The 136,066-nt window shown below is 42.2% G+C and overlaps 1 protein-coding gene across 2 annotated transcripts; it reads left to right on the forward strand.

Annotated features, from left to right (window-relative positions):
• Nucleotides 1-25,778: 25,778 nt before the first annotated feature.
• On the forward strand, nucleotides 25,779-119,836 carry LOC126427345 (zinc finger protein 492-like). 2 transcript variants are annotated; one of them, XM_050089670.1, is made up of 7 exons: nucleotides 25,779-25,937; nucleotides 27,592-27,680; nucleotides 40,560-40,622; nucleotides 63,300-63,392; nucleotides 64,286-64,378; nucleotides 92,348-92,385; nucleotides 115,746-119,836. In XM_050089670.1, the coding sequence occupies exons 2-7, from the start codon at nucleotides 27,609-27,611 to the stop codon at nucleotides 117,655-117,657; spliced, it is 2,271 nt and encodes a 756-aa protein (XP_049945627.1). In that variant the 5' UTR covers nucleotides 25,779-25,937; nucleotides 27,592-27,608; the 3' UTR covers nucleotides 117,658-119,836. The 2 variants fall into 2 exon arrangements, with proteins under 2 accessions (XP_049945627.1, XP_049945628.1); XM_050089671.1 differs by lacking the exon at nucleotides 63,300-63,392.
• Nucleotides 119,837-136,066: the final 16,230 nt, after the last annotated feature.

The raw sequence follows: 136,066 nt of genomic DNA on the forward strand, positions 1-136,066 counted from the left end.
GTGAGCAGTTCAAACCTTCCCCTTTGCCTCCAACACCCCCCACCCCCCCACCCCCTCCACCACATGAAATTCATAAAACCAATTTTGTTTATCAGTTTCTTTGGGTGTGAAGGTGGCAGTGTGCATAAACACAATGCAAACACACATACCACACCACAGTCTCTGGCTGCCAAAGCCAGAATGTGAGCAGCAGTGCAAGATGCTCATAGTCTTGCCTTGGCAGCCAGAGGTTGTGGCCACATCTGTGCACGTTGTATTGTGTGCTGTCTAAATCTAATGAAGACCTGTTTAGCTGAAAGCTATGTTTGGCAGTCTTTTTGTTGTGCCTATGCAAATCAGTGACTCCATTATGTGGTGGGTAGCAACTATCCTTTTCATAACGTAAATCTGCCTCTCTCATTGCTGTGACAAGACAAAGCAATCCAGATACAGTTACTGACATCACTATTATAAACCAAACAACTGCTTTTGTTGTTTAACCAGTGCTCGATTTGCGGTGGTATGCCATACCGATACCTCTGGTAAGTCACAGTACTGGTACCGCTTCTTTTTTACAAATCAAGCACTGGTCAAAACTGTTAATACTTGTTTTATTTCTTCAAGATCATGTCACACCAAAAGGGAAACAAAACTGAACATATCTAGAAGAAACAGTTGTAAATAAGTGTTATTTTCATAGCCCATTATGTACTCTCACAGTCTGATCAATCTAGTTACAAGCAGAGGAGAGGTGATGTGTGGAAGGAATCAAAGAAAAAGAACTAAACACATACCAAATAAGAAGCTGTGTATCACTGTAGAATGTGTTAAAATGGGTTCATTATACCTTTGAGCACATATTAAGTTGTTAAATGGGGAACTTATAATCAGCTAATCTGATCATGTATTGCATTCACATTGCAACTGGGCAGCTGAAGGTAGTGATGCTATAGATTTACTGACAGTCATTATGTAGGTGCATGTTCAAGGCATTAAGCATTCTAATAGCACCTACGAATTATATACATTTACTAATGTGGCTTGACATAAATAAACCATGACAATTTCAAAAGAATAGAAATTTATTCTACTCATTCATCATATTCTCTACATCCCACCAAGAAGGTGAACAAGAATAGAAACTTCTTCTACTCTGCCACCAAGAAGGTGAACCTACAGGAAGCAAGTGAAGGTAAACACTGACAAAAGACAACCAAACATTGCTTAAGCTGTACACTATATTAAGAAGAAACGATCACAATACTGCTGAATGCTAGTTCTGTTTATACCAGTTAAACATGTTCTAGTGTATTAGAAAGAAAGCTGCTGCTACTTCAGTTATATTAGATAGCTTATAAGAAACTTGATATTTACTTCATTAAACAAGTATTTTTTCGAAGAAAACAGTAACCTAAATATGTAATTACATAGGACAGTTTACAACCCACTACCTGCCATCCATCTGACAAAAAGACTGTCAAACATAGCTTTCGGCTAAACAGGTCTTCATTAGATTTAGACAGCACACAACACAACACATAAACACAACATGCAGAGACTGTGGTAAGGTATGTGTGTTTGCATTGTGTTTACGCACACTGCCACCGCCACCCAAAAAGAAACTGATAAACAAAATTGATTTTATGAATTTTTGTGTGATGGAGGGGGGGGGGGGGGGGGGGGGGGTTTGGAGGGAGAGGGGAATGTTTTCACTGCTCACATGGAAAAATCTACCTCAGTATGTGTTAATTAAGAAATCCCTACCTAATCATGGATCTGCCATTATAGATTTATCTTTGAGTCAACATAGCAGAATTAAAAAATAATTTGGAAAGTGATGAATGAAATCAAAATATTTTGTGATTGGCTCTGCGTGGGGTATGAATCCTGACACATTTGCCTTTTTTTATTGTAATACATTTCGTTACACTGATGCAAAACTTCAGAAAGAGTACACAAGATGAAAGCTCCATGAAAACAAGACTGATGGAAAAAGTAAGTTAACTGTTTAGTATTTCAAAAGTAATCACCAGAGCTGTGAATACACTTATGCCCCTGTGAGACAAGATGGTCAATTGCTTCATGGGAAAATGTTTGCAGTGTTCTACGAAACCATTATTCTACCCATGTGTGCACCTCTTCGTGTGAACCAAACGAATGGCCAAGAATGTTTCTTTAGGGCTCCAAAAATATGGAAATGTGAAGCCTTCCCAGACAAAACTCAGCAGCATAGTTTAAGCTACCTGCCAATAAAATGCCTGGCAAGGCTGTATAGAGTATGTTGTAGAAGTTTTGCTGGGAAACGTGTTCTCCATAAAGTCCCAATCTCTCCCCATGTGATTTCCATATTTTTAAAGTGCTGAAGAAAGACATTCATGGCTGTCCCCTTGCTTCAGATAAAGAGGTGTGTGCCTGGCAACATTTTTCCACAAAGGCATTGACCATTGTAAGGCAATTACAGTGGAATAAATGTGTTAACAACTATGGGAAGTATTTCTATATATAATGAATCATTTACTTACTTTTCTCCACCTTTTTCGTATTAATTTGACTGACCTTGTACACTGCTCTCTTAAGTTTGCTTTTGTAGATCTGTGTACTATGTATACAAGTGCTCTATTATTATTTAACACCATTTTTTTTAAAATACCGTGTTCCCCTCAGAAACTAGCAGCTGTGTGCTGGGTTAGGTAGGTTTTTATAATACAGATCGATTATCTACAGTGCTAAAGCAATCAACAGTACCTTCATAAACACTGATTGCTATGCACGATTTTGGATTTGAGAACTGTACACTCACTTTTTTAAGGTGGGGGGAGCAGAATATATAATTCACTTGTACAGATGAGGAACTTGAAACTTAGCACGTTGGAGTAACTCCATTTGCAATAAATATACTCTTTAGATAACTTTGTTATTTCTTTTTTATATTTTGCTGGTAGTAGATGTACCACATTTACATAAAGCACCAAAATTCCTATTTAGGTGATGTTTCAGTAAAATTCATTATCTATCAGTTTAACTGAGTTTTTCTAATGCCAACTCTGTATGTGTTCTTTTAAGAGAAATATGTAATTTGCTTTATTCAGAAGCCATATGCTCAGGAACACAGAGGCATACCGACAATCCTTCTTTCCACTAACAATACGAGACTGGAATAGAAGGGAGAACTGATATAGGTACTCAAGGTACCCTCCGCCACACACCATCAGGTGGCTTGCGGAGTATGGATGTAGATGTAGATGTAGATGAACATATTGTGAGCTAACAGTTGTTTATTTCCAGAATGACATAAATTATTTGAAAGCCCTCATTTCACTCTATCAGTAAACATTTTATTATTTGTGAAAAGTCGCTAACTAAAATATGATTCATAATTAAAGTTTCCACACCCAGGAAATAATATTGTTATTTGGACCTTTAAGTATGTTTATAAAATCATAGGTATAGTTATAATTTTCTTGCTGTAATTTTTCTGAACTAGAAAATAGCTTTGGTTATCAGAGTAATTTGACACTTAAGAGATTGAGACAACTACTATCCTGTTAAATTTACAAGAGGCTTGGTAAATTCCCATGGCAGTGCACATGAAGTGAATAAAATAATCTGCCCAAAATTTTTTTTATTTCCCAATCATCTATCACATAGATAAACCAAATTATTAGTTGCTTCCCCATAATATCATTGCCTCTAATTTCAAAATTGTTCTCTTTATACAACAATATGAATTTAGGTCCTAGTAATCGTTACAGTAACTTCTCTATGGCAGAGTCATGATTAGCTATTTTCATCTTAATATCTCAATGTAAAAATCCATAGAGTGCACTCATCCATTCCACATTTCAATGTCAAAGTCACTAATATGAGCAGCTCTTACTATTACGGTCACTGGTTGTAATTATTTAATGAACTTGTTTGGAAAATCTGTCTGTAGTCATCCACATAACTTCTCTGTGTTAAAGTGTTAGTAAAGCTTCAGTGACTGAGTTCTTTCAAATGCTATTTTCTGAAGATTTACTTTTTTGTAGCCTGGGATGAAGACTTTGCCATGGAAAGAACCTACCACTGTTTACAGTTCATGTGTAGTAGCTGACTTGGTCTATTTGAACTATAAAAATAGTGATACCAGAAGTAATCTTCATCATTGTGTGTTTTGGCACTAAGAAATGTGAAGTAATCTGCATTATGAAAGAATATCAGCAATATAACCAGGTCAGTAATGTTAAATGGTGTGGTTAGCTTTTCGCTGGGCAACTGTAGAGTCCCTAATGATGATGAAAAGCTTCCTAATGGCGCAATAAACATAAAATGTGGCTACCCATACAACCAAGTATGAGAGAAGTGCACATTACGAAAAGCATTTTGTTTGACTTCCTTTCCAACTGGAAAAACAGGTTGCCCAAAACTGCAATACTAAGTGCTACACTGTACAGTGCACTCATTGACACTTGAAGTGTTTGTTTCCATTTCGTGAAGTAAACAAATCGTATGAGGAATGAGTCCATTTTGTAAATATTTCTATTCTTCCTATACAAGATATGACTGTAAGAGTTACTGTTAAGTCAATTATAAGTTCATCAGGCAAATTTAGGAAAACTAAAATTACAAATGGGGGATAGATACCTATACAAAGTGTTAATATGCATATCTTGCAATTAAATTATGGAGTAGTCTACATACTAATGCAATGAGTTTGTTGAGGCGATGAATCCATAAACAATAAACTCATTCCAAGTACAGGAAACCTTGGCGAAATGGTGTTATACTGCTGAAGGCAAAATAGAATAAATAAAAAAGTACATGAAACATTTCACTGCATTTGCATAACTTTCAGGATTAAAATTGTCTTTCACAGATGAATAATATTGAATTCAGTTTGTGTTAGTCAAGAAAATTTTAATTAATTCGGGGAGTAGCATTATAGCACTTGGATTAATCATAATCCCTTCCTTTCGACAAAATAGTAGTATGTTCTAATAATAGTATTTCTTTGGATTAGTACACACAGTAACAGAACACTGCTGTTGTAAATGAGAGCAGGAACACTTGCACCAGATCTAAATCCACAAAGGTGCTATCCAGCATAAATGTTTCGTGATATGTACCTAAGACAATTAGTTACAAAAAAGGACTCTGGGTTAAGTAGGTATAATCTTGTGTAAGAAGGACCTCATGTCAGGACATGATACAAGAAAACATAAAAAAGGTGTTTATTTTCACAGTTACTTTTTATTTTCCATGTACCATTAAGATTAATCAAATATGTGTAATAAGATACCTGATCACAATACCATTACTTCAGACACACAAAAGTTTATGAATAAACACAAGTGGTAGAACAGCCTGCCAAGATATTTTAAGAGCAGTAACTGAAATTTTGTGAATAAGCAACATGGATTGTGAACTTCTCAGTACTGTATCGCATAATCCAAAATAAAAGAACTGTGATTGTACAATTGAGAGATAGCAGAATCCAAAAACTGAATCCTACAATCCTGCAAGTGGCACCAGTTGCACATCTGTTGCAGTAAACTATGCATTAAATCATGATCTCAGTTTGAGATATCACTATGAGTGATTGACACTTACAATGAAAATGAAATTGTGTGCATTTTATGTACTTAGGTAGAACTGACAAAAATTGTTTGTGTAAACATTGTGAAATCCCACATGTGAAATGTGAACAACAATATTTTCGAGTCATTGGTGAATCTAGAAAATGGGAAAAGGAAACTGAGCAGGTGCGAAAGAGAGAGTGGGAGCATTCTGGGACATAGTAGAGACATATGCTGGGGCTGTGGGGGAAGTTGAGTAAAGTAGAGAAGGGAAAAGGATTCTGCCAGTGTGCTGGTGGGGTAGAAGGTTGTGTAGGGTTGGAGTGGGAGCAGGGAAGGTTGAGATCAGGGTGGTGGTGTGGGTGGAAAGAATCCACTCAGTGAAGCAGTTATTGAATTCAAGCATATCACATTGGGTGGCTTGCTCGGCAAATGGGTGATCTAGTTGTCTCTTGTCCTGTTTGGCACTGGCCATTCATGTGGACACACAACTTGGCAGTGGTCATGACCATGTAGTATGACAGAAAGTGGTTGCAGATAACTTGGTAGATCACATGACTGCTTTCACATTTGCCCCTGCCTTTCATGGGATGGAAGATGCCAGGGATAGGACTGAAGCATGTTGTATGGGTCAGGTTTTGCATCTATTACAGGAGAAGCCCCATGGGACAATTGGTTCAGAGTGGGGGTGGAATAGGGCCAGACAACGTGTAATTTGGGTAGGCAGTGGAATACGTCTGTACATGTGTGTGTGCGGGTGGGGGGGTATTTATCATTTCAGGGCACGATAGGAGTTAGTCGAAACCCTGCCGGTCTCTGAAGTATCATTATTCAACCCTGGCGATGACAGAACAATTGTTATGAACTATCATCAATGCAGTTCAAGTCATCCAATCTTAGCATTTTAAGAAAACTGAATTGTGTGGTTGCCTTAGTCTTAAATCAGTATTTATGTCTCCAAGAATATATATGCTTTCCTTAGACCATTTTGCAAAAAATAAGTAAATTTTACTCAGGGACTGCCCAAATGCTTCAATATTAATGTCTGGCATACAGTAAAAAAAATATTGTTACGATTTGTAACATGGGCTATAACAGTGCAGCTGCTTCCATTGCATTTTTTAGGCTTGTATCATCCACACTAAGGACACTGTATTGCACAAGTACTGTAAGCCCACCAACCTGATTTGTGTAGTCTCTTCTATGATGCCTCACCTGTAGCACATCATTCTGAAATCATAAAGTGGAAAACCTTAATGAGTTCAGGATGGTGTTTGCTCAAAAATGTACACACCACCACAATTCCCATTTCACTTTTTCATATATTGTTTTCATCGTCCCATTGTTGGATGATGACCAATTTCTTAAGATCATATGAAAAAAAAGGACTACTCAGGATAGACTATAATTATTAACAATAATTTGGTTAGTAAAAAGTGTAGTGATCTAGGACTTTGGAATAGTATATGGAAGCATTTTACGCATCTGCAGTGGCACTAATACGTTTATGGGTACAAGTGCAATACTGAACATCGTGGGAGATTACACAATTTTCATAACTAATGGCCAATCAGTTAATAAAGTAAGACATCATGTGCATAAAAATTGGAGGAACAGAAGTACAGCAAACAGAGATGACATCCAATATGCATAGAGTCAAAATTTGCAATGTAAAATGTGTTTACATCTGAACATTATTGATAATTATCTTGTAATTTACTTTTTCCACAAAATTTTAACTATTTTAATGAAAAGTAGAAACCCTAGTCTTTACAATCAGTGGTATCATCCTTACCAAATCTATTTATTAGCTCAAAATATTTTCACTGCTATTTACTGTAGTAAAAATTGTAATCAGACATAACTTTTAATTAACATGGTTTTAAACAAGAATAATTGTATTTTTGCTGTTGGGTACTGAGCCTACAACTGTACTAATGAAACGTGAACTAAATAACAAATGGGCAGATTTATGCCCACATAACATACAAATATTACTGAAAATCAGAACCAAAAGACACCCAGAGACAGAAAAGAGAGAAAAAATTATTGGTAGCAGTTGGGGTGTAATTAGAGCAAGTGGTGGATGCCAGCTCGATATGCCGCAGTATGCCAGGACCATGCCCTGTGATAGGTACAGTTGTTAGCTTATCTTCACTGAGCCTGTGTTATTAACACATAATGTAGTCTTCTTGCTTACACCTAACAGAATACTAAGATTACCAATTTTATTTTTTAATGACCTGACATTTATGTATAAGAGTAATCATGTGTCATCACCACAAAGAGGTAAAGGTGGATTCTTAGGCAGGAGCACATCATTGTCTTCACTTTATACATTGGTCCTCTGTTATTAGGACATTGTGTGCATGCAACAGAAGCTACCTCCTCAATTGCATTGAATCCAGATGCTCCCAGCAAAGAAATTTGCTCAGAACCACCCAAAATAAAACACTGTTCCTTTCTTGTTATGGCAAACTTTAATTCAATGACTTCTTTGTTTTCATCCAAATTCTGTGTATTTGTTTTTTGCAATGTCCTACTAATATAACTGAACATTTGCAATACTGTCCTTTGAAAGAAATCTAATTGTTTCCTTTTTCATGGATTTGTGTATACATTTGTAGCAGTGACAGTAAATATGAAAACATGACCAAAGAATGTAATATTTAAATTTTTAGTCATTGCATGGAATATAAACAAACAGTGATATACTGAAGTCACGTAATAATACCAGTTAGGTCTTCTCAACTATTTATCATGAAATAAACTGGAACTATTTATTGTATGTGGATAAAAGACAGTATGACATTCCCCCAGTGCATTTTTTCTGTTTTTTTTTTTAGATTACATACAATGTATGTCATGCACTCACAAGATACTTGTTTGTTATCCTGTATGTGCTTTCTGAATTTACCTTGCAGTTCATTTTTATAACAAAAAGTGCACTAAATGTTGCATGAACATAGACATAATGTTGCTGTACAGATCAATATGTTACATCTAGCTCCAAATAGCTTGGCACCCACACAGCCCCAGGTGTGTCTACCTTTTTGTTACGTAGGAGTGACCATCTCAGTATGCAGTAATCTGCTAAGCAGTGTGCTTAGTACACTATCAGCAGTTGCATTAATTGTTGAAAGGGTGATTTTCTTATTAGCCACTTCAGTCAGTTATATTATTAGTCACACTGTGATTAACTGTCTGTATGATCTTTTGCAGACTCGCTAACTGTAGCTTAGGAGTTCTGCTTTTGAGTAGGCCTTGTTCATTGAACTGAATCCCCCCTACCAGACAGAGCTCACACACAACGAAACCCCCACCACTTCCACTGTACCCACTCATACAATACTATCTGGACAGGTATGGGACAATACTTTACACTTAACACTCTGCTTTTACATTCAGCTTGGCCACATGTAACCGAACTGTCACCTAGTCACCCTAACCTAATCCTCTGTTTACACTACAGATCAGTCATTGCAACAAAATGCCTATTCAATCTCGTTATGTCAATGTTCATTTAGGGTGATAAATTAGGCGTTTACACAACCTGAAAATCAATTAGCATAAGAATAAAGCATCTGAAATGTAGTGTTACAGAAGAATGGTGAAGATTATATGGGTATACCGGATAACTAAATAGGTGGTAGTGAATAAATCTGGTAAGAAATTAATGGCACAACTAAAAAATGGGACTGACTGTTGGGACACATCCCAAGGCATCAAGGAATCATTAAGTCAATTTGGTACTGGAGGGAAGTGGGTGGGATAAAAATTAAAGAGGTGCACCTAGGTGTGATTGCTGTAACAGGTTCAAATGGATGGAAGTTGACCCTTATAACAAAATGTAATGGAAGCTGTGCTGTATAACAAAATGTATCCAAGTTGCCTGAATAAATTAATTGCAGTTGCAGCCAATCCTTTTAAGTGTGATATCCTCACGGATTTGTGCATCAGTACAAATTGTCACGATTGCAGCTGAAGGGTATCAAATATAAATTTGTATCATTATTATATTCCATTATTACTTTCAATTAACTATTCTCAGTTCCAATATTTACTATCAACAAACATTTGATATAACAGTCAGTCGATGTAGACCCATTTATAACATGGTTCCAGCATGTTCAAGAAAGTATTAAAAAAAAAAACATCTGAACAGCCCTTGAAGGTCCAACGATACTGACTGGCTGCTGTGTCATCCTCAGCCCTTATGCATCACCGGGTGTGGATACAGAGGGGCATGTGGTCAGCACACAACTCTCCCAGCCATTGTCAGCTTTTGTGACCAGTGTCACTACTTCTCAGTCAAGCAGCTTCTCAATAGGCCTCATAAGGGGTGAGTGCACCTCGTTTGCCAACAGCACTTGGCAGACCCGGATAGTGACACATCCAAGTGCTAGCCGAGCCCAACAGCTCTTAACATTGGTGATCTGATGGGAATTGGTGTTACCACTGCAGCAAGGCCACTTGCCTAAAATAATATTGGTCTCATTATTTATTGTGTTCTGACCAAAGGAAACTGGGGCACAATTGTCTTCCACATGTTCCTTGGTGTATTACATAACTCACAGACTTCAGCATGTTTACACAAAAAACATTAAATGCAAAATAATTTTTAATCATTATGGGCTCCAAATATTTATGTTTCCTGTGTAGTATTATCACTCCTAGCAGATTTGTATGTTTGCAATATTTTTTATTTCAGTGTTACAAAATCACTGATTAAAAAAATTGGCTATTTAGAAATTGCTTTCCCACAATTAAAGAGTATTAGATATGTATTTCAACACAGGAAGCAGGCTGTACAGGATACTCCCTCAAGGCAAAATTCCCATCCTTTGGCAGTACTTTGTCAGTGGTGTTACTAATGCAATATACCTTATGCCCTAGGTCCCTGCAAACCAAGTTGAATGTGGAACATTAGACAGTGAATGCCAGTGTAATAAAATCTCAATCAATACTGTAATGTTTAATACAATTATAACTCCACATTTTGCTCATCTTTACTCTTGGTGCATAATAAATCTATAAAAATCTAATTGTAATGATCACATTACCATGTGTAGATATGCTATCAACACTGTACAAATTACAGTGAGTACTGTTATTTGCTAACAAGAATAGACACTACATTAACCATTGTTGATTAGCATGTTTATTATGTTAATAAAGAATAGAAGCAAATTCTTCAGAAATGAGGCGTTAATTAAAGAAAAATCTTTATACACACTTCAGAATAAGACTTTAAAACTGCATCCAAATAATGGCCACAAAGTATGAAACTCAAGAAATGTACCAAGAACTATTCCTCACTTGTTGATAGGAAAAATAAAACTACCTTAAATGTGCACATCGTAAGATATTCATTTTACAAATCTTATATATTTTACTTAACATCCCGTGATTGGAATACAGTCATTTTTTGAGCACTGCCGTAACATACTCTTCCTGCCCATGTATCTTATATAAGCCAAAAATCTGTAGTCATTCTTAAAGAACTTAATGATGTCTTCTGCTGCATTTTACACTCATTCCTCAAGCATGCAGCATCAGTATTTGGGCATAGTCTGACACTGTTGAGACAATACTCAGTAGTTGAAGTGGATGAGGTAACATCTGTGAACGATGTTACTTCTCATGTTTAGGTGTGGGAACAGTCTTTTGTTTATTTTATAAAGTTCTGTCAAATCATATTTAAAATAAGACACCTCTTTTAAATTACATATTTCTAGTTCATTAATATACTGTAGGTGAACATAGATTTGATGTATTTACAACGAGAATCCTCACATTCACTGACGTACTTCATTGGGAATCCTATACAATTTCATTGTGAGGAGCATACGATCTGCTGAGTTGGAAGCAGCCTGGCCCCTACCGAAGGAGGCTTGCCACCTACTGATCGCCCACCACTGGCGAGCACAAGCAGAATCGTGATTGATGCAGGTCACTGCACAAATGAGAGACACTGACACCCCAGGTGGACATCTACAATGATCACTCTGATATGAAAGGCAAAAAGGTGATGTTGGTCAACTGCACAACCTGAGAGGATAGAGTCAGTTCAATGTGAACAGCGAAATTGACGAAACAGTGGTAACTGATGAAGTAATGCAATACAAAGGGTAACTGGCACAGCAGGAAGAACTGAATCATTATATTAGCAACTTCGAAGAAGATAAAACACACCAAAGACTGCGTCATCTGTCCAACACCATGGCAGACCATTTGGGCTACAATACTGGAAAGGAAAATATTAGTCCCAGCTAAGGCTTGCCAATTTTCTTATAATATTTTATTTAGCTATACATGTACCACATATAAATTCATTGTTCTTGTCTTTTCTTTAGCTATAGGTATTATTTGTGTGTAAAATTTGTAACAGCAACCTAAAGAAATAACTTACAGTGGGAAGATTGAACACAAGAAATTACCCGCTTTTTGCAAGAAAAGGGATATAAATAAAAAAAAATAAAAGTTTTTAAAACTTATGGCTGGAAAGGGTAGTTAGCATGCTGTCAAACTGCTTGCTCCTCCCTCTGAAGGAGGGGGGGGGGGGGGGGTAAGTATGGTAATGTCCTTACCTTGAATTTTGTGGGGGCTTGGATAGTAATGGAGCGATTTGTGTTTGCTAATATCAATAAAAGTAAGATACAGTGTTAAGCCATGTTGTTAATGACATGCCATACCCATGGTTCTAAATTTGTGTTACTAAGGGAATATAGTTGATAGTTATTTATCTGTGTTATTTCTTTGAGATAACATTTTTTTTAAAAAAACAGTTAAGAATAATAAATGGACAACCTGAAGCTTGCTGCCCTTCTTATAGCCCAGGCAAATTAAGAAAACTAGGGGAAATAATTTATAAGCTTTTGAAACTTCAGGAAAATAGTTCATCTTTTGAAGACATCTATTATGACAAAAAAAAAAAATTATAGTGAAATTCTGTTCAAAGAAGATCATATGCATGTTTTATCCAAAATAAACACATTAGGATTACAGGAGACCACTCATTGAAAAACAGAGGTATTGAGTTGTTGATAGTCTCAAACAAAAGAAAGAAAACTTGCTAGCATTAAGATTTATCCTTTAATGAGCTAGAGTAACAAAAACAAACACTACCTCTCCCTCCCTCTCACCACGCTGACAGTGTAAGTGCTATTTTGATTTTGTGGCAGATGAGCTGATTGCGGTGTGGTAGTGTCATGCAGGGTGGGTAGAGGGAAAGGAGGTGGGAGGGCAAGGAGATCTGGTAATAGGTAGCTAGTAGCTCGGATGGAGATGGCCAGTTTGCCAGCTAGGGATGTGGGAGGGAGGGGTGGCAGGTATATGAGCTGGCACAATTGTAGCAGTCAGTGGGAAGGGGCACATGCTGAAAGCAATTTAACTTGGGAGGTGTGACAGGATGGAGGGGACAAAAATTGTTGGGTTGGGGATGTGAAGACAGCAGGTTACTGTAGGTTGAGGCCGGGATAATTTCAGAAACACAGAATATGTTGAAAGGATAATTCTGGTCTGTGTGCTTCAGAAGAGCTAGTGGTGGAGGGGAGGATCTATATAATCTGGGTTGTGAACCAGCCATTAAAATCAACCATTTTATGTTCAGCTGCACATTGTGCCACAAGTATGGTCAACTTTCCTTTTGGCCATAGTTTGGGGGTGACCATTCATCCTGGTGGACAGCTGGTTGATAGTCATACAATACAGAAAGCTGTGCAGTGATTGCACCAGAGCTGTATGTGATGGCTGCTTTCACAGGTGGCCCCGCCTCTGATGGGGTAGGATAAGCCAGTGACATGACTAGAGTAGTAGGTGCTAGGTGTGTGGATGAGGCAGAACTTGTATTTTGGTCTGCCACATGTATATGATCTCTGTAATAATCAGATGAGAGTGGGAGTGGCACAGAGATTCAGTAGGATGATGTGTAGTTTGGGTGGACAATGAAACACCACTTTAGGAGGGGTGCGAAGGATCTTGGGTAGGATGTTCTTCTTCCAAGGGAGAAAGAGAGATAAAGACCTGGTGACGATATGGTTCACTTGTTCCAGTCCAGAGTAATATTGGGTGATTAGGGGGCACTCCTTTTAGCTGATTCATGAGGATGGTGGGAGGATTGCAGGCGTGTGAGGATATGGCAGTGGAAATTTGTTTGTGGACAAGATTGGGGGAATGTTGCTGTCTGCAATGGCCTTTGTGAGCCCTTCAGCACACAGGGCAAGAGAGTTATCCTCAGAGCAGATATGTCGTCCACAGGTGGCTAAGCTGTATGTGGGGGAATTTTTTTTGTGAGAAAGGGATGGCACCTGTCGAAATGTTGGTGGTTAGTGAGTTTGATGTTGACTGAGATGTGGATGGAGCCATCAGAGAGGTGGAGGTCAACTTCCAGGAAGGTGGTAATTTGTGTAGAGGAGGACCAGGTGAAGCAGATAAGAGAAATGGTATTGAGGTTCTGAAGGAATGTGGATAGGTTGCCTTTGCCCTGAGTTCAGATCATTGAATATTTGTGAAATGACTCCATAACTGTAATGTACAGTCAATTTGTATTCGAAGCATTTTAATAGTAATTGTATCTCAGTCTGGGAGTCATTCATTGACTTTCTACAATAAATCCTACACTGAAAATTGGGATTTCTCCGAAGAATCTAGAAAATTGCATACTTCTTGCAAAGTGGCATCAAACTTGGTACCAAGAGTGTGGTCCCCATTTCAAACCTTGGAGGGGTTAGACACTAATTTAGCATAGCAGTCTTTATGATAACAGTCTTCTACAGCTGCTGAACACAAAACATTGTTGATATGTTCAGCAACTTCTCAGCCAAAATCATAATTATATTTCTCTCCTTTCTCAGGCAGTGTGTGTTTCAAAATTAATTGTATCATTGCCATCAATATCTCAGTGAAACTCTTGTGAATGGGGTTCAGTGATCTGGAAAAGTGTTTAACACCAGCAGCCAGATGCATCAAAAGATGTTGCTGAGGTCTCCCACCACAGCACTGCATAGCAGGAGAGCTATCAGAGAGCCATTGAAACCCTGTGGCTGCATCACGTTTACTGCAACAAATAAACTACAGTGGTACTATATTTTTGTTTGGTCATCAGCCTACTCAGTTAAAGGTATGAGATGACCGTGTAAACTTTCACACGAGAGCCCCCCTCCCCTCCACCACACACACAAAAAAAGAAAAATCCCCTCACAAAAGTCTAGTCATGGCACTCACCAGCCATACACCATGAAGTGAACTGTCATAACCATCTCTCAACCACATCATTTACATTTACAATGGCTATGGCCTAAGTTACACAATGAAGTCAGTGCCCCCAACTAGACATTTCCATTTCAATCACAGAAATTTTGTCATTAATATTATTTTGTTAAATACACAGAAGCAGAGTCTCTATTAAGAAGTTATTTTTCCCAAACATGTTTGCAGAAATAAGTAAATTATTGCCCAGACCATACTAAACTGATGGATTTATTGCATCAGAAAACCTGAAATTCTCACAACCTTTGCTCCAGAAGCATAAATCAAGTAAGTAATATATCTGTATGATGTGATACATTATTTCAAACTGTATTCATCTAAGACAAAAAAAGTGACTTCATTCTTGTAGGTTTATGTCCAAACCAGTTGATGGCCTCTGGTTAAGAAATTACACCATTGTACTATGCACCTGATAAACAAACGAATTCACAGTCTTAGCAACAACCCATTTCATATTGTGTACTCTCTCACTGTAATATTACTGGAAACTTATTACCTATAGACGTACTGTCACTGAAGAAACAAATACAACACAACTGATTTTGCTTTTGCATAAATGGAAAAAATTTGCACAGACACTGGTCATTGTTGTGTGGAGAGCAGTTTTTGTACCAAGACTTCAGCTGATGGAAATTGGAATGATCTCTTCATTGGCAAACTATTGCTCACTAGAAAGTGGTGCATTAACATGGAAATCTGTCTAGACAGATATTCGCAGTGCAAGACACTCCATCAGTTGTTGATTCTCTGCAAGCCTTCCTACACTTCACTGCAGTCTTCCAGCTGCTCAGCCTCCATACAGACAAATAGCCTCGCATAACTACTGAAGCTCCAGTTATGCAGTATTTCAATCTGTTGCAGTTACATGGAATTTCCATATTTTTTAACCTTGTTTGACTTATGCAGTATATTTTCCACCTTCATTTGCATTTTAAGAAAATGAAAATCCATCATTCTGGCAGAAACAGCTGTTCCACATATGGCAGCTGAAGAAAATCAGGATAGGAAAGCAGATAAACGGAAATAAATAATAGCCATGAAATCAAACTTACTATACTTCAGATGCCACTAAAATCTTTATTGTATATACATTTAGTTTGGGAATAATTCTCAAACATACTGATGAACAGAGACTGTCTTGAATTTCAATAAAGAAGAAAAGTTCTACTGCAAAACCACTTTGTGTAGTGTAAGCCAACTTTTGGTCAAAGAATCTGTCAATTTAATATTAGTTTCAAATTTATGCATTGAACAAATTTCATCTGTTTATTTGCTTTACTTATCACTAATTTAGTTTGAGGCAACATTCAGTTGGCCCCTACTCAGCCACAGATCTGATGCAAAAAGCCTTGAGGAAGATTGTGTCCATCTTGATGGAGACCACATAGTAAGAGATAAGCTCTGTCCGTAGACACCTGATAGTCTATCCTTACTACTGTCATCATTGGTACATTAAACACTAATCTTCACACAATGGAAAATCCATTATGTAATAATGTCAGTGTTATGAAAAGGGTAGTTGCTACTCACGACATAGTGGAGATACTAAATATATGTTGTCTAATTGTGGTGAATGCCTGTTTGGCTGAAAGCTTTGTTTGACAATCTTTGTTGTGCCTAACTGTGAATCAGCAACTCCATTATATAATGAGTAGCACCTATCCTTTCTATAATATTGTCAAACAATCTTCCGTTTTTATTGCTGTGAGATGACAGGGCAATCCAGGTACAGTCAGTGTGACTATTTTAAACCAGACAGTTGCTTTTGTTGTTATAACAAGTGCTTGATTTTGATGGTATATCATACTGATACAAAACCATTAAAACAATGTTTTAATACATTAATTAAAAAACAGTCCATGGTAGGTCACAGTACTGGTACTACTACTACTTTACAAATCAAGCACTGGTCATAACGGCTGCTACTTCTGCTTGTTCAATTTCTTCAAGATCATGCCATATCCAAAATGACAAACCAAACAGCATATCTAGAAGAACTTAGTGTTCCTTTTCAGAACCCATTTCGTACTCACACAGATTGATCAATCTGAAGTTACAAGCAGAGGAGAGGTGATGTGTGGAAAGAATCAAAGGAAAAGAACTGAACACACGACGAATAAGAAGCTGTGTATCATCAGCTGAGTGTGGCTCTGAGCATTATGGGACTTAACTTCTGAGGTCATCAGTCCCCTAGAACCTAGAACTACTTCAACCTAACTAACCTAAGGACATCACACACATCCATCCCCGAGGCAGGATTCAAACCTGCGATGGTAGCGGTCGTGCGGTTTCATACTGTAGCGCCCAGAACCGCTTGAGAACAATATTATGGATATGGAAGAGGATGTAGATGAAATGGGAGATACGATATTGCATGAAGAGTTTGGCAGAGCACTGAAAGACCGGAGTTGAAACAAGGCCCCGGGAGTAGGCAACATTCCATTAGAACTACTGACGGCCTTGGGAGAGCCAGTCCTGATAAAACTCTACCATCTGGTGAGCAAGATGTATGAGACAGCTGAAATTCCCTCAGACTTCAAGAAGAATACAATAATTCCAATCCCAAAGAAAGCAGGTGTTGACAGATGTGAAAATTACCTAACTATCAGTTTAATAAGCCACAGCTGCAAAATACTAACATGAATTCTTTACAGATGAATGGAAAAACTGGTAGAAGCAGACCTCGGGGAAGATCAGTTTGGATTCCGTAGAATTGTTGGAACACATGAGGCAATACTAACCCGACGACTTGTCTTAGAAGAAAATTTAAGAAAAGGCAAACCTACGTTTCTAGCATTTGTGGACTTAGAGAAAGCTTTTGACAATGTTAACTGGAATACCCTCTTTCAAATTCTGAAGGTGGCAGGGGTAAAATACAGGGAGCGTAAGGCTGCTTACAATTTGTACAGAAACCAGATATAAGAGTCGAGGGGCTTGAAAGGGAAGCAGTGGTTGGGAATGGAGTGAGACAGGGTTGTAGCCTCTCCCCGATGTTATTCAATATGTATATTGAGCAAGCAGTAAAGGAAACAAAAGAAAAATTTGGAGTAGGTATTAAAATTCATGGAGAAGAAATAAAAACTTTGAGCTTTGCCGATGACATTGTAATTCTGTCAGAGACAGCAAAGGACTTGGAAGAGCAGTTGAACGGAATGGACAGTGTCTTGAAAGGAGGATGTAAGATGAACATCAACAAAATCAAAACGAGGGTAATGGAATGTAGTCAAATTAAATCGGGCAATGCTGAGGGAATTAGATTAGCAAATGACACACTTAAAGTAGTAAAGGAGTTTTGCTATTTAGGAAGTAAAATAACTGATGATGGTCGAAGTAGAGAGGATATAAAATGTAGACTGGCAATGGCAAGGAAATCATTTCTGAAGAAGAGAAATTTGTTAACATCGAGTATAGATTTAAGTGTCAGGAAGTCGTTTCTGAAAGTATTTGTATGGAGTGTAGCCATGTATGGAAGTGAAACGTGGACGATAAATAGTTTGGACAAGAAGAGAATAGAAGCTTTCGAAATGTGGTGCTACAGAAGAATGCTGAAGATTAAATGGGTAGATCACATAACTAATGAGGAGGTATTGAATAGAATTGGGGAGGAGTTTGTGGCACAACTTGACAAAAAGAAGGGACCGGTTGGTAAGACATGTTTTGAGGCATCAAGGGATCACAAATTTAGCATTGGAGGGCAGCGTGGAGAGTAAAAATCGTAGAGGGAGACCAAGAGATGAATACACTAAGCAGATTCAGAAGGATGTAGGTTGAAGTAAGTACTGGGAGATGAAGAAGCTTGCACAGGATAGAGTAGCACAGAGAGCTGCATCAAACCAGTCTCAGGACTGAAGACCATAACAACAACAAACATACAAACAGTGAATCTTTGCCAAGGTTTCGAGGCAGATGAATATTCAGTATGTCTTCATCCTGTTCACATTGCTGGATGTTATGGAGTCAGAACACAGGTTCAGTAACATCCGACTGCAAGCCCAGAACTTCATGGAAATTTCTTCACAACAAGAGAGACATGTAGGATCAATTTGCAGCCCAGCATAAAATTTCATGTTACCAATAGGTATTACATTTGTACCTAATACTGCTGATGTCTAACAGTTCACAGTATGTGAATAGATGTTGAGTGATTGAATATATTATAACGAAACATTCAACATTCCATGCTGAGCCAATAATAAAATATTTTAATTTCATATTTTACACAGATTTACTTTTGAAGAAATGTAAGCAACTCAGTAAAAAAAAAAAAATATTTCATCTACATCTACATCCATACTCCGCAAGCCACCTGACGGTGTTTGGCAGAGGGTACCTTGAGTACCTCTAGCGGTTCTCCCTTCTATTCCAGTCTTGTATTGTTTGTGGAAAAAAGGATTGTCGGTATGCCTCCATGTGGGCTCTAATCTCTCTGATTTTATCCTCATAACCTCTTTACGAGATATACATAAGAGGGAGCAATATACTGCTTGACTCCTCGGTGAAGGTATGTTCTCGAAACTTCAACAAAAGCCCGTACCGAGCTACTGAGCATCTCTCCTGCAGAGTCTTCCACCGCAGTTTATTTTTCATCTCCGTAATGCTTTCGCGATTACTAAATGATCCTGTAACAAAGTGCGCTGCTCTCCATTGTATCTTCATTACTTTCTCTGGGTGGGGATGGGAGCAGGGATTGTGAACAACACACACATAAAATGGGACAATACAACATATGTAAAAGACATAACTCCTTTTGCAATAAGCAAATTTATTTTACTGAAGTTGTTTTTACATGCCATACCAAAAAAATCACATTCATTGCAACAGTAACTCCAACACAAGAGATACAAGTGTCATCCACTTCAATAAACATTATATGACAGTGGGTTTCCACAGTGGAATGTAAACTTTCATTTTCTTAAAGTGTATCTGTGATACTACTATTGACAGTGCCATAACATTAATATATTAACAGACACATTAACTTGGCACAGATAGTAAAATATAAGATAATGATCTTCAGTATACGCCATGGCCTATCCTTAGTAACCATCCCAAAAAATACAGGGTGGTGGCAGAGAACGTTTGGTTGTACAATCCTGTAGTTCTGCTGAGGTACTGGATTTGTGATGTGTTTCTGAAAATAAATCAAAGGTATACCAAATGAATTATGAAATACTTTTTGATAGAACCTGGCAGTATAGAAAAGATCAACATAAGTAGAATATCATCATTACATGTCAAATTACAAAAGTATTAAGTATGTACTGATTAGCAACATGAATTTTGTATGTAGCCTACACCACTCTGTCACCAATTAGATACAAATCAACATGTAATGAAGTACCCATGAGTAAAATCTTTCTACATCTGAACAAATAATAAGGTAGCAAATGCTGAAGCACAGATCCAGCTAATCTGATCACATGTTGCATCAAATTGTAAGTGAGAAGCTGGAGATAGACACTAGTATGTAATAACTGTCATTTTGTGGGTGCATCTTCAAGGTGTTAAGCATTCTCACAGCACCTTCACAATACATACATTTACTAATGTGGCATGACATAAATAAACAATCACAATTTCCACTCGCTGGCAATAATAACATCACTGCAAATCAAGTATTCACCCAAAAATCAAGCACACAAAATTCTCAAAATTTAACAAAAAAATTACAAAAATGAAACCATTGGTGTTGTAAATCAAACGTGGCCTATATATCTCTAATGTAGGCCTCAATAACAGTAACCAATACAGAACCAAAAAATCAACACAATTTTCACTTGACCTACATAGCTCCAACAAAGCCCTCAATACCACGAACCAACCACTCTAAAACATGGTGTTGCAAATTTCACATCACCCTCTTACCTCAAACAAAGCCCTAGATACAACACTTCCATTTACTCTATCTAAACCAAAGTTCTCAGTACAACAAACCGAACCATGTTCACATGACTACTATCAGAAATGTATCCTAAACAATGATGGTACATCAGGACCCATGACACCTAGCAATAACATTCCAACAATTACTGAAGACTAACAAGGAAATCTCAAAATTTCATGAAACCTTTCACCACCACCAATTTCAATATACACAAAAAACTTCGCCCATTGCAACAAGCAGTGAGCTACTCATAAATATCTATATCATCTTCACCACAGAAGGAAAAAAAATTAAAAATAAATTAAATCTACAACCACAAGAAACACACGGCACTAATATTTCCAAACATAAAAAATGAATCCCTCAGCTCAAATATGCAAATTCAAAGTTACTCAACAGAAAGCCAGCACAAATTATTTCAGTACCAACATGAAACATTCAATTCATGTCAAACTACTCACTAACAAACATACAGCACAACAGAGAACCATCAAATACTACAACACAATCTACAAACACACACAAAGACTCAAAAACCTCAACGCTCACCATGACATTACAGGTCAAAGCAGATGGGTGTAGCATCAGCACCTGACCTTGTGCGAATAACCTGAAGTTAGCCTCAGGTAGGAAACAGAGATGAGGTAATGACTGCCAATTGGCAAGAAAACAGGACTACATTATCAAGAATGAAACTTAATTATTTTTGGAACATTTGTTCAGAGTTTGCGTCTTTTTGGTACAACCCAAAAAGGCCAGCACTGCCTGCTTTGCACTTAGGAGCTCTTTCTCACTGTACTGGCCCACAAACAGAATACTTTTATTCAATCTATTCTACAGCATTTTCTTTCCAAGTAGCGAAGCTAAGATCTAAAAATTGTCCATTCTAACATATCCTAAACTATTTACTCCCTAATGATCCTTATGATTAATAATCAAGAGTGAATTTACTAGACACTGATTTGATTTAAGAATTTTCTGAACGTCAGGCGAGACATTCATATGAACCCTTACCTGCTATTTCGGCATCTTATTTTGCAAATGTGAATTTCCCACAGTATCTCTTGTTTTGCTGCATTTCTCTTCCTGTTTTTAGCGAGTTTCATCGCTATATACTTCAGTGACTAAAAATAAAGTCCAAAACTCCATTAATTAACATCTCAACATGTTTAAACGAGAGTTACATTTGAAGAAGCGTTCCAACAGCCAATACAACAGTACTACGTTGCATACAATACAGCTATGGAGCTAAATCTGCCGTTTATAACGATCATGAGTACAACACTACACGTGCGGCTTGAGTACATATGCCACAGTATTAAATAAATCATATACATTTATATTCTATGGGGAAATACGATACTCACCACAATCATTTTAACCGATCAGCCTGTTTGCCTCCCAGAATGCGAACGTATATTAGGTTTCCTGTTTTCTCTCCAACAAATTTGCGTTCCGTTTTTCGTCTCTTAGAATTCACAATACCACAAAGCCTATTACTGAGTTACTACAAAAGTTCCACGCGACATCTACCGCCTGGACGAAAACAATAACAAACACAGATCTTTCTGCCCGCCAAAAATTTCGTCTTCTAAGACAATACTCTCAGCGCCTTCAACTGGATGTGGTAACTTCTGTGAACAATGTCACTTACTGTGTTTCGCTGTCGCTAGAGGCTAGTTCGTGTTAGTGATGGGCTAAACTGCGATTTTTCGAAATAAGTGATTTCTGTGAATGATACTTTTGAGTATCTGCTATTCTTAATTATGATTTGTCGCAGTTTTAGACAACCCATGTCTTGTATCCCTCCGCACACTACCTCTGCGATTTCTGCTACTTCTGCTGTTCTGCGAATTCTCACTGCATGAAAAAGTTACATCTGTCCACACAGAAAATTGCATCTCAAAAAAACTGTCATTAGTAAGTATGTTTTACGTTTGTTCTTTCGTTGGCTTTAATTTTGTATTAAAGAAACAACAGTGAAAATATAAATAGTGTAATTAATGTGTAAGTAGCCATACAGTACCGTAATAAATCGTGTTTATAAAATGAATTCTAACATATTGTTACGTTCACAGGTATATTTCAGTCGCCCAGTAAAGTTATAACTCAAAATATCATTGTCAACAGATGTGGAGAATTTGCCACTGCGTCTTTAGACTGTCTTCGCCAGATGAACTTAATTACTAAAGTGAGATCGTTCTCGGAAATGTGAAATATACCTCATTGAGTGGCTTTCATTACAGCAAATATTAGCAATCTACTCTGTCAAATACATTGCTTGTAATTAGTGACAGCAAAAATGTTTAATAATCCTTGTGGTTTTGCAGACGCAGTTTCCACTGATTACTGGTTGCTGTACTTATCTAAACACAGCAAAGTTCTTGAGAGAGAATCGTGAAGATTCAAGACAGCTCTTAGAAGATTTGCAGTGTGTTTTATTGAAATTGTGCGATTTTAAAGGAATAATAAATGTCAAATACAGTAAATGAATAATGAAAACCTCATTTTACACATGTTAAGCCGTCTTATACCCGTAAATTTTCCGCCACTTCTTTATTGGTAAACACATTGGAGAGTGACATGCCGCCCCCCCCCCCCCCTTTCGCCAAAATCTTGATGTGACACTGACCTGTAACATATCCTGAAGTCTAATATGCAATTTGAGGCTGTTGATATGAAAGTGGGAAGCACAGATCTTCCAGTTAAAACAGGAATAGTTTAAGTGCACTTCTTGAAAGTAACACAGGAAAAGCTTACTTGTGTAGGTGGTGGTAGTAGTGTCGGCAGAAAGTTCATGTGTGTGAAGTTGCCATGTAGGACACCAAGTGTAAAACTTTTCTCCAGAGTCTTGAACTGTGTCAGAACAAACGTGAGGCATTCATATGACTCAATACTATTGGTTTCATTTGATTACACTTATACAGGTATCTGAGTTCTGCTGTGTTATCATTGCAAATTCCTGTAGGCATGTGGAGTATTAACAAAAACTGTCATATTGGAAACAAATTCAAACACATTTGTTACGTTACTTGATGTTTTCAGTAGAAAAAGGCAATGTTGCTTTTTATTAATATAATGCATTCTGAGTCACAGCTCTGTTTGACCAACCATAACTGATGCTGAATGTGCATGTAGTCATTAATATGAAAGGCTTATTTCAATAGTGGTACAAGTCCATTACCTCCACTTTTCTGTCTATAATGGTTCTGAAATTAATGATCCAAACAAACAGAAAGAAAGGTTTATCGCTAGCAAGAAGCCATATGCTTGAATATTTGTGGTATCTCAACTGCAGAATTTTCAGCGCTCATTTAACTTTAGGACTCTGTACCTCAAAATGAACAAAAATGGACTTTTACCACTATTGAAATAAGCCCTTTATATGCTCACACAGCACATCGATCTCGTGAGGTACAAGGCTCTCATAACGAAGTATGCACGTCGGTCAACAAATGACACTAGGAAATGAATGTTAACTGCGCTTTTTAGTTGCTACTTGCGACTTCGTGTTCCGATTTGTCACAGAAATCGCAATTTGACTCGATAGCGAATAGCGTAGTACGAACTTTGGCCAACAGATCGCACTATAACTGAGCAATTTAGTTGCTACTTGCGACTTCTAGCCGCGACTTGTCACTGAAATCGCAGGAAGCAGTACGGAATTTGGCCAACAGATGGCTCACGATGTTGGATGTGAAATGCTACTTGCGACTGCTAACTATGACTGTAATCGCAGTTAGATTCTATTGTGATATTTGTGACTTCTCAGTCACTGTGATTTCTAACAGATACGCGATTTTCTGCCCACCACTGCTTCGTGTTCTGTGTAGTAGAGTTGGGCAACACGTTTCTTTTTCCCGATTCGATTCCTACGATTCAATCTCACATTGCGAATCGATTCCTACGATTCGTTAACGATTCATTCTAGTCTGCGATGGCACGATTCTTACGGAATGCAAAAAGTTCTACATCGTACTCACAGATGGCAGGACATGTCTGAAATTGTCAATGGGCTTGGAATCGAACTGTGTCATGACAAGATATGCCAGAAATAGTTTATTTATGAGTAAATATGCATATGACGTTACAAGTCGATTTATACGTGTAATGCCTTAATTGATGAAAGGTCACGTTTGATTTGATTGCATCTATTGTTTTATTACAGTATGCCAGGGAAGAGGAGTCGATTTGTGCGAAAGGTGGTGCAAAATTACGTGGTATGCTAGTTTGGTTGTGTGGCTTGAACGTATCTAACTACAGACGTCTGTTTTATAGTAACTAAATCTAGCAGTGTGGGAGACGTGGTTTGGCTCATATCATCCTATGTTTTTCTGTGCTAAGATGTCTTTCCACGTCCACATCACCCTTGTAATTCACAACGCAGTTGACAGCCCTCCCACACAGAAAATTTTGCGTGCTGTAAAAGTAAAGACACCTATATACAGATAAACATAAAAACCATATATATTGTAAAATTGACTTTTTACGAAGGAATGGAACTATGTAGGTGAACTCAAAAAGCAAACACCAGTCTAAATACAAAATTTCATCCAAATCGTTAGGACCGTTTTCGAGATACGCGAAATATACATAATCCAAGTGCTATTGCTCGTGTGTAAAGGTGTGTGTGTTTTGCATTGCATCTTCAACAAATAAGAGGTACGTATTTATTCATCATACTTGGATTTCTTGATTTTAATCGTGTGTATTGGGAGCTGTGAACTCGCTGTATATCGTTTCTGTCATCACTAGTTCGTGTATTACTCGCGCAAACAAAGCTGACGTCGGCGCGGTGGCTGGCGGTAGCGATAGTAAATGTGAAATGCCTTTACGCTTGTTCCCGCCAGCCACCGCCAAGTGTCAGCTTGGTTTTCATGAGTAATATTACGGCCCACGAACTTCGTTTGTTTGTTCCGAGCTTCCTTTGTTCACACGCATCCTCCACTTGACTGCCATCTGGCGGTCGTAATCATTCGGCACGACTCGGCATGATTCGGAAGTTGCCTTCGAAGCATAGCGTACTAAGAATCTATGAATCGTTGGAACTTGGAATCGTCACGACTCGAAAACACGCAATCGTTCTTACGATTCTTTTGAATGACGAATCGTCCGAATGACGATTCGATTCTTACGATTCTTTATTTGCAGTCGTTCAAATGAACGACTCATTCACGAATCGCCACTACTGTACTGTGTAGTCCGCGGCAACCTCGTGGTGTTGTGGGAATTTGTGTGACATTCTCCAGGTAATTTGTAAGCGTTTATAAAGTGCAAACAAGAGTAAGTGAAGAAATGTGATTCACGAGTAAATTAACATCGTAATTAATTTCTACCACAGGAACAGTTGAGTTTGATGACTGTAATAGTTCGCGAATATCTTGTGATGACGCTGTGGTAGCTGTGTTTGAGGCTGCTGCCTTTTTTTTCTTTTTTTTAAATTTTTAATTGGTACAGAAAGATGAGATTTTATTCTGTACTTAATTGTGATCACATCACCTATAGTGTGCTTAGTGACGGTGTGTGAATGTTGTAATTCTTCAGGTTATGTTCATAACAACTAAATGCCCGAGTTGTTAGTGCTTGTTTTTGGCCTGTCCGGTAAAATCGCTACGTGTATCTTCGTAAAAGAAACGGCTGAGAGTGTAACGTGTTGTCAGGAGCAATTCGTCATCGCAGTGTTCTCCTTCATGTACTTCGTGACTAACGATAAAAGGCGGACAGTGAAATTCGAACATTGGCTATGTTAGTACGGTTATGTTGACTTACTTAGCAGTAATAATGATTGTGATGATAATTTTCTGTGATGTGATGTAGACATATAGCGGCTCCATATTTTAGGGCTAATGTAAGCATTTTTTTCAAGTGCCCACAGTTACTATATACAGCACATCGTGTTTTGAGTATGTTCACATGAAAGGAAATGCTGTAATTCTGTTGCATTTTGTTAGTTTTCACTGTGCTTTGATTACTCGTGTCGTTAGTATTCGTCTAATCATGTGTAAATACCAGTTTGTTGTAGTGTGTGGGTTTTAATGGAGTTCTGTATGAGTACTGTAACATTATTTATGAACTGGCGAAATAAAAGGTACAGATTAACTGTAATTTGTCTAACATAAACCATTACATTTCATCAGAACTCAATAGCTCATTCATCACAGTTACACTTAGCATGAAGTCGTTTCAGTAAATCAGTTTTGTTAGAAAATGCTAACCAATGTTTAATCTTAATGGTAATCAAGAATGAGAACTTACGTGTTGCAGTGTGCAGTCTAGGGTACAGGTATATGGTTTTCTTAAATAGCAGGTAAAGATTCTAAAATGATGATGCTTACTGTACTAAATTGAGCATACTTCCGTGAAAGAATACAGATGAAGGAAGTTTCAAGGTAATGCCTATGTTGGAAATGCATATTCACTTATAAACAATCCGTACGTCCGGATTTTCATCATGCCCCTATCACACTGAAATTAACACAATGAACCAAATGTAGAATGAAATATTCGGTGTTATTAAGTAATATCGCTGCAATCTATAGACTGCCTTGATTGTTTGCAATGCTGAAGTTAATGCACGCACGCAAAATTGCACATCTACCATAATTGTCACTGCAGGACAGTATCCATGAGCCAGTGTTACAAAGGAGCAGTAGCCTAGCAACTTTAAATGCTCAGTTTCCAGTGCATGTTACTTTATGATTGTTCTCACTCTTCATGACCTTAGAAATGTAAATGAGTTTATATAACTGAACACACTTTTCCTCAGCCACTTTCAATCTGTTTCCTGTGTAATCAGCCATTTACTGCATGCAATATATGAGTGAAAATACTGCCTTTGAGATATACCTCATGGTAACAGAAACTGAGTAAAACTTTTCTTATCTGATTGCTTTTTCTTTTCAGACTGTAGAACTGAAGCCATGGACCAGGAGCCAACTCTGTGGATAAAAAAAGAGGGAACAGATGAAGTACAAACTGAGTTATGCTTCATGGTAAGTGGCTTACTTGTATTTCTTAAGTGTTTCATTAATTTCTGTGTGTATTATGATATGTGAATACATACAATTGATGTCATACAGCTGGAAACATGAATAATTTTGTTTTCTAAATTGATGAACTTTCAGTCTTAAATATGACATTTTGCACAGAGCATTGAAGTAAGCCTTGTATTAAACCTCACATAGAATTGAGGAAGGGTTTCAATTTAATGTTCAGTAAACATGGAAAACTTTTTTAATGCACAACCCCATTATACTGATAAAGTGGTTGCCATAAGATTGGTATATTCTGCTCTGATACGCTTCTTTTAAATGACTACCTAAGACAACTTAAGAATAACTGTGACTATAGTGAATGAATGTTAGGAGTGTCATTAAATTTGTAAATGGTATGGCGGCAGTTAACGAATTAATGCAGTGTATCGTGATATGGAATGAGAATTGTAATTTATTTATTGATGTAAAATAAAGGGTTGACCGAAGTATCCGATCCCACCCGTCGGCTTTGACCCATGACGTAAGGCTGTTGTGGTGTGTGACATCACGACTTAGTGGAATTTAGCTCATGAGAGTGGCGTGTTTATAGTTATTGTTTTGATGTGATCGGTGGTCCTCTGTTGTGTGTTTACGTGTTGTGTGTTAGGTGATGTGTTTGGTTTAGTTTGCATGTGTGGCACGTTTATAGGTGGTGTATTGTTGTGGTCAGTGGTTCTTTCTGGTAGTGTGTTTATGGGTAGTGTGTTACGTGGCGTATGGGGTTCATTTGCGTGGTAGCATTGCACGTGTGTGGTATCGGTAGTGCCTGTGCTTTCAGCGGAATATTTTTCAGTGAGTTAACAATTTTGGTTTTGTTATGTCGATGTTATCATAGTTTTTTGTGTTCATCATATGTGAATTTTGATAAATGGCTTTTTTTATGTCTTTGGTAGGAATGGATATGACCGATAAGGTCAACAGTTTTCAATTGTCGGCGATGATGGGGGACAGTGCGTTGCCTCTAATAAAATTTCTTCAACTATTCAGAGTTTTGGATGAAGTTGTAAAGTGTTCAGTGTGTCGTGAAGAAATGAGGCTTACTAAAGTTCCGGCGTCTCAGACCAGGGAGATGTCGTAAGGATAACAGGTCAAGGGAAGTGTTTCATTCCAATTTTCTTGGTTTGTTGTGTTTTTTGAGGTAGTTATGATTGTGGACGTGGTTGTAGTTTTGGGTTTTATGATTTGGTATTGTTAGTATCTGTTGACCTATATAGGTCAAGGGAAGTGTTAGATTCCAATTTGTGGGATTGGGAGCTGCAGTTGATCTATATAGGTCAAGGGAAGTGTCAGATTCCAGAGGATAATTTGGGGAGTTTTGTTTTGTCAGTTTTTTCGTCATTTTGTGTGATTTGGTATGGTGGTGTGTGTCTAAATTTGTTTATATTTACTTTGTCCCCACCCAAAAACCCCCAATTTCCCACGCTTGTCACATTAGTTTCATTAGGTTTTTTTGTGGAATGTGTGTGTGTTGGTTTTTCAATGTATATTCGTGTTCGTGGTCATGTTTACACGATGATGTCATAGGCGCCATATTGAAGTCGTAGTTTTGACATCGTGGGTCAAAGCAGACGGGTGGAATCGGACGCTTCTGTATTTCCAAAATACATTAATTTGTAAATAATTTTGAAGTGACTCTCACATGGTCACTAATCTGAGAAATACATTTTGTTGGCTTCGGATATGTGAACAATATGTAAGTAGAACTGTCAGCAGTAAAGTTAAATTTCAGACAAATATCACATGGAAGCATAAATTGTTACACAGCGGAATGAATTTGTATGTTGGTAGCGAAGTTTTGATGGAGCCATGGGGTTACACATAAAATATTGACAGGTGTGTTCATAACCACTTTCTGTGTTTGCTGCACATTGTTACTCATATCATTTGTGAAACGGCCACAGTGTTAAAGTTACTGGTGTAAATAATCTTACATATACATGTCCCTTAAAATCTGATGCAGTGCAACTGTTTGTAGGGTATTCAGCCATCAGCAGGGAAACAAATTCACATGGTGCCACTTGTATTTTTATTCTGCCAACCAGAATTGAGGATACTGACACAATCACACAAACTACATGTGTACTGTCTGTGCCGAAAAAGTCTGCTTCAGCATACATCTTAGGTGCAACTGCAGAAGTACTGTGATAGCATTAATGCAGCATTTGCATTTGAATATATGTGAGTGCTTCATTATAGTCCGTACAAACTATGTGATCAGCTTGCAATTAATTTGACAAGCTGTATCACAACACTAATTCTAAACCATCACAGTGAGGAAACGGTAGTAAATTTTATGAAATACAGTAAAAGAGTGGTTAGACCCAACATAGTTAAAGCCTTGGCTTTCACCCCTGACGTAATGATGGTTTGGCATACAGAATGATATGTATGCACAACACAAGTCATGTAAATGAAAATCAATTTTAAGAGTCATTGGCCTTGGACCTAAACTGGAGAACTATTCAAAGGCTACAAGGTTAAAATGTGGTGCTAGACTCACACCCCCTTGAAATATTGGTTGTGGTGGGAGACTGATTCATAGTGCAGCTCAAGGCCTAGCCTATGTTCAAAGGTGGCAGTGTGGCTGTGAGCTGACAAAGCCTAGAAACTTGAAAGCCAATTAAAGGATGTAGTAAAACATTAACCAGTAGCACAGCCTAAAGTTAACCAAAAAATCCAAGTGGTGCCCATAATGTTAACTTTTACCTACAAGAAGTCTTCTCATACACTGTGTGCTGTGTTAGTTGATGGACTGAACTTCCCTATGACCTTAACAGATAAATGTAGACATTATATCAGTTGAAAGTGCTCCCTGCCGCCGTTGGATAAGCAGCTGAGCAGCAAGTTGTATACTCCTAGCTCACTCATTTGTTACATAGTTTAATTCTTAATTTATTTGCGTGTCTTTGGTACTTGCATTGTTTAATTCATAAATTTCGGGCGTATTATAGTATTTGAGAGTGTAGCATCGCATTTTAGTACCTGAATAGTGTAAATTCGCACAGTCTCCTTCCGCCGCCGAGCAGTGTCAGCAGTGCGCAAGTAGCAGCATTACTGCATTTACTAAGCAATCTTGTATTTTAATAACAGTTTAAATTTTGTTGATTTGTTTGCGCTCTCTGTAGATTAGTTCAGACGTTCTTTGCAAAACAGTTTTTAGCATGGATAGAGACTGCAACTGCTGTGTTCAGATGCAGGCTGAGTTGGCATCCCTTCGCTCCCAGCTTCAGGCAGTGTTGGCTTCGGTCACACAGCTTGAGGCTGTTGCCAATGGGCATCACTGTGGGGGTTTGTCGGGGACGGCCAGCTCGTCCCACACATCCCCTGATCGGACTACAACTGTGGTTGCCCGGGATATTGCCCGCATTGAGGCTGATCCCTCACCTGTGGTAGAGTGGGAGGTCGTCTCAAGGTGTGGCAGGGGGCGAAAGACATTCCGGAGGGCTGAACGGAAAGCCTCTTCAGTTTGTCTGACGAACCGGTTTCAGGCTCTGTCTCGGGCTGATACTGATCTTCGGCCTGACATGGCTGCTTGTCCTGTTCCAGAGGTTGCCCCTCAGTCTGCAAGATCCGGGCAGTCGCAGAGGGTGGGCTTACTGGTAGTTGGGAACTCCAACGTCAGGTGCATAATGGGGCCCCTTAGGGAAATGGCAGCAAGAGGGGAAGAAAACCAATGTGCACTCCGTGTGCATACCGGGGGGAGTCATTCCAGATGTGGAAAGGGTCCTTCCGGATGCCATGAAGGGTACAGGGTGCACCCATCTGCAGGTGGTCGCTCATGTTGGCACCAATGATGTGTGTCGCTATGGATCGGAGGAAATCCTCTCTGGCTTCCGGCGGCTGTCTGATTTGGTGAAGACTGCCAGTCTCACTAGCGGGATGAAAGCAGAGCTCACCATCTGCAGCATTGTCGACAGGACTGACTGCGGACCTTTGGTACAGAGCCGAGTGGAGGGTCTGAATCAGAGGCTGAGACGGTTCTGCGACCATGTGGGCTGAAGATTCCTCGACTTGCGCTATAGGGTGGTGGGGTTTCGGGTTCCGCTGGATAGGTCAGGAGTCCACTACACGCAACAAGCTGCTACACGGGTAGCTGGGGTTGTGTGGCGTGGGCTGGGCGGTTTTTTAGGTTAGATGGCTTTGGGCAAGTACAGAAAGGGCAACAGCCTCAACGGGTGCGGGGTAAAGTCAGGACATGCGGGGACCAAGCAGCAATCGGTATTGTAATTGTCAACTGTCGAAGCTGCGTTGGTAAAGTACCAGAACTTCAAGCGCTGATAGAAAGCACCGAAGCTGAAATCGTTATAGGTACAGAAAGCTGGCTTAAGCCAGAGATAAATTCTGCCGAAATTTTTACAAAGGTACAGACGATGTTTAGAAAGGATAGATTGCATGCAACCAGTGGTGGAGTGTTTGTCGCTGTTAGTAGTAGTTTATCCTGTAGTGAAGTAGAAGTGGATAGTTCCTGTGAATTATTATGGGTGGAGGTTACACTCAACAACCGAGCTAGGTTAATAATTGGCTCCTTTTACCGACCTCCCGACTCAGCAGCACTAGTGGCAGAACAACTGAGAGAAAATTTGGAATACATTTCACATAAATTTTCTCAGCATGTTATAGTCTTAGTTGGAGATTTCAATTTACCAGATATAGACTGGGACACTCAGATGTTTAGGACGGGTGGTAGGGACAGAGCATCGAATGATATTATACTGAGTGCACTATCCGAAAATCACCTCGAGCAATTAAACAGAGAACCGACTCGTGGAGAAAACATCTTGGACCTACTGATAACAAACAGACCCGAACTTTTCGACTCTGTATGTACAGAACAGGGAATCAGTGATCATAAGGCCGTTGCAGCATCCCTGAATATGGAAGTTAATAGGAATATAAAAAATGGGAGGAAGGTTTATCTGTTTAGCAAGAGTAATAGAAGGCAGATTTCAGACTACCTAACAGATCAAAACGCAAATTTCTGTTCCGACACTGACAATGTTGAGTGTTTATGGAAAAAGTTCAAGGCAATCGTAAAATGCGTTTTAGACAGGTACGTGCCAAGTAAAACTGTGAGGGACGGGAAAAACCCACCGTGGTACAACAACAAAGTTAGGAAACTACTGCGAAAGCAAAGAGAGCTCCACTCCAAGTTTAAACGCAGCCAAAACCTCTCAGACAAACAGAAGCTAAACGATGTCAAAGTTAGCGTAAGGAGGGCTATGCGTGAAGCGTTCAGTGAATTCGAAAGTAAAATTCTATGTACTGACTTGACAGAAAATCCTAGGAAGTTCTGGTCTTACGTTAAATCAGTAAGTGGCTCGAAACAGCATATCCAGACACTACGGGATGATGATGGCATTGAAACAGAGGATGACACGCGTAAAGCTGAAATACTAAACATCTTTTTGCAAAGCTGTTTCACAGAGGAAGACCGCACTGCAGTTCCTTCTCTAAATCCTCGCACAAACGAAAAAATGGCTGACATCTAAATAAGTGTCCAAGGAATAGAAAAGCAACTGGAATCACTCAATAGAGGAAAGTCCACTGGACCTGACGGGATACCACTTCGATTCTACACAGAGTACGCGAAAGAACTTGCCCCCCTTCTAACAGCCATGTACCGCAAGTCTCTAGAGGAACGGAGGGTTCCAAATGATTGGAAAAGAGCACAGATAGTCAAGAAGGGTCGTCGAGCAGATACGCAAAACTATAGACCTATATCTCTGACGTCGATCTGTTGTAGAATTTTAGAACATATTTTTTGCTCGAGTATCATGTCGTTTTTGGAAACCCAGAATCTACTATGTAGGAATCAACATGGATTCCGGAAACAGCGATCGTGTCAGACCCAACTCGCTTTATTTGTTCATGAGACCCAGAAAATATTAGATACAGGCTCCCAAGTAGATGCTATTTTTCTTGACTTCCGGAAGGCGTTCGATACAGTTCCGCACTGTCGCCTGATAAACAAAGTAAGAGCCTACGGAATATCAGACCAGCTGTGTGGCTGGATTGAAGAGTTTTTAGCAAGCAGAACACAGCATGTTGTTATCAATGGAGAGACGTCTACAGACGTTAAAGTAACCTCTGGCGTGCCACAGGGGAGTGTTATGGGACCATTGCTTTTCACAATATATATAAATGACCTAGTAGATAGTGTCGGAAGTTCCATGCGGCTTTTCGCGGATGATGCTGTAGTATACAGAGAAGTTGCAGCATTAGAAAATTGCAGCGAAATGCAGGAAGATCTGCAGCGGATAGGCACTTGGTGCAGGGAGTGGCAACTGACCCTTAACATAGACAAATGTAATGTATTGCGAATACATAGAAAGAAGGATCCTTTATTGTATGATTATATGATAGCGGAACAAACACTGGTAGCAGTTACTTCTGTAAAATATATGGGAGTATGCGTGCGAAATGATTTGAAGTGGAATGATCATATAAAATTAATTGTTGGTAAGGTGGGTACCAGGTTGAGATTCATTGGGAGAGTGCTTAGAAAATGTAGTCCATCAACAAAGGAGGTGGCTTACAAAACACTCGTTCGACCTATACTTGAGTATTGCTCATCAGTGTGGGATCCGTACCAGATCGGTCTGACGGAGGAGATAGAGAAGATCCAAAGAAGAGCGGTGCGTTTCGTCACAGGGTTATTTGGTAACCGTGATAGCTTTACGGAGATGTTTAATAAACTCAAGTGGCAGACTCTGCAAGAGAGGCGCTCTGCATCGCGGTGTAGCTTGCTGTCCAGGTTTCGAGAGGGTGCGTTTCTGGATAAGGTATCGAATATATTGCTTCCCCCTACTTATACCTCCCGAGGAGATCACGAATGTAAAATTAGAGAGATTAGAGCGCGCACTGAGGCTTTCAGACAGTTGTTCTTCCCCCGAATCATACGCGACTGGAACAGGAAAGGGAGGTAATGACAGTGGCACGTAAAGTGCCCTCCGCCACACACCGTTGGGTGGCTTGTGGAGTATAAATGTAGATGTAGATGTAGAAAGCCACCTTCCTTGCCAAATTAATTAAAACTTAATTTTTAATTGGTGTATATTTTGGGAATAAGCACATGCTGGAAGGATGGCACAAAATTTTTATTTGGAAATGATTGAAGCATATTAATTAATACAAACTTTATTAACATTTTACATCTTTATTCTTAAAGTTTATATATTTATTTCAAACATAATCACCGTGGCACAGAACATCTTTCTCCCAGTGAGACACCAGGTTGTTGGTGTTGTCAAAGTAGAATGTTTGACTTCATTGGCAGACCCACAGCTTCACCTCTGCTCACACTAATTCATCACTATCAGAGTTAAGTCCTTGAAGGTGTTCTTTAGGTTTTGGAAACAGCTGAAAATTCTTTGGGTCAAACCGGGACCATATGGAGGATGATCAATAATTATGAATCAAAGGTGTCGGCCTGTTGCAGGTGCAAAAAAGTTATGTATGGTCTTGCATTGTCATGCTGAAAGAGAGGGTGCTCCACATGTGGATGAACTATTTGAATTGGTGCTATGTTGTCTGAGGGTTTTCTCACGTGCTGACACAGTTAAATAATACACATGTTAAACACTGCGACAGGAGGGTGCTCCATATTGTCTCAGCAAAGTGGTAACATCAACAGTGTAATATGCATGACAGCTGACATTAAGAACAGAATCAAAATTTTAGTCATTATTTTCTCGTACACCCTTGTAATAAATTGATGCATTTGACAATTGCCTCAAATGTTGCGGAATGGTCCCTTGGCATTGCCCAGTATCCATTTGGAAGTCATAATACTAAATCCATATACACAGCGACCAAAACATTATGACCACTGATCTGCTATCAGTATAAACTCATCCAGGCAATAGCATCTCACCTTGTCTTCTAGTCACACACACGCATGTTGCCTGGAGTATCAGTGAGCATCTTGTCTTGTTGTAAAATAGGGAATGCACACAACCAGAGTTTGTCTGAGAGCAGATTTTGATGGGCTGAAGACTTGGTATGAGCATTTTGGAAGCTGCACAACTTGTCAGGTGTTTGAGTAGTACTGTGGCAGTTGTCTTCAACACATGGAAAAACAAAGGTGAGACCATGGCCAGACATTATGGGGTTGGGCAAGTACCCCTCATGACAGATGGTAGACATCATAGGCTGGGCAGTTTGGTAAAACAAGACAGGCAACAAACTGTGGTGTAACTAAAATCAGACATTAATGCTGGGCAGAGTACAATTGTGCCTGAATGCACAATGCTCCAAACACTCCTAATGATGAGCCTGTGCAGCTGGTGACCCACGCCATGACATCGACAACAACTGAAATAGGCATGTAACTATTGGCGCCGGATGTTGGCACAATGGCAGAGCACTGCGTGGTCTGAAGAATCCTGATACCTTCATCATGCCTTTGGGAGTGTGCATTTCCGTCACCCACAAGGGGAACAGCCCCTAGACTCTTGCACTGTTGGGGCCTTCATTATACTCCGGGAAACAACCATGTGGGCACCCATGGGTCCAGTGGAGCTCGTGCGAGGCACTACATCACAAAAGGAGTATTGTAAACTGGTTGCAAAGCACATCCACCCCTTCTGTTGTTGTTGTTGTGCTCTTCAGTGACGAGACTGGATTGATGCAGCTCCCCATGCTGCTCTATCCTGTGCAAGCTTCTTAATCCCCGAGTAACTACTGCAACCTACATCCTCCTGAATCTGTTTAGTATATTCATGCCGTGGTCTCCCTCTATGATTTTCACCCTCCATGCTTCCCTCCAATACTAAATTGATGATCCCTTGATGGCTCAGAATGTGTCCTACCAACCAGTCCCTTCTTCTTGTTAAGTTGTTCCACAAATTCCTCTTCTCCCCAATTCTATTCAGTATCTTCTCATTAGTTACACAATCTACCCATGTAATGTTCAGCATTCTTCTGTACCACCGCGTTTTGAAAACTTCTGTTCTCTTCTCGTCTAAACTACTTATCGTCCATGTTTCACTTCCGTACATAGATACACTCAATGCAAATACTTTCAGAGAAGACTTCCTGACACTTAAATGTATACTCTATGTGAACAAATTTCACTTCTTCAGAAATGCTTTCCTTGGCATTGCCAGTCTACATTTTATATTCTCTCTACTTTGACTGTCATCAGTTATTTTGCTCCCCAAATAGCAAAACTTATCTACTACCTTAATTGTCTTATTCATAATGCAATTCTGTTATTATCACCCAATTTAATTAGACTACATTCCATTATCCTCATTTTGCTTTTGTTGATGTTCATCTTATATCCCTCTTTGAATGCACTGTCCATTCTGTTCAACTTCCAGGCCCTTTGCTGTCTCTGACAGAATTACAATGTCATCGGCAAACCTCAAAGCCTTTATTTCTTCTCCGTGGATTTTAATTCCTACTCAAAATTTTTCATTTAGCCCCTTTATTGCTTGCTCAATATACAGACTGAGCGACACCAGTGATAGGCTAAAACCTTGTCTCACTCCCTTCCCAACTGCAGCTGTGACTTATTAAACTGATTGGTAATTTTCACGCCTGTCAACATTTGCTTTCTTTGGGGTTGCAATTATTATATTCTTCTTGAAGTCTGGGGGGTATTTTGCCTGTCTCACATTTTGCTGATCAGATGGCAGAGTTTTTTCAAGGCTGGCTGTCCCAAGGCTATCAGTAGTTTTAATGGATGGTGTCTACTCCTATGGCCTTGTTTCAACTTAGGTATATCTGCAACATCCAACAGGAAAAGGGGAAATTAAGTGAAAGGACTGGATGGATTGGGATTCACATGAGTCTCCATTGTTTATTAAAATGTATTTATTTAAGAAAAATAATTATAATCAGATACATTTGCAGGATTACAAACAACACTCTGAACTTTTCAGATTGAAGGCATTACAAACCTTAGTTTAGTGACAATTTAAATAAGGCAATAGTTAAAGACAAAGGCTGTGTTGACACCAGTTCTTAGATTTTAGATTCAAAATTTCCATCTTCACAAACCGCAACTCAAAAAATGCTTCAACAAATCGACAAATAATTATCTGGAAACAGATGGCTCTTTAAGACAACACAGAAGCATAACTCGTCTCAAAGGTTAAAACTGAATAGCTATACTGGAAAACAGAACAATTTATAGCTGCCTTGGGACCAATAGAAAAAGGAAATTCTTAAAATACACCTCCAAGTGCATCTAGATAATTTAATAAAGTAAACAGGTGCACTGATTTCTAGAGCTACTTTCAGGCAGACAGACAGAGCAAGTTTCTAAATCTGGCACCAGTGAGCAGTTAAGTAATTAAAAAGAGAATGAGCGTGCACAGATCGAATAACTGTCTTCAGACACAGTGAAAATTCTATTAAGGTATACCGTAGAAGATGTGTAAGTGATTCAGTATGTGAATGTGCATGCATAGCAGCTCAAGAACGCCCTTTAAATAGAACCAGTAATTAGTAGTCAGAACCAACTTGTAGCAGTAAATAAATAACAGGTGCTGAAAGGTCACTCCATGACAACTTTCAAATAACAAACAGTTGAACAATTAAATGTAGTAAGCAGTAACTAGCCCTGAGACGGAATAAATTTCTTTCACTCTCCAGCTCACAAATAGCCACTGAACAAACACAAAAAACAATGAGAGCTCAGTAACACTTTTACACACTTTTGCTTGTTCCAGCCTGTGAGCCTCAAATGTGCCTGTTACTTAGCAACAGGCTATATTTTCACAAGTCTGGATGACATCTGAATATGACGTGAGATTCACATAGAGATGATCAGCATGTGACCATTATAACAGTGCTAGACAGTATGTACAACAAATGCACTCGACCCAACAAACCCCCAAAAAATCAAAATGTACAAAATTTTAGTAGAAATTTTAAATAGTGATTTATGTAACTTGAGTGAAGTCAGCCTATCAGTAGCTGACAGCGGTGAATTCCATGAGGCTGATGTACAGAGGTAATATTAACAGCCACAGCATGATAAGCATGCCCTGAGTCCAAGTCCAAAACAATCAAAGTGTGCCACAACAGTAGAAAACTGGAGCAGACTAAGGAGTATCTAAATTCCACTGTCATTCTCACTTAATACAACCACATGGCCACGATAGTTGGGCAGATCAATGGACTCGTCAGATGATTCTCATCAAAAACTTCGTCTAAGGCTAAACATGGTCACACTTAAAGCAGTGTTCAGGATTGCCAAATCATTGAATCCACCGCTGAATGCGGGGAACTGAATAGCATAACAAGCTTGTCTGCTTGCTAGACACTACCCTAACCCCTTCCAAGGCAATGCCACGAGGTATTAAGTCATGCAACACAACTCAAATCGGGCAGTTTTTCAGATGAGAAAGATTGTTGTGTAATGTGACTTCCACAGAGTAGAACCAATAGCAAATACAGATAGCCAAGACCACACCAATGTTCCGTCTTTTGTTAACACCTGTGCCTGCAACTATTGACTTGACAGAACTTTTAAAGGGCTACTAGTCACTCCATTCTGTTAATTGTGGCTGAATGGCAAATACTGTTTACATATCCTGCGTGGCTCTACTGTTCCCCATGGCGCCACGAGTTCGAAGCAAAAGAAGTGACATCACTAAGTGCAGGATGGGAATTCAAGGAGGTAGCCCGCCATGGCTCAGATAGTAATAATAATAAAATCATAGTCATATTAAGCAAACTGGTGCTTTTCATTTATTATTATTATTAAAATCATAATCATCATCATTATTTGTACTTGTGTATTAGTATTATTGTAGACAGTTAATTAATACAAAGATCAATTAATAACATGTTGCTGTATTCTTTCTATTTTCTGTCCAGCATCTTTCTTCAGGGCATCTTCTTTGCGTACACCATTTTGCTTCATTGTTTTGTCGATACGCTCTTTCTTAAAGTCAAATTATTATTTGGCTGCTAATTATCTAATGTTCTCAACAGATCCCAATATCAGTTTAATGATTTTCTTCCTATGCTATCACTATTTCATTTGTTCTCATTCCAGCACTTCCTTTGACATTATGGGTTTTTCAGTCTTGGTATGCTGATGCTGCTCCATAAATAATCTTTCCAGAACTTTGTCTTCTTTTGAGATCAGCTAGTAAAACCCATAGTTCGGATCCACAGAGTAGGACTGGTGTAGCCTGTAGCCTACTCTCTCTTTTTGTACTGTTAGAAACGTGCTTGTCCCATCAAAAGGAATTCATGAAGTTAAAATAGTATTACGTAGTGTGCCAAGGTAGGGTGTGTGTGTGTGTTTAATAATTTTATCATAAATAAGCATTCAGTGCAACAAAATGATTTGATGTAATTGTTCTAGACATTTTATGATTCTGATCATAAAAGTAGTTCGAGAGTGTGGCACTTGACAGTCCAGTTTCTGCACCCCCACACTGTTGGTGTAAGCTGTATTGTAATTTGATATGAACAATAACGATTTTTGAACAACATTGATATCATTGTTTTAGGTAGTAGCCACGTTATTTTATTTGATTACAGCACCATTATATGCATATGTAGATAATGAAACTAGAAAATATGATTGAAAACAATAGCATAGGGAGAAGGCTGAAGCTGGAGATCATAATGAATTTTCAAAGGCATTGTCATTTATCAGCCTTACAATTTTTTGCTTCCTCCCATTGAAGTATAGCATAGTGAACTGATCAGTCAGAATTTTGAACTCAGAAGATAACACTTAACCATAACTTCTATTTAGTTATAAAGTAGTATGACAGTTGGGGTTTATCTGCGTGATACATTTTATATAATGTGGGAGGACTATGACTGCTTAAATGTACTTATTACAGTTTGTTATTTTTGCCACAGGCCCAAGTTTACCCATGCAGCATGAATGTAAAAGAAGAGTTGGAGGAGGGTGCGAATAAAGAGGTAATTTTAGAATTTATATGACTACATGCAATTAATCATTGCTGAGCTGTGGTAATCAATTGCTTGTGTGTATTCAGTTTATCAGTCCGTTTTTTACTTTAGGGTAAAGAGGACAAGAGTTACAGTATTACAGTATGCCCCAGGTTGGAAATGAGGAAACAGGTAAAATAGAATATTTTGTTACACTTTACCCATCTGGATTTAAACATTATCTTTCAGCAGGTGAAGTTCAACTTGTGAGTTTGTAGAATTGCTTCTTTACATTATAAGCACAAATAAGAATTAAATGAGATTGCATTGATGAAGTTATGATGATTGGTACCAAGACTTAAGCTAAGATTTCCTGTTTTAATGAGCAGTTCCCTTAATGGTTCCATGTATGTGAACTCCTGCATTGGATGTATTTATTCGTCACGTGTTACTGCTGTGACAGTTACAGAATCATCCAAGAAAAATCTACACAAAGTAGTGCAGAAAAAGTAGGTGATCCTAACCTACTGAGTAGAGACTAAGATGTCTGTGCATACATTGCAATTGGTATGGACAGGCAGTCTTGTGAAGTACTTTTGAACAGTTTTCTAAAAGCTGTCGTAAGCTGCTAGTTTAACAGCCCATGCAAAATTGAAATATTTTAGACACTGTAACTACAAACAGGCTTGCCCTTACGAATGGTATCAGTACAGAGAGGAGGATAGTGATCATGATGCCAGCACAGCAACAATCGTAAATTAAACTTCCTGGCAGATTAAAACTGTGTGCTGCACTGAGACTTGAACTCAGGACCTTGGCCTTTCACGGGCTAGTGCTCTACCATCTGAGCTACCCAAGCACGACTGACGCCCCGTCCTCACAGGTTTACTTCTGCAAGGTTCACTTCTGTAAAGTTTGGAAGGTAGGAGACGAAGTACTGGCAGAAGTAAAGCTGTGAGGACAGGGTGTGAGTTGTGCTTGGGTAGCTCAGATGGTAGAGCACCTGCTCACGAAAGGCAAAGGTCCCGAGTTAGAGTCTCGGTCCAGCACACAGTTTTAATCTGCCAGGAAGTTTCATATCAGCGCACACTCCGCTGCAGAGTGAAAATCTCATTCTGGATGGTAAATGAAGTTAATGAATCCTTTAAGAATGCTAGGAGAATAGATTTGCTAGGAAGAGCCGGTAAGTAGTTGTTAGCATCCCATTTAAACAATGAGAATGTCATTTACTGTAAATCACACACTGAATAAGTATGTGGTGAGTAACTGGACTACAGACAGAAAAGACACACTGTGGTTTAATGTCAGAATTCAGAAAAGACCCTCCCCCCCCCCCCCCCCCCCCTGCGGGTTTGGGGGTAAGAATAGGCCCGCGGTATTCCTGCCTGTCGTAAGAGGCGACTAAAAGGAGTCTCAAACGTTTCGGCCTTCTGTGATGGTCCCCTCTTGGGTTTGACCTCCTTTTTTTTTTTTCCAAATTTCCGTTGTTAGTGCGTGCCATTTGGGGAAGGACACCTTACGTGGTGTTTTTCTATTGGTCCATCATGCTCCACCATCTTGCATGTTACCTATTGTCGTGTGGGGGGGGACTATGCCCAACATCTTCTGGGTTGTCTCCTTCTCGCCTTGTGCGCACTCTTCTTCTTAGCGCCTACGACAACTGTGGACCCTTTCAACACCTAAATGGCTCTGAGCACTATGGGACTCAACTGCTGAGGTCATTAGTCCCCTAGAACTTAGAACTAGTTAAACCTAACTAACCTAAGGACATCACAAACATCCATGCCCGAGGCAGGATTCGAACCTGCGACCGTAGCGGTCTTGCGGTTCCAGGCTGCAGCGCCTTTAACTGCACGGCCACTTCGGCCGGCTTCAACACCTAAAATCCAGCACGGTAGCCAGTCCGTTGTGGTGGGGTCGTCATGTACCCTCTTGGTGGTAGCCCCCTGACCACGCAGGGATCGCACTACGGATGCCAGAGCTGTTTCCTCCCCATGCATGCCAAGGAGTATGTGCCCATCTTGTCTGGGGCACGCGGACTCTGGGCAATGGGATATCGGCCAGGTACCCGTTGCTTTGGCTGGGTGGCGCCCTTGGGGAGAGCCCTCGTTCGGAGTAAGTGGCATCTGGGCGGATGTGGCGCAATGAAGCGCAATAAATCACACCAAGCTGGTGGTCGCACGTGGTAGAGTAGACTTCGATGCTGCACAATATGACCCTCAGTCGTTCCCCTCGTTGGCTGCGCCATTGGAGGGACGCCGATCTAGTGCCAAGCGGGAGCCTTACGTACCGCAATACCTTGTCTGCAGCAGGACTGATGGTGACTCCTTTCTTACGACGAAGCCTCTGTTTTTTGTGGAACACCTGGAGGATAAGTTTGGGGAAGTGGCGGGGTTGTCTAAAATGAGGAATGGGTCCATCCTCCTCAAGACGTCCTCCCCAGCCCAGTCACGCGCGTTGCTCTTGTGTGAATAGTTGGGTGACGTCCCTGTTACCGTCACTCCCCACAGTAGCTTAAATATGGTCCAGGGGCTTATTTACCATCGTGACCTCTTGTTACAATCCGATGACGAGCTGAGAGCCGACTTGGAACGACGTGGTGTACGTTTTGTCCATCGTGTACATAGAGGACCCAAGACTAACAGGGTGGCCACCGGTGCCTTTATCTTGGCCTTCGAGGGTGATGTCTTGCCCGAGAAGGTCAAGGTGATGGTTTACCGTTGCGATGTGAAGCCATACGTCCCTCCCCCGATGCGGTGCTTCCAGTGCTGGAAGTTTGGGCATATGTCCTCTCGTTGCCCATCCAGCGCTACATGTCGAGATTGCGGATGCCCCTCTCATCCCGATTCTCCATGTGCGCCTCCGCCTGTCTGTGTCAACTGTGGGGAGCACCACTCTCCATGCTCGCCGGATTTCCCCGTTCTTCATAAGGAGCGGAAGATCATGGAATTTAAGACCCTGGACCGGCTTACTTATCGAGCGGCAAAACTGAAATATGAAAGGTTGTATCCTGCTTCCATTCGAACATCTTATGCTGCAGCCACGTTATCGTCGCCCACGCGAGCGAAGGTTGTCGCCTCATCTGTGCCGCCTTCAGTGGGCCCTCGGGGCCGTGTATCTCTGTCTGCCCCCCTCGTGTCTGGGGGCAAGCCTTCCTCTGTTGCCCCCTTAGCAGTTGGGGGCAAACCCTCTTCTGTCGCTCCCCCCACGCTTACTTCGGGACTGACATCTGCTCCACAACCGGGAGGCTCGATCCCTCCCCCTCCTTCTCCACCGGCGTTGCCTCCGCCGGTTCCTCTCTCGCGAAAGGGGTCCCTTGGGGCTCTCCCTTCCTCCGTTTCTTCTCCTACCCAGCCAGATGTCAGCCAGTGGCTGAAGGTTCCGCCACCTGCTGGTCGTAGGGCTTCTGCGTCGTCGTCAGTCTCCGACGCTCCTTCAGAGAAGCTCTCCCAGCCCTCTCACCCTAAGGGCCGACGTGAGAAGAAGGAATGGCATGTGTCCAAGAAGAAAGACATTCCGGCGGTTTCAGCACCACCTGCTGTACATAGTCCTGGCTCCGGGGATGAGGTGGAGATCCTCGCCTCTGCCGCGGATCTCGCCCTCACGGAACCCTTGGGGGCCTCTCCTATGGACTCAGCTGACTCTCCCCCGGTGGCGGCAGTTGGCTCTGAAGCGCTGTCTGCCTCTTAGTCGCATTCACGCCCTCCCAGTCCCTTCCTGCTTCCATTCTCCAATGGAACTGCGGCGCTTATTTCCGCCACCTGCCTGAGCTCCGGATGCTTCTGAGTGTTTCCCCTATTCTCTGCATTGCTCTGCAGGAAACTTGGTTTCCTGCACTGCGGAACCCTGCCCTTCGTGGTTATCGGGGATACTATAAGAACCGTGCTGCCTGTCAACGAGCGTCAGGTGGGGTTTGCCTCTTTGTTCACCACTCTGTCTGTAACTCGCCAGTACCCCTTCAGACGCCTTTAGAGGCAGTTGCTGCCAGGGTTGAGCTCTCGCCGGCTATTACTGTTTGCTCAGTCTACATTCCTCCGGATGGGGAGCTCCCCCGACATGTCTTGGCTGCGCTGCTGGCTCAACTCCCGCCACCATTGCTTCTTCTGGGCGATTTCAATGCCCACAACCCTCTATGGGGTGGGACTGTCTCTGATGACCACGGTCGGGCCGTGGAGCATGTGTTGGCTCAGCTCGACCTTAGCCTCTTGAACACCGGTGCTCCCACGCATTTCAGTGTGGCCCATGGCTCGTTCTCGGCCATCGATCTCTATTTGCAGCCCTGGACTTGTCCCATCCCTCCACTGGAGAGTGCATCCTGACCTGTGTGGTGGTGACCATTTTCCCATCTATTTGTCACTGCCCCAGCGTCATTCTTCTGGGCGCCTGCCCCGCTGGGCTCTCCACAGGGCAGACTGGCTGGCTTTTACTTACGCTGCAACCACTGAGTCTCCCCCACAGGGTAACATTGACGAGGTGGTCCGTGTTTTAACCACGTCCATCATTTCAGCGGCCGAGGCTGCCATCCCCCGATCTTCTGGCCTCCCTCGGAGGAAGGCTGTACCCTGGTGGTCGCCGGAGATTGCTGAGGCTATTCGCGACCGTCGGCGGGCTCTCCAGTGTCATAGGCGGCACCCGTCTCTCGAGACCCTCATCGCCTTTAAGAGGCTCCGTGCCTTGGCCCGTCGTCTTATTGCACGGCGTAAGCAGGAGTGCTGGGAGAGGTATGTCTCATCCTTGGGCTCCCATGTCTCCCCCCTCGCTCGTGTGGTCCCGCATCCGGCGGATTTATGGATACCAGACCCCTATAGGTGTCCCTGGGCTCTCCTTGGACGGCGCTGTCTGCACGGACGCTGCCGCCATTGCTGAACGGCTTGCCGCGAACTTTGCTCAGAGCTCTGCGACTGCATCTTATCCCCCCGCCTTTCGCTCTCTAAAGGAGCGAGCCGAGCGGACGCCATTCTCATTCCACATGCGTCGTTCTGAAAAATACAATGCTCCTTTCAGCGAGAGGGAATTCCTCGCTGCCCTCGCCGATTGCCCTGATACAGCACCAGGCCCAGACTGCATCCACGCGCAGATGCTGAAGCATCTCTCCAGGGACTGCCAGAGACACATTCTCGCGATATTTCATCGCATTTGGAGCGAAGGCGTGTTCCCGTCGCAATGGCGAGAGGGTGTTATTGTCCCCATCTTGAAGCCCGGTGCGGACCCACTGGCGGTGGACAGCTATCGTCCCATTACCCTCACCAATGTCTTGTGCAAATTGCTCGAACGTATGGTGGGGCGGCGTTTGTGTTGGGTCCTTGAGTCGCGCGGTCTCCTCGCTCCATCCCAGGGTGGCTTCCGTCGGGGCCGGTCTGCAGTGGACAATTTGGTGCGGCTGGAATCTGCTGTCCGTACGGCCTTTGCCCGACGTCAGCATCTCGTTGCTGTATTTTTCGATCTGCGGAAGGCGTATGACACCACATGGAGGCATAACATCCTCGCCACGTTGCATGAGTGGGGTCTTCGTGGTCGGCTCCCAGCTTTTCTTCAAAGCTTTTTATTGCGCCGCTCTTTCCGGGTGCAAGTCGGTGCCACCTCTAGTTCATCTTATATACAAGAAAATGGGGTCCCAAAGGGCTCAGTGTCGAGTGTCTCCTTATTTCTAGTGGCCATTAATGGTCTGGCTGCAGCAGTGGGGTCGTCGGTGTCTCCTTCTTTGTATGCCGACAACTTCTGCATCTCATTTAGCTCCACGACTACGGGAGTCGCCGACCGCAGGCTGCAAGTCGCCGTTCGCAAGGCAGCATCATGGGCTCTGACTCATGGTTTTCAGTTCTCTGCAGCCAAGACTCGAGTTATGCACTTCTGCAGGCGTCGGACGGTCCACCCTCATCCTGAAATTTACCTCGACGGCCACCTGCTTGAAGTGGTGGACACTTGCCGCTTCTTGGGACTCGTGTTTGATGCCCAGCTCACATGGGTTCCTCATGTTACTCAGCTGAAGCAAAAATGCTGGCGGCACCTCAACACCCTTCGCTGCCTTAGCCACACGTCTTGGGGTGCAGATCGCTGCACGCTGCTGCGATTGTACAGAGCCCTTGTGCAGTCCCGGCTTGATTATGGGAGCCTGGCCTATGGGTCTATGTCACCCTCAGTGTTGAAGTTGTTAGACCCCATACACCACTGTGGGGTTCGGCTTGCCACTGGCGCTTTTCGCACTAGCCCCGTGGATAGTCTACTGGTGGAGGCCGGGGTTCCCCTGCTGCGGATTCGCCGCCATCGTCTGCTCGCTGACTATGCTGTCCACGTGCATTGCTCGCCAGGCCATCCCAATCGTCGCCTGCTTTTCCCTGCCATGGTCCTCCATCTGCCCGAACGGCGACCTAGGTCTGGGCTTTCCGTAGCGGTCCGCGTCCGGTCCCTGCTGTTGGAACTGGGGTCATTCCCTCTTCTGCCTCCCTTCCGGGTCCGTGCACCTACGCCTCCCTGGTGTTTGCCCCGGCCGTCCGTCCGTCTGGACTTGGCGCAGGGACCCAAGGACTCGGTTCCGCCTGTGGCCCTCCGTCGCCGTTTTCTTGCGCTCCTCGCCTCATTTCCGGGCTGTGAGCCTGTCTACACTGATGGTTCCCTGGTTGATGGTCGCACTGCCTACGCTTTTGCTCATGCTGCCCATGTTGAGCAACGCTCCTTGCCGGCTGGCTGCAGTATTTTTACTGCAGAGCTGGTGGCCATATTGCGCGCTCTTGAGCATATGCGTTTCTGCTCAGGTAGGTCCATCGTTATCTGCAGTGACTCCCTGAGCAGCCTTCAGGCCATCGACCGCTGCTATCCCTCTTCTCCTCTGGTGTCCTCTATTCAGGAGTCTGTTTCCGCCATTGCCCGCTCTGGTCGTTCGGTGGTCTTGGTTTGGACGCCAGGTGATGTTGGCATCCCGGGGAACGAACGTGTTGACAGGCTGGCCAAAGGGGCGATCGACGCCCCAGCTTTGGAGATCAGCCTCACAGCTCGCGACCTGCAGCTGGTTTTGTGCCGTAAGGTGCTTGGGGTGTGGTCTGTTGAGTGGCGTGGCATGACAGCCCCGAATAAACTGCGGGCTGTCAAGGAGACGACCGATGTGTGGCGCTCCTCCCTGCGGTCTTCTCGCAGGGAGTCTGTTATCCTGTGTCGGCTCCGCATCGGCCATACATACCTGACGCACGGCCATCTTTTGCGTCAGGAGGATCCCCCCCCTGTGTCGGTGTGGGTCCCGGCTGACGGTCGCCCACGTTTTATTGGAGTGTCCCCGACTGCGCACCCTTCGGCAGTCTTTTAATCTCCCGGGCACCTTGCCTTTGATTTTACGTGACGATGCCTCCATGGCTGACAGTGTTTTATGTTTTATCTGTGCTAGTCCTTTTTATGGTTACATTTAGAGTGGTCCTGCACCTTTCCCTTTGTGTGTCTCTTGTCCTCGAGTCTCTCATATTTGGTTGCAGATTTTAGTGTGTAGTCGGTTGGTTGACTCTTTCCCTTTTTTGTTGTCATGGTCAGTCAACCAGTCTCCAGTCATCTTCTTTTGTTCTGTTTCCTTTTGTCTGGTGTCTTCGTGTCTGTAGTGTTCGTTACCGCATTTGTGTTCTTTTAGGGCCTGGGGGGGAGTCTCCTTCCCCTTGGAGTTTTACCTGCTTCGTGCATTTCTGTCTCGCCTTTTTCTGGAATGGGGGACTGATGACCTTAACTGTTTAGTCCCCCTTAAACTTCCCAACAACCACCACCATCAGAAAAGACTGAGGAAGCAGACTATTGTACACTCAGTTCAAAAAAGTATGTACAGTGTGCACAGTGGTGACAGGCAAGTGCTAATGGAAATTCTTCTGTCTGTAAAAAGATCTATGTGTGAAGCATACAACTACCACCATCATACATGGACAACAGATTTTACAGAGAACATGAGACATTTCAGGTCAATGACTTCTATCCAGGCAGTCAGTGACCAGTCTGGTGTGGCTTTGGAGGAAAGCAGATGATGATAACTAACCCCTCTGTGTATTTAGTTATCAAGTTTGTGCAGGAGGATCATACGAACATGTTCTTTCACTCCCACACAGACCCCTGTTTGGGAACATAGTAATAGGATCCATGAAGTAGCGAAGCAACTGGAAGAGTTGAAAACAAAATAGTTGCCATGTCCAAACAGAATCACAAATCATTTGTCCAGTGAGTACTCTACAGCATTGGCCTCATACTTAGCTTGCATTTATTGCAAATCTCTCTCCTAGTGCAAAGACTCAGGCAGCTGGGAAAAAGTTCAGGCGGCTTCTGTATATAAGAATGGTAAAAGAACGTACCTGTAAAATTACAGAACAATATCATAACGCTTACTTGCTCCAGAGTTCCTGAACATATCCTCAGTTCAAATATAATTAATTTCCGTGAGACAGAAAAGTTTTTATCCACAAATCAGCATTGATTTTGTGCAATATTCATCTTGGTCTTCCGTCAAATTACATACTGTGAACCATGGATGACGGGCAACAGGCTAGATTCCATATTCCTAGATTTCAGGGAAGCGTTTGAACAGTGCATCACTGCATACTGTAAATAGAGGTATGAGCATATGGAATAGGTTCCATGAGATGTGAATGGCGCATAGACTTCTGAAGTAACAGAGGCCAGTACTTTGACCTCAACAGTGACTGTTTCTCAGAGACATGAGCATCATGAATAGTGCCACAGAGAATAGTGCCATATCTATGTATGAAATGATCTGATGAGCAGTATTCTGTGTCTGTTTGCTAACGGCATTGTGTGTGGCGAATGGTCATGATTGAGTGACTGTGAGGATACAAGATGACTTGGACAAACTTTTTATTTGGTGTGATGAGTGGCAGATGTAGAAATATTCAAGTGAATGCAGATGAGTAGGAAAAACAATCCCATAATGTTAGAATACAACATTGGTACTCCACAGATTGACAGTCTGGTCAATAAAATGTTTAGGCATAACATTGCAGGGGCCGGCCGGAGTGGCCGTGCTGTTCTAGGCACTACAGTCTGGAACCGCGCGACCTCTACGGTCGCAGGTTCGAATCCTGCATTGGGCGTGGATGTGTGTGATGTCCTTAGATTAGTCAGGTTTAAGTAGTTCTAAGTTCTAGGGGACTGATGACCTCAGAATTTAAGTCCCATAGTGCTCAAAGCCATTTGAACCATAAGATTGCAAAGTGATATGAAGTGGAACAAGCACATAAGGATGGTGGTTGGACGGGAAATCATCAACTTTTTTATATTGGGAAAACTGTGGTTCATGTGGTTCATCTGTAAAGGATGCTACATATAGAACACCATAGAAGAGCCTAGTAGTAGTAGTAGTAGTAGTAGTAGTAGTAGTGGTACAAGATGACATCAACGATGCACCATTTGGTGGCTTGCAAACTTTCTTGCAGACATACATGCACGGCAGCCAGAAAGGAGCTAATAAAGCTGCAGATTCCATGTGAAATGCATTCTCAAGCTTTATAAGTTTGGAAAGCCCCTTTGTAAGGCTAATACGTTGTTCGCTGGAGTATATGACAGAGCCAAGGATCGGTCATCTGCTTGTGTCATGAGGAGAATACATGACAGAAAGGCAAACATAAAATTAAACTAGAGGTAAACCTGTCATCAGCGTGGAGATTTTGAACACTCGAGTTCTCTGTTACACACAGTCCTGCTGACTACCATTTGCTGTTACTCTGTTTCCACCTCTGAACTGATTTACCCAACTAGTTACAAAGTACCTGCCGTTCAGTGATCAAGGATCTTTGGATTTGTAGTGTCACAATTACCCATTGAGCCACCAAGTACTAGAAAAAGGCAGAAGCATTTAGCAGTAAAGTCCAGAGCTATAATCCATATAATTCCATATGGAATGCACTCCAAAAGTAGATGGTGAACACATCAGAGGTCACATGACCATAAAGTGTAGTTAGCAGATTCAGTTGCACAAAAAACAGTGCTGAACAGACACCTTTCTGCCATTCGAATTGTTCATTTATGTAACAGTGGTTTGTCACATGTATAGAAAAAGTCAAAGATCATTCCAGTTTGTAAGAAAACTCACAGGAAATACGTGCAAATTTACAGGCATACCAAGTTGGAGCAAAATTCTTCTTGAATTATTTTGTGATCCTTTATGATGGCTCTTGAAAAAAATCAATTCATCTGCAAGAATGGAAATGGATCCCATAATTATCGGTCATGTGAAACTGTTTACTCTGCTTTTTCACAGTGTTGCCACAATGTAGTCAGCCTGTAAAATGACCATAGTTCTGAAGTAGTATCTGTGGGAAAGCTAGCTAAGTTGATGTGCCTTTCAATGACTCAGCACTTGTGCCATGCAGTTAATCATTACCTTATGCCTTAAATTACATGCAAGCAGTAAGATATATTAGAACTCAATGGTACAAATAGATAGGTGTGAAGTACCTGCCATTACCACATGTAAACTTTACAGATACCTTCTCTTGTGATTATGTCAGTCAGTCATAGCTAACACACACACAACCTCCCCCCTGAGGGTCCGGGGTAAGAATAAGCCCGAGGTATTCCTGTCTGTCGTAAGAGGCGACTAAAAGGAGTTTCAACCGTTTCGGCCTTCTATGTGATGGTCCCCCTTGCGGTTTGACCTCCATTTTTCAAAATTCTACAGAAGTACGAGCCTTTTGGGGAAGGACACCTTACGTGGTGTACCACTGGTCCTAAGTGCACTACGACCTTGGCACTCAGCATTGCACCGGCATTGTAACCATACCCACTATTCCTCAAATTGGGCCTAAACGCCTGATGGGTTGTTCAAGTTACGCCCATAGTGCATCTCCATCTGCACCAGCGATCATGATGGACTTTCCATGGCACCAGAAATCCAGCACGGTACCCAGCTCGTTGTGGTGGGGTCGTCATGTACCCTCTAGGTTGTAGCCCCTTGACAACACAGGGATCGTACTGCCTATACCTGAGCTGCACCCTCCCCACGCCGGCCAAGGAGTAGATGCCCGTCTCCTTGGGGCATCAGGACTCCCGGCAATGGTCATCCTGCCAGGTGGCCCTTGCTGCAGCTGGGTGGCGCCTGTGGGGAGAGCCCCTGGTCGGAGTGGGTGGTATCGGGGTGGACGTTTCGCAGATGAAACGTCAACACGTATCAGGTCGCTCTGCGGCCGAGTCTTTCAAAAGAAAAGGTACCGTTTCTAGTTCTGGTTCTCCTGCCCTTTCCCCCTTGGCCACTCCATGGGAGGAGGGACAGGCCCGCCGGCTTGGGGCGAAGTGCTTCCCCCGTTATTTGGTCTGTTCTCGAACCGATGGGGGGACGTTCGCCACCTCCAAGCCCATGTTCTTTGTTCAGCACATTGAGGACGTCTTCGGGGAAATCGAGGTTCTCAGCAAGATGCGTTCAGGGTCCGTTCTTATCAAGACCACCTCCGCCACACAGTCGGCGGCGCTCCAGGCGTGCGACCACCTAGGGGACATCCCAGTATCCATTGTCCCACATCTGGCACTAAATAGGACGCAGGGGGTTATTTTTCATCGTGACCTCCTGGTACAATCTGATGAGGAGCTCAGGACCAACCTGGAGCGCCACGGCGTGCATTTCGTCCGGCGAGTCCAGCGCGGCCCCAAAGACCGTCGCATCGACACCGGGGCCTTTATCCTCGCCTTCGAGGGGGACGTTCTCCCGGAGAAGGTAAAGGTGATATGCTACCGGTGCGACGTGCGACCTTACGTCCCGCCTCCTATGCGCTGTTTTAGGTGTTTGCGCTTTGGGCACATGTCGTCACGGTGTGAAGCTGAGCCCCTTTGTGGCGATTGTGGACGTCCTCTTCGTGAGGAACATACATGCACCCCACCACCTCGGTGCATTAATTGTCCTGGCGTCCACTCGCCTAGATCCTCAGCCTGCCCCGCATATCAGAAGGAGAAGAAGATACAAGAAATCAAAACTTTGGATCGGCTCTCTTATTCTGTGGCCAGGAAGAAGTATGACCGCCTCCATCCCGTGCCATTGACCACTTTGTTTGCCTCAGTTGTGTCCACTCCTTCCGCGGTATCCTCACCCCTATCCTGTCCCCCCTCCGCCTCCTCCGCCCATCAGGGGGCTCTGCCTCCGCCTCCCAAATCCCTCCCTTCCAAATCCTCCTCCCCCGTGGCCCCCACCCCCTCTGCCCCAGGGGCCACCCTTCCTCCTCCTCCTCCTCTCCCCCTGCCACCTGAGAAGCGATCCTCTTCTCAGGCATCCATCGGGGAAACGTTCCGGACCCCAGCTTCCGAGGTCCGGCGTTCCAAAACGGACCCCGCGCGTGAGGACCTTCTTCGGGTCCAGCCCACCATCCCTGTGCCTCCTCGACCTTCCAAGAAGGCCTCCAAGAAGAAGTCTCTATCCCCCTCTGCCCCCGGCGCGTTTCATCTGACGCTCCATCCGTGAGTCGCTGCTCCCGGCCGTCCTCAGTTTCGCCGGGACGCTCTACTGCCAGGCGCTCAGCTGGCCTACACAACCAGGGACAGCGGCCGCAGCTGGCGACGACTCGATGGAACCGGATCCGCCTCCCGCCGGTTGTAGCATTGTTCCCTCGCAACCTGGCCCTCCGCGGCCATTGAGGTGACCAGCTCTTCCCCCGTCTCGTTTCCCCAACTTTTTGACTAGCGATGGCCTTGTTACATTGGAACATAAGAGGTATTTGATCTAATCGGGAGGAATTACAACTGCTCCTCCGCCTGCACTGTCCGCTTGTCCTTGGTCTCCAGGAAACCAAGTTGCGCCCGACTGACCGTATTGCCTTTACCCACTATACCTCGGAGCGGTATGACCTCGCCCCTGTGGACGGTATCCCAGCTCGTGGTGGGGTCATGTTGCTCGTTCGGGACGATGTCTATTACCATCCCATCCCATTGACCACCCCACTCCAAGCAATAGCTGTCCATATTTCTCTTTCTGCTTATACTTTTTCAGTTTGTACCATGTACACTTCACCGTCATCTGCTGTTAGTCGGGCTGACATGATGCACCTGATCGTTCAGCTTCCCCCATCGTTTTTATTGTTTGGCGACTTCAATGCCCATCATCCCCTTTGGGGCTCTCCTGCATCCTGTCAACGAGGCTCACTCTTAGCGGATGTCTTCAACCATCTCAATCTTGTCTGCCTCAATACCGGCGCCCCGACTTTCCTCTCGGACTCTACTCATACCCATTCCCACTTGGACCTCTCGATCTGTTCTACCACTCTTGCCCATCGGTTCGAGTGGTATGTCCTTTCTGACACCTATTCGAGCGACCATTTCCCCTGTGTCGTTCGTCTCCTGCACCACACCCCATCCCCACGTCCTTCGCGCTGGAACATACTGAAAGCTGACTGGGGACTTTACTCCTCCCTGGCGACCTTTCCGGACCACGATTTTCTCAGTTGTGACAGTAAGGTCGAATACGTCACGGCTGTTATCATCAATGCTGCCGAACGTTCCATTCCTCGTACTACCTCTTCTTCATGTCGCGTTTCCATCCCCTGGTGGACCGAGGCTTGTAGGGACGTTATCCGTGTTCGACGACGTGCTTTACGCCCCTTTCGCCGCCATCCTACGTTGGCGAATTGTATTGAATACAAACGACTCCGAGTGCAATGCCTTAGAGTCATCAAAGACAGCAAAAAAGCTTGTTGGGCCTCTTTCACCAGCTCCTTTAACAGTTTTACTCCCTCTTCCGTCGTTTGAGGTGGCCTGCGCCGGCTGTCGGGCATTAAGGCCCACTCCTCGGTACCTGGCCTGACCTCAGGTAATGAGGTCCTTGTTGATCCTGTGGCTGTCTCCAACGCCTTTGGCCACTTTTTCGCGGAGGTTTCAAGCTTCGCCCATTACCACCCTGCCTTCCTTCCCAGGAAAGAGGCAGAAGAGGCTCGGCAACCTTCCTTCCACTCGCTGAATCTGGAAACTTATAATGCCCCCTTTACTATGCGGGAACTCGAACGTGCACTTGCACTGTCCCGATCCTGTGCTCTGGGGCCAGATGCCATTCACGTTCAGATGCTGGCACACCTTTCTCCGGCGGGCAAAAGCTTCCTTCTTCGTACCTACAATCGCGTCTGGACCAAAGGTCGGGTCCCCATGTGTTGGCGTGACGCCGTCGTTGTTCCTATACCCAAACCCGGGAAGGATAGACACCTTCCTTCTCGTTACCGCCCCATTTCTATTACAAGCTGTGTCTGTAAGGTGATGGAGCGCATGGTTAATGCTCGATTAGTCTGGATTCTTGAATCTCGACGACTACTTACTAATGTCCCATGCGGCTTTCGTCGCCGCCGCTCCGCTGTTGACCACCTTGTGACCTTGTCGACATTCATCATGAACAACTTTTTGCGAAGGCGCCAAACGGTAGCCGTGTTCTTCGACTTGGAGAAGGCTTATGGTACCTGTTGGAGAGGAGGTATCCTCTGCACTATGCACAGGTGGGGCCTACACGGTCGCCTGCCCCTTTTTATTGATTCCTTTTTAACGGATCGAAAGTTTAGGGTACGTGTGGGTCCCGTATTGTCCTCCAGGAGAACAGAATGCCTCAGGGCTCCGTCTTGAGCGTAGCCCTTTTTGCCATCGCGATCAATCCAATTATGGATTGTATTCCACCTAATGTCTCAGGCTCTCTCTTTGTCGATGACTTCGCGATCTACTGCAGTGCCCAGAGAACATGCCTCCTGGAGCGCTGCCTTCAGCATTGTCTAGACAGCCTCTACTCATGGAGCGTGGCAAATGGCTTCCGGTTCTCTGAAGAGAAGACTGATTGTATCAACTTTTGGCGCTATAAAGCGTTCCTTCCGCCATCCTTACATCTCGGTCCCGTTGTTCTCCCATTCGTGGAAACAACTAAGTTTCTAGGGCTCACGTTGGACAGGAAACTGTGTTGGTCTCCACATGTCTCTTATTTGGTGGCCCGTTGTACACATTCCCTTAATGTCCTCAGAGTTCTTAGCGGTTCATCTTGGGGAGCGGATTGCACTGTCCTGCTTCGCTTGTATCGGTCCATTGTCCGATCGAAGCTGGATTATGGGAGCTTCGTCTACTCGTCCACTCGTCCATCCCTCTTACGCCGGCTCAACTCCATCCACCATCGGGGGATACGTCTTGCGACCGGAGCCTTCTACACTAGTCCTGTGGAGAGTCTTTATGCTGAAGCTGCCGAATTACCATTGACCTACCGGCGCGACGTACTGCTGTGTCGGTATGCCTGCCGGCTGTTGTCTATGCCCAACCACCCCTCTTGCCAGTCCTTCGCCGATTCTCTCGACCGTCAGTACGGGTTGTATGTGTCTGCCCTGCTGCCTCCCGGAGTCCGCCTCCGTTGCCTGCTTCGGCAATTGGATTTTGCCCTCCCTACCACCTTCAGAGAGGGTGAGAGCCCGACACCACCTTGGCTCCAGGCTCCGGTTCATATTTATCTCGACCTCAACTCACTCCCGAAGGAGGGTACTCCGGCTGCAGTGTATTGCTCACGGTTTGTCGAACTTCGTGCTCGACTTGCCGGTCACACCTTTATTTACACCGATGGCTCCAAAACTGACGATGGTGTCGGCTGTGCCTTTGTCGTCGGGGCCGCCACCTTTAAATACCGGCTCCTCGACCAATGTTAGAGCTTTACGGCCAAGCTTTTTGCTCTCCATCAGGCCGTTCAGTATGCCCGCCGGCACCAACATTCATCGTATGTCCTTTGCTCTGACTCACTCAGTGCTCTTCAGAGCCTTGGAGCTCCCTATCCGGTCCATCCCTTGATTCAACGGATACAGCAGTCCCTCCATTCTTTTGCTGATAATGGTGGTTCTGTCAGCTTTCTGTGGCTTCCCGGACATGTAGGAGTGCCTGGGAATGAGGCTGCGGATGCTGCAGCCAAGGCTGCAGTCCTCCTGCCTCGGCCAGCCTCCCATTGTGTCCCGTCATCTGACGTTCGTGGGGATGTATGTAAGAGGCTTGTGTCGTTGTGGTGGGATGCTTGGTCATCCCTCCAAGGAAACAAGCTCCGGGCAGTAAAACTGCTCCCAACTGCTTGGACAACCTCCTCCCGACTATCTCGGCGAGAGGAGGTCTTTCTGACCAAGTTGCGGATTGGGCATTGCCGGTTTAGCCACCGCTACCTGCTCTCTGGTGACCCAGCCCCGCAGTGCCCTTGTGGTCAGGCATTAACAGTGTGCCATGTTTTATTGTCGTGTCCCCGTTTTAGTCAATTTCGTGTTGTCCTGTCCCTGCCATCTACTTTACCAGATGTTTTTGCTGATGATACTCGAGCAGCTGCTCGTATTCTGCGTTTTATAACTTTAACTGGCTTGTCCAAAGACATAGAACCTTTTTTACTTATTTTATCTGCATCCTTGTCAGGTCCTTCTGGTGTTCCCCCCAATCCCCTTGAGTTTTACTAGATTCCATGTGCTCTAACAACAGTGACTGGGCACTTATGACCTCAGCAGTTGAGCGCCCTTAAACCCCACCAAAAAAAAAAAAAAAAAAAAAAAAAAACACACACACACACACACACACACACACACACACACACACACACACAACCTGTGGAATGAAACTGAATGTTTCCATAACTGCCTACCTATTTGTCGCAAAACGTATTTTAAGTATAGTTATATGTTGGAAATACAAAAATATTATTGAATCTGAGAATCCTACTTTCACTAGTGGTTGAGGGGTTATCACCAATAGCATGTGCTTTCATTTATTGCATAAATTTTATCCATATCCATTTTTTTCCTTCCTCTCCCCTCAACTCTTCTGGCACTCCTATCTCAGTGGTGTCTCACTTGTCTCTTGAGTGTACATTCCTTGCCTTGCTAAATATTTGAAGGGGTTTGTACTTCAGGTTTCAGCCAGCTTTCAGTTCCAAGAGTATTTTGATCATGACAACTTTCTGGAGGGCATTAAATTCAGGGACTACAAATACATCAAGAATTTACTGTTAACATGTTGATGGTAGTATGGTCATTACTTTGTATGCGGTCTGACTAACGTGCATTCATCAGAGGACCTCAAACTACTGCCTAGCCTAAAAAAAGCTTGCTTTGTGTAGTGCACCACTGACCCACGAAGTATTCCTACAATTCTCCACCTCATAACGCATTTCCAGCGGTCTGCAGTTCAGACAGCCAGAGAATCGATGAAGCCTTTGGTTGGGACCCTCCACTCACGCCAAACCAAAGGACTTGAATCAATTCTGGGAATGATGATACAAACTGTGTGTGTTGCATGCACTTATGTGTGACACAGGGGCCCTTCGTCATTTGTGCTACCTCTCAATACAAAATGAAGATGGCTTCAGAACCCAAACATGAGCCACAGCTTGTAAACAGCCAAACCCCGTGTGTTTGGTAGGCACAGGCAGGACATTTTCCACATCTCGGATGAGGCTCCCTGGCAGACACATTCAGTAGACATAGGATTCATTTCCAGTCCTGGATGCCATTTTCCTAAGGAGCTCCATAATGCATTTGATGTTGGAGCTCCTCATTAACTAAAAAACTTCTTCACTTTGGGCTGTCTGGACCCTGATGAATGAACACCTGCCAGTCCACTCACAGGGTCAATGGGTGAGGCAGCCTCTACATTCACACTCTGCCTCAAACAGCGCTAACTGTTATGACCCATCCCTCACGATTTGGTGAGGACAACTCAGCCACATTGGGTACATCACAAGGTGTCTTGACAGCAGAGCCATTGGGCAAAATAGGTGGCACCTTAGGCATTCTATGTGATGAGCCAGATTCTCGGCCCCCACTACTACAATAGGCAGCAGCCTGAATGCTGCTGAATGTGGCAAAAAGCATCTTCAGTTGTTGGTGAACGGAAGCCAGCTCCTCCATCCGCACACAGCGTGCACACATTATACCCATTCCAGTACTACTATTCAAGAATTAACAATAAAACACACAGAGAAACAATATATCTAGCTTGCTATTGTTCTGATGTTTCACCAGTGAAGGCTAATTCACTATTGCGCTGTGTAGCTGTTCATTCAAAAGGATTAAGAGCTGTGCAACAGACTACGAATACACTTTAAAGTTAGTAAAATATGGGATTGCACCTCTTTACTACAAAATCGTGGAAGGAATGTAATCATAAAATGAGATGAGATAAAAACACACACACACACACACACACACACACACACACACACACACACACACACACACACACACACACACACACACACACAGAGAGAGAGAGAGAGAGAGAGAGAGAGAGAGAGAGAGAGAGAGAGAGAGAGAGAGAGCTACATATGATGGGCTTATTTCAATAGTGGTACAAGTCCATTACACCCACTTTTCTGCCTATAATGCTTCTGAAACTAATGATCCAAACAAACAGAAAGAAAGGTTCATGTCTAGCAAGAAGCCATATGCTTGAATATTTGTGGTTTCTCAACTGCAGATTTTTCAGCACTCATTTAACTTCAGGACTCTGTATCTGAAGATGAACAAAAATGGACTTGTACCTCTATTGAAATAAGCCCTTCATATGTAACTTGATTCTGAAACAACCCTGATTAAATTATGGTATTTTTAGCAGTCAAATTATGTACCGGCTTCATTTTTGTTTCAAGTAACAGTAACCCAATGCATACATGCTAATTGATTTTTAGTGCTATGGGTGTTATTTCAGGCAGAATTTGGCTGCTCAATAATGCTACATTCAAGGAGCAGAGATTGTTGACTAAAAAAGGTCATGAAAGTTAGCCCGAAGTAAAGTTACATATTTTTGGTTAAACATAAATGGACGGAGTCACTATCACTGCAAAACTAATTTTTATTCATATCTAATCCCAACATGTCAAATATGCATGTGTTGTCTGTTCTTTTGGACATGTCCAAGGGGACAGGCAGTATTTTGATCCTGCAGCCACAATGAGTCAGGGACAAAGGAGGTAGACACATTAGTTGTCTGTGGGCATTAATTTACATCAATGGGGAGGATTGAAAATTTGTGCTGGACCAGGAATTGAACCCGAGTCTCATGCGGACTGGGCAGTTGCAGTGACAACTATGCCATCTGGACACAGTGGTCATCATATCTGTGTGGACTACTCTAGCATGCTTTCTGTCAGACCCAAATTTTGAACTTACATACCACTGATGCAGTGCTCATGCTTATGATCCTCATTACACATGGTGTCTCACTGGTTCAAGTGTGGTGTGCATCTACACTGAAAGGATCATTGGCTGACATCACCTTAATTATATATGTGGTGTCCATTCTTTCAGATATGTCAATGTATTGTCACATCCTGTTCCAACAATCTGCACATGTTTTCCTTACTGCAATCATTTGGCCAGAATTGTGGACATGTATGTGTAATATCGGCTTTCCATATTTGTGATCATTTCTTGGTAAAAACAATTGTCACAATATGGTATAATTTTGTTTGCTGGGATCAACCAACAACAATGGGGACAAACATTCAGCCAGTGTGATATTCCTCCTCTCTCTGTGCCATTATGGTCAACACTCACTCATTGTGCAGCTTCATCAATGCATCTGAAAGGGGCAACAGTGCATACTGGGAGCATTAAGTGATTGACTACCGATACCTGGTATCTTCTACTGGTTTGAATAAAATATGCTTATCTTTCAGTAGGTAATTATGAATCCTTACAGTGCTCTGCTGGTGTCACATACTGCAGTTTGAGCCTCTGAGACAAGCAGTTGTTGGCCATTCAAAACAAACAAAAGACAACTGTGTAATAGACTGCATGAATCTATGCATTACACTTTAGTAAATGCGAGATTACATCTCTGAAATGTACTCATTGCTGCTACACAGAGACCCTACCATTTTCCAGAGAATATGTAGTGCAGATCACAAAACTAAGAAAAGGTCTGATCTGAGTCATAAACTCAGCTCCAAATTAGGTGATAGTAGTTCATCTGCAGCTTGACTCCACAAATTAAAATATGTTCTCTTGCCTCACTAACAAATGTTCATTGCCTCTTCAGCCAACAGCCAAAAAGTGAGCCTAGGATGTTCTCTGAGCCCAACCAACAGATTTTGTTGTTGCACACGAGCCACAGTTCACAGCTGGCCAATGGCACTTGCACCAGATCAGACAGTGGTGGATACAGAAAAACCTCAAGGAGGGTTCACTACAGATATCTTGAGCTACCTTTACTTTTACTGTAATAAAAGGTAATAAAGTGATATGGAAAGTGTAAGAAAGTTTTATTTAAACTGATTATACACATATACAAGACAATGCTGTCTTATGATGTTAAAAAAGTTAGAATTGTGGTTCTGTACCGTAAATGATGAATTCTATGCACCTACTCTTCCTGACAAATTGGTTAATTACATTGTCAGCAGGACAAGCAATGCCAGGGTGAGTGTCCAACTGAGGTAAGCCATTAAGTCAACCCTCCTTCACTGTCGACCTCGACCATGTCATTGTACACCACACTGTTCAAAAACTTCTTTCTACTGTAGCAATAGACAAATATTTTGTACAGTGTGTGCAAAGTAGGATAGTCAGATCTAGGACAGAGACAATGCTTGCATAACAAAATCACAATCATTAAGGGCATTTGTGCTCATTGCTTGTATTGAAGAGTTTGTCCCATCAGTCTCTTTTTAATCACAAAGTGTGAGTCTTCTTCAAAATACAGTAGTTCAGTTAAGCACTGATTTAGTTTGTGTGCCAGATCATTACCATCATGTTCCAGTAGTTGTGATGGCAAAAGGATGTTGAATTTTAAATGATAAATATTTTCTTCAGCAAAATGCGCTATCATGCCAGTCGTAACATGGTCCAGTGTTGGAATAAAAAGTTACTTTCCAATATGTCATAGCATCATTATGATTGCAGTTTCCCCTGTGTCTTTGTCTGCCTGTATGACAAGGAACACTCATCTCCACGTTTATCTCTTCAATAACTCCCTTTGCCTCTTCAAAAAAATGAGCAAAGTGGCTGTCAGCATTAGCTCTCATGCTGTTGTACACTTGAGCATTGAATCTAATTTTACTTTTGCCATTTGCAACGTCCAAGATAGGGTCTTTTAAGATTTTGCTGACTGGATATGCTATGTGCATGTCACTTAGTGTAAACACATTCATAAGAAACTTCCCCCCTCCCCACCCCTCCCTCCCTACCCACCCCTCCCTCCCTACCCACTCCTCCCTCCCTACCCACTCCTCCCTCCCTACCCACTCCTCCCTCCCTACCCACTCCTCCCTCCCTACCCACTCCTCCCTCCCTACCCACTCCTCCCTCCCTACCCACTCCTACCTCCCTCTTCCCCCACCTCCCTCTTCCCCCACCTCCCTCTTCCCCCACCTCCCTCTTCCCCCACCTCCCTCTTCCCCCACCTCCCTCTTCCCCCACCTCCCTCTTCCCCCACCTCCCTCTTCCCCCACCTCCCTCTTCCCCCACCTCCCTCTTCCCCCACCTCCCTCTTCCCCCACCTCCCTCTTCCCCCACCTCCCTCTTCCCCCACCTCCCTCTTCCCCCACCTCCCTCTTCCCCCACCTCCCTCTTCCCCCACCTCCCTCTTCCCCCACCTCCCTCTTCCCCCACCTCCCTCTTCCCCCACCTCCCTCTTCCCCCACCTCCCTCTTCCCCCACCTCCCTCTTCCCCCACCTCCCTCTTCCCCCACCTCCCTCTTCCCCCACCTCCCTCTTCCCCCACCTCCCTCTTCCCCCACCTCCCTCTTCCCCCACCTCCCTCTTCCCCCACCTCCCTCTTCCCCCACCTCCCTCTTCCCCCAACTCCCTCTTCCCCCAACTCCCTCTTCCCCCAACTCCCTCTTCCCCCAACTCCCTCTTCCCCCAACTCCCTCCTTCTTCTCCCATGTCTCTCCCTCCCTCCCTCTTCTCCCATGTCTCTCCCTCCCTCCCTCTTCTCCCATGTCTCTCCCTCCCTCCCTCTTCTCCCATGTCTCTCCCTCCCTCCCTCTTCTCCCATGTCTCTCCCTCCCTCACTCTGCCCCCTCTTCTCCCATGTCTCTCCCTCCCTCACTCTGCCCCCTCTTCTCCCATGTCTCTCCCTCCCTCACTCTGCCCCCTCTTCTCCCATGTCTCTCCCTCCCTCACTCTGCCCCATCTTCCCCAGCCTCCCTCCCTCACTCTGCCCCCTCTTCCCCCGCCTCCCTCCCTCACTCTGCCCCCTCTTCCCCCGCCTCCCTCCCTCACTCTGCCCCCTCTTCCCCCGCCTCCCTCCCTCCCTCCCTCCCTCCCCCCCTCTGCCCCATCTTCCCCCGCCTCCCTCCCTCCCTCTGCCCCATCTTCCCCCGCCTCCCTCCCTCCCTCTGCCCCCTCTTCCCCCGCCTCCCTCCCTCCCTCCCTCTGCCCCCTCTTCCCACGCCTCCCTCCCTCCCTCCCTCTGCCCCCTCTTCCCACGCCTCCCTCCCTCCCTCCCTCTGCCCCCTCTTCCCCCCCCTCCCTCCCTCTGCCCCCTCTTCCCCCGCCTCCCTCCCTCCCTCCATCTGCCCCCTCTTCCCCCGCCTCCCTCCCTCCCTCCATCTGCCCCCTCTTCCCCCGCCTCCCTCCCTCACTCTGCCCCCTCTTCTCCCTCCTCCGTCCTTCTTCCCCGCCTCCCACACTCTCTCCCCACCTCCTTCCCTCCCTCCCTCCCTCTGCCCCTACCGCCCTCACTCCAACCCTCCATCCCTCACTCACTCTCTGTATGACAGTGCCATGTAGGAACAAGACACAGATGTCCTGATACTTCACTTTCTTCGTTTTTCAGTTTCTTGAAGACCCATTAAGGGCTGACGACCCTAGTGTTTGGGTAAAGCAAGATCCCGAACTGAAACAACATGCTGCTGGATCTGAGCATAATGTAAGTTTTCACACAAGCACTGTAATGTGTAGGAAGTGTAGTAAGAAACTCTAGTTTGATGTGTTATTTGTAGGTTATTACCAATAGTATTTTAACAGCACTTCTAACAATTATATCTTTATGGACCGTTACCCTTGCATGAAGTTTTGGTTATGATTCTATGTAATGAATGCCTTAAGTACATATTTGGTGTCAACGCAGCAAGGAAGACTTCCTCTTGTAAGTAATTGTTAATGTTGTTATATGTCAGTGTCACAGTGCTGTAACAGATGTGGAACTAAGACATGTGACGGGTGTATATTCTAGATTTACTAGTCACTATTCACTGTAGTATTTACATCATTACTGAAATCCTGCATTGGGTGTGTTTAATTCATTAAGATTTCCCTCCAGTACACATGACAAATTTGCATTTTTCCCTAAAAAAAATATGGCAAGAAGCTGTGTAAATAACATTAAATTTGGCTAATTTTGATATGATGCCATATTCATTTGATTAATGACCAAAATGTCCTGTTTATGGGTTTACAGCTAGAAGATTATTTGCATCTCTATATTATCTGAATTTAATTTTGAAATGTTGCCACTCACGTATATCAGATTTGTATATGGGAGTACAACCATCCGATAGAGTAGGCCATAGTGCCTCGGAAATCAGAGTGGATTATGTGACAGGAATAGAAAGTGACAGTATGCCAAATAAATACTGCACAATGGCTGATAGCAAAATCAGGGCCCATAGAACTGATTTGGATGCATTCTGACACACACTTCCCAATCGATAAGAATCTGCAAAGTTGGATTATACTCATGAGAAAGGAATATTGAGAGCTGTCATATACACAGAGAAGATAGCAAATAGTTATAATTCACAGATTGTTTTCTTCTTTCAGTCTGTTGAAGATCCATTGGGAATATTTTGGTCCACTGATTTCATCAAGGAGGATCCTGAATTAAATTTGGAAATGAATATAACTGAGAATACTGTAAGTATTTACATGTCTGATGTATTGTTTGTAGTCAAATAAGTCTTTTGGTAAGTGTGTAGAGTAAAAGTTGTATTGCAGTGGAATTGTCACAGATTCAGTCTTCTGGAATTTGTTGCTGTTCGTAATTGTAGAGTATTCTTGTACTCCTGCACTTGAATGTCATATCACCTCTTACATTCTCACTGTTTTAAATAGAAGTGGAACGGGACTAGTGGTTGGTATAATCCTGTTCTCTGTAGCCTTTGTTGATATTAACTGCATTGTATAATGGTTGTCTGTGATGGTCATGAAATTTACATTTAGATGAAGTGTAAGTTCCAATAGTGTAGGTCATTTGAGAAATATTCCTCCTTTCAACAACTTCTGATAAATAGAATTCAAAAGAACATTGGCTGTCTTATCTTTTGTGTGAATCATAGTTATTCTTGAGTTTTCCTAAAAAAAATTCGGATTTGAAAAACAGAGATAAAATTTGTGTGTTCTAGATCAGCCCCGATACGTTGGCACATATTGTGGCAGCTTCTGTGGTACCTGTTGTATTAATTATAAAATTTTCAGTATTAGAAAAACTCTGTATATGGCCTTTGGTGAATGATTGTACATAGCTGAAGCCATGTATGACCTCACCATTAGAGTCCTGGCAGATCTAAAGAAAAAAGATAATTTTATTAAGTATGCTTTATGACCTTGCTAAGGGAAGGAGATGCTCACATTAATAAACATGTCACAGGAATGAAATTAGAGAAAGATTGGGGAACATTCCACATACAATTGCTGAAGGTTAGGTACTGGCTCACTCATGATCTCATTGTTCATAAACAAACTTTCTGAAGTTATAAAGGATTTTTCAGGCACTGAAATGTTGGCTTCATCATACACTGGAATGTGTGGTGATTACACAAGCATACAGGTCAAGGATCCAAACTATCATGCTATGGACAGCTCAGAGAGTATGTAAAGGAGTGTAGCTGACTCACAGCTAACAGGCCAGACTTAATGTCACAGAGACTCATGTTATACCATTTTAAACAAATGAAAGGGATGCATTGGCATCACAAGTAGACAGGACAGTAAGTGAAACAGTAGTAGTGTTGTTCCACAAGAAGGGTTTTACAGAAATGAGAAAGCCACACATAGTAGTAAGGGATATGCATATGGGTAGTTTGGCTAAAACAGCGATCTGTAAGGTGTCCTAGGGCATAGCTGTACTTGTCAAAGTGGCTGGATTGTAGTTGGTGACCACTTACCATGAAAATACAAAAGACCATACTGACCTTTGTTTGCAGCCCAAGAGATCACAGATCGATAGAGATGTCTCCATGGCACCAGGGCCAGAGGTTCAGGGATAGTGTCCAATGCATGGAGTGCTGCTTCCATAGCAAGTGTTCAGAACAGTGTGTTGCTGGTTGTGTGGTCTGGAAAACCATGTCATGTGGTTGACACTGAAATCACTGACGTGTACCCCACTTGTTACTTTGAAAATATTTAACTTAGATTAAAGAGTGGTAGACACCTGAGAAATCTACGAATAGGATGTGTGACCATAACAGTGATCCTGAGTAATACATGTAGTTGTGCAGTGAATATCTTAGCTCTGTCAGCTAGAGTGACATGCAACCTTTGTGGTCCCAGGAGCATAAAATGCAAGGGCTTAATAATGTAGCAGAAAAATAGGGCTGACAATTTTGATACTGGCACATGGCCAGCAAGATTCTGTGTTAATTGTGGAATTGGGAATTTTATTAGGTAATTGCATGAGAAGCTAGAGCAAGCTAGCAAGATAAAGTAGTACTTTGTTGTAGAAGCATTTCAGTGCTAGTCTGCTACATCTGTTACTTGTAGGTTCAAGCAACACACAAGTGTAATGGAGATCCTTCAGGAACTCAAATGAGAATTCCCAGAGGGACGGTGATGTTCCTTAGAGAAACGCTATTGAGAAAATGTAGAGAACTGCCATTTGAAGCAAACTACTGAACGATTTTGTTGTTTCCAACATACACAGCACATAAAGACTATGAAGGTGAAATTTGAGAAGTCAAGGCTGATTGAGAGGCACATATACAGTCTTTTTCACTTGTATTTGTGAGTGGAATGGGAACGGAAATGACCAGCAGGGTTACGGGGTCCCCTTCATGATGCACCATTAAGTGGATAGCGGAGTATAGAAGTTTGTGGAGAAACTAGGTAAAATAAGTGGCTGACCAATGTAGTAGGAGCAACAATGATATTTTTCATAGTAGTAAATGTACATAGACATACATACAAAATAATCTATTAACAGTTCTCATAATTAGCCATGTGAGTAGATTAGCACTTGTCACAAACAGCTGGTTGTCACTATACTTCACAGAGGTAAATTCCTGTGGGAGCTTCTGCCTTAAGATTTGCAAGCTGGCTTATCCCACATCCATCCACATCTTCATTTATGGAATGCAATGTGTAAATCAAAGAATGAACAAATGAATAACGTTCACGCCCCATCTCTAGCCAGAGCTGAGGTCGCCACCTTCCCTCCATTGTAACTCTGTCACATTTCCTTTGCATTTGTTTGTCTTTGTGGTCATCTTTTCCCTACATGTGCTCATCTCGCCTTGTCTTTTTGAGGTGGACGTTTTAATTTGTTGCAGAGTGGCTGGCTCATCCTCTTTTTATTATTGTGATCAGCCAGTGCAGACCATATGCTCTATGATTTTAATACCTTCTGCTTTTCTTTGTGGTGTATGTTTCCCACATTATTTGTTCATTCCATTCATTTTCTTTTTAGGTGTTGTGCTGAGTTTTTTTTATACATTGAGTCTTGCTTCCGTCAGGAAAAAAGGGACTGATGACCCTGTAGTTTGGTCCCTTTATACTCAAAACAAACCAACCAACCAACCAATCAACTTTGCTCTTTGTAATATTGTTACATTCCTTCCCAGATTTTCCATTACTTGTTGTTGATCTGACATTGAAATTTGTCCCATAATTCTAATACCATGAATAAAACTGCAGTTCTGTCATTATCCGTGATGAAAAAGTAGAATACACACTGCTATATTATTGAAAGAGAATGTAGAGTATGATAATTCAGTTGAATATTGGGTAGTAATATTGACAGCATGATTCAAGACCATGTGTGCAATACAGAAGTGTGTTCAAAATAAGGATTCTAGGGCATAAATATGTAAATTAAGGCTGTACAAAGAATACCATGCATTGATGCACAATGAAATTCAATTTACTTCATAAACTCCATGTCAATAGGTGTGCCAGCCAGACAAAAGGAAGCAAGACAGACAGTACTTCATTGAAAGAAGCTACTTTAAAGTATGAAGTCCAGTCAAAATAAGTGTGTCAAAAGCATTGCTTGACATATTTTGCATCACCCAGCAATGAAAACTCACTCTTCAACATAAACTGTGAAGTGGAGTGACCACTCCTGAAGATGGTTGAGGAAAATATTTGTGTAGGCCACATGTCATATCAAATGACAGGTCTCCGATTCAAGAACTCAGTTTGAGTTTCTCTAAGTAAGAATAATTCTTCGAAAGAATGTCTGTACCACAATCTCAATTTATGCGGAAACTAATGATTCTTTATGATCGCAGCTTCAGATGAGATACAAATGCACAACATAGAACTTAGTCAGTTGTCATGCAAAAGCAAACTGAGCATACAAACTGCTGAAAAACAACACAGAAATGGCTACAAAGGAACAACAATATATATGTTACATGTGTGGACGTTCTACTTTGTCATACATTGGCACATTCCATGGCATTCTGCCAGAAACAGCTGCTGTCATATAATTTAATGGTTCATGACTTTGGTACTTAACTAACACGGTAAATTTAGGTGATGGATCTGGTGCAAGGTTTGGTTCAGCCAAAATAGTTTCCTATCTGATTAAATTTGTGATGCTTGAAGAAGGTATGGGACACAAACTAATTACATGGTCTGACCACCATGTTGGGCAGAACAATAACTGGAGAATTTTAGCACTATATTCCTGTCTGGTCAACTGCAAGTACTGTGTAGAAATACATAAAAAGTTCTTATGTTAGAGTCATAGTTGCCTTGTGACAGGAACTTCGCAGTGATTGAGGAAAGAAAGTGTCAAAAGTTATGGCTCCTTTAGAATGGAAGCATGTCATTGCTTAGGCCTCTGTAGAACCTTCAAAGTTTACCATCTAGGAGATGATGGAAGACTTCAAGGACATTGGATCCATTGAGCTGGTTCTCAAAATGCCACCTACTTTGAAAATTACTTCTGTGTTCTGGTTGAAGCTATGCAGTGATGATCCTCAAGGCATAAGCATGTTTCATCCAGGTGAAAGACATTGTATTGTGAAACATAGTTTTAAACATGAAGAAAAAGACCTTCTGTTGCATTTTGGTTTTTGGTTGCTCTACAGTGTGGTACTGAAACTTGTAAGGAGAAGAAAGGCAATCTATTGGATGTGATGAAATACAGGGAATCAAAATCCAGGCATTTTATGAAAACATTCAGTGTGCCAACTAAGTGTAATGTGCCAGCTTTGGGTCTCAACTTGATAACAAACTTATGTTCTATTACTTTTTTAAGACCAAAGTAATCAGTTTACTATAAATATTAGTTTGTATCTTGTTATAATATTTTTACGTAAAACTTTGAGACTCGAGGCAACCTTATAGTTATAGTAGAGTGTGATATACAGTAATGCTGTACATAAGTTGCTATATGCTGTCTTCCCATTTTAATAGTTATGTATTTTCTAAAACCTATCCTTAGTGCAATTTTAAAAAGCCCAACCAACTATTTTCAACAGTCTGCATCTGCAAACAATAAATATCTGCTATTACTTTATTATTAACAGTTTGTGTCGATTTCCTAAAAACTTGGAAATGTGCCATACAGCATTATTCATGCACATGCCTCATTTTGCTATGACTATGTGCATCTATCAGGTGACACTAATTTAGAATATGATTGATTGGTACCTTCTTCCAACCACTAGGAAACTTCCATGGGCTGAGAGATGTTTGATATGCTGCTGTTAGAGAAGGAACAAGTTTAGTGTAATATGAGTAGTGTTGTACAGCCATCTCATATCGCCCAGATGCCTTTTTTCTTATTAAGTGGTTACACAGTATAAAATCAACAAAAATTGATCTCAAAATCTGTCATTTTGATGTTGATGCCAGTACAGAAAGGAGGAACTCCATTACAATATTCCACGATGAAATAGATTTTAAAGAGAAAATTGAATATTTGGCCTTTTGTCTGTTATCTTCAGTTTGTGTGCCAATAGGGCAACTGATAGTGATTTCAGTCCAGCTACTGACACTGTGAGCTGATTCCTTAGTGTGAAAATTCAGTCAAGATGTGTAATGTTAATGCTTTGAAATGGGTCGTATCATGTATTGAGTTTCAGGGTAGTGAACAGAGCTGATTTCAGAATGTATTTCTGCAGTCCCATGCATGGGTCAATGCCATCTACCACTCAGTATCTACCCTGTTAAAACCACCAGCTGCCTACAATAGATTTTGTTATTCAAGCAACATCTAAAAGTATGAAGTTAGGCATATATTGCAATAGTTAATGTATACTTAAACATGTTGTTTAAACTGAATTTAAATGCAGTGAAAACTAAATAAGGAAATGTAAACACAGTGGCAAAGTTAAGTTGAATGGTGTGTACTGTCAATGTAAGACACAAAAATAGAAATGGCCATACTTAAAATCATTAAATTGAATTATATAGGATCACATAGCAAGGTTGAACACTTCAGATTGAAGATAATGCAGTTTAACTATGTGAATAATTATGAATATTTGACAGATTCCCCAGTTACATAAGCTAATGTGAAATCAGAACTAAAATCTACATTCCAACTGAGTGTTAATCATCAGTGATGCTCTGTCACTGTCAATCAAAGCTCAGTACAAAACAGAACTATCAGTTGCGTAGAGTGAAAGTTCGTCAGTCACAAACACGTACAATTGAATGTAGTGAGAAAATGTCAAAATCCTCACGTATTGCTCAAAATCTTATCATCCATACAGTTTTAGAGAGCTGAAATGGCACAACTGGTTGGCTGCCCAGAGACTTCCATTCAACTTCTGTCAAACCCTATGCAGACTTAACAGTAACAGCTCACCGGCCCAGACTATGTGAGAAACACACATACATTACCAAAGACTATGAGGTACAGCAGCACTGCTTATTTAAAACCTGCATAATAGTTAATTTGTCAAAAATACCTGAACACCAATTCACTAAGGATGATGGATTTAATTTGATTTTGGCAGAGAAGCTAAGACATCTTTGGTCTAACCTTGCACTGAAACAGTTTATTGTGCAGTATTGCTCCCTGTATATCTAGTAAAGCCAACCAGTGCCCTTAGATAGTGCAAGGAGTCTCTTAGCAGTTCTTTGTTAGACACAATTTCTTCACTTCTAGTTGCATTGAAAATTCTCTCTCTCTTTGCTCTCCAATGTCATGCATTGGAAGATTAGGTGTGATGCAGTTTCTTCACTCTCATCACAGATGCTACATTTACGGTCTTCTTCCATTATACCCATTGTATGTAGGTGTTTTTTTAAATTCCCATGACTGATCATCAGTCCAACCATGAGTTTAATCTCTTTCCTTCTCATGCCCAGGGTTACAGAGCATCTTTTAAAGCACAGCTTTGGAATCATTACCTTACCATGTTTTCGCTTATAGACCTTGGTCTAGTATTCTATGTGCTGCTTCTAAGCCAGTTACATAGTTCTAGTTTGATCACAGCAGTTGTGATTATCGGGACAGGTACCGGTCCACTGAATGGAATCTTTGCCCCCATCCTGGCCAGTCTGTCAGCTTGTTCATTGCCACTGATCCCTGAGTGACCAAGGACCCATATTAAGTTTCCGCTATTGCATCCCCTAACTCCACCAGAGCCCTGTGACATTATGCAATAATCTTCTATTGTGTTGCAGGAGCTCCCAATAATTTCAGGGCTTCCTTGCTGTCTGAATAGATGTAGATGCTACAGTCCTTGTAGCAACTATATATATTCTCCTCCAAGTACACCTCAATTCCAGTAATTTCAGCTTGGAATAGAGAGACCAGTTTTCCTAGAGAGATGAAGCCCTCCAGTCTTGGCTGAACCCTGTATACCCCGCCCCAGCGCCTTGGTCTGATTTCAACCCATCAGTGAACTAGACAACGTCCCCTGTATGGTGTCTAACTGTTTTCCCACTGCTCCCTGCTTCCAATTATTGTATTGTAAGACTTGTTGAAACAGTTGGGAGTTGTTATATAGTCGGGCGGCATTTCCCAAGCCATTTCTATATTTGCCTCACTATGTAAGTGTGTGTGTCTGGATATCACAATGTGATCCAGTTTTTACCAGTTTTGAGTCTGTATGCACCAGCTGCTGCCTTCATTTTAACCCAAAGATGTAGTGGAAGCATGTCCAGCATGGCTTACAACCCAGTGGTTGGTGTGCTATTAATTCTGCCTGTTGTGGCAAAGCGTGCCAGTATCTGCGCCTTCGCAAGCTCCTTAGCTGCAACTTGCTGTTGGACCTTCTTCCACGACACTACGGCCCCATAGGAGATTCTAAGTCTAGCTGCTGTTGTGTGTGTCCAGTGCATACGTCAGGATCTTAGGCCCCAGTTTTTGCCACAAGGCCTTTTGGTACTCACTAGAGTACAATTCGCCTTGGAGCAGATGCTTTTAATGTGAGGGGTCCATGTTAGTTTCTCATCTAAGAGTACCCCTAGATATTTCACTATCCCCTTCACAGGTAGAGTTTCATCGAAAAGCTTTAGATTCCAGCTTTTGTGTTGGATATGCTTCTTTATGATTGATACCACACGTCTTGTTAGGATTAATGTTTAGGTCCTATTTAATGCACCAATCTTTCACAATGTGCAGTGCACCTTGTGCAATATCCCTAACCGTGTCAGCAAATTTTCCAGGTATTACTATGACAAGGTCATCTGCGTATCCATGGCAAAAGCATTGTCTGGAATTTAGTTTCTCAATGAGTTTGTTCACCACTAGATTCCACAATAAAGTGGACAAAACTACTACTTCTGGACAACCTCTAGTGGTGTTAATTACCATTTTTTCATTCATTATGTGGCCCCTACTCTCCTTCCACTAAGCATGGCCCTAGTCCACCTACATATAGTGGTCACTAGGATGCACCTCTGTGGACCTAACCATGGAATTGAAGGTTGTGTTACTAAAAGCCCCCTTGATGCCCAGGAAGATGCAGAGGGCTATTTCTTGAAAGCAAAGTGCTTTCTCCACCGTCCCAACAAATAGTTGGAGAGCTGTCTCACTTGATTTACCTGGTTATGTGTGTTAGTTTGAATGTAGAGGAGCCCTAGTTAGCCTCCTCTCCCCAGCATGTACATTAACTCGACTGATTGGTCTCATATCCTTGGCCTTCGTATGATCAATTCTCCCTGGCTTTGGAATAAAGACAACCTTCACTGCCCTCCAGGCATTGGGAATGACTCCCACTGCTAGGCTAACCCTGAGTAACCTGCACAGGACTCTTATAAGATTCTCTCATGCTTTTTTCAAGAGAGCTGGAAAGATTCTGTCTGGGCCACGTGACTTGAACGGTAGGAATGTTCCCACCACTCACTGGATTGTACTGAAATTGACACACTCCTTGGCCGATTCCCAGTCCTCTCTTCGAGTGCCTGAGGACCATTGTCTTTTAGGGGTTGCATTCTGGTCTATGTTATCTGCCAGAGCATATTGAGGAAAATGAGTTTTGAGGAGCAGTTCCAGTGTCTCATGTGCTGTCTTTGTATATTCCCCATCCTCCTTCCTCAATGTACCTCGTGGATTAGTTGGTACTCTAGTGAGGATTTTGTGAAGCCTGGGTTGAGATAAGGATCTTCCCATGCTGGTCACTTTAGAACCTTACGAAACGTTCTGAGATAAATATTACATTAAATATCAGCGAAAACATGATTAACTGCCATCATATGCAACTGTTACAGTAAGTAAATACAAGGAAATATTTCTATACAGACAAACATGTCATATCAGGTGAGATCGTAATTTCCTGCTCATTTACATGTGGTGCTTTAGGTTACTGCGTAGCACTTACCAAGTTCGAATTACAACCAGTTGAACTTGACACGTCTTGATCACACTGCGTAATAGTTAATTTGTCAAAAACGTATCTAATACACATTCGATAAGGATAATGGTGTAGTGTAAAATATGCTGTCTTTTGGTGTATGGGATTGTGGAGTATATTTAGTTCTGGTCAAATTAATTGAGTAGTTTTAGTCAAATTTTAGATACCCTGGATCCAGTTGAGTTCCAGACAAACTATGTATTTGCTGTACAGTTTGATGTATTGTTTATGCTTGTGGCAGTTTTGGCTTACCAGTAGTACAATTTAGCATTATTGTAATCAGTGTTTATAAAATTAATTAATGAAAAACTATACAGGGCTCTATTTAACTCCTGAAGTTGGGCTGCACAGTTTGATGTAGTACTGTTGAATTCAATTTTAGTGTTGTTCTATATAATATTTGTGAATAATATTTTATTGCTGGAAAGTGAAAAATTAGCAGTTGGCTATGCATCTGATTTTTTGAGAGATCAGTCAGCAGAGTTAGAATATTTGATTTGTTGCATCCTTTGTTTATTGCTGTCCCTCACTTATTTTGGCCGCATTCATCTTTTGTTTGTCAATGAGTTTATGATTAAGATTAAATGTGTGACAAAAATTCTACTTGCCATCATAGCACCGACCTTGGGAAAGTCCTAAAATTGCTCAAAGATACAACTGCAAAAGTTGTATGAATATGAATTTCAATACTGCCTCACAGTTGTCTGCCTTTTCTCACAGGCAAGTATTCCCAATGGATAGCAGGTTATGTGCAATTCTCTTGGCTTAGGAGGAACATTGTTCACCAGAGCAAAATATTAAATGTATAGATGTTTGTGTTTCAATGTTAAATGGGAAATGTTAAGTGTCAATCAATCCTGTGCATTTGATGGTAGATTCACATTACTATCTCACGTGTAGTATTTGAAAGTTTGAATGCATGACAAATTTTCAGTTACCTTAATTATTTGTTCAAATTAATTTCCATTGGTGCTTACAAAGACTTGATACCATATATTACGGTTTATAAAATTAATTTGTTTCTTCAAAAAAATTGCCTCCAAAATTGAGGTGTGTTATACTCAAATTTAATATAACAAGTCCAGTGTTTCAGTCAAAATTCCCAGTTGCCTTAAAAGTGGCCATATATTCAATGCTGCAAGAAATCTATTTCTATCTAGTAACATTGGATTCAATTGGCAGCAGAAATGCACCAGTGTAACAAACATGTTACAGGGATTCACAAGCTTGCTAACAGTGTCTCCCACACGCCCAGCAATCACAAACCCAGAGCACTGTCTAGCCTGTGATGTGTCATGGCAGTGTACAGTGCCAGCAAACTTGAATTGAAAGTGATTTGTGTTATTGGTAACAGATGAATATTTTCTTTAGTAGCTAGCTTCACAGTGGAAAAAATAAAAGGTACTCATATGATGCAGGCTATAAATAGAAAGTAAAAGCATATGCAGAACAATGTGGAAACACAGCAGCTGAGCAGCATTCCAGTCCTCCAGCAACAGAAAAAATATTGCTATTGGCAGGCTAGTAAAGAAGAACAGAAAAACATGAGGAAGGCCAAATGTGCAAATAGGGGACTGAATACAAAATGGCGAAAACTAGAAGATGCTGTACTGAAATGGATTCAAGCTCACCATCCAAATGGTATTCGAATTACTACAAAAATGTCTCGAATACATGCTTGTAAGCTAGTGCTACAGTGGAACTTAACAGATACTAAGGGTGAAAATGTTTGGTGCTACAGGTTTATAAAGTGTCATGGACATAGCATGTGAACCAAGACCAAAACATCTCATAAAATTCCACAAGAGTATGAAGAGAGTATTACCTTTCCATCACATTATTATACAACATAGAAAGAAATCCAGTATGAAACTAAGTTAAATAGTGCATAAAGACTTGATGTGCCAAGTAACAAAGTTGTTGCCATGAAAAGTGCTAAAACGGTAACTATTAAAACAGGTGAACTTGAAAAATGCACTACACTGTTGTTCTTTTGTATTGTGTTCATGGCACTAAACTTAATCCAGTGATCATTTCCAAGTGCTGAACAATGTCAAAACCTTATGAAATACTGCCAGGTGTTGTTAACATATGTGACGAAGGTTGGATGGATGAGGCTGGTATGAAATTAAGGATTAACTGTGTGTTGAAGCAAAGGAAAATCACTTCACTGAAGAATAGTTCTCTTCCTGTGCTAGATCACTTTAGTAGTCATTTATAAAATTCGGTGAAAGAGAGATTGAGACAGTTAAATACAGAACTTGCTGTTATTGCAGGAGGGCTTACTACACAATTGCATTTTCTTGATGTCTTGACAAATACATGACACTGAAGAGCCAAAGAATTTGGTACATCTGCCTAATATGTAGGTCCCCAGTGGGCATGCAGAAGTGCTGCAGCACGACATGGCATGGACTCGGCTAATGTCTGAAGTAGTGCTGGGGGAGGATTAATACCATGAATCTTGCAGTGCTGACCATAATTCAGAAAGCGTATGAGGGAGTGGAAATCTTTTCTGAAGACCTTGTTGCAAGACATCGCTGATACACTCAATAATGTGGTCCTTTGGGTCCAAAAGGCCGTATCAGTGATGTTTTGTTGAATGGTTTGCACGCTGATACTTTTTGATGGCCCAGCGTTAAAACCTAGAGCAATTTGCACAGGGATTTCACTTCCATCACGCTGAATGATTCTCTTCATTTGTTGTTTGTCTCCTTCGTGCAGTATCTTTTTCCGGCCACAGCGATGTCAGATATTTTATATTTTAACAAATTCCTAATATTCACTGTACACTCATGAAATGGTCATATGAGAAGATCCCCACTTCATTGCTACCTCAGAAATGCTGTGTCTTATCCTCATGCTCTGGCTATAACACCACATTCAGACTTGATTAAATCTGAATTATGTGCTGTTGTCACAGCAGTAACTGATACATCTACTGTCTGGCACTTGTTGTCTTATATAGGCATTGCCAACTGCAGTGACATACTCTGCTTGTTTACATATCTCTATCTTTGAATATGCATGCTTATACCAGTTTCCATGGCACTTCAGTGTATTTAAATTGCATATGGAAGAGGATTGGAACAAATTGATGATGGTTTAAGCCCAACAAGAATTCGTGACAAAGGAAGTTCTAAAATGATCTAGAAACAAACAGGTGTCAGTAAACAAAGCAGTTATGATGTAGGCTGGGAGAAAATGTCATTGTTAAATCTTTCAGTAGGTCAGCATAAATAATGCTCTTAATGATAGTGAAGACCATCTTAGATATAAGAGGACAACGATACTGAGGAAAGAGGACAGTTCAGATAATGAATTTCAGTGAATTTAAAGGTCATTTTGGTTATAAAGTAAAATTTTTATGCAGACTTTGTAATCTAATAAAAAATTATAAAAATGTACTTTCCTTAAAAATTGCTTGAAAATTAAGGTGCACCTTACAGTCTGTATAATATGCTAGTTGTTTTCTTTGAATGCATTTTGATTTTATCTGATGAGCTCACATCAGACACTGTACTTAAGAATTGTTGCTGCTACCCAGAGGGTTATCAGATTGCATATAGTGATCTGCAGAACAAAACAGTATTTGTACTCTACCACTGTTGTTTACTATCTGTTCCTTTCATCTCACCATGCGTCTAAATACAGTCCAATTACAGTATCACTCAAAAATGTTTTATAGAAAGCATTAATTACATTTACGTAAACGTAAGTGTGTAACAGAAAAAGCTTCCATTAGGTAATTCAAAAATATGAATTCGTGATCTATTTAGTACAAGTTTAAACAAGGTTATGTTGCATCAAGAGAGAAGTAATTCTTTTGAGTCAAAAATAATTTGTAGGTCTAAGTATATAAGAATAAAACTATTTTGAGATCTGAAGAATAAATTGGTATTTGTTGCATACCCAGGGGCTTTGATCACGGCCGCACATCAATTTGCCATTGAATCTACAAGCTTTTGTTACAGGTTAATTGGGAGTTCAGATCATGGGTCCAGTGAGATACCAGCAAATTGATTCTTGTTTAAGTAGCTTCTACCATGAACACATCAATTCAGCACAGATCAGAGGTGTTCAGTTGGATTTAGACCCAGGCTCTGGCTTAGGTACTCAAAAATTTTCAGTTTTGGTCTGAAAAGAATTAGAAAATAGACAGAGGTGTGTTCCAAATTGTGGACCAGCTGAAATATCCAATTATGTGACATATTGTCTCCTACAAGGAATCGTATTCTTTTGTAAAATGTGACTGTACACGTAACATCCCTACACCATGACACTTCCACCACCATGCTTCTACATCTACATCTACATCTACATTTATACTCCGCAAGCCACCCAATGGTGTGTGGCGGAGGGCACTTTACGTGCCACTGTCATTACCTCCCTTTCCTGTTCCAGTCGCGTATGGTTCGCGGGAAGAACGACTGTCTGAAAGCCTCCGTGCGTGCTCTAATCTCTCTAATTTTACATTCGTGATCTCCTCGGGAGGTATAAGTAGGGGGAAGCAATATATTCGATACCTCATCCAGAAATGCACCCTCTCGAAACCTGGTGAGCAAGCTACACCACGACTCTTGTGACATTATCCTGACTGCCTTGTCCGAGAATTACTTCGAGCAGATAGTTAGAGAACCAACTCGTGAAGCTAACGTTCTAGACCTCATAGCAACAAATAGACCGGAACTTTTCGACTCCGTGAATGTAGAAGAGGGTATCAGTGATCATAAGTCAGTGGTTGCATCAATGACTACAAGTGTAATAAGAAATGCCAAGAAAGGAAGGAAAATATATTTGCTTAACAAGAGTGATAGGGCACAAATCGCAGAATATCTGAGTGACCACCATCAAACGTTCATTTCTGAGGAAGAGGATGTGGAACAAAAATGGAAAAAATTCAGAAACATCGTCCAGTACGCCTTAGATAAGTTCGTACCGACTAAGGTCCAAAGCGAGGGGAAAGATCCACCGTGGTATAACAATCATGTACGAAAGGTACTACGGAAACAAAGAAAGCTTCATCATAGGTTTAAGAGTAGTCGAATCATAGCTGATAAGGAAAAGCTGAACGAAGCGAAAAAGAGCGTAAAGAGAGCAATGAGAGAAGCATTCAACGAATTCGAACATAAAACATTGGCAAACAATCTAAACAAGAACCCTAAAAAGTTTTGGTCATATGTAAAATCGGTAAGCGGATCTAAATCCCCTATTCAGTCACTCGTTGACCACGATGGAACCGAAACAGAGGACGACCGAAGAAAGGCAGAAATACTGAATTCAGTGTTCCGAAACTGTTTCACTGCGGAAAATCGTAACACGGTCCCTGACTTCAGCCGTCGCACGGACGCCAAAATGGAAAATATTGAAATAAACGATATCGGAATTGAAAAACAACTGCTATCACTTAGTAGCGGAAAAGCATCCGGACCAGACGAGATACCCTTAAGATTCTACAGTGATTATGCTAAAGAACTTGCCCCCTTTCTATCAGCAATTTATCGTAGATCGCTGGAAGAACGTAAAGTACCTAGCGACTGGAAGAAAGCGCAGGTCGTTCCCATTTTCAAGAAGGGTCATAAATCAGATGCGAATAATTATAGGCCTATTTCGCTTACGTCAATCTGTTGTAGAATAATGGAACATGTTTTGTGTTCTCGTATTATGACGTTCTTAGATAATACAAATCTCCTTCATCATAACCAACATGGATTCCGCAAACAGAGATCATGTGAAACTCAGCTCGCCCTATTTGCCCAAGAAATTCACAGCGCCGTAGACACTGGCGAGCAGATTGATGCCGTATTCCTGGACTTCAGGAAGGCATTTGATACGGTTCCGCACTTACGTTTAGTGAAAAAAATACGAGCTTACGGAATATCGGACCAGGTTTGTGATTGGATTCAGGATTTCCTAGAAGAAAGAACACAACATGTCATTCTTAACGGTTCAAAATCTGCAGATGTAGAGGTAATTTCGGGAGTACCGCAGGGAAGCGTGATAGGACCTTTATTGTTTACAATATACATAAATGACTTAGTTGACAACATCGGTAGCTCCATGAGGCTATTTGCAGATGACACGGTTGTCTACAAGAAAGTAGCAACATCAGAAGACTCGTACGTACTCCAGGAGGACCTGCAGAGGATTAATGCATGGTGCGACAGCTGGCAGCTTTCCCTAAACGTAGATAAATGTAATATAATGCGCATACATAGGGGCAGAAATCCATTCCAGTACGATTATGCCATAGGTGGTAAATCATTGGAAGCGGTAACGACCGTAAAATACTTAGGAGTTACTATCCGGAGCGATCTGAAGTGGAATGATCACATAAAACAAATAGTGGGAAAAGCAGGCGCCAGGTTGAGATTCATAGGAAGAATTCTAAGAAAATGTGACTCATCGACGAAAGAAGTAGCTTACAAAACGCTTGTTCGTCCGATTCTTGAGTATTGCTCATCAGTATGGGACCCTTACCAGGTTGGATTAATAGAAGAGATAGACATGATCCAGCGAAAAGCAGCGCGATTCGTCATGGAGACATTTAGTCAGCGCGAGAGCGTTACGGAGATGCTGAACAAGCTCCAGTGGCGGACACTTCAAGTAAGGCGTTACGCAATACGGAGAGGTTTATTATCGAAATTACGAGAGAGCACATTCCGGGAAGAGATGGGCAACATATTACTACCGCCCACATATATCTCGCGTAATGATCACAACGAAAAGATCCGAGAAATTAGAGCAAATACGGAGACTTACAAGCAGTCGTTCTTTCCACGCACAATTCGTGAATGGAACAGGGAAGGGGGGATCAGATAGTGGTACAATAAGTACCCTCCGCCACACAACGTAAGGTGGCTCGCGGAGTATAGATGTAGATGTAGATGTAGATGTAGATGCAGAGCTCCTCTCTTGCAGAGTCTGCCACTTGAGTTTGTTAAACATCTCCGTAATGCTATCACGGTTACCAAATAACCCTGTGATGAAACGCGCCGCTCTTCTTTGGATCTTCTCTATCTCCTCCGTCAGACCGATCTGGTACAGATCTGGTACAGATGCTTAGTGATCTGTACCTGATTGTCCCTTTAGCTTTCTTGTGATGTATACAGGGTGAGTAACTATGGTCACCTAGAATAACTCTGAAAATATGAGAGTAGCTGAAAAGTTTGTGGGACAAATGTTGCATGGGACAATGGAGGGCCATAATATGACATTGGTGTTGTGTTGCTAGATTGGTTTGCCTCAGACATGAAGGTCAACTTTGATTTTTAATTTTTTTAATAGGATCCTATAGTTTGGTACTTATTTGCTGATATCGGCTATTTAGATGAATCCAATGATGTGCAACAATGAGGTCTTTGAATGTTGACAAAGATCAAAAAGTTGGCAGGAATGTCCATTTATAGAATGTGTAGGAAGTGATGACTATTGGTATCAGTGCAGTGCTGCAATCTTCTTATCATGGATTGAGTGGTATTCCTTATCACATCAGCACTTATCAAAGCACTTGCTCTTACAATTCTCTCTCCTATCTCGTACTAATAGTAAATATTCGCCAAATAGGGCGTATCCATCTAACATGCCACTGACGTGTAAAAGCCTTTCGATGGTTTTGCAATAAAACACTAACAGGAACGGTAAGACTAGTATCATGGAATCAAGCAAATGTGAATGATGTATTCCTTTGAAGAACAAGTTGATATGCTTCTCATTTATGGAGAATGCCTAAGAAATTCAGTGAGCTGGTACTGTTGCACTGTGGTTAGAGATCCTTGATCTAGTTTGTGTCAAATCACAAGGGAATCTTGCATGAGCCAGAGTAGTGTTTTACGTGTTCTGCATTGCCATAAACATCATCCTTACCGTACCATTCTTCACCAAGAATCATGTAGTACGGATTGTATGTGTCACATTAAATTCTGCTGATGGCTCAACTTCAGATTTAGAGGGATGACACATTTATTGATTTAATTTTATTTATTGATGAGGCTACATTCATGAACCATGGAAATGTTAATTTGCATCACATGCATTATTGGGCAACTGAAAATCGATATTGTATGCTGCAAGTTGCACATCAAAAACCATGGTCAGCGATGATACAGTGTGGGATTCTGGAGGACAGAATTATAGGCTCCTATTTCATCGAAGTCAGTCTTAGTAGTAGGAAGTACACCACATTCCTGCAAGAAACATTAGCTATGTTATTGGAAGAAATACCTTTAGGAACAAGGAACATAATGTGGTATCAAAACGATGGGTGCCCAGCACATTTTTCGCTGATGGCTAGAAATGAGTTGCAGAGACAGTTCGCAAATCATTGGATTGTACATGGAGGTGATGTGTCATGGCCAGCTGGTTCACCAGACTTGATGCCTCTGGAGCATTCCTTGTGGGTATTTGTAAAAGACATTGTTTATAACGATGTTCCAACTACACCTGAAGATATGTGAGAGAGAATTGCCAGAGGATATGCTTCGATAAGTGCCAATGTGATAAGGAATACCACTCACTTCATAAGAAGATTTCAGCCACTACATGCACACCAATGATCATCACTTTGAACACCTTCTGTAAATGGACGTTCATGCCACCCTTTTTGACCCTTTTTGACCCTTTTTGACCCTTTTTGACCCTTTTTGACCCTTTTTGACCCTTTTTGACCCTTTTTGACCCTTTTTGACCCTTTTTGACCCTTTTTGACCCTTTTTGACCCTTTTTGACCCTTTTTGACCCTTTTTGACCCTTTTTGACCCTTTTTTTGACCCTTTTTTTGACCCTTTTTGACCCTTTTTGACCCTTTTTGACCCTTTTTGACCCTTTTTTTGACCCTTTTTGACCCTTTTTGACCCTTTTTTTGACACTTTTTTTGACCCTTTTTTTGACCCTTTTTTTGACCCTTTTTTTGACCCTTTTTTTGACACTTTTTTTGACACTTTTTTTGACACTTTTTTTGACACTTTTTTTGACACTTTTTTTGACACTTTTTTTGACACTTTTTTTGACACTTTTTTTGACACTTTTTTTGACACTTTTTTTGACACTTTTTTTGACACTTTTTTTGACACTTTTTTTGACACTTTTTTTGACACTTTTTTTGACACTTTTTTTGACCTTACTGTTACACATCATTGGATTTGTATCTACAGCTGCTATCAGAAAATATGTAACAAACTATAGCATCTCATTTAAGAAAAGAAAGTTGACCTTTATATCTCTGAAGCAAGTAAAAACCGTCATATTATGGACCTGTTGTATCATGAAACTTTTGTCCCACAAACTTCTCAACTCCTACCATACTTCCAGAGTTATTCTTGGTGGCAATTCTTAGTGACTCACCCTGTATACTGGACACCATCACAAAATAAATATGTTAAGTTAATTTTTGTCACTCCATGAAATCTTAGACTTATCTTTGGCATTCCAAGTTAGAGGTTTCCTTGCAAACTCTATCCTGTCCTTATTTTTTTAATTTATGAGTGGTTTTATGTCATTTATCATGTAAATCATCTGTTACTTAGTGACTTTTTACAGTAGATGTGCATCAAATCAGTCCATTATGTTGCTTCAGGTCATCCCTGATTTGTTGAGATGTTTCTCTTGGAGCAGCAGCTGATCGCTTACAAATCATTCTGTCCTTCCTTTGCCCCCAGGGGCTCAGCATTCATTTGCTGGGTATGGGCTTGGCGCCCCCGGGGTTCCTGAGCTGGGGACTGGTAAGCACCGCTAGTCCCCTGTCACTGTAAGCTCTGGACATACTTCGGCGACCACCGTACGGCGCGGCGGTGGAACGTTGTGTGTCTCAGGGAATGGGGATCTTGGCTTGATCGCCCGGATCGAGAGGATGGAATAAACCTCTATAAACAACCCCTCAATCTCAAGGTGTGCTGCGCGCTGATGAGATGCATGGCTGTTGAGGTGGAACAGTCGTTAGCGGGCAACCTCTGGGGAACCTGCCGCACCTCAGTGGTATAAGGCTTACCTAGGCATGCGGGGCTCTGTCTATGTGGACTTCTAGTTCCCTAGCTGCTCGTGGGACCGAGATGGAACCCTCGAACTTTTCTTCTCCTCCTCCCAGAGGAAAGGGTGGGCCGCTGATAGGTTCTAACACCCAATCTAACAAGAGGGCTCATGTAGCCAGTCCTCCTGATACAGGTAGTAGTAACAGAATGCATGCTGCTTCGCAGAACGTGTTTCTCATAATTAAAAGAAAAGATGGGAGTTTTGAAAAAGTTTCGCCATTTTATATAGAGAAGGGCTTAGAAGGTATTGCTGGCACATTAAAGTCTGTAAAGCGCTTGTGAAATGGCACCTTGCTGGTTGAAACATCTAGCTTCCAGCAAGTCCAGAACCTTCAGAAGGCACAATTTCTTGGGGAGTTTGCGATAGAGACTGAATTTCACAACACCTTGAACTACAGCAAGGGTGTTGTGACTTGCAGAGATCTCGTTGACATTCCCCAGGACGAACTGAAGTCTGAATGGTCCCAGGAAGGAATTGTCAACGTGCAACATGTTATGAAATGGGTGGATGGTGCTTTCATGAAATCTGACTCATTTATTCTTATGTTTAACAGCACCAAATTGCCAGAGCATGTGAAAGCAGGTTTCCTACGCCTCAGTGTATGGCCTTATTACCCCAACCCCATGTGGTGTTTTAAATGCCAACACTTTGGCCACACTACTCTCAGCTGTAAAGGGGAACCACTTGCGGGAAATGAGGTAAAGCCGCCCATGAGGGAGTTGGTTGCTCCTCTCCTCCCAAGTGTGTCAACTGCTCTGGGGGTCACCCTGTGTGGATTAGGGAATGCAGAGTTTTCCTTGAGGAACGGAAGATCCAGGAACTTAAAACCACTAAACGCATCCCGTATGGTGAGGCAAAGAAAATCTAAAACTCCATGCAGCCGCCCACGTTCGCTGCCTCCTTTTCTTCTGTTCTGAAACAGCCAGTCTTGAAAACCGATGCCGCTACACAAACGGAGGTTGCTACTGTCAGCACTAGCACCTGCATTTGTCAATGTATATGTGCTGCTGCCATTCCTGTGAAGCCTGCTGCTCCCCCCGGCCTTCTGACCAGGCTGTGGTGGCTGACATTAAGGAAGTTCCTGCCCCTTCCCGGGTCCAGTCTTGTGCACTGCCCAGCGCTGCTACACCCCCTACTGCTTCTGAGGTTTTGGCTCCAATGTCACCTCAGGCCAGAAAATCTAAACCAAAGCCAAAGGTGAAGACTCGCCACTGAAGGAGACTGAAGTTAATCAGTCTGCTGATGTTGACGTCATTCTCTCTGACGTCTCTCTCGACTCCTCTTCAGAGGCGATGGAGGTTGATGTCAGATTGGGGCAATCATCTCGCCCCAAAACTGAGCCTCCACCTGTTGTGGGCTCTCCTCCCTGACAGAAAGTGAGATTGAAGGTACTCCCACCCTGATAGATGGCTCCCATTATACAGTGGAACTGAATGGATTCCGGGCACATGTGGAGGAACTTAACCTCCTAGCACGGCAACGTCCCCTGTGCTTGTGTTTACAGGAAATGCATTTCAAACCTTCTGATGCTCCTGTACTAAGGGGCTATACGTTATATCGCAAAGATGACCTGACTGGAGAAAGGGCCAAAGGTGGAGTCGCCGTGTTTGTCAATAATGACCACCACTCCTCTGCTCTCCCCCTGGATACTGACCTGCAAGCAGTTGCAGTTGAAATTCATTCACGCCGGAGGCTTACCGTTTGCTCCCTTTATTTACCCCTTCTGGATGCAGTGAACTTAGATGCTCTCACAGATCTTATCGACCAACTCCCCCGCCCATTTCTCCTCCTGGGAGACTTCAATGCCCATCATGTCCTGTGGGGCTCCACTTCTCTTTGCGCTCGAGGTCGAATTTTGGAAAGCCTCCTAACATCCCAAGTGTTGTGCATCCTCAACACAGGTACTCAGACTCATTTCTCTACTGCTACTGGGTCATTCTCAGCCATTGTCCTATCTTTCTGTTCTCCAACCCTCACTGACTCTGTTCACTGGGAGGTCATTGACGACCTTCATTCCAGCGATCACTTCCCCATCCGCATTCATCTCCTGGATGGTGTATTGCTGAAGCAGAGGCCGCCATCGTGGATGATTGGCAGAGCAAACTGGCCACTGTTCACTCGGTTGGCTGTCTTTGAACGCCACAACAGCGTACAGGAATGGGTGGATCACATCACACTTGTGATCCATCATGCTTCTGATCTGTCCATACCACGGTCTTCTGGCCCTCTTAAGCGGCGCCTTGTACCTTGGTGGACAGAAGAGTACCATTCAGCCATCCGGGACAGGTGTGCGGCTCTTCGACGATTTAAATGCCGCCCAACAGCGGCCAATATTACTGCCTTTTGAATCGCGAGAGCCAGGTCACGCCGTGTCATTAAAGAGGGCAAGAAAAGGTCATGGCAGGAGTTCCTGGACTCCATCAACCATTCCACTTGTTCCACAAAAGTATGGGAAGCCATCCAGAGGATTTCCGGTAAACGCAGCCGTTTACCAATAGCTGCATTCCTGAACCAGGGATACTTCCGAACGACACCCAGAGCCATTGCTCAGACGCTGGCAGAGCATTTTGCACAAAGTACTGCCACTGCAACCCAGGATCCAGCGTTTTGTCGCTACCGTGCGACTGTCGAAAGAGCGAACTTGGACTTTCGGTCGAACAGTTCTGAGGCCTTCAACTTCTCTTTCTCCATGTGGGAACTTGAATCGGCACTTAATAAGACTTCTGACACTGCACTAGGTTACAACTGCATCCGGTACTCCATGCTGCGATATCTGCCAGCGGCGTCAAAGGAAATCCTCCTTGAATGTTTTAATCTCATATGGCAGACAGGAGTGTTCCCTACCTCGTGGAGGGAGGCAATCCTCATACCTCTCCTCAAACCAGGAAAGGACCGCACATGTGCCAGTAGTTATCGTAGTATCGCCTTGACAAGCTGTGTCGGAAAGACCCTGGAACGGATGGTTAACCATCGTCTGGTCTGGCTGTTAGAGACCAGACAGCTCCTTAGCCGCTTTCAGTGTGGATTCCGAAAATTTCGGTCCACGGTCGACAACCTGACCCTCCTGAAGGCGGCTATTCAGCAGGATTTCCTCCATCAGCATCACTGTATTGGTATCTTCTTTGATATCAGTATGGCATATGATACTACTAGGAGACACTGTATTCTTGCACAAATGCATCAATGGGGCTTTTGTGGCCACCTCCCCATTTTCATTCGGTCTTTCCTGTCTCAGCGGTTTTTCCGGACCCACATTGGTAACACACTGTCTGATCGCTTTGTGCAAGAGAACGGTGTCCCCCAGGGCAGTGTTTTAAGCGTTACCCTCTTTGCCATAGCCATCAACAGTATAACGTCTACAGTGAGGAGTCCAGTATAGTGCTCCTTGTTTGTGGCCAACTTTGCTTTTTTCTGTTCCTCCTCCAGTGTTGCAACCGTGAGCCGTCAGTTGCAGCTAACAGTGCGGCGGTTACAGGAGTGGGCTGCAAAGACGGGTTTTCGGTTTTCTGCCGATAAGTGTGTTTGTGTTCATTTTAATCGTTCTCGTCGTCTTTTTACTTTGCCTGACTTGCATATGGGGGATACTGTCCTACATTTTAGAGACACAGTGCGTTTTCTGGGCCTAATTTTTTACTCCAGGTTGTCATGGCTGCCCACCTACGTGACTTGAAAGCCAGAACTCTGAAGGCACTGAACATCCTCAAGTGCCTCAGCCATAGGTCTTGGGGAGCGGACAGGGCGTGTCTCCTTCAGTTTTATCGTGCTTTTATGCGTTCACGGCTGGATTATGGGTGCACAGTATATGGGTCAGCAAGGCCGTCTTATTTGCAGATCCTTGACGCTCCAATGTGTGCTAGAATCCCTTGGTGTGGAGTCTGTATAACCCCAAATCCTGGGTTTTAACCGCCTGCCACCCTGGTTACTGAAAAGGCCCGGAGTGATTTTAGATTTATTGCAGTACAAGAGAGATTGCACGCCTACCACCGTTTTTAATGCAGTATTTTTCTGCCATTTTATCTGAGCGCCACGACTATGTAGCTGTTTTTACGGATGGATCAAAACAAGGGGATTCCGTTGGTTGCTCAGTTGTTTTTCCGGATTGTGTCCTCAAGGTCCGACTGCCTCAGACTTTTACTGTCTTTGATGCGGAATTGTCTGCGATCTTGCGGGTACTGGAGCAGATGAGGCTTTCTTCCTCTCCTAAATTTCTTGTCTGTTCCGATTCACTCAGTGCCCTTCACTCATTGCAACGTTTGTATCTGGCAAACAAAATAGTCCAGACCATCCAGGATGCCCTCCTCCGACTACAGGGACTGGGGAAGGTTGTAGCTTTCTGCTGGGTTTCGGGTCATGTCGTCATTGCTGGAATGAAAGGGCAGATCTAGCAGCCAAGGAGGCGTCTCGATCCACAAGTATCTCAGTGTGCTATCCCCTTGCACGCACTCACCTCGCTGTTGAGCTCATGAATCATGCGTTGGTGGGAGGATGAGTGGCTGGAAGTGACTGACAATAAGCTCCGTATAGTCAAGCCCACCACATGTGTGTGGTGTACTTCCTTTCAGCCCCATCGACGGGATGAGGTTCTCCTCACGCGGCTTCGTATAGGCCACAGCCCTATGACGCATGGCTTCCTGCTCCAGCGAGAGGACCCTCCAATGTGTGATGCTTGCGGCGTCCAGGTCTCTGTGTGCCACGTTTTATTGGATTGCGTTTTATTTTCTGACCAGCGGGCCACGGCTGACTTGCCGGCGGACCTGCCATCTCTTTTAGGCAACACTCGGCCCAATGTGGTTAAAGTTTTAAAATTCTGTGCCATGTCAAATGTTTTTACAAAGATTTTAGGGAGAGGATTTTAACTTGTTCACTATGTGACAAGCTCGCCCATATTTTATGTAAGTGGCCAGCCAATGACAATTTCCTGTGGCATTCTTGTTGCTATGTTTTCCCTTTCCTTGGGTTTTACTTTCTTGTGCAGCATTTTCCTTCTTTTCCTGATTTCTTTGAGTGAGTGCTTCAGTTTTATTAGGTCTGTCCACATTCATTCCTTTTAATGTGTGTCAGGGCACTGATGACCTCGATGTTGAGCGCCCATAAGCCCCAACACACACACACACACACACACACACACACACACACTCTGTCCATCCTTGCCGGCCGGAGTGGCCAAGCGGTTCTAGGTGCTACAGTCTGGAGCCGCATGACCGCTACGGTCGCAGGTTCGAATCCTGCCTCAGGCATGGATGTGTGTGATGTCCTTAGGTTAGTTAGGTTTTAAGTAGTCCTAAGTTCTAGGGGACTGATGACCTCAGCAGTTTAGTCCCATAGTGCTCAGAGCCATTTGAACCATTTTGTCCTTCCTCCTCGCTCTTCAATGATGACCTGACCTTGGCTTATTGGTTACTTTTGTTTCCTGTTTTTGCCATTGACTATGCACACTTGTTTGTGGTTGTGGTATGCCATAGTCCCTAGAAGTACTGCACTGCTACCTCCCAATCTTGAAGACATGCAAAACAGCTTGTCTCACATCAAGCAAGTGTTGTTTTGCTATACTTCTAGTTCTCTACAAGTAAGCAATCACTGAGTAAATACCTCAGTCATAGTTGTTAATGGATACCATACCATCAAGGCAAGTTACATACTTTCAAGCTAAAGGAATATATACTTATATTGTTATTGTATGATCTTGTTTGTTGACTAGATATGTAACCACAGCAGCATGCAGCTCTTGGAGTGACACTTACATGCATTGCTCTTTTGTGACTGCATGCAAGCAGTACTGACAGCATAACACCACCACTGCAAAATATTTCTGAGGTCTCCTGTAGCCTAACAAAACACTCGAAATACTGTTATCTGCATATTTGCAGAGACTCTTTGACCTGCTTGCTACAACTTGCTTGCAGTACATACATAATTGCTATGCTTTACTGAGAAGGTACAAATGTGCAACAATTTTTTTCCCTGATCAATTACAGTCAAGCTAAGGTTTTACATTTATATATGCCACTCCTTGATCTGTACACACTTTTTTTTCCACGCACCTGACGTCCAGTTTCTATCTTGTCTTTTTGGAACTGTTATGCTGTGGACAATTTACCAGTTCAATCCTGTTTCTGGATTTGGTTTGGTTTTAAATATCTTGCTAATTTATACAAGTTTCTTGTAGGTCTTTGTGCACTCCTGTAAGCCAATAAGTTCTTTTTTTTTATGGTTTTAGTACTGCTGCACAGTTTTTCTTTTCAGTATGCTAAGACTCATTAGCCTTGTTTGCCAAATTTTGTCTCCAGTTATTTTCCTGCATCTTTATGTATATTTCTGTATTGTTTCTGAATTTAAATGTTTGTGCTGGTGTTCTGTTTCCTAATACCTTTTCTTTTCACTATCTTTTGTTGATTCCAAAGCAGGTATTTGTGGTACAGATGAGTATTCTGGCCAAATGACTGCCTTGCAAGTTGTAGGTTCTGCAATTTTGTAGAATGAATTTTTATTATAAATGTCTTCTGTTAACTGAAATGCAAAGTCCATCTTTCATAGTCTTCCTCTTGTGGTTCCGTTTTCCCCACCATTTGGCTACATGACTTCTCATACATCCTTAAATTTGTCTTCCCCTGACCCTCCCAGTCCTGTTGTTACCCAATACTGCTTCACTGCTTCTTATTAGAAGAGATGGGTAGTCATGCTTTTCCTACTGTATTTCTTTCTCTCTGTTCTGTGGTTTTTCTACACTGTCAGCATTGCTAAATTATCTACAAAAGTTGAACAAACAATTTTGACATTATCAATTTTCTAACTAAGTAGTAGTCAACTTATGGGTATTAGATACTGACAACTGCTCCATCTGTTCGATATTCACTTTTCTAGTATAGTCTGAAAGAATAATGGAGTTAGTACATTGCCTTGGCTAAAGTCTGTCCTTATCTCAAATGAGGCTGTAGTTCTTTTAAGACGACCTGTGTTGTCTTCTGTATTTCAGATTCTTTAAGAATTTTGTTATAAAGCAGTCTTGTTTGATAGTTTAAGCTTTCTAAAATGCTACAGATGTATTCCAATGGTATTTTGCTCCTTTAGTCCTCTATCAATTTGGCCTGCACAGGACCATCCTGTCCTAAGCCATCTCTGATATATCTTGTATTTTAGAATTCTGCTGTTGTCTCCTTGAACTTTTCATGGAATTTCATTGAATCTTATGTGAACATGGTTATCAGTTATTCTAGGCCAGGAATCTTACTTTTATTATTCAGTGGTAATGGTCAATTTCAACAGATATCTATTTCTGACTCTAGAATTCTTCATGTTTTTGGAATTGTGCTCTGCTACTGGCACATAAGCTGTCTGATTTTCTCAAATCATATTATTGCTGTCCTCATATCTTTTTAGTGGTGTATGCTAAATGTCTTTTTCTTGCCAATTTTCCTTTTTTCTTACATCCAGTCAGGCAGACATTCGTAAATTAAAACATTTTCTCTCAGGAGCAGGAGTGTTATGGAATGTACTTATTCAAAATTAATTTGGCAGCTGTACAATTCTCATGTGGTAGCTCAGTGTGATGTCTGAATCCTTTATAATTCCTTTTGAGGTAATACTTTCCTTGTGTTAACCATGTTTACAAATTCCATATTCATTACAAGATGGGAATCTTCGTAATCTGTATATCTAGACAATGGTAGTACTTCGTGTACTAATTTCTGTTAGTCATATCATACTGTACATCTTAATATCCACTCCCCAAGCACTAGGCATGACATTTAATAACTTTGACTTAGTTCATAGTGTGCTGTCACTTGAGAATGGCATAACAGTCAAAATTCCAGTTGTGAATAAATAAATTTTATAGCAGTTTAGGCAGAAAATGTTCTTGTCTCCATTCTGTACCAGTCTGAGGATAGATGTTTAATAAAATTTGTATGTTTTCCTCTGGTACTTCATCAGATGCTTCTCATCATTGATCTTAGGACTGTTATACTTTCTGCATTGTTCTTGTTATCCTGATTTATTGGTGCATGTGCATTAATTATTGTGTAACTCTCACCTAAATATTGAATTATTGCAGGAGAGAGACTTTCTGGAGGTAATGAAAAATTTGGCACCGTTTGCATCATAATTACCATTTATGAATGCAGATCCTAGTTCTGGAGTAGTTAAGCAAATTTCTTCCCTGTGTTCTCTGTTAAGAATCTACAGTTTTCTGATTGTGATATTTCTTCATCTGTGAATGTGTTATTTTGTAATGCCAATTTTAACTTGTTGTGCATTTACAATGTTTGAAACTATTTTGAGTTTGCCAATATTTATTAATGTTTGTATATTTAATGGTGCAAGCCTGTATGTAGTTCCGGTTGTGAATTTAAGGTTCGGTTTAGAAGTCACCCCTCAACTCTGCAGGTTGGTCTGGGCTGCCCAGAGCACAAAGGCCCAAATGTGTCACTTATGATGATGGATTCATCTGTCATTGAATGGCAGTTTAAATAATGGAAAGAAATTGAAAGAAAATTTCACACAAGGCGTAAGTGCATGACAGGTTAAAGATGTTATTGGTCACTTTCCTTAGTGAAGTGTCTAGTAGGAAGTATGGCTACAAACAAATTACTGGCTTGTGTAGTTATTTACAGTACTGAACACAGTGAGAAAATGGAGAAAGAATTCTTACTAACATTCTGTTTCATTAACTGCAACAGTCTATCATGTCCTCTTTAATGATATTTTCAAGCCTAACTTACAGCATATTGTGGACCAATCACATGTTGGTGGGGCGTTAATAGAATTCTATTTATTTACTGTCTCATCAGTTGTAAATCACTGGCCATTTCTTCAAATTTTTCAGGTGGGAACCTCAACAAGATACGCATCTGATAGTGCAAGGTAAGTTTTCATAAGTCACTGCAGAACTTTCAGAAATATAAATTTTTGTTTATTAACTGTGAGAGTACTTCAGATATAAAATGCACTACTGTAATTATTCATTAGTACTATTCCTCACAACAACCATTATGTGACTATTCCTAGATAAATAGAGCAAACGTCTGATATCCATACAGGAAAATAAAAGTTCAGGTGGCATATCAGCAGCTGTATTGTGTTTAATGCAGAACGTCACATGAAAATCACTGCAAATTGAACAGATTCTTCTTGATGGGCACAAGCTAATATACTGCAGTAGAACAAGTAAGAAGAAAGGGTGAATGGCTATATATCCAAAAATTGGAGCTGATTCCCAGCCTTTCAGATTAATGAATATAGTGTTGAACATCTGTTTCAATGTGGTGCCACAGTGGTGCTCAGGTAACACACAAGCTTGTAGTGGTGACATTACAGGCCACCATCAAGAAGAAATGTAAGTAAATGGTGCCAGTTTCAGTAAAGTTGTGAAGATTTAGCTGGTGAATCCTCATTATCTCCATTTCTCCTTTGTCCTGGTGTGTTTCTGAAGGCTGTCCCATTCGTTAGACACATTACAGGTGACAAGGTAATGCATAATGGCAGCTCCAGGTCAACGGGTAGGGTTCTCACATACCCTCTTATACAGGTCAGGCCCAGAAGAGTGAGTGCCTGAGCTGTTACCTTCCCAAATGCCAATTGGTCCCTCTGTCAGGAGTTCGGGAGGTGTGACCTGACGTGTGAACAATAATTTCCGGTAGGTGAATCCCCCTCTGAGGTGGTTCCCAGTTGGAAAGAGTATGCCATTGGAGATGTTGGCAATCATGGGTGATTTTTTTGCAATGTATCAATCACCATCTTAGTGTGTGTCTACTAAACATAAACAGAATGAGGCTATAAATTTGAAGGCCCTTGGTTCCTCATGGTATCACGTACTGGAAAGGGTCAGTTCTTTACTATGGTTCATGCGTGCCTTATTCTGGAAGGTGTTGCAGTTGGAGGCTCTGTGAAATTTTTTTCTCATTTATGAAAAGAATGAGGCAAAGTTAATGCCCACATGCACTCATTTTCTACCATTTGCTCAAGTAGTTTTTGCCTCAAAGATTAAGGCAAGCTATAAAGTAAACACAGTCCAACCATACATTCCAAACCAGTTGAGTTCCTACAAGTGTCAACATTATAATAAAATGGGTGTCCTGTCAAAACATGGCCAAGTGTGTTACTTTTGGCAGAGATGCTCATGAGGGCAGCTGTTTGCCTCCTCTCTGCTGTCTTAATGAGCACGCCATCCAGCAGATCTGAGTGAAGGACACCAAACCCCACCGTCACTTGCAGTTCTTAGCTACTCAAAATGCATGCATTTTACCAGCTGGCATTTACAGTATCGCTTTTGCAATGCCATGCATAATGGAGGATATGCCCACCCAGACTCCTGATCTAAAATTCAATGTTGCAGTAGTGAAATCACGCAGGTCACAATAGCATCCCTGTCCCCTCCTACAGCTATGCAACAAGCCATCAAATCTTTACCTTTGGTGGCGAAATAACCTGCTACACAACTGTCAGGCTGAAAGGACAGAAACAGTACTCCTGCAAAGACTTTCTACAGCTAAAAACAAGTCTTCATCTGTCAACTAGAAAGTTCTAAGAACTGAAACAAAAACAAATGGTCTTCTCCTTCCCTGACTTGGAGATCCTCTTCAGTGGTGTTGGCACATGTACCCTTACCTGGCTGACCTCCATTTTGTTGTTGCCCACTGCCTACAAATTTTCTGCCATGGAATTCAGACTGACCCCGGGAGAGTGCCTATATGTTTGTAGATCTCATGGAACAGGATTCTGCTGCCTCTTCCCCCTGTAGCAGTGAATTTTTTAGGGGTGTCACTCAGTAGCTACCAAGATGGCTAACCTTAATTTGTTCCCTCCTCCCCAATTCCCATGATGACTCTTCTCCAATGGAACATTCATGGCATTAGATTCAAGGAGGAATTACAGCTGCTCTTGGAATTGCAGTGTCCGCTTGTTTTCTGCTTCCAAGAAAAAAAATTGTCCTCACAACCCATTTGACCTTTCATGTTTCCTTCTGGTCCTCTGTGACCTTTACCCCCAAGGACGACATTCCACCTCACGTGGTAGCCATGCTGGCCATCCATCTGATTTAACATGCGACTGCTAGCTGTTGCAGTCAGCATTGCCCTTCCTCATTTCACCTTTTCTCTTTGCAACATATACACCCTTCCATCGTTTGCTGTTACCAAGTTGGACTTACTCTAGCTCATTTGTCAGCTCCCTCACTCCTTTTTGCTGCTTGGCGACTTTACTGCCCACCATCTGCTTTGGGGCTCTTAGAGAGCCTGTCCAAGAGGTTCCCTCTTAGCTGACCTTCTGAATCATCTCTTACCACTGGAGCACCCACATTCCCTTCAGATTCCATGCGCATTTATTACCATTTGGACCTCTCGTTCTGCACTGTCCAGCTCGCCTGTCATCTTTGGAATGTGTGTTCTTATAGGACAACTATCCAAGGATTTCCACCCAATAATATCAAAACAGCTTTTAGAGTTTACCCAAGAGACAAAATCCAATAATAAGTTAACTTGACAATACAATTTAAAATCATTTATATAAAAGATAATGGGACTTGGCACCATAAAATAAAAGAAGCACAACACACAACCAATAAACATAATAACAAACTAATAATTTGATACAACCAAAGGGTAAGGGCAACTCCCAACACAATCACAGACGACCGAGCTCTCAACACTTTGAAGCCTTCCCACTAGAAATGGTCCTCAAAATAAATGCTGAGAGCTCCCTGACATGCCTGCCACAACTGCCTATCACTTACGCACCTTGGTTATGTTCTGTAACACACGACAGATAATATCATCACAAGATAAAATTAAAAAATCAAATAACATCCCGACAGAACATAGCCATGGTGCCATTAACTTCCAACAACGCCATCCCACATCAGAATGAAGTTCAGAAACCGCTGCTGGAGCTTCCAGCAGAAAATGTGAAGAGCCAACCGAGCCCACACCCTAACCTGGCAGGCGACTCCAAAATTTAGCAACTAGTTGTCTCCAGGCCAGAGTATCATACGACCCCAATGGACTTCCACATCAGACAGGCAGACAGAACAAGTACGCCAACTCCAATTAATCACCACTGCATGGCCAGCACAGCGGCGAGTCGCCTCCGCCCCAGACCACTCTGCTCATATTGCGAGGCACAACCACCATAGCGCTAGTCACCAGCAGGTCAAGCAGAGCGAACTTCACATTCTGTGCAATACCCGGAAACTGACTACCCTCTCACTTTCCACCGGCCACCACAAATACATGCCAGGGACATAATAGCAAATCACTACCGGAGTGCCACCCGCGCCAGAACAGCAAACTATAATCGATTATAGCGTGCGCTCTAAACAAGATCACAGGATAGTATCACACACCATATCAATCTCCTCCCCCCAAAACCCACGGGTGGGGGGGAGCAAAAATGCCCTGAATGGAGCTCCCTCTGACACAACGCCTGTGCCAAGCCTACACGTGTTCCCTAGTCAGCTTAACTTGGCTTATATGGATGCAGTAGAACTTCCAAGAACTCAACTGCCTAACCAAAAGATTAACCGGCCCTAAAATCCTTTCTATTCAATAGGGTCCACAGAAAGGAGGCTGCTGCTTACCTTTTATCTAATTATGTCCCAAAGAGGATGTGTTACTGACAAAAACTAAGCCCCTCCACCTTCCCTCTAAAGGGGCATCTACCACGATTATACTGTTTGGCTTGTCTATTGTGCGCATGCAGAATGTTACGCCTCGCTGTGTCCCTATTCTCACGAAGGCGTGCCGGAGTAATTTCCCTGGGCAGTAAACCATTAATATTCGTCAAGTTAGACACAGGGGAATTTATCGAATGCCCAAACATCAACATATTAGGTGTACTGCCGGTTGACTCGTGACGCGCTGAGTGAAACACCTGATTGAGCTATGGCAATAATGTGTCCCAGCTTTTAGGGGAACAAGTATGAAAAATGCACAAGGTGGCTTTCAAGTTAAGATTGACTCATTCAGCAAAGGAGGCCTTGGGATAATACGGTGTTGTGGTTATGTTTTACCCTTTGAGAGAAACGAAAATATTTAAATCACCCTGACATGAAAGCCAGGGCGTTATCACTAACCAAGATCCTCAGAGGGCCAAACCAAGAAAAAACACGAACAAGTTGCTGATCAGTAATATCTGCCATGACTCCCTTGGTCGGCAACAACCAGGAATAATGCGAAAATATGTCAACTACCACCAACATGTACTTATTGCCTTTCCTAGTTCGAGGTAGGGGGCGATGTAATCAATAGAGACGCTCCATGGGTCTGGACTCCCTTTCTGACTGAAGAAATCAAGTACGGGGTCCTAAATCAGGTTTGCCTCACTTGCATTCATTGCATTTCGCAACAAAACTCCTACTGTTTGTATACAAACCCGCCCAGTACAAATGCTCTCGCACGTGGTTCAAGGTTTTACTAAATCCCATATGCCCTCCTGACGCAGTGTCGTGGAAAAATTTAATAACCATAGTTACTAGCTCCTTAGGTATACACAATTTGTACTCCCCAGAACCCTTTTGCTGTTTACATGAAATGGCATTGTGAAATTGAAGACCCGGTACCTATTCACCTTCTTTAAGACACTGATATAACGGTCCCCAATATAGATCATCAATTTGTTTCTGGGGTATGTCGCAAAATAACCCCAGAACATCCGTCAGTAAGGCCCCCACTCCTATCTCAGTTCCCTCCTCTGTTTCCCCATCCATGAACATCCTACTGAAAGCATCCGCGACAGTATTACCCGCACCACAAATGTGTCTAACCTCGAATCAAAAGGCAGATATGTGAACTGCCCACTGTACTGAGAGCCTGATTGTCGGTCTCCAGTACAAGCGGGCGATGTTCCAGGTAAAATGAAAATTTTTCGAGGGCAAACACCACCACCCAAGTCTCGCACTCATAAACAGAGTACATTCGTTCTGGATCGGATAAACGACGCGATGCATAAGCAATAGGCCATCGACTACCTTCTTGGCCTTGTAGTAATACGGTGGTAATTCCTCCCCGGGAGGCATCAGTCTGCACAGTAAATTACGAATTGAAATCAGGTACTGCAAGGACTGGAGGATTAGCGATGGCCTGTTTCAAAGTGAGAAAAGCAGTTTGTTGCTTTGAGCCCCAATGGAACTTAGCATTTTTCTTTCGTAACTGATTGAGGGGTCCGCTAACAAGGCAAAATCAGGGACGAACTTACGAAAAAAAATTACACATACCTACGAAACGGGTAACACATTGTTTATCGCAGGGAGGCTGAAACTCTTTAATAGCTCATGTGCATTCCTGATCTACCTCCACACCTCTTTCAGAGACAACATGCCCCAAGAAGACAATACTAGTATTACACAAACTTATTTTGGAAGGCTTAACCGTCAGACCTGCATTATGCAATCTTTCAAATACCAACTGCACATGTGTAAGGTGTTCCTCAAACGATGCGCTGTAAATTACCAAATCGTCTAAATAATTATAGACGCGCTGAAACTTCAGATCACCCAAGACTCTGTCCAGAAGTCTTGAAAGAACAGTGGCACCCATAGCCAAACTGAATGGAACTTTGTTGCTCAAATAAGTTCCAATCGGTGGTAAATTCCATGGCGGGTTTAGAAGATTCACTAAGGGGAATTTGAAAATACGCTTGGTTTAGATCTAATACAGTAAATACTTTCACGCCGCAAAACCAGGTGAAACAATTATGGAGATCAGGCAAGAGTACCAACTCTAGTATAACCTTCTCATTTTACCTGGCTTAGGGAGCGAGAACACAGGCGAAGCGTACGGAGATGTGGAATAATGAACGACCCCCATTTCTAACATTTGATTAATTTTGTCTTTCAAAATGCACATCTTCAGAGGGGACAGTCTATACGGTGTCTTACACAGGAGTGTTGTCAATAAGTCGGATCTTGTACTGAATCAAGCTAGTTACCCCGACCTTATCAGTCATCACCTCAGGGTAATTCATCAACAACGCTTGTAATGCGTCAGTCAGGCTATGGTTTAAATGGACCGTAACAGGGAGTCGTTCCTGTACAGAGAACACCTGGCAACCTCCTCCCTGTCTACAATCACAGAAGGCAATTTTCGTTCCAGGTTGGAACCGAAAATGAAATGTGCCTCTAGAACAATCTATAATAAGACCCGCTTTGTATATGAAATCACATCCCAAGATCAATGGGATATTTAACCGCTCGGCGACCGACAACTTCACCGGCGAAGAAAATTTTTCGACAGATAAGCTAACCTTACGTTCCCCGAGGATAGGCAACAACTGGCGATTGGCCGCACGACGTTTTACCTCAATAAGAAGCGAATTTGAACTATGGGCCAATGTATTAAATTCAAAATACCAGTTCTTATCTATTATAGAATGGGCACTACCAGTATCCAATAGGGCACAAATCTGTTCATCCCCAATCTTCACGCAAATGTAAGGAGAGGAGGGGCGAGAGACAACACGAATGGCCCGGCAATTAACTGGCCAATTTATCTTCCTGCATCTCCAAATCCTTCTCCTCTTCCCCTGGTGTCATTTAGCATCACGGGGTGTCCGCGGCACCGGACAGGCCCGAATAAGATGATTGCGCGAGCTGCAACTAAAACGACGCCACTCCAAATATATGTCGCTTGATCTTTCATGTGTATTCCGAAGAAATTAATAATTTGATACAAACAAAAGGCAAGGCAACTCCCAACGCAATCACAGATGAGTGAGTTCTCAACACTTCACAGGCTTCCCTCTAGAAACAGTCCCTGAAATAAACGCTGAGAGCTCCCTGACATGCCTATCACATCTGCCCATCACTTATGCACCTTGGTTATGTTCTGTAACACACGACAGATAATATCAACACAAGATAAACTGCTTTTCTTACGCAGACTTTACCCAACACATCAAATGCCAAATATACCATACATGAACGCAACCCCAGGCAGGTAACAGGAACCACCTATGTGAATTCCTTCAAAAAGAAACATACAGGCCACACCAAAGGTTCCACTGAGCAGACTGGGTGAGTAACGACCCACTCAGCAGAATAACCATAAGATACTCCAGTTGAGCAAGTAAATTAGTACCAACAAATATCGTAACGTGACACACACACACACACACACACACACACACACACACACACACACACACACACACACACACACACACACACACCCCAAAAACTTCCAACAACGCCGTCCCACATCAGAATGAAGTTGAGAAACCGCTACTGGAGCTTCCAGCAGAAAATATGACCGGACCTCCACATCAGACAGGCAGGCAGAACAAGTACACCGACTCCAATTAATCACCACCGCATGGCCAGCACAGTGGCGAGGTGCCTCCGCCCCAGACCACTTTGCTCATATTGGGAGGCACAACCACCTTAGCGCTATTCACCAGCAGATTAGCAGAGTGAACTTCATGTTCCGTGCAATACCCGGAAACAGACTACCATCTCGCTTTCCGCCAGCCACCATGAACACACGCCAGCGACGTAATAGCAAATCACCACCGGAGTGTCACTAGCACCAAAACAGCAAACTATAATCGATTATAGCATGTGCTCTAAACAAGATCAGAGCACAGCAATGCACGCCATATCAACCTGGAATGACCCATTCCCTCTAACATACGCAAGTGATCACTTCCTCTGTGCTATCCATGCACCAATACCTGAGTGGAAATTTAATTGGCAGCTTTCTAAGGCCGACTGGGGGCTTTACCCCTCCCTCAAGACCTTTACACAGCTGTGATGACCACATAAAGTATCTTCCAAATGTTATCCTTACCGCCGAAGAATGTTCCATACCGTGCACTTCAAGTTTCCTGTAGTGTGTCCTGGTCCCTGGTGGACTGAGGCATGCAGCGATGTGATTCACTTGCAGAGATGTGCTCTCCACATCCTGATACATCTGCTGGAGGGCTGGTATCCTCTGTAGTCCGTACATGTGGCGCTTTAGAGGCCATCTGCCCCATTTACTAGAGGAAGTTTTGAAAACACAAAGTTTTCTCAAGGTTTATATGGTTTGACTTTGTCAGACACATTTATCCAGGAAAACGGGGTGCCTGAATGCTCGTTCTGGGTATCATTTTCTTTCCTATCCCCATTACCCATATTATGGAATTACCCAACAGGCATCTCCAGTTTCACCAAGGATTTTGTAGTCTTTTACAGTTCCACACCAACCTGTCTCCTTGTGTGGCGTCTTCAGCATCATTCCTATCGTCTTCTCTCGTGAAGCATGGGCAGTGGTTTTCACTTTTCCACTGCCAAAACCTTTTCTATGAATATTTGACGGCATAATGAGTTTCTTACACCATCTTTACATCTTGCACCTTTTGTTCTTTCATTCATTGAAACTAGAAAATTCCTGGGGCTCATGTTTGGTAGGAAACTTGCTTGGTCCTCCCATGTATTCTTACCTGGCTGTACATGGTACCCAGTTCCTCAGTGTCCTACATCTCCTAAGTGGTACTTCCAGGGGAGTGGTTCAGACCACCCTTCTCCATTTTTTTTTTAAAAAAAATCCCATGTCCAGTCATAACTAGACTGTGGGTGTTCAGTTCATTCCTCTGCACCTCTGACCATCATTTGCTGTCTCAACACACTCCACCATAATGGAGTATGTTTCACCACTGGTGGGTTTCACCCGAGCCCGGTTTAGAGTCTGTGCAGAAGATGCTGCACAACTAGTCATATTGGCATGATGATGTCTTCCTCAGTGGATAGGCATGCCATTTCTCTTTCACCACTCATCCTGTTCCCTCTTATTCGGTTACCTGCTAGTACAGGTAATGCCATTCATCTCAGTTACCTCTTGGAGTTTGCTTTTGGCTTCTTCTTTGCAGCTTAACTTCACAGTACCTGCCACATTCCTTATGGTTGTGAACCCTTCGCCACCTTGGCTTCGTGTAGCAACCCATGTTCATTGTGGACTTCATTTTCTTCACTTTTATATGCAGGACCCCCTGTAGGAAAAAAATACATAAATAGTATGGACCAATCTGTCGTCAAGGTACAAAATTCATTGCAATATTACACTCTACACAAATTGTACTGACTGGCACTTGGTTCACCAGTTGATAACTCAAATTTTCAGTATTATGCACCATCACTTGTCCCTCTGAGAAACCTAGTAGCCATCCTATTAAATATTTGTGACTGAAGTCCTCAATGTATTTTGTTTCTATCTCTGATTTAAACATATGAACGTTTGCGTGGACCCCATACTTCAAATCTCGTAACAAAACGTTTCAAGTATACATATGAATTGTCAATGTTGCAAGTGCCAAGAGGTATTGACACAACTTCCCAATTCCCTAGATGCAATTTATTATTAAATCAGTGAAGTTAGCTTTGCTTTCGTGTGTTTCCTGCCAGTCAATGCTGTACATCACTACCCCCTGCTCATATATTGGAGGAAAGTAGGTTGCTTTCAATTTAAACCAATTAGAATTAGAGTGAACATAATTACATCGCAGCTTCAAATGATGTGGAGACTTACATACTGCTTGTTTTTATGCAATTTTGAGGAAAAATATCAGGCAGAAATATCCTCAGAGGTATGAACTGAAGTCATGGGAGCGTCGAACATTGTACAGCAGCTAGTTCCAATTGGTGAAGTGACAACACAGTTCTTCAGGTGGCCTTAAATCACCAAGAGCTCCATACCCCAAACAACATCTAAATTGACAGTTCCATGTTTCTTGAATTTCCACATTGTCTCAGGCAGCATATCATTCATAAAGACACTGTAAAATCTCATGATTTTAAGTTATCTGACGAGTTTTGCCAGATCTGTGTTTTTAATCCTTTTTTGCAGTACCATTGCTGTGGGGCTTTTTTATGTACAACCAAAGCCATTTCCTGTATTGTAAATATAGGCCTTTACCTATAGCGATGGCCTCCATGGTCATATGCCTTTTAGCTGCTTGTAATTAATTTTCGCATTTTCGGGCGTTCTGCACTGCTTGAAATATATCAGCTCTCTTTGTTAATGAAACCAGTAGCTGACAGCCCAGCAAATGGAGGTATCAGAAACAGAATTATTCCACCAGATGTCTTTGGTATTTGTAGGAACCTGGGCTTTTAACACATCATTTCCTTCCTTCTTTCTTCCTCAAGGCACCTTTTGCAGCTGTCACCAATTTTTTAAACATCCCATAGGTTTTTCTTCTTCTTTAGAATACAGTGAACTGCATTCAGTATTGGTTGAAGGTTAGTCCAGTATCTAATTTAAGTTCTAGCAAACATTGCCTTATCAACCACATATTCAGAAATAGGTTGTGCTACATGAATATCCGGTCCTTGAAATACCTGCAGTACGGTGATATTTGTCGGTAGTGTAGGCGATGATGTGCACTTTGTATACATTGTCCAAGGCATTAAAACCCTTGTCACCACAAGCTAGGTGCTATTTCAATTTTGTTCCAGCTCCACAGAAATTGTATCTAGAGATACAAACTTCTGATGGCAGATTCTCGAGAATACCATCTCCAACTTTTTTGATACGTTTCCTAGCACTCATCTCACACTACTGCACGGTTTGAGCTTTGCTTTTCGAATTACATAGCAATTTCTGGGTGTTTACACAGCTGTTGAGCTTTGATGAGAAACTAAGCCATTTCATCAGTGCCCAGTTCCTTTGACATCTTATGACCCGCTGTATGAGGAACATAATGGGTTCAAATTTTTCCTGTAATTCGTTTGTGACTTCAATAGGTTTGCTCTTAATTCTATGGTGAATAATGGGATTATACTCGTCAATGATTTGTGGCTGTATGTTCAACCATTTGCACATACATTGAAGATTAAATTGCTTTCACATTCCATTTTTGATGGTCCAGTTCAACCATATGGCAATACTAGTTTCCAAATATGAGAATGTTGAATAATGATTTATCCCACATCATTCGAATTCTGCTTAGAAATGTCTATTGTAAAATTCACTTCCATCATATGCCTTCAAGGTTGATGGACAGTCGATTTAGTCCTGTCTGCAACAATTGTTCAGAAACCTCTCAAACCTCCTTCCCTGCCTTTACATTCAAAGGTAAGGCCCAAGCGAAATTGGAATGTGTGTGTGTGTCTGTGACTGTGAGAACATACTTGCAGCCATTATGTGATAGTAAGTAGTTTTGCATATCCAAGTGATCAGCCTGCCATGCATAATCCATTCCTCGTATTATCAGATATATTCTGCATGCAGGTCTGTAAAGCTCATGAACAACTCTCTCCACACTTACTCAACAATGCATAATTTTCGAAGCCTAGGTAAGATCGATAATGTTTTGTTCATGTGCTCTGCATTCTCTTCACCAGCTTAAGCTGTAAACAGTCTTAATCGATCTATGTTTCCATTTAGTTACCATAATTTATATATTCTAGAAGTAGATTGTTTAGTCTTTCAGGCTAAACCGCAGTTATTTTACCTGCACTATGGTTCTTATCTTTTCCTATCTAATACCTCATTCTCTTTCCTTTTAGCGCCATATTTTCACCTGGTGGCAGAAAGTGAAATATTATTTTTAAGCATGCTCGGTGAGGACACCATTTAATATACATCCTACAATGTTACAGCATTCTGCAATGTATAGAGTGCACACTGCAGCACCTGGAACACTGTCAGTTTCATTATAATTACTTAAAATACCTTGGATCGACTTCTTGTTATGAAAACAAGGTGCTTTTCAGACAAATTTACCCTCAGTAAATTCATAATAAAGTTGCTATGACGTCTTGCAGATACCACACTCGTTCTATGATTGCCACTCAGCAGGGGTTTTTATCAACAGCTTTTGTTTATTGTTATTATGGTATAATAATTATGGTGACCTGTGTCAGTGTCTTTTACAATGTGCAGTGTGCCCCATGTCTCTGTAACCATTCAAACCAGCCTGATCGGACTTATTGTTCTCCATGAGTTCTGTCCACAGCTCATGGTCTAGTAGCTAGCATTGCTGCTTCTGGATCATGGGATCCTGGGTTCGATTCTTGGCTGGGTTGGGGACTTTCTCTGCCTAATGAGTGGGTGTTTGCATTGTGCTCATCATTTCATCATCATCATTCGTGACAGTGGCTACATTGGACTGTGTAAAAAGGGACTGTGTAAGAAGGGACTGTGTAAGAAGGGACTGTGTAAGAAGGGACTGTGTAAGAAGGGACTGTGTAAGAAGGGACTGTGTAAGAAGGCACTGTGTAAGAAGGCACTGTGTAAGACGGCACTGTGTAAGACGGCACTGTGTAAGACGGCACTGTGTAAGACGGCACTGTGTAAGACGGCACTGTGTAAGACGGCACTGTGTAAGACGGCACTGTGTAAGACGGCACTGTGTAAGACGGCACTGTGTAAGACGGCACTGTGTAAGACGGCACTGTGTAAGACGGCACTGTGTAAGACGGCACTGTGTAAGACGGCACTGTGTAAAAAAATGGGACTTAATGACCATGCAGTTCAGTGCCCAACAAACCCATCATCAGCATCATACATGAATTCCGAGAGTAAGAGAACTGTACTTCAACGTAAATGTGGATAAATGATCTATGAAGTTGTGGATGACAGTAATATTCATCAAGATTACATGATGGAAATTGGTGATACAAATTCAGAAAATGGCTTGGTGGTGGTGGTAGTGGTCGTTGTGGAAATGATAATGATAACAGAGGACATAGTCATATCACCATGATTCCTGCTTTTATGGTAGGGGAAACTCAAATGGATAAATGCACAATCCGAGCAATGTTAATGCTATACAATATAACATTGCTTTGCAGATTCCTGCCCTGTGACAGAGTGGTAATTCGTTGGGCAGGAATAGAGACATTGAACTAAAAATCAGGTGTACTTTCCCTGAAGGTATTTTAGATGAGATTCAACAGTGATGAAACAAAATCTTGATAATATAAAAATGTTCAAAAGAATGTACCTTCTTTGCATGATATTGATGTTTCTGAGAAAAAGCTTTAATAGGCTTGCTTGCATTCACAACAGTCTCCAACCCTTGACAATCTTTCCTTAGTAGGTGGAACCAAATGTAATATTTTCATGGTAATGTAAGAAACGACCCACCAGGGTAGCGGAGAGCACTAACGCACTACTTCCTGCATTCCGGTAGGCGTGTTGACCCTGGATTGAATCCACCTGGCAGATTAACAATGAAGGGCCAGTGTGAAAGCCAGCCTGGATGTGATTTTTAGGTGGTTTTCTACATCACGCTAGGTGAATACCAGGCTGGTCCCCACATTCTGCCTCAGTTACACAGCTTGCAAACATTTGCATTTTACAATGGATTACACTTGGTGCAAACAGTTTGGGTACACTAATTATGTCCCGGAGGTGGGGAGGGCTAGTCTTTGGGAGTGGCGACCCCATCGTAATACTACCCTGTATATGTAATGGCACTTCGCAACCAGCCTCGGCCAAAAGACTGAGTAAAGGTTGTGAAGTCCCATTGATCCCCCAACCCAACTAGTTGTTGGGTAGAAGGTTATCGGCGTAGATAGATCGAATGTAAGAGACTGTTTTTGTTCATACTGACAGCTCTTTAGTTGGAGAATTGAGAGAACAAAGGAAGGAATAAAATAGAGGTAATAGCTATCATGCCAAAATCTTTAACAGATGTGGTGTAAACCATCAGCAGTGTTATTGTCCAGGCTGTAGTATGTGTGTTGATAAAATACATGTTCACTTCCATCATTACTGCAATCATCAAAAAGAAATGCAAAGTATATCTATTTAAAAAAGCTGATAAAAATGCTCCTAAGCCTTTTTAAAAGACAGTCTCCAACCCTGATCTGATCATGTAAGTTTAGAAAAGTTGTGGAATGTTTTCAACGAGATAGTATCAACAGCAATTCAGAGATATATACCACATAAAATAATAGGTGATGGTACTGACCACCCATAGTACACTATGTGGGTGAGATCGTTGTTACAGAAGCAACGAAAACAGCATCCCAAATTTAGAAGAATGCAAAATCCTCAAGATTGACAAAGTTTTATAGAAGTTCGAAATATGGCGCGTACTTCAACGTGAGATGCTTTCAATAATTTCCACAAGGAAATTCTGTCTCGAAATCTGGCAGAAAACCCAAAGAGATTCTGGTCATACATAAAGACACCAGTGGCAAGACGCAATACCTTCACTGCGCGATAAGAACGGTGAAGTCGCTGATGACAGTGCCAATAAAGCAGAGTTATTAAACACGGTTTTCCGAAGCTCCTTCACCAAAGAAGACGAAGTAAATGTTCCTGAATTCCAATCGAGAACAACTGCCAAGGTGAGAAACATAGAAGTAGATATCCTCGGAGTAACGAAGCAGCTTAAATCACTTAATAAAGGCAAGGCCTCCGGTACATATTGTATATCAGTCAGTTTCCTCTCAGGATATGCTGATAAAATAGCTCCATATTTAGCAATTATATGCAACCACTAGCTCACAGAAAGATATGTACCCATAGACTGGAAAATTGCTCAAGTCATACCAATACCCAAAAGGGAAGTAGGAGTAATCCACTGAATTACAGGCCTATATCACTAACGTCGATTTGCAGTAGGGTTTTGGAACATATACTGTATTAAAAAATTATGAAGTACCTCGAAGAAAAAAGATTTATTGACAAACAGTCAGCACGGTTTCAGAAAATATCGATCTTGTGAAACACAACTAGCTCTTTATACTCATGAGGTAATAAGTGTTATCGACAAGGGATGTCGACTTGATTCCATATTTTTAGATTTCCAGAAGGCTTTCGACACTGTTCCTCAGAGGCGTCTTCTAACCAAACTGTGTGCCTACAGAATATCGCCTCAGTTGTGCGCCTGGATTCGTGATTTCATTTCATAAAGGTCACAGTTCGTTGTAATAAACGGAAAGTCATCGAGTAAAACAGAAGTAATATCCGGCGTTCACCAAGGAAGTGTTATAGGCCCTCTATTGTTCCTGATCTATATTAACAACATAGGAGATAATTTGAGTATCAGTCTTAAATTGTTTGCAGATGATGCTGTCATTTACCATCTTGTAAAGTTATCAGATGATCAAAACGACTTGCAAAATGATTTAGATAAGATATCTGTATAGTGCAAAAAGTGGCAATTGACGCTGAATAAGTAAAAGTCTGAAGTTATTCACATGAGTCCTAAAAGAGATGAGCTACATTACGATTATGTGATAAGTCACACTAATCTGAAGGCGTTAAATTCAACTAAATACTTAGGGATTACAAGTAACCTAAATTGGAACGATCACACAGATAATATTGTGGTTAGAGCAAACCAAAGACTGCAATTCATTGGCAAAACACTTAGAAGGTGCAACGGGTCTACTAAAGAGACAGCTTACACTACACTTGTCCACCCTGTTCTGGAGTATTACTGTGCAGTGTGGGACCCGCATCAGGTGGGACTGACGGATGTCATTGAAAAAGTACAAAGAAGGGCAGCTCGTTTTGTATTATCATGAAATAGTGGACATAGTGTCACAGACATGGTACATGAATTGGAGTGGCAATCATTAAAACAAAAGGCGTTTTTCGTTGCGATAGGATCTTCTCATGAAATTTCAATCACGTTTTCTTCTCCGATTGCGAAAACATTCTGTTGGCACCCACTTAAATAGGGAGAAATGATCATGACAAAATAAGAGAAATCAGGGCTCGCACAGAAAAATTTAAGTGCTCGTTTTTCGTGTGTGCTGTTCGAGAGTGGAATGGTAGAGACACAGTTTGAAGGTGGTTCATTGAACCCTCTGCCAGGCACTTCATTGTAAATAGCAGAGTAATCACGTAGATGTAGATGAATAGTTTATCTATGTACCTGCCACACGAAATGCTGTGCAGTAAATTTTAAGGATATGACACAAGTACCCAGTACCTACACAATGCCTACATGGAGGTCTCTCAAACAATTGATAAATAATTAACATCAAAATTTATTTATCCTTGAGGTTTTCCAGAAATTTATCTTGTACTTGGTTGTTAATGAAAGATCGGCACAGTAAAAAAATTTTAATTAAAATTTTTATTTGTAGTGCTTTGAGAAACATACGAAAATATTTATTTGAAACCTTACTTGCATATTACTTGGATTTTTTCTTCATTCTTTATGTTCAGTTGCTTCACTTTCATATGTATGAAACCATATGTTGCAATATTTAGTAGTTCACTTAAGTGCTGCATGGTCAGTAATCATCTTGAAACGTCGTCCATACAAATAACACCGGAAATAGGTTATTCCGAAAATTAATGCCAATAACTCCTCAGTTGTTGAGTAATTTTTTTCTGCATTGTTTAAATGTCTGGAAGCATATGCTATTGGGTGCTCCTCCCCATCTATTTCCTGAGATAATACTATACCCAAAGCAAAATTGCTACAGTCACAAGATAATATAAACTTTTTACTAAAGTCTGGAAAAGCCAAAACCAGACTAGATGTTAACATCTTTTTTAACTTTCGAAAAGCCTCTCCGCATGCTGCTGACCAGCGAAATTTTGCTCCTTTCTTCAACAACTGCGTGAGGGGCCTTGCAATTTCCGGAAATTGTGGAATATACCTCCTGTAAAAATTGGCGAGACCTAAATAAGACTGCAACTCCTTTACTTTTGTAGGTGTCAGAAAATTCATTACCGCCTCTACAAGTTTTGGATCCGTGCGGACAGCCTCCTGTCCTATAATATGACCTAAATAACGGACTTCTTGCAACAAAAAATGACATTTTTCCATATGAAGAGTTAACCGCACTGCTTTCAGACGATCGAAAACTTCGCGCAAACAGCGCACAATTATATCGTCCTAATATACCATACACTGATTAGGTTTCAGCCCTCGTCACACGCTATGTAGTGACCGTTGGAATGTTGCCGGAGCATTTTTGAGTTCGAAAGGCAATCGCCGACAATAAAAATTACCTGTAGGTGTTGAAAAAGCTGTTTTCGGTCGGTCTTCTGGGGCGACCACCAACTGGTGGTACCCGCTTCGAAGATCCAACGTCGTGAAGTACCGACAGTGACCCAAATTATCCAGAGTTTCAGTGATATTAGGCATTGGTTATGCATCTGATACAGTTTTTTGACTCAGTAAACGATAACCACAACAAAAACGATATGCCTTGCCCCTATCAGGTGATTTTTTACCCACTATTACGACAGAAGCGGACCAGGGACTACTACTGGTTTCTATTATCCCATCCCTAAGCTGTTAATAAATTCTTCTGTGACAGGCTGTAAACTTTTTGGAACACTATATGGACGTTTACACAGGTGCTTCATTCCCATTGGGGATGTAATGCTGAACTACTGGTGTGACAGGCAGTGGACCATGAGAATTAAATAACTGTTTATATTCCGTCAAAAGGTTCTCCATGACTTCTCTGTCTTGCCCTTCTAAATGTGCTACTTTATCCCTCAGTGCGGACCAGTTGACACTCTCCCGGCATTGTGTAATCTGCTGTGAAATCCTTATCCAGTTCATCTTCCTCTATTATCTTCAGATTCACTATTACGGTACCCCATGCTAACTGCACCTCTTCAAGGCCAAAATTATCAGTACTGACAGTCACAACATTTTGCCTTCTATCTCCCACACAGAGGTCACGCTACAGCGTGTAAAACACTTCATTTTATCCAGCGGCTCAATTTCAAAGGTTCAACGACACACAACGAATTTACCGGCACGCTAGCTCCAACATCTGCCCAGATTATTTTCCCTGTACCTACATCTATCTACATTTACATCCATACTCCGCAAGCCACCTGACGGTGTGTGGCGCAGGGTACTTTGAGTACCTCTATCGGTTCTCCTTTCTATTCCAGTCTCGTATTGTTCGTGGAAAGAAGGATTGTCGGTATACCTCTGTGTGGGCTCTAATCTCTCTGATTTTATCCTCATGGTCTCTTCGCGAGATATACTTAGGAGGGAGCAATATACTGCTTGACTCTTCGGTGAAGGTATGTTCTCGAAACTTTGACAAAAGCCCGTACTGACCTACTGAGCGTCTCTCCTGCAGTCTTCCACTGGAGTTTATCTATCATCTCTGTAACGCTTTCGCGATTACTAAATGATCCTGTAACGAAGCGCGCTGCTCTCCGTTGGATCTTCTCTCTGTCTTGTATCAACCCTATCTGGTACGGATCCCACACTGCTGAGCAGTATTCAAGTAGTGGGCGAACAGGCGTACTGTAACCTACTTCCTTTGTTTTCGGATTGCATTTCCTTAGGATTCTTCCAATGAATCTCAGTCTGGCATCTGCTTTACCGACGATCAACATTATATGATCATTCCATTTTAAATCACTCCTAATGCGTACTCCCAGATAATTTATGGTATTATCTGCTTCCAGTTGCTGACCTGCTATTTTGTAGCTAAATGATAAAGCATCTATCTTTCTGTGTATTCGCAGCACAGTACACTTGTCTACATTGAGATTCAATTGCCATTCCCTGCACCATGCGTCAATTCGCTGCAGATCCTCCTGCATTTCAGTACAATTTTCCATTGTTACAACCTATTGACGCATCACAGCATCATATGCAAAAAGCCTCAGTGAACTTCCAATGTCATCCACCAGGTCATTTATGTATATTGTGAATAGCAACGGTCCTATGACACTCCCCTGCGGCACACCTGAAATCACTCTTACTTCGGAAGACTTCTCTCCATTGAGAATAACATGCTGCGTCCTGTTATCTAGGAACTCCTCAATCCAATCACACAATTGGTCTGATAGTCCATATGCTCTTACTTTGTTCATTAAACGACTGTGGGGAACTGTATCAAACGCCTTGCGGAAGTCAAGAAACACGGCATCTACCTGTGAACCCGTGTCTATGGCCCTCTGAGTCTCGTGGACGAATAGTGCGAGCTGGGTTTCACATGACCGTCTTTTTCGAAACCCATGCTGATTCCTACAGAATAGATTTCTAGTCTCCAGAAAAGTCATTATACTCGAACACAATACGTGTTCCAAAATTCTACAACTGATCGACATTAGAGATATAGGTCTACAGTTCTGCACATTTGTTCGACGTCCCTTCTTGAAAACGGGGATGACCTGTGCCCTTTTCCAATCCTTTCGAACGCTACGCTCTTCTAGAGACCTACGGTACACCGCTGCAAGAAGGGGGGCAAATTCCTTCGCGTACTCTGTGTAAAATTGAACTGGTATCCCATCAGGTCCAGAGGCCTTTCCTCTTTTGAGCGATTTTAATTGTTTCTCTATCCCTCTGTCGTCTATTTCGATATCTACCATTTTGTCATCTGTGCGACAATCTAGAGAAGGAACTACAGTGCAATCTTCCTCTGTGAAACAACTTTGGAAAAAGACATTTAGTATTTCGGCCTTTAGTCTGTCATCCTCTGTTGCAGTACCATTTTGGTCACAGAGTGTCTGGACATTTTGTTTTGATCCACCTACCGCTTTGACATAAGACCAAAATTTCTTAGGATTTCCTGCCAAGTCAGTACATAGAACTTCACTTTCGAATTCATTGAATGCCTCTCGCATAGCCCTCCTCACACCTTTCGGTATAGTATCCCGCGAATTAACCCTAAGGGACCTTGTACGCAGTTTAGATGGCCCACCCGATATCTGGGCATTTCCTTGCGGCAGTAATGGTTTTTCGGCTGCAGAACCTAGGCGAAATTGTATTCCATCCAGTTCTACTGTACGCCGTTCCAGGTTAACTTTTGCATGATGCACAACCAGGAAATCCAATCAGAGTATGTCATTGTAGCTGCTGCCAACAAGTGGAAGAACTTCTACCTTCACCTGGAAGTTCCTCATTTCCGCTCGGAAGTTTAACACCGCTGATCCGAGTGACTTCACCTGTCCCCCACCCACGCCACTTAACGTCCAGTGTGGTGGTTTTAATTCTACTTTACCGACTACATTTCTACTCGCCACAGATACCTGAGACCCGGTATCCAATAAAAATTTGCATGGTCTGCCCCTCACCAAGCCGGTCAGAAAAAAGTCTGCCACTGATTCTGCACTAGCATTAATCCTTACCGGGGGTGTTGCACAGTGGACACACCACCCCATGCCCCATTTAACTGAGGGGGATGAGGCTCACCTTGCGGTTTCCTATCATGTTTCTGCCAGGATCCATTGCAATTACTCTCCATATGACCCCATCATCTGCATTTCCTGCACTGCACTTCCTTGCAAACACGTCTAATGTGTCCCATCCGGCCACATCCACAACATTTTATTTCTGCATTAAACACTGCTTTCCTGTCCTGCGTCTGTTACTGCTTGAACTTCCTGTAACGCCACAGCGACTCCGACTGCCTCTTTGAAAGTCTTAGGGAATTCCATCCTAATCTTGTGGAAGGTTTCGGGTTGTATCCCCTGCAAAAATGCGTCTAGTGCCCTCTGCTCAGCTTCCTGCAGAATGGCTTCATTAACCCTATGAGAATCCGTTAGCTCATAGGCATTAACATAAATTTTTCGAATTCGATCTACAAAAGCTTCTATTGATTCCCCATTCCTTTGGTACATTCTATACAATTGTTCCCGATAATATCTAGATGTATTTTTCCTCTGATATCTTTCCAGCAACCCTTTTTCGAATATTTTAAATGTCCGAGCATTCCTTAATGCTTTATGGCATGTAACGTACACTCTGGCATCCCCAGTTGCTTTCAACTTAGCCACTTCCAAAAGCGTTTCTGCATCCCAGATTCCCAATTTAGCGGCCGTGCTAAGGTTCTCAAAAAAAAAATCATAACATCCTCCCCAGCTTTTCCTGAGAAAGGGGTGACCAAAGACGCAGCGTTAGTGTCAAGAATTACTGCATTAATAGGAAACCATTCTTTGCTCGCTTCTTTAGACCGAGCAAGCTCTATCTCTAATTCCGACACTCACTCAATTAGCTGCTGAATAGCCACTTCGGCTGACACAGACTGCTCCATTACTACCAGCTATCGAATCAAGACTACAGTAAGCCCAGAAAGAAGAACAAGAAGTGAAGACGGACTATGCTACAGATTCAGACAAACCACCAAACGAAAAATTGGCACTTGTCATGTTGCAGGAGTTGCTGATCCATTGTTACCCTTCTCAAATGCCACATACCCTCATCGATTACTAGCCACAATTTCGTGCAAATACAGGGAGAACACCACTACTGTCACCAATTGTAACAGGAGTGTGTGATGCGCAGGTTGCATGACTGACACCACTTGTTATAGGATGATTGGAGCGGGTGACATGGTCAGGGTTGTAGGGCGTGGCTGGGTAGAAGAAGGTGGCTGTTTTTAACACTCTTCCTCTTTATTTTGGTTCTTCCAATACATTTTCCGGTAGTGCAGCCCCACCCCTTGTGTTGTGGTGGAGACGTGCTGATGCTTGCAGTCCGGGGAATGCGACACTGTGCTTGGTCAGCAGCTGTGCAGGAGGTAGGAGATTAGCAGCATGAGGCACAGCCCAGTTCGCAGACGCGGTGGCTCTTGATGACGCCGGGAGTCGACGGTGCAGCAGCGGGCAACGCCCCCCGGCGGCGGGTCTTCAGGGACAGGGACATGGACAGCATCAGTGATGACGACTTAACAGCAACCGAACGCCTAATCGGTCGAACCGAATGCCGACGTCCACCTCTGATGTCCTTAAATAGTGCAGACCGCTGCTGAATCCGCCGGTTACACAGCGGCGTGTTTATTAGAGGGTTCTTGATGAGTTGGCTAACGCAACTTTGCCACACGCGGCCCACGCCTACGTAATTCTGCTAATGCTGCGTTCTGATGGCTGCCGCGCACGTACACACATACTGACGCTCGTTGCAAAACTGTGTCACCTGCATAACATGCTGGCCGGCCTTCATCAGCTGTTTGCCGTGAGGCTGGCACATCGCGCACTGAAACTCACTAAATCACAATTTCGCACAGTATTTCTTAAAAATAACCACTTGTCCTCTACAGTTGTTAACTTCTGGAATCTGACACTTTATTATAATACCAGTTACTTTGAAAAAACGTGTGATCCCAGTTAGTAGTTAAAAACACTCGAATTTTGTCAGATACCATACCAAACAAAACTATACATCAAATACATTGCAATAAGATTCAGATGTCACAATCAGAATACAAGGAAACTACTGAAGCATGCATGCCCTCAGTATTTTTTAATCTTTCATGTCCAACACGATGTACATACCGGGGACCTGAAGTGCATCACATGTTTCTGTTCTGTGGGAAACGGTTTAACTGCAGGTATAATAATGAAACCCAGGTACTACAGGTGTAGCTCATGCATCAGCTGTTATCACCGCCACTTGATATGTAGTGTTAGCCTTCATTGTTCGATGGGTGATGATGTGACCATTTATGTGTGTCGTTCAGTCAACAGTTTTCTGCAATGCTAGGTGACCAGATGTTGGGAAGATGTAAAAATTTTCAAAGAGGCTCACTCCAAGTGTACTGGAAAATTTGCAACCATTTCCATCTGTTCAGACAATATTTCCATTTGTGCAAGGCTTCATATAAGTTGCAGTGCCAAAAACAGTTTTAGATTAAAACCATCTGAAAGTTTGTCATTCACATTCATTCATCAGTATGCAAATTTTTTCCCTTGATTGATGTGACATTGATTCTTGTTCATGAACCATCATTATCCAGCTGATCAGCATCCATTCTAGATACCTAATCAAAATATTGATGCTTGCACTAGTCATTGACTTATTGGGAATCAAACAAAAAAAAATGTTTACTAGGTGAAATAAATCTATCGTTTCTAATGGTGAAAGTGTTGACAAAACAATGAGAATGCACTTACAGAGCTAAGATAATGGAAGAGTAATATTTAAAAATTATTTCTCTTAAATAAATCTGAAATCCCATGAACTTAAGAATTTTGAATTAAAACTTGTAACTGATACATTTTTTGATACCTTTAATAAATTGGTGTAGATTACTAACTATTAGCACAGTATTTTAGAAAGATTGTAACACATGAAAGTGAAGTATTTTAATTCTCATCTAAAAATTTCAGATCAAGTAGGCTGTGACTCAGATTAATCATTATTGAATTTCATCTGGTTACTTTCGTTTTAAACCATTTTTACCTCATCAGTCTTTTGCTTCTGGTGGAATATTGTAATTTTACATCAGTAACAGTTACTGAATATGTAATTTCTTATTCACTTTTATGACTTGTGGCCTATAGTACTGGATTTATGGTCACTCAAATATTGTTTCTTTGTTGTATATCTTATTTAGCATTATCCTTCTCACTCCTCAGATTTACTCAGACTACTGGTGGGATCTGCAGCAAATCATGTGAGGAAACTTGTCACCATAGACTTGTCCAGGAAGAGTTGGTGATAGACATGGAGAAGTCAACACATGGGTTCAGTACCAATACAGAAGATGTGACTATTGATAAGGAATGCTCAGTTGCCACCCGATATGACTGCAGTACGAGGGAAAAGGAATTACATGTTTATAGCTGTAATTTCTGCCAACAGAGCTTTCCTTCAAAATACAGACTCATTATGCATGTGTTTATGCACAATGATGGAACGCAACCACATTTGTATGTTTGTAAGTGGTGTGGTGAGGTATTTGACAGTAATGCTGGCTTGAAAAAGCATATGAGAATGAGTGATAATTGTCAATTTTTAACTGCTGACAGTCATGAAAGATATGGCCATAGTGATGAGCATCAAAGCAGTACCTTGTTGGATAGCGAGCCAGAAGTTTCTGTCACAGAGCACAGTGGGCAGTTGTCATGTAAGGAAACTTGGAAAGTGTCAAAGAAGCCCTCTAATGACATGTGTAACACACACATGACAAATGATAGAGAGAAAAAAAGTAATTATGGAACTTCGTCTATAGCTGTTAATGTCAGTGTCCAGGCTGATATACTTACTGCAAACAGACCCAACAAATGTGGTATTTGTGGCAAATTGTTTGCTAGATCAGGTGATCTCAAGAGACATGGTTCTATTTGTACTGGGAAAAGACTTCACAAATGTGATATTTGTGACAAATGGTTTGCCCGGTCAGGTAATCTGAAGGCACATATATTAATTCACAATGGAAAGAAACCGCACAAATGTGAGATTTGTGGGAAATCTTTCACGATGTCAGGTGCTCTCAAGAGACATGTATTACTTCACACCGGAAAGAAACCTCACAAGTGTGAGATTTGTGGGAAATGTTTTGCCTTGTCAAGCAATCTCCAGATACACACATTAATTCACACTGGAATTAAACCTCATACATGTGAGATTTGTGGGAAATCTTTCAGGATGTCAGGTGGTCTCAAGAAACATGTATTAATTCACACTGGAAAGAAACCTCACAAATGTAAAATTTGTGTGAAATCTTTTGCTAGGGGGCACCATCTCAAGAGACACCTATTAATTCACACTGGAAAGAAACCTCACAAATGTGATATTTGTGGGAAATCTTTTGCTGGGTCAGGCGTTCTCAAGAGACACTTATTACTTCACACTGGAGAGAAACCTCACAAATGTGAAATTTGTGGGAAATCTTTTGCTTGGTCATGTAATCTTAAGACACACTCATTAATTCACACTGGAAAGAAACCTCACAAATGTGAGATTTGTGGGGAATCTTTTGCTAGGTCAGGTGATCTCAAGCAACATTCATTAATTCATTCTGGAAAGAGACCCCATAAATGCCATATTTGTGGGAAATCTTTTGCTAGGTCAGGAAATCTCAAGACACATGTATTAATTCACATCGGAAAGAAACCTCACAAATGTGAGATTTGCAACAAATCGTTTGCCCAGTCACGTCATCTGAAGCTACACGGATTAATTCACACTGGAAAGAAACCTCACAAATGTGAGATTTGTGGGAAATCTTTTGCTAGGTCAGGTGATCTCAAGCAACATTCATTAATTCACTCTGGAAAGAAACCCCATAAATGCGATATTTGTGGGAAATCTTTTGCTAGGTCAGGTGATCTCAAGACACACTCATTAATTCACACTGAAAAGAAACCCCACAAATGCGATATTTGTGGCAAATCGTTAGCCACATCAGGTTCTCTCAAGAGACACACAATAATCCACACTGGAAAGAAACCTTACAAATGTGAGATTTGTGGGAAATCTTTTGCCCATTCAGGTCATCTCGAGAGTCACATATTAATTCACACTTTAAAGAAACTGCACAATTGAGATTTGTGGCAAATCATTTGCTAGATCAGGTGATCTCAAGACACATACATTAGAACACATTAGTAGGAGACCTCACAAATGTGATGTGACAAAAGTTTCATTCAGGTGGGAACTCTTAACACACATGCACTACTTCACATCAAAAAGAAATTACAACAAACAGATTTTCCTGGTTGGTGCTCTAAAGGCCTATAAAACAATGGATGTGGCAGGGGGACAGTAAATTGTATTGCCTGTGAAATAAAATTAAAATGTGGTAGGATTGTGAAAAAATGTGCAATAATGTGACAATATATAAATCCGTATCTGCCGCTTTACATGTCAAGAAATGGTAATCCTAAATACTCCAGAAACATGAATCAGATGTGTTTTTGTCATTAGCTTTGCTGCTTTTTCCTATCGATCTTGAGACAAGAAGATTGTGAATTGTGATAAATCCTTACATTTGTCGGTAATCATAAGTACTATGCAATATTCAGTATAAGGCCAAGGAAATGTGATGACTTGCTGTTTATTATTCCAAACAGTCATCATGTAGTACTTGTATCTATGTATTTTAGAAATAGTGACTGTAAATATATATTCATGGCACTTGCTTCATTCGGACTGGTAACCTCAAAACTGGAGAAACACAATTATAATAATTGTTTTACTTGGATATGTTTTCTCAAGGGATTTGCTGTGTCATTAATAGTGTGTACATTTATGTTCTGTTAGTACTAATCCTTCATAAGTACATGTAACAACAAATATAGCAACCTGATTAATAGCATGTTTGTCCACCGTTGGAACACAGTACTTGACACATCATTTACATGTTTCTGGGTTTATGTTGCACCAGTTGTATGCCACACATTGATATCAGCTATATGGTGTGGTCAAGACATCGGTGTTAGTTACCATGTTACTCAGACCAATGTGGAGTTGTTCTGCACATGTGACATGGACAAGTATCCTGCTGAAAGATACCTTCAGCATGGGAGAGCTCATCAGCAATGCAGTTGCAATAAAGGTCACATAGTCTGCAACCACCATGATGCCTTCTATTACTACCAAATGTCCCAAAGGAGCCAAAGTGACTGCCCCCATAGCGTAATGCGCCCTCCATCTGGCGCCATTCACCTATATAGCATATCTGGACGTACAACTGACCTGGTGTAACAGGAAATGTCACCCATCCTGACAGTTGACGTTTGCATTGACCTTCATTCCAGCCTCAGTGATCCCTTGCCCACTGCAGTTGCAATTTAACATTTTGGTGGATCGATATGGAAACATACAGTGACCATATTTTGTGGAGCCCCATGTTCAACAATGTACATTAAATTGTGGGTTCAAAAACGTGTATGGCTGCTTCAGCATTGTTATCCCTCATTAGATATGCCACACATTGCCTCATGTCCAGCTTTACAGAGCAGGCAAGCATCTGACTTCCATGATTGGTGTTGAAGTGTATATGTATTACATCTTTTCATAAGGTTATGGATTTATCACCTTTCAGCCACTTCCACAGATGTTCACAACAGTAGCATAGATCCAGCCAACCAGCTTCACCACTTTTGAGCTGCTCGTTCCCAACTGCCATGCCATTGTAATTCACGTTTGCTAAAGTCACTTATGTCATTGGATTTACATGTTTGCAACCCGTCTAAATGGTAGAACAATTCCTTGTAAATCTCTGGTCTGCTTATATACTTGTAATCTGCTTACTGCATCATGTGCATACAATATGTGGCGTTCATTCTCCTCATGGGCAGTGTTCATGACATTTTTGCCCATTAGTGCATCTTCACGTAAATCGGTCAGATGCGAAACTGTAATCTAAGAAATTTGTCATGCTTGGTTGCCATTTACACCAGTGCACAATAGCTGTATTTCTTTGTGAAATATTTTTGTTTCACAAAGCTCTGTACATGATTCAGAGATAATGTAGATAAGTGTTATGCACCAAAGCTCTTAATTATTTGTTCAGCATTTAATACTGTGTAAGTTCTACAAAAAAAATGAAATAGGTAAACAAACATTAGGTGTTATGATTTGATTCCAGTTATTTGTATACACAAGAACAACACTTGTGAGAGCTCAGAACGTGAGCACCAAATATTTCTTGTTATATTCAAAGATGTTTCCATTGTGGGTATTTTTCTTAATTTGTGTAAATATACATGAGGTTTTTGGAAATCTGTACTTATGCTTCATTTTTAATTTCAGAACGATTGTTTTTAATTCTCTACCTATTTGTTATTGTTGAAAGTGGTTTAGTATGTTCCATCATATGTGTAACAATGGGAGATAGTTGTAACTGATTGGCACTGTTCTGTGTTGCTACACTTTAGCTGTGACACTTTGTAGTGATGTGGTTACATTGTATCCCATCTTTCTCATGATAGTACATCCACAACTGCTGTATAGGTTATTCATAATAGCCAACATCCATATACATTTGTATTAAATATTAAATTTGTATTAGATATTATTTTCCAATAAAAGGAAAGAAAAACTGGGTTTCTGGACAATAGCTTTATATTCAGATGAATCTGAAAATGTACTACAAAGTGTGACGACTATACATATTATGAATTTCTAAGAAACTGTAAAATTTGTAGTAACATGTTAAGAAAGGTACACAATATGGACTGAATATCTGTAGGCATCAGCTAAGGATGGGTCATATGGTGTTTCTCTGGTACACGAAATGTAAGCAGAAAATAAGCACATTCAGTGGTTGTTTGGAAAACCACCCAAATAACTGAGTCTACATAAACACAGTACATACCCATAAATTAAATGTGTAACTGCACCTATTAAAATAATAGCCTAAGCTAATCACTACAGAATAAACTTGTATAAGAATTGCCAAGGACAAGTCAGTTGTAGGTTGTGGATCCAGGAGCACAGGGTAATCTAGCATATTGTTTAAAGAAAATACAGTACTTTAAAACAACTGACTGGTGTTTACATCAGAACTTTACTTCTAAGGCCACTGACAGACTGAGGGCATAGTGCTGGAGAATGGGATAGAAGCACATCTCTGATCAGACGGAAAGTTGGTTGCCAATAGTGATCCAAATTGATCCCAGCTATGCTGTATGGCCCCATGTGACCATTAACAGCAGTCTGATTGGTTGCTGGATGGTTGTCTAGAAGGTTTCCTTCACTAGCGATGCTTCTTGGGAGTCTCTCCCCATCAGCATCCTCACTGTCAGAATGGTATGAATGTGAACAAGGCACATACAGCGGTAACTGATACAGAACCAGCCCCTGCCTAACCACAGCTCTGCAGCGAAACGTATTTCATAAAGTGTTCCCCCACTCGGTCTATCAATCTACCATGCACACTTCACTCCCCCTCCATACCAGCAGGCTAATTATTTCAAAATTACAATAGTAGTAGTTTAATGTTAGAAAATGCTCCTTTGGACCGGTGGTTCTTGCTAAGGGATGCAACATTCTAATAGGGGGCACAAATAATTTCCAAAATGCAGTAAAAAAATTGGACAAGAATAGAAAACTCCAAAGTATTTAAGAAGCGACAAGTAATAGTACAATAATTTAGAGTTCAAATTGGCCAATTTTGGCTATTGTAGAAATAATTTTTGCTATTGTAGAAATATACGCAGCCAACTGAATGATGCGCTGATACAGTGGTGTGGTGGTGGTGGTGCCAAGGCAACAGGTGTGCCGACCATGTACTGAGTCAGCAGGGACAGTATGAGGTCTGCCAAGATACATCAGCTAGGCAGTGGCTAAGCTGGTGCAATGGTGATGCCAGTGCGCAGTGATGGAGTATTGTGGTTCGGAATGACTGCATTGGGGCCAGCAAATGTTACTAGTTATGAAGGTCTAGCCTCGCAGATCATGAAAGGCTGTAACACTGCATCAAATGGGTGCATCATCGAAGGCTGGCTGGTTATTTCCATACAAAAGGTGGTCTAGCTCAATAATATTAATAAGATTCATCACTTTCCCTATAATCTCTGCAGTTTGTAGAATAAAAGTTAAAATTACAAAGTTATTAAAGGATACATTACAAACTGAATATATATCCGTAATAAACTAATCTCATTAAGACAACTGTAACACTTTCATTCTTTTATGAAATGTTATTTCATGTACTTAGGTTGACAGCCCTGTAGCCAGGCGGATGTGCATGTACAAAGCTCTTACTAAGTTAAGCGATTAATATTGAAATAAGAGCTAATTTAGTTAATATTACATTTTATACTAGTGCATTTACTTCTTATCGAATCTATCTATTGAAGGTTTCGCTTTTCTAAACGTAATTACATCGAAAAGGAAGTATTTTGTAAAGGCCAACAGTCGCGAGTTTGTTTACATACTTAAGCGTATCTTTCGTACAAGTGTAGATATTTGTTTTTGACTAGACTTAGCACTTCAAAGTTAAGTTAATTCGTGTCTCTCATCCAGAATTTGTGTGGTTAATTAAAAGTTTCTGAAGGAAATTTGTAAGTTTGTTTACATTAATGTTTAGTTACATATTAGTACAGCTTACAATACTATTGTGCTGTTGTAGTTATTTTCTGCTTTTGTGTTAAGTTTTACTATCAAACCACGTGTGATAAGTGTGGTGGTTGCCATAGAAACTAGAAAGAGGGAGTGTTCTGTATAGAGTGTAGGTTGTGGTTTCATTGGGGAGAGTGCAGCGGAGAGGAAACGAGGGTAGATAATGAAACTCTTGCATGGCAGTGTAGGTTACATAGAAAGGATAGAAAAATCGCAGAACAGGAGGCAAAGATTTGTGCCATTAAGGCTCAATTATAAATCGCGAATTTGGAATTATGTAAGCTAAGGGACGAAAAGGACTCTGGGCGCTAGGAAAAGGTAGATAGCAAAGGGCGAAAAAGGGAAACAATTGATAAAACTTATAAAATTCACGTAGCAAATCAGTTTGGCATCCTATCTGAAGTAGTGGAGGAAGGGCCTCATTCAGATTTAGTTGAATGTTGGTTGAAGCAGAATATTAGCTTAAAGGAAAAAAGACAGGCCGGGATCAAACCGAACTTCACTAATTCCCACTATATCCAACTTTAACCTATCCATTTCCGTTTTTAAATTTTCTAACCTACCTGCTTGATTAAGGGATCTGACATTCCACACTCTGATCCATAGAATGCCAATTTTCTATCTCCTGATAACTACGTCCTCCTGAGTAGTCCCCGCCCGGAGATCTGAATGGGGGACTATTTTACCTCAGGAATATTTTGCCCAAGAGGACGCCATCATCATTTATTCATACAGCAAAGCTGAATGCCCTCGGGAAAAATTACAGCCGTAGTTTCCCCTTGCTTTCAGCCATTCGCAGTACCAGCACAGCAAAGCTGTTTTGGTTAGTGTTACAAGGCCAGGTCAGTAAATCATCCAGACTGTTGCCCTACAACTACTGAAAAGGCTGCTGCCCCTCTTCAGGAACCATACATCTGTCTGGCCTCTCAACAGATACCCCTCCGTTGTGGTTGCACATACGGTAAAGCTATCTGTATCGCTGAGGCATGCAAGCCTCCCCACCAACGGCAAGGTCTATGGTTCATGGGGGGAAGATAAAGAAGGTACAGTGTGTAAAATGTTGTGAAATGATACTGGCGTCCTGTTCTACCAGAGGATGCATAAAAGGGTGGGATCATACTTTGAAGAATGGAAGTAACAGATATGAACGCAGAACACAAGTGTTCAAGACAATTAAACATGATCAGAGCTTATCTAAATATTCTTCCACCAACATTTCTTTTGGACACACCTTTGGTAGTAAAGTCTTTACAGATATACATATATACGTTGAATGAGAAATACCTCATCTGAAGCAGTGATCAAACTTGCATGTGCCTACAGTGATGAAACGTTGTAACTGCCCTTTGTAGTGGCGTAAGACGCAGAACTTTACGACGATTTGATCCCCAGACAGGACAAAAAGTAGTTTCAGCGGTACTTACACGTCAAATTTGATTATTTATGTTATGTCCGTTCGAAAAATGCACTGCTACTGCATACTGTCGTCCAGTAATCATGGACAACGCCAGTATACAGTTTGGGGGCACTAGTGTTACATCTTATTTTGATTTGGCCATAAAACATATGCCATTTAGCAACGGTAAGTATAAATTAACAACACTGAAGTACAATCATTACAGGACCTTCTGAGCAAATGACATTAATTTTATTAATTGCATGACACAATGATGTCAAGACTTTTATTTATAGTGCTGCAAACGCTGAGTAATTAGTTTGTCACAAAACACCACGAAACTTTCGCAAAGGCTTTTCTCAATCATTGTGTGAAATGTAAACGATGGATATCAGCTGGAGATGATAGATGCTTCTTTCCATTCCTTGTCACAGTTCACTGTAGATTTGAAGACCACCACCTGGTTGAATTGAGACAGGTGTGGCTAAGCGTAGTTAAGCTTGCTTATGTTCGAAATGCGAGAGTGAAGTTCTCCATTCCTTTCGTTAGCGACCTGGAATTACAAATGCTGAGATGATGGTAGCAGTTCATGCATATCGTCAGATTGCATACGTGTATATTATTTGTCCAGTCCTGGTGTGCAACGTGTTTTGCAAATTATTCATGTACACAAAAACTACACCATTAGTTTAAAAGTTAGAGTACTAGATCATCATAAAAGTTGTTGTCAGACGTAGTGGTCTCCTGACCTTCATTGCTTACATATTCCGCCCTCACAATCATATTCTGCACATCAAGACACTTCATTCGAACCCAAACTCGATAAGATAGTCAGTTTTGTATGAATTCATGTACACAATATGCTAATAACAATGGCGCACCGGGATTGAGATACTCGAGGCTGGCGTACAGACACACATTCAAGACACGGTGGTCACAAGAGCTTTTAGTTTGAGAGAGGCGGACTGCACGCCAAGAGGCTGGTCCCTTCAGAGGACGATTCAGCCTATCTACGTCGGATGGCGACTGCCCATGGAGCAGACAGCATTTTCCCGAGTGAAAGGGTAGAACGACCCCATGTTTGGCTTAAAAGCAAATTCCGCTTCATTGTATGAGAGCACCCAGCCTACACATTCTTTACAAACATAGCACACAGTTTCAGAGGTTTTCGCAGGGAGACAGCAAACGCCAAACGCCGATGCTACAGATTTCTGGATTGGTCGCCTTAAACAAAACGTCATTCTCCCATTTTAGAAGAGCAATGCTGATTGGCAGACTATATTTCTGATGCCTTGAGCTGAAGGAGTAATGGAAGAGACCGAAAGCTATACCCCTTCAAGTCTGGCAAGGGGCTGTTCCGTTGCTGCTCTTGGAGCGAGAACACGTAACAAGAGTGTGTGCGCTCGTAAGTGTACTCAAAGAGCGAGGAACAAGTCTCTCTTCAGTACTTCACTGGGAGAGCACCTCTGTCGAGAGCGAATCGGAGTGCGACTCGGTATTGAGTCCTTGCAATTAAGTGTTGTTCACTGTGATGGCCACCACACTTATTCTGCGGTGTGAACGGACAGAGTTATAGTTAAACACCTGCGAGCGAATTTTTGAGTGGCATCACGGTGGACTGGTTATCTGACTAGCGGCGAATAGGAGTCCTTGACTTCATCAAGGTGTAGGGAGAGTTTGATTGGCAAAGGTCAATCCAGATAGAACGAGAGTTATCTTATTTGTCAGCGAGTGGCGCAGACAGCAGTCATCACAGCTTACGGTATTGTGCGCTCCAGCTCTTCCAAGCCCCATATTTCCTCCACAACAATACAATTCACTGCATTTCACATGCGACAGCCTCGACCGTACCTAGCAATATTCTAACAGATAATTATTCAAGTTGAGTAGGTGCGACTCTCAGCCATTCTGCCAAGTCAATAACAATCTTAAAAAACTTCCTGGCAGATTAAAACTGTGTGCCCGACCGAGACTCGAACTCGGGACCTTTCGCGGGCAAGTGCTCTACCATCTGAGCTGGAAACAATCTTAAACTGTGTATAGAAATTTCATTAGCGAATCCTATCCTTAAGAGGTAACTTAACATTCCGAAAAGAGCCCCAAAATAACTTGTTCATTTCATAACTAAAAGTGCCATTGTGATTTCACAGAATTTTTGGAAAAATAAATAATAATTTTCGTTAGTTTCATGTTTTTCTTACACTAACTAGCACTACTCCAGTATCCAAGTATCACACTAGTTACGTAAGAAATTTGTGAATTTTTGTGTCATTTCCTAACAGCGGACGACTCCAGAAGATATTTATTGCTGAAAGTTTTTGAGGCATTTCTCTATGGAACGTTAGGAGCGTCTGTCTGACTTCTGTAGTAATGTGGTGGTGGAAATTGCATCTTGCAGGAGCCACAGGGTAAAGGGTACATCTCAGATTAATCTGTTGCGCAGAATAACAGAATAGCACCCACACGCTCGCATTGTGAACAAAAATGATTTATTAATGATGAGAGTTAATATGAAATAAATTGTCATGGAAATGTTGCCTTACGAATTTTGAAGGCGAAAATGTTATTCACTTGTATTTAAGTATTGTCATACCAACAGCGAAAACGATGTGATAAATTAATGTACAATCTTGTATATAAGCAAAACGCATTAGACCTCCAGTCTAAGCTAATATTAAAATGACTTTTATGAGTAGTTATAAGAAGGAAATATACGTCATGTAGTAATTTATCTAACACATGTAAAATTTTATGTACTTGTACAAAGATAGGTAAGGAAAACTGTATATGAAAAGGGTGTCCGAAATATTTAAAATGAAAAGGTACATCAAGAAACACTGTCTACATATGATATGGTTAGCGTCCATTGAATGAGAAATACAACCTCGTCTGTAGCTGTGATCAAACTTGCGTGTGCTTACAGTGATGAAACGTTCTAACTGCCCTTTGTAGTGACGTAGGACGCAGAACTTTACGACGATTTGATCCCCAGACAGGATAAAAAGTAGTTTCAGCGGTACTTACACGTCAAATTTGATTATTTATGTTACGTACATTCGAAAAATGCACTGCTACTGCATACTGTCGTCCAGCAATCATGGACAACGCCAGTATACAGTCTGGAGGCACTAGTGTTAGATCTTATATTGATTTGGCCATAAAGCATGTGCCGTTTAGTAAATATTACTGCACTGTGCGACTCAAAGATACAGTATAAACATGCCCGCTCCAAACAGAAGTATGTACGAAAAGAAAGGTGAACATATACCTACATTCTAATGTTTCCTTAAGCCGAAATCAAATTTTTCACTCGTCAGCTATCTGTCTCTTCCCGTCTGCGATTCTGGGTGGACGTGTTGCGTGTATCTGATAGCTATGTGTATTTGAACAAAAGTCCTTTACAATATATCTTCTGCAAACGAGGGCAGTTTCTTTCATTTTTGTATTGCTGAATGCACAGTAGCGTGCAACAATCGGATACAATGGCGGCACAATTTATAATCGTACACACATCAAAAAAAAAAGTTTTGCATCACCTCAGTTCCGAGAGTTCAGGAATCTCTACAGAAAATTGGAATAGAGATCAACAGAAACATCATTTCCGCTCTTTATATTGCTCATCAAAACCACACGTTGCGTGTTGTACCATCATACAGCGAGACCTTCAGAGGTGGTGGTCCAGATTGCTGGACACACCGGAACCTCTGATGCCCAGTAGCACGTTCTCTTGCATTGATGCATGCCTGTATTCGTCCTGGCGTACTATCCATAAGTTCATGAGGGCACAGCTGCTCCAAATTGTCCACAAACAGCCCTTTTCAGTCTATCCCAGGCATATTCGACAGGATTCATTTCTGGAGAACATGCCGGCCACTCTAGTTGAGCAATGTCGTTATCCTGAAAGAAGTTATTCACAAGATGTGCACGATGGGGTCTCGGATTGTCGTCCATGAAGACGAATGCCTCGCCAATATGCTGTCGATATAGTTGCACTGTCGGTCAGAGATGGCATTCACGTATGGTACAGCCGTTACAGCGCCTTCCATGATCACCAGCGGCGTACGTCGGCCCCACATAATGCCACTCCAAAACAGCAGGGAACCTCCACATTGCTGCACTCGCTGGACAATGTGTCTAAGTCGTTCAACCTGACCGGGTTGCCTCCAAACACGACTCCAACGATTGCCTGGTTGAAGGCATATGTGACACTCATCGATGAAGAGAACGTGATGCCAATCCTGAGCGGTCCATTCGGCATGTTGTTGGGCCAATCTGTACCGCATTGCATGGCGCCGTGGTTACAAAGATGGAACTCGCCATGGACGTCAGGAGTGAAGTTGCGCATCATGCAGCCTATTGCGCTGAGTTTGAGTTGTGACACGACGCTCTGTGGTTGCAAGAACAGCGTTATTCAACATGGTGGCTGTCAGAGTTCCTCCGAGCCGTAATTCGTAGGTAGAAGTCATTTACTGCAGTAGTAGTCTTTCGGCGGCGTGACTAAGGCGTGTCATCGACAGTTCCTGTCTCTCTGTATCTCTTCCATGTCCGAAAAACATCACTTTGGTTCACTCCGAGACGGCTGGACACTTTCCCTTGTTGAGAGCCCTTCCTGGCACAAAGTAACAATGCGGACACGATTGAACCGCGGTATTGACCGTATAGGCACGCTTTAACTATAGCCAACACGAGCCGTGTACCTCCTTCCTGGTGAAATGACTGGAACTGATCAGCTGTCGGACCCCCTACGTCTAATAGACGCTGCTCATGCACGGTTGGTTACATCTTTCGGCAGGTTTAGTGACATCTCTGAACAGTCAAAGGGACTGTGTCTGTTATACGATACACACAGTCAACGTCTATCTTCAGGAGATCTGGAAACCGGGGTGATGCAAAACTTCTTTTGATGTATATGTTATACTGCATCCTTTATGATGGCGATGGACAGCATTTCCTTTTCTTCAAGAAATAAGAGGTAAATATCAGTCTGGTCAAAGGACAGTTAACATATCAATCAATGTTTATTGTTTCAGTGGTAATGGCAGCGAGAAACTGTGTAAGTGCCAACTTAGACGCTGTTGTTGAAAGTACACACTTCGAAATAATCCACATAATCCGCCCCTCTTTACAGCGCCTGTACTTAAATACCACTATAGCCTACTTAGTTCGGAGTGACTGTCTCTTAGGTAGGCGTGAAGCGAAATTGTATCTACTTTTTTTCAAATGGATATATTTTGCCTTTATTCGCGGTGAATTTGAATTAGACCCTCGTAATTGTAATGGTGCTTCCTGTCAGATCAGGATTATTTGTTGCTAAGACGTCACGTATGTTTTCGTAAGTGTGGGCTCCTAATCTAGGGCCTCGAAATAATTTTCGGAGAAAGCATTTAGTGGAATTTCGGACGATGTTTTATGCCGATCGCTGGCTTGAATTATGCATTTTCTTCAACGTCTTGCGGGTACATTGAAGTCACCACCAACTATTATTGTATGAGTGAAGTACCTGTCTGGTAACGAGACGCAACTTTCCCCCAAACCTTTCAGAAACTACTCTATCTGTGTCTGGGAGTCGAAGTGAGAATGTATCTGCGCCGCGAATGGTTAAGTAGTGTTGAGAGGTTATGACGATTGGTTGTGGGTACACTTGATGTTACACGCTGTGACACTGAACCGATAATGACGACTGTTCGGTTTGCATAGATCACGCGGCGACAACTACGTCACCAGTCTAGTCTATGACACAGAGGTCTCCAAAAATGTCTCCGAGCACTATGGGACTTAACATCTTAGGTCATCAGTCCCCTAGAACTTAGAACTACTCAAACGTAACTAACCTAAGGACATCACACACATCCATGCCTGAGGCAGGATTCGAACTTGCGACCGTAGCGGTCGCGCGGTTCCAGACTGAAGCGCCTAGAGTCGCTCGGCCACACGAGCCGGTCAGAGTTCTCTATCCAGTGTCGATGTACTGGCCAAGTAAGGACGTGTTCACCTTTTAGGTGGTAGCGGCTGTAGCAAAGTAGCGATTTCACGCCTATAAGTCGTATTTGCGTAGCTGCATCACTGCGGATGTGCGACAGGAATACTCCGCGTGTTTAAGTGTGTGTGTGTGTGTGTGTGTGTGTGTGTGTGTGTGTGTGTGTGTGTGTGCGTGCCGGAAGTGCGGCCGCGAGTGCTGGCGTCATATCCCCGCTGTGACCGCGGCCGGCCAGCGGTTAGCGGTCAGCTGACAACCTGTTTGTTGTCTGAGCCGCTTCCCGCAGCCCGACTGCCGGCGTTATAATAGCACAGGGCGTGGGAGGCCAGCCACATGGCATGGCCTCCACTGTACAGACCAACTCAAGTTCGCTACAGCGCTAACAAACGGCTGTAACTAACGCATAGCGGTTCATCGATTACAGAGAGTGTAAAGGAACGTTCAGAATGAAACTCCCCGGCCGATTAAAACTGTGTGCCAGACCGGGGCTCGAACTCGAGACCTTTGCCTTAGATCACTTGCCCACGAAAGGCAAAGATCCCGAGGTCGATTCACGATCCGGCACACAGTTTTAATCGGCCAGGAAGTTTCATATCAGCGCACACTCCGCTGCAGAGAGAAAATTTCATTCTGGAAAGTTCAAAATTTCATTCTGGAAAGTTCAAAATTTCCATCATTGCGCAAATGCTTTGCATCGGAAGGAGGGGAAAACTTTTGAACCAACGTCTCCCAGAACGTCGAATCCCTCGTACTGCGTGCTCTGCCACCAGGACCTCAGGGTCTGACACCCACGGATTTCTTTGCATTGGATTGTGGGAAAGACCATGTGAATGCGCGTCCTTTGCCGAAAATCATCCCAGCACCAAACGCAAATATTTACTTATGGCCTTTTGCCGAAAAGAAACCACATCACCTTGTGACATCCTGATAAGAGTTTCTCTATATTTGTTCCAAGATTTTGTGAAATCCCGACTGGTAGTCTCCAATATGCCTCAAGAGCTACGAAATATTATTTCATGTGTAGAAGAAGATGTTTAAAAAAAACCACAGTCACAATCGTTAGCCAAAAGCAGTAAATCTTTAGTTCAAGTTGATGTCCAACGAGACCGATTAAAACAGAAAAACTTGTCGATTTTGTTCATATCAAAGAAAGAGGAAAACTGTCCACAACTGCATTTGTAGCGAAATGGCAACGTGCTAAGAGCGTTCACGAAAAGTGTGAAAAACTGGTGCAATGAAAAGTAAACCTTAAATTTCCTTGTAGCTTGTTCCAGGGTATTCAGTTACTTTACATTGTGACTATTACTAAGAATAAAAAGGAAAAAAAGCCGATTTAATATCAGCAACGAAACGCAAAAAATTAAAGTTGTTTCTAATAATAAATTTGTGTTTATTGTTATTTCAACGTGGGTTATTTTTTACATTTATGTTATTATGTATATATACACATTAAAGAGTGATAAAAACGACGTGCAAGAACGAAAAAGTGAAAAAGGGGGAGAAAAATATAGTTTAAAAGTCTAAGCGGTCTAAGAATTGATGTTTCATCTTACCACGTTTACGTGCGACACATGTTCCGAAAGATGAAAACCGAATTTCGGAAACAGGTTTCGCTGTCGTCTTTACGCATTAAGGTCTGAACAACTTTGCTACCCCAGTTAATATGACGCCTGGAAAACAGCTGCTTTAATCACCAGAATCACTATTTCTCTGTAAACAGCTTCAGTCCAATATTTCCACTTACCTTTGACTGTACTAAAAGCCACTCTGTCCACATTTTTAAAAACAAGAAATATGACACCCAAAGTACGTTTCAAAACCGGTTAAGTTTACCTGGGATCGAAAACCGATTGCGGCATTGAAAAACCGGCAACTATAAACGGATTTCCAGAATCGATTTTGAGATGTTTAAAAGACCACCCAGAAGCGGTATTGGGAAACCGCTTTACGAAATCCGGTTGCGGGATCCCCATAAAAAGGGGGTTTATATAAATATGTTAATATCTCACATCTGATGTGAGGTTGCACTCCAGCATAATTATAAATCTAATTTTGTTGGGCTGCTCACACTTGCCACATTTGATGTTACTCTTACAGATGCAGGAACGTATTGAGAGGTCGCCAGGAGGAAACGCCAACAAAAATATGTGGGTGGGAGTGAGGCACTGAACGTCCACACACTCGCGAGTGCGGAAACCAGAAAGCGTGGCTGCCGTTCTGAGTCTGTGTTTTATCGGCAGATACTGCCAGCGATGAAGCGAAAAGCTACACAGCAATCACACCGAGGACTGACAGGCGGATTTTTAACCTCGGCACGGTGGCCGGGAGCTACAGAGGCGGACTATGTGTTGGGGGAACACGTGCATCGTCTACCAGTCACCACAAAGCCAGCTGGTTGCAGCGAGTCACAAAACATTAAGTGTGTTTTCACTGGTGAGGTAGCTAGAAGTCTCTGAAACACACAGGGGCGTGCTGCATAGCATGTGTTTGTACATCAGCAACAAGGGTGCAGCGGTATTCTACGCCACTGTGAGGCCTCGTCCGCTTATTAGGTAAAGATTAATGACCAGATCCCACCGTGTGGACGTAATATTTAATTGTTTCTGGCAACAGTGAAATTTTCTCGGTTTCAGATTCTTCAGAGTTTTACGTACGCTAGTCCGTGTGTACATTTCATTACGGGCGTATCAGCTTTACTCGACATTCGTTAGACGGGCGCGGTCATTTCCGGTGGTGGCAATGTTACGGGGGTCCCTGTTTAGTCGGGTGTGCAGCCCCGCGGCCGGCACATTTCTCTGGGCTCGGCGGCGTGCAGCCAGGCACTCGCGACTGCTACGGTAGCCTCCCGTGACGGGGAGCCAGCGTCGAGCGCGCCGCCTCCTTGCCGTCGTCTCGCCGCCGCTCGCCTCCCACGCGCGCTCGCCACAGAGGCACGCGGTCCCCAATCAGGTGCTCGTCCCAGGCACCGCATCACAACCACCTGCTAGAGTCGCTTTCTCAGCACATTTTCTGATTTGCTGCCCTCACCGTCGCAGGAATGATTTCCCCTTCGTCAGTTCTCTCTCTTTGCGTACTTCGCTTAGCGCGTCACGTGCCGGCGACGCTCCCTGGTTGCGTCATTTCGGTGGTCGGTGGTCGGAATGTTTTGAAGCATCTCCGCGCTATCCACATAAAGTGTTCAGCATCAGTCATTTTGATCAACAAATTTATTTTTGCAATAAGCCCAGCTATCTACAGTCTGTCTCACTTCAATACTAAACAAGGGCAGGCCTGGCGAACTTTATTTTTTATTTTACTTTATTATTATTATTTTTTTTTGGTCCATCACTTGTGCACATCTTCTTCAAGCCTTTATTGGAACTTGCTCTCGCCCTAAAAACATGTGGCGAGTGTTCTTCAGGAGTGCCCCAGGGGAATGTGATAAGATCGCTGCTGTTCTATATATACACCGTGGTCTATTGATCGTGACCAGGCCGAATATCTCACGAAATAAGCATCACACGAAGAAACTACAAAGAACGAAACTTGTCTAGCTTGAAGGGGGACACCATAGGGCGCTATGTTTGGCCCGCTAGATGGCGCTGCCGTAGGTCAAACGGACATCAACCGCGTTTTTAAAATAGGAACCCCTATTTTTATTACGTATTCGTGTAGTATGTAAAGATATATGAATGTTTCAAAATGGTTCAAATGGCTCTGAGCACTATGGGACTTTACAGCTCAGGTCATCAGTCCCCTAGAACTACTTAAACCTAACTAACCTAAGGACATCACACACATCCATTCCCGAGGCAGGATTCGAACCTGCTACCGTAACGGTCATGAATGTTTCAGTTGGACCACTTTTTTCGCTTTGTGATAGATGGCGCTGTAATAGACACAAACGTATAAGTACGTGGTACCACGTAACATTGCGCCAGTGTGGACGGTACTTCCTTCGTGATACATTACCCCTGTCAAAATGGACCGTTTACCAATTGCTGAAAAGGTCGATATCGTCTTGATATACATGAAACCTCCCCTTAGAAAAATTTATGAATGATTGTGCTGATAAACCCCTTACGTTATTTGATTTTCAAACAGCTGAGCAAAACTGAACGTACTTAGACATCCCTCTCTTTCCTTATTCTGATCATCGCTAAACTGACAGACAATATTTTTAGCGCAACGCAATTTGACTTTCAATAATCCCTACTTACAATTGGCTATTGTGATCAAAATGTCCAACGGGCGTGTGCAATGTATGCTGCTCGGTATCCTGAACGACATCATCCAAGTGTGCGGTCCGTTAGCCGCATAGTTACGTTATTTACGGAAACAGGAAGTGTTCAGTCACATGTGGAACGTCAACCACGACCTGGAACAAATGATGATGCCAAAGTAGGTGTTTCAGCCGCTGTCGCGACTAATCCGCACATCAGTAGCAGACAAATTGCGCAAGAATCGGGAATCTCAAAAACGACGGTGTTGAGAATGCTACATCAACATCGATTGCTCCCGTACCGTGTTTCTATGCACTAGGAATTGCATGGCGACGACTTTGAACGTCGTGTACAGTTCTGCCACTGGGCACAAGAGAAATTACCGGACGATGACAGAATTTTTGCACGCGTTCTATTTAACGACGAAGCGACATTCACCAACAGCAGTAACGTAAACCGGCATAATATGCACTACAGGGCAACGGAAGATTCACGATGGCTGCTACAAGTGGAACATCAGAGACTTTGCCGGGTTAATGTATGGTGCGGCATTATGGGAGGAAGGATAATTGACCCCCATTTTATCGATGGCAATCTAAATGGTGCAATGTATGCTGATTTCCTACGTAATGTTCTACCGATGTTACTACAAGATATTTCACTGCATGACAGAGTAGCGATGTACTTCTAACATGATGGATGTCCGGGACATAGCTCGCGTGCGGTTGAAGCGGTATTGAATAGCATATTTCATGACAGGTGGATTGGTCGTCGAAGCACCATAGCCATGGCCCGCACGTTCACCAGATCTGACGTCCACCGATTTGTTTCTGTGGGGAAAGTTGAAGGATATTTGCTATCGTGATCCACCGACAAAGCCTGACAACATGCGTCAGCGCATTGTCAATGCATGTGCGAGCATTACGCAAGGCGAACTACTCGCTGTTGACAGGAATGTCGTTACACGTATTGCCAAATCCATTGAGGTTGACGGACCTCATTTTGAGCATTTATTACGTTAATGTGGTATTTACAGGTAATCACGCTGTAACAGCATCCGTTCTCAGAAATCATAAGTTCAGAAAGGTACATGTATCACATTGCAACCAGCGAAATAAAATGTTCAAACGTACCTACGTTCTGTATTTCAATTTAAAAAACCTACTTGTTACCAAGCGTTCGTCTAAAATTGCGAGCCGTATGTCTGTGAGTATTGCAGCGCCATCTGAAACATTCATATATCTTTACGTACTACACGAATATGTAATATAAATTGGGGGTTCCTATTTAAAAAAAGCGCAGTTGACGTCCGTTTGACCTATGTCAGCGACATCTAGCGGGCCATACGTAGCGCCATCTGGTTTCCCCCTTCAAGCTAGACAAATTTCTTTCTTTATAGTTTCTTCGTTTGATGCTTATTTCGTGAGGTATTTGACGCGGTCACTATCAATGGACCATCCTGTATGTAAATGATTTGGCATACGCGGTGGGCAGCAAATCTGAGGTTGTTTGCTGATCATGTTGTGGTGAACAGTAATACGTCGAAGTTGTGTGACTGTAGGAAGATACAAGACGACTTAGACGAAATTTCCAGTTCATGTGGCCGCGTGGTATGAGGTGCCTTGCCACGGTTCACGCAGTTCCCCTCCCTCCTCCCTCCCATCTGGAAATGTGTGTGTTGTCCTTGGCGTAGGTTTTTGTTTAAGTAGTGTGTGCGTCTACGGTCCGACGACCTCAACAGTTTAGTCTCGTAGCAGCTTACCACAAGATTCCAAAAATTTTCCAGGTCATGTGATACATGGTAGCTAGCCCTAAATGTGGAAAGGATATGTTAATGCATATGGGTAGGAAGATGAATCATGTAATGTTTGGATACAGTCAAGTCGTTTTGGACTCAGACAAGTCGTTTAAATATCTGAGTGTAACGTTGCGACGCTATATGAAATTGTATGAGCATGTGAGAAGTATGGTAGGGAAGGCGAATGGTTGGCAGTGCTTTATTGGGATAATTTAAGGAAAGAGTTGTTCACCTGTAAAGGCGCGACCAATTCTTGAGCACTGGAAGAGTGTTTGGGATGCGTACCACATCGGATTGAAGGAAGACATCGAAGCAGTTCAGAGGCGGGCTACTACTTTTGTTACCGGTAGGTTCGAGAAACGCGTAAGTATTGCGGAGATGCTTCAGGAATGGAAAGACGACGTTTTTTTCGAGAAACGCTACTGAGATAATTCAGAGAACCGCCGAACGACTGTCAAACGATTCTACTGCTGCCAACATACACTGCGCGTAAAAACCACGAAAATAAGACA

This window comes from Schistocerca serialis, chromosome 11 (assembly GCF_023864345.2).
Source record: "Schistocerca serialis cubense isolate TAMUIC-IGC-003099 chromosome 11, iqSchSeri2.2, whole genome shotgun sequence".
In the NCBI taxonomy this organism is placed as follows: Eukaryota; Metazoa; Arthropoda; class Insecta; order Orthoptera; family Acrididae; genus Schistocerca; species Schistocerca serialis.

Coding starts and splice junctions, on each gene's coding strand:
- LOC126427345 (XM_050089670.1), top strand. CDS start 27,609: ATGGACCAGGAGCCAACTCTGTGGATAAAAAAAGAGGGAACAGATGAA. Junction 27,681..40,559: donor AAACTGAGTTATGCTTCATG/GTAAGTGGCTTA, acceptor TTTTTGCCACAG/GCCCAAGTTTACCCATGCAG. Junction 63,393..64,285: donor CTGCTGGATCTGAGCATAAT/GTAAGTTTTCAC, acceptor TTCTTCTTTCAG/TCTGTTGAAGATCCATTGGG.